The sequence below is a fragment of the Pempheris klunzingeri genome, chromosome 12, assembly GCF_042242105.1.
Source record: "Pempheris klunzingeri isolate RE-2024b chromosome 12, fPemKlu1.hap1, whole genome shotgun sequence".
Lineage (NCBI taxonomy): Eukaryota > Metazoa > Chordata > Actinopteri > Acropomatiformes > Pempheridae > Pempheris > Pempheris klunzingeri.
Genome location: NC_092023.1, coordinates 3,686,156 through 3,808,051, shown reverse-complemented (window position 1 = coordinate 3,808,051; position 121,896 = coordinate 3,686,156). Strand labels below are relative to the sequence as shown.

The window sequence follows — 121,896 nt, the reverse complement described above, 5'->3', positions numbered from 1 at the left end:
TAACAGCAACATTCACAACAGGTTTGATCCATGAATCCACCAATACATTTCTTGCTTCAGTTAGAATTGGTATTTAAACAGTCCTCCTCATCCTGCTGTTCACATTCTGACATCATGAGACCAAGACGACACCTAACAGTTGATCAGCAGCACCTCAACACTGGAGGCTTCAAACAGGAAGTCCTCAGACGGAGGTGTTCACTGAGCTTAGAGGGTCACAGAGTGTCATCAGGAGGTTGGAACAGTGATACAGAGACTGGAAGAGTCACAGAAAGGAGAGGAGTGGACGTCCTTTGGCCACATCCCAATTTATTGAGACACTGAACATGTTTTGTTGTGGTATACCTACCACTGTTGGTAGATTTTCTTTCAATAAATTGTTTAAAATGAAGAAATCACCAGTGCATGCTTCTACTTAAATGTCCTACTTTCATGATATAATATCACTGTAGCATTCACTGTTTACATTTTCCATATATTTCACCTGGAAGCTGAACATCCCTAACTTTTAGTGAGTAGTGTTTGTGTTTAGAACTGTGGTGCATTATTATTTTGGACACTAGGTGGCGGTAATTAGACGCACTGGGTGATAGATGTAGGCAGGAAGAGGAGGGCACAGGTACAGTCCTCACCTGGCTGACTGACGGACACTGTCAGACTGCTCCCCTGACGGACAGCGGAAGTCGTGGTGCTCCAGGAATAAAAATAAATCTCTTCAGGGAGGTGCGGGGTTTGATATCCTGCCTGATGCCTGAGAGGAGGATATTTTTAAACATCGGTTCATGCGCGTCCTGAGCTGAACTTCAGAAGAGCAGGTGACAACGACACAGCTGGATTCACGTGAAGCACCCATGGCTCTGAGTCCGGACCCTCACATAGTTATAATAGGCTGTGGGATGTCCGGTACAGCAGCGGCTCACCGGCTGGTTCACGCCGGGTTTCATCATGTGCGGATACTTGAGGCGACTTCAAGAAGCGGAGGAAGAATGAAAACAGGCAGACTGGGTGAGCGGGTTTATGTGCTGCTTAACACTCAGGTGTATCCTCAGGTGAGATGACTGACCCTCATATTCTATCTCCAAGAAACACAAATTATTATTATTATTATTATTATTATTAGAGTGCTTCATGTTTTATTTCCTCTATTGAATTGAAACTCTTGAATGTATTTTCCAAAGCTTTTTTTACTATTATTAATATAGTTTTGTTATATTTTCAGTCTATGTAACCCAGTGGTGGGCCGTCAGGGCCAGCGAGGCCTTCTCTGCTGGCCTAAACTCAGAATCACTGATTTACGTTTTAATATTTTCCCATTAATCTGTTTAGATTATTCCTAATAGTCTATCCTCTTCATTTCATAGCACATCTCTGTGTCTCTGGGCTGGGGTGCAACATGAGATACCTGTCTGCGATGCAACGTCCTGTTATTCTGCCTTTCTGTATAATATTGATTATACAGGGTTTCTATAGCCGTGATGTCATAATGATGGTATTAAGAGGTGGTTTGATTCAGGTAGGAAGCCACTGAAGGCCCAGGTGTAAAATGAACGGGTTAGAGTTATCTACATTATGATCTCCCTTTTGTGTCTTTATCTTTACTACTTATGATTTTTATATCTTGCCTTTAATCTCACCAGCTATAAACCAGTGTAGGAGGGCCTGAAGTGCGTTCGGCTCCACAGTAGTGTGTATGCTTTGTGTGTGAACCTTGAACACTGTCAGAAAAAAGCAGAAGCCAGCCAAAAAAAACAAAAAAAAATGAAATGAAACCCCTCTGGAATCACAATGAAGTGCCTAATTTAACAAAGTACAATAAATCTGAAAGGTTTTAACACAACAGTCCACAGATTTTGTTGAAATTGGGCTTTGATGACGAAAGATTTTGCTGATTTTGAAGACTTTCAGACTTGTGATTTCTGAAGTCTGATGCAGCGTAATTTCACTGCTCAACCTATTAAACCTGTCAAATCTGTTGGTGTTGTTTTTCTTCTACAGGCGACAACGTTACAGAGCTAGGTGCAAGTTATATCCACGGTCCGTCTGAGGAGAACCCACTGTTTTGTCTGGCCCGTGACCACGGCCTCCTGGATCCTCAGGCCCTCACCGCAGAGAACCAGGCCATGGACATCGATGAACGTCCTCCCTGGGTTCCCAACTGGTTCAGCAGTTCAGGTCAGTTGTCACCAGCCTGATTTAACATCATACTTCCTATTTCAGGTTTCAGGCTATGAGTGCATTAATATTCTCCTATAATGACAAACATAGCGTGTTGTTAATGTTATGTTTTGTGGGTGCAGGTCAGAGGCTGAGCACTGAATACATGCGTCCTGCTCTGGAGATATATAATGAGCTAGTGGATGATACTCTGCAATTTCAGAATCCAAATGAAACCCCCTGGACCAGCGTAGGACATTTCATGCGATCAGAGGTGCTCTGAATTTGAATCACCAAAATGATCCTCCAGGTGTTAAAGTCTTCTTCTTCTTCTGGATGATTATAAACTGTGCTCTGCGTGGGGGTTTGGTACTGTGTGCAGACACGACGGAGAGCCGCAGAGAGGTGGAAAGATGAGGATAAAAGCACCAGGCAGCTGCTACTGTGTGCCGTCAGTGCCTTGTTGAAGGCGGAGTGCTTTGCCAGTGCAGCTCACACCATGGACGACATAGACATGGCAGGATTTTGTATGTACAAAGGTCTAACGGGGCTGGACTGCACAATCCCAGGGTTTGTACTCTGCCATCTCATATTCATACACACCAAGTAAAAGCTGTAAACACAGACATCAGACTGACAGTACGTGCTCAGCCCGGTCTGCTGTTGGTTTACTCTGACGGAGCTCCTGAGACACGTTGATGCATTAATACATGTGTTGAGATTCCTTTGATGGATCTAAGGCAGGATGTATCACTCCCCTTGTTTCTTTTATTTATGCTTTTTTCTCGCAGTGGCTTCGAAGGAATAATAAAAAAGTTGATGTCGGAGCTCCCCACTGATTTAGTGACCTACAGGCGGCCTGTGCGCCGCGTTCACTGGAACAGCACGGACACTGTGACGGTTGAGTGTGACGATGGGGAGAGGATCACCGCTGATCATGTTATTGTCACAGTGCCTTTAGGTAGACGTCTGCACACACACACACACACACACACACACACACACGCACACACACACTGGACTATTGCTGTTGTGTTTTTTTTTGGCTCTACAGGGTAATGGTAGTCAGTATGGATAAAATCATCAGTTATAGCATGTGTAATTTTATTTTTAATATCCATCATGATATTATATATTTTTTAGAAAATCTGTGAAGAAATTGTAAATATTATATCTGTTAAATATCGGACAAATCAAGGTGTTACAGCACATTGATGCAAAAATCATATAAAAATCTAATTTGGCTGTAAAACAGTCCTGCTTGTTGATTTACAGCCCATAATGGCTTATTATAACCAGACATAACCGGAGTTACCTCAGTATAAATTATATGGCAAAATGTCTCTCTCTTTATATTTACAGGATACCTTAAGAAGCACCATTCAACCCTGTTCTGTCCTCCCCTCCCGGCACACAAGCTGCACTCGATCCACAAACTAGGATTTGGAACATGCAATAAAATATTTGTGGAGTTTGAGTCACCGTGGTGGGACGCTGACTGTGAGGTCATCTATCTGGTGTGGGAGGATGAGGTGAGCCGTGAATACAGCATGAGCACATCTAAATGTTATTTATGGGGAATACGTCTCATCGCTCTGTGATGGTTTTCAACTCCGCACCCTCAAATGTCAAAATTTGTTGTCAGATTTAATGGATTTATTCCCAAAATGAACGTATTTCTATGATCCTACTTAAACTTATCTGCACACTGATCTACTGCACTTATCTGCTTAGGAAAAGCCCGTTATATATACTGTATATATAAACCATTTAAGATGCATCTGTGAGACATTTATTTATTAGAATACATGCTACTACATGAACAACTTCTTCTGATAACATTTAATTCTTTAAAACTAGTAGTAAACGAATTGTCTTGTCCTGTTTTCGCTGTGCAAATAACCTCCATTTAGACTCTAAGTAGTGTATTACTGATAAATAAACAAAACCTGACCATAAATTCACACAAAACAAACATATTGATGGTTTGTTTTACACCCTTTGTGTCTTCAGGAGGATGTTGTGGACCACGTGACAGATGTAAGCAAATCCTGGATAAGGAGGATGTCAACATTCACTGTGCTCAAACCTTCTGAAAGGTCAGCAACATTAAATCAGCAGGGACTGATGTGCAGGAATTCATTTTAACACTGACGGTATTTTATTGTGTCTGTATGTAAGTGGAGACTCACTGGAGACAGTCTGTGGACGTGCAGTGACAATAAAGGCGTTCATTCATTGGACATATTAGGCAGCAGAGCAGAGACACTCGCTCATTCCTCTCTTTATAACGTTTCCAAGGAGATTTATAGATTCATGGAGCAATGCAGGGCAGCATGTTAGAGCCATATTTATCATCGTCACCTCACAGCAAAAAGGTTTATTTGTGGAGTTTGCATGTTCTCCTGTGCACCTCCTCCCTCAGTTCAGAGACTTCCACACATTGCCAGGTTAATCAGTGACTCTAAACTGCCAACATGGATGGATGGCTGGATGGAGAGAGCAATGCAGCGATGTGACTCCTCTCACTAATTCTGGTTAAACACTCAGGTACAGCCATGTTCTCTGCGGCTGGATCTGTGGACATGAGTCAGAGCACATGGAGACGCTTCCCGAGCCGGAGGTCAGACAATCCATAACGGAGCTCGTCCGCACGTTCACAGGTGGGTTACAAATGTTAGTCAGGCTTTGAAAAGTGGAAACCATCACATTGTCCATCTGAGATGATTATACACGTTACTGAGTAAGACTGCTTTGATCTTTAAGTGTCGGAGTATCTCAAGATGTTGTGCGTAAGGAGAATAAAAGCTGCCTAAAAGTCTAACTTAAGATAAGATAAGAGAGACTTTATTTATCCCACACCAGGGAAATGTACTGCAAAAACAAGGGATATAACAAAATATAAAAATAAATGCAAATATAAAAAATATATAAGTATATATAAAGTATGTACGTGTGTGTATTGCACAGGATATTATGAGTGTCGCACAGCAGTCTGGTGTCTAATCTGGTGTTAATCACTTCAATGTTTCGATAATTCATCCATAACATTGTTTAACTGATTGGACTGACTCTAAACTTAAAGGTTCAGTACGTAATAATTCACAGTTTTGTCACTATATCCTGTCAGCAGCACATGAGATGAGTGATCTGTGGTAATTTAAAAAAAAGACCATCACAAACAGTGATGCTAACCTATTTTTAAATAAATATCGGAGGGGTCTGTGAGGCTTACTTGAAGCATGCTGGAAGTTGTACTCTTTCAAATTATGCTGCAAAGTCCACCTTCTTCTCAACACTACAAACTGCTGCTTTAATGTGGAGCCATTGTTGGGAAGATCCAAACCTTTACTGTTCTGCATAGAAAGCAAGCTGCACTTTATACTGACATTTCTGCTTAGCTTACTGCTCCTTCACTGTGAGCACGTTAGATTTTTCTTTTAAAAAGTTTGTGTTTGTGTTCAGGAAACCCCATCATCACCCCGAGGAGGATCCAGCGCTCCCAGTGGTTTCATGACCCCTGGACGTGCGGCTCCTACAGTTACCCTGGAAAAGGATGCTCGGCGCAGGACCTGGAGAACATGATGGAGCCCCTGCCTGCGAAGGGATCACAGTCACAGGTGCAGAGATGAACTTTTATTCACACACAAGCGGTACATATGCACTAAATCACAAAATACGACGTTGAGCAAAACCTCCGTGAGCTCTGACTGCTTCGCTGTGTTTCAGCCCCTGCAGGTGTTGTTCGCTGGAGAGGCCACTCATCCCTGCTACTACTCCACCGTCCACGGAGCTCTGCTCACTGGGTGGAGGGAAGCTGACCGACTCATATCCCACTACTCCTCCATCCGTCCATGCAGCAACCCAGATCAGAAAGAGATGAATAAGCCGGATGCATAAAAACATTTGTTTTCCCCCAGAATTTATAAAGTCGATCCTTCTCACCCAATGGATTTTAAAGGGTCACTCCACTAATTTTATGTAGGGTCTTTATGTTTCTGTTTTTGTTTTTTTTACAACAGTTATTAAACAAAAACACAAAAAAGAGACGACACACAGGAAGTTACCCACATACAATAACAAAGGTTGCCAAAGAAGCATATAAATGTTCATGCATGCCCAAATCTGCTGCTGCAAAGTGCGGCGATAAATATTATGAACTTTATTTGCAGCTGTGTCTGATAGAATCACTAAATGGACCCCAAATAATGACAGATTTGCAGTAAGAGTCAGGTGGCGAGTACCTAATGTAACAAGGAGCAGGAGTAGATTTCCATTCTCTCAAAATAAACCTTTTTTACTTCAGTCATGCAAAATATTAAAGCTTAGAAACACCAAGCACACAGTCTGGATCAATTCCCAATAATTATAATGAGTTAATAATGAAACAAAAATGTTTTATCTTCAGGATAAACCCAGAACAGATGAGTCTGGGACTTGCTGCTGATCGTATGAAGGCAGGAGGGATTGTGTTCGTATACAAGCCATTAGATTTAAGACAGTGAGATGGTGTCTGTGCAATGTTTTTCTATATTTTTAATAAAGTGGATAAACTCTGTGTGTATTTTGAGTTGCAGCACGAAGGTACAATCATGTATTCCTCCTAATAAAGACTTCTGGACTTGAGCATAAAGAACCAGATTAACATATTAATATAAAGTGAGTTTGATAAAACTACTGTCAGTGTGTGACCTCTTTAAGATACACTCTTACACACAGAGAGAGAGAGATAATGGTGTGTGACTGATCTCCCTAATATCCCTCATTAAATACCACAGCATGTGATATTCAGTGGGGCTACAGCGACTTTTATTTTGAAACTCGACACCGGAAGAGGGGTTTTTTCTTCGTGGCGCCAGAGGAAGGATATGACATCTGACCAGGGTGGATGATAGCAGGTTATGCTCCAGTGAGGAAGCACTCATGGCTCTGAGTGTGGACGCTAGAATAGTTGTTATAGGATGCGGGATTTCCGGCATCGCGGCGGCGCACAGGCTCGTTAAAGCCGGATTTCATCATGTGAGGATACTTGAAGCGACTGCAAGAAGCGGAGGGAGAATAAAAACAGGCAGATTTGGTGAGACTCGATGTGCAGCAACTACCTTCAACTTCACTGTTGCACTGACAGACACCTGGTTGCACTGACACACCTGGTCGAGTCCACAGCTGGAGTGTGTTTTTGTCATGCAACTATTTCACGTGTTTTTGTGCAGGAAATGGATTTTTGAGTCAAATTAGCGTCCATTTAATCTTTTTTTATAACATTTGCATTCTTTTCCTTCTTAGCTGAGGCTTGGCCTAGATGTATCTGCTGTAAATCACGTGACTTGCTGATTCATACAAGATGTATTCAGCTTAAATAACCCTGTCATAAACAGACAGCAGTAAAATATCCCTGTCCCTTTCTCCTCCTCCTCGTGTTCTCTCCTGCAGGTGATAATATTGTGGAGATTGGGGCAAACTGGATCCACGGACCATCGGAGGAGAACCCAGTGTTTTGTCTGGCCCGGCAGTATGGGCTCCTGGATCCAGAGGCCCTGGACCCAGACAACCAGGCCATGGACGTAGGAGGACACCCCCCCTGGGTTCCCAACATCTTCAGCAGCTCAGGTCGATATATTAGATGTCCAGAGCAGGACGATCATACCCTGATTTAACACTGACCTCAGAGTGGATCCCTAGAAAACTACACATGGGATCCCATAAGGGTGCTAGGGTGACATTTCATGGCCTGACGTGATCAGTTACTTTAGTTTGCAGAATTAGAGGCCAAACTAGAGTCTAAAATAATACACTTAGCCATTTTGCTTGAACTGTGATGCAAAATAAAGCACTGCATTTTGGTTACAGGCTTGTTAAATGTGAGTTATCTGTAGCAGTCAACTGCAGAAAGCATCCAATGTAGTTAAAAGGCAAACAGGTCACAGAGAAACACACTTTAACACTGAATGTTCCTCCCAAGCTCGAGTCCCTGAGGGGTTTTTAAGTGTGTGCTTTACAAAAAGCCTCCAGGTGCCGTCAATGCAAATGTTTGTTTAAACTAAAGCTGGAATTGTATGGAGGGAACATTTGAGCCAAACACACCAAAATGACCTGCAGTCTTTGCATCACTGAGTTCAGTGCAGCGCACGTCTTTGATACAGTCTCGTTAATGATTTCTTGTCGGTAAACCTGGAGATATTTACCTGATTAGTATTTTGGGGTTTATGCTACGTGTGCAGGTCGGAAGCTGACTGCCGAGGACATGGATCCTGCCAGAGAGATGTTTGCTGAGCTGCTGTATGATAGTTCAGAGGTTCAAAGTGAAGGAGAACCCTTCGCCAGTGTGGGAGATTTCGTACGATCGGAGGTACGTCACCTGTCCCTGACATCAGCTGCCGGCCAGGTTTGGCTGGAATATCGATAATAAACTGCATCTGGCAAGAACGAAGAGCTTCTTTTGTTGCTTGTTTTCTGGCTCAGGTGCAACGACGAGCGGCAGAGAGGTGGACAGACGTTGACGCAGCCACCAGATCTCTGCGACTGTGTGTGATCAGTAACATGTTGAAGGTGGAGTGCTCCATTAATGGGACTCACAGCATGGACGAGGTGGGCCTGGGGGCCTTTGGCCTGTACAAGACTCTGCCTGGACTGGACTGTACGTTCCCAGGGTGTGTACTCCCTCAGTGCAGCAACATACAGCTGTGTCTAGCAGAATTTCCTATATTCACATATCAATAATTATAGTCTGACCAGCAGCCAAAGGATGCTGAAGTATTTGTTTTATATTGTCATGAAATAAAGATCAAGAAAAGTTGTGCTTTACTCTGCAGGTGTCAGTTGATATTCAGTCTGCTGATTAACAACCGATTGTTTCAACATGTCGTTTGACTTTATCTTCTTTCCCATGCAGTGGATATGAAGGTCTAATCAAACACCTGATGTCGGAGCTCCCCGGCGGTTTAGTGACCTACAGCCAGCCCGTGTCTCGTGTCCACTGGAGCAACACAGAGAGGAGAGAAGACCCTGTGATGATTGAGTGTGATTCTGGGCAGAGGATTGCTGCGGATCACGTAGTCGTCACAGTACCTCTCGGTAGAATCAGACTTTACAACACGCACGTAAATTCAGGCCATGCGGCGCTGAGCATAAGCTAACTTGTTCTGGTTTCCTCAGGGTACCTGAAGAAGCACCATTCGGCCCTGTTCTGTCCTCCTCTCCCTCTGCACAAGCTGCACTCCGTCCAGCGACTTGGTTTTGGAACAAACAATAAAATATTTGTGGAGTTTGATGCACCGTGGTGGGACGCTGACTGTGAGGTCATCCACTTTGTGTGGGAAGATGAGGTGAGTTCATGAACGTGCACACAAACTGGACTTAATTCAACTTTAAATATAAAATAACAAATAACATTTCACTTATTAAAGCGTTCAAAGGAAGACAAATCATCACAGCTTGTTGAAATAGATCAAGAACCTTTTATTACACAAAGTTCATGCAGCTAACAACCCTGGAGGTGTTGCCAGAAATAAATGTCTGGGCATTAAGCTGAAATTGGCCACAGCACACAGTAAAGTCTCACAGGCAACTGCGTCCCCTGTGGGCACTTCACGATGCACTTTGCACATGGAAATCAGATTAAGATGAGATAAGATCAACTTTATTAATCCCGAAGGAAATTATTTACAGCACAAACATGGGCTTTAAGTGCAGTCTGGCCTTCTTTCCATGTGTGTTCTGCTCCTAAAGACGGCTGGAACATCCAAAACATCTTCTCTTTTCCTGACGTTGGCCAGGTTGAGCTCTCACTGACGTACTCCCTCGTTTCTTCTGCGCTCATGGCAGCCGTGTCATCATGAAGCTTGATAAGTTGTCAGCATAGAGGTGATATTAAGAGGTCTTGTCGTTAAGGCTGCCGTGTTGTCCTCCTTTACAGTAATGGACTGAAAATCTTGTTGGAATATGTCTCCACGAGGAGCTGGAAATATATAGTAGTCTCACAGGCCACTTTTCTTTGAGGAAGAATTATCTCATCATCCACCAAAAGAAATTCTTTGCCCTCTGACTCTCCTCCCTCTTCATTGACAGCATTAACAACAAGCCCCAGCGTTGAGTCACTGGTGCCCAGAAGCATAAATCAAACACACACCAACACTCAAGCCGTCTGTTTTATCTCCTGTCTTGATGCAGGACTCCATGGAGGACCAGGTGCCTGATGTACAGAGATCCTGGATAAAGAAGCTATTTGGCTTCACTGTGCTCAAACCCACTGAAAGGTCAATAAGCACGTCGGGCACAGAAACGCTGATTGTTGCCTCATTCGTGTTGTATTTGAATGGAGAATAGCTGACAAATCCTAAGATTAGGAATGATGTCCCGTGTTTGTGGTGTAACTCTCAGGTATGGCCACGTTCTGTGCGGCTGGATTGCTGGACACGAGTCCGAGTATATGGAGACGCTGTCTGACCAGGAGGTGGCGCACAGCATGGCTCAGCTCATCCGCAGGTTTACAGGTGAGTCTAACCATAGAGAGTTAGCAGGGTCATTATATTCTCTAAAAATGTTTCTGAGCCTTTATTGTCTTTATCATGATTACTGGCAGCACTCGTAGACTGACTGTGTGTGTTCAGGGAACCCCATCATCACCCCGAGGAGGATCCAGCGCTCCCAGTGGTTTCACGACCCCTGGACGTGCGGCTCCTACAGTTACCCTGGAAAAGGATGCTCGGCGCAGGACCTGGAGAACATGATGGAGCCCCTGCCTACGAAGGGATCACAGTCACAGGTGCCACCTTTGCCGCGTTGTTGTTGTATCTGCCATATTTTTCACCTTTATTGCTCAAACAACACACACAGAATTCTACATTTGAAATAGACGTTTGGTCTAAAGTAGACCAAGCGCCGCAGCGGAAGGGTTGATCGCCCCAGTGGGAGAGGACAGAGAGCCGGGATGAGAGTTAAGCTGACCCAGCTTTTACCTAAGGCTGCTCGAGCTGCTGTCTGGTCGTGAGAAGATCGAGTGGATGAATTGACATTGTTAGTGCTCACGTCTTTACACAGACCTGGTTTCATCTCAGCGCCCCGTATCAATCTACCCCTGATAGACGTACTACCACGACAACAGTTGCACAAACTACCTGTATTCATACCTGTATTTGAAGGTCCGAGTAGAGCGGAGTTACTTGGTTTAATGTTCAAAAAAACAGGTTATTTTTCTCGTAGCAGACACGGCTGCTGCAGCTGTTTTCAGTTTTAGCAGAAGAAGAACAGAGCGGTCTGCTGCTTTGCTGAAAAGCAAGGTGGATGAATTCATCGGGCAGAGACCGTCCACCTGTTGAGGGGATGGAGGAAGTGTTCTGTCACACATTTACCGAAAGATGGAGCAGGAGAAGAAGAGAGTGGACGGTGTTTTCACATAATATTAATATGGGACCTTTAAGCACAAATGTGTGCACAGAACAAACCCACCACTTCACCTTTAATTGACGGTTTGACTTTAACAGGTAACTCGCTTTAACTATTTGCTGTGTTTCAGCCCCTGCAGGTGTTGTTCGCTGGAGAGGCCACTCATCCCTGCTACTACTCCACCGTCCATGGAGCTCTGCTCACTGGGTGGAGGGAAGCTGACAGACTCATCTCTCACTACTCCTCCATCCGTCCGTCTGCATCGTCCAAGTCAAAGATTTAAAGGAACAATGCTGCAAAAACAGAGAAGAGATTTAATCAGATTTATGGTGAAATCTGCAACTTCTATAAACTGGGATCTCAGGGTTGATCTGGAGGATCATTTGGAAATTTGGAAAGTTTCTGGCCAGTGATGTGATACGAATGTATGAGTCTGGTATTATCAACAGGAAAGGGAAAGGAAGTCCACACAACTGATCAATACAGTAATGATATTTTCATCAAATACAAGAAGGATATAGCTTTAATTATCAAAACTTTTCTTTATCCGGTTTACAAATCATCTTGATAACAATACAGTTATAAGAATCAGCCGTGATTTTGTAATTTTATTGTCTTATTTTAAGAATTCCATACAGTTTTCAACTTTACTCTTTGCTAATCTAATTATTGTTCATACACTGTAATTTACTGTCATATATTATTAATAAAAGATGCATTTATTAATAAATTATTTCAGTAGTTCTGTCTTCCATTTCGCTTATTTAAAAATTCAGTTAACTAATTATTTTATCATTTGTAACTCAAAATATGTTGCCCTTTTTTCTCTTTGGACTGGAGAAAATAAAACAGATCAGATATTGCGAAAATATATCATTTTTATTATATTCAAATATTATTGAAATTCTAATTTGTTATAAGTTTGAAGCAGAAATGTCTGTTTGGTGGAGCTGCTGGCAACTTTTACACATTTAAAACATGACAAGAGGCCCCAGTTAGACATTATGAGGCATCGCATGCAAAACGTTTGGCAAACAGAAGTTTACCTTTTAAAAATGCATTTTATTTTATCAAATTATTGTAGTGAAAAGGACAATATTTCCCTCTGAAATGCAGTGGGGTGGAAACAGTAGCATAAAATGAAAATAGTAGATGCACCTCAAAGTTGGCATCCATCTAATGGTAAAAGAGGAGCGAAGTTTTCAGTTAAATCTAGTGATTAAATATTAGATAATGTAATGCATCATATAGAGCAGGCACCAGTCCATAACCAGCAGGTCCCTGAGGTCCTTTCTCTCTTCTTCTGTTTATGAGTATTGATCGGTGTGTTTTAGATCTGTTCCTTCTCATGGCTGATTGTTCTTTTACTGATTTTATGATCTTATTTATGTTATTATCATCATATATATTTTATTTTTATTATTCTTTTACTCCTGTTAAGCACTTTGTGACTTTGTTACTGTGAAAAGTGCTAAATTAAATAAGCTTTACTTACATTTGTTCACCTGAGGGGGGCAGTAATACGCCAGTCAGCCTTTAAACTACAAATAAAACGTAGAAGAAGAAGAAGAAGTCAGGAAGCGGAACAAAAAAGCGTCTAGGAACAGATTCCAGTCGGCATGTAAACAGTGTAGCACACCGTCAACATGTCAAGTACAGGAAGGTTTTCTGGACATAGATTAAAATAAGGCTTTTACCATTAATATTCAGATGAAGTGTGGAGATGAAGCTGTACCAGACGCTCCGTAATGTCGGACAATTCAGGACCGCTTTCGACTTCGGCGGCCGGGAGGTGGCTCGCTGGTTCCCCGGACACATGGCGAAAGGTGACATCCCTCCTCCAGGAGGGGAAACATTACAGTGGACATGAGTGGAGAGTAAATGTTTGTCCCTTGTGTCATATAACTCACATATAACTCACTGTTTGCAGGACTCAAGCAGATGAGAGCCAACCTGAAGAATGTGGACTGCATCATAGAAATACACGATGCCAGAATATCCTTTAATTTGACTGATTTATTGTTAGAATAAAGATAAAAGAGTCGTTTTAACTTTAATAATAGCATGTAAATTATGTCATCATAGCATTAGTGCTGTATTGTTTAATTGATGGTGCTCCATAGATATTTAGTTAGGTAGAATAACAAACCACAAATAATCAGATTGAGGTGAAATACTTGAAGCTAAGACTTAAAATGACAAAATATTACATTCATAAAAGCATGTTTTTAAAAGGTTAAAGTGCTCAAAGTGATCAAATCTGCACGTAAAGATGAATTCAGGGTCCTGTTCACCAGGTAACTGGCTGCAAAGGATCATTCACCTGACTTTGGTTCGACTTCAGGGAAAACACATGTAGATTGCAGCATCTGTCAATAAGATTTTAAACAAGTATTAAAAGTAGTCAGAAGCTTTAGGACACATGGAAGATATCAGCGAAATATAGTGAAACATGTACATATTACACAGAGTGTAGTTTTTCACTGACTGGTTCATCCGACCTCGCTGCTGTTTACTTTAGAGGTAAAACAAGACCTGTTTGGTTTTTCTTTAACCCTGAGCACATCCCTTTCTCTGGAAGAAACCCTGTGTTTCAGGAGACTCTGGATATCAAACCACATGTGCTAATCCTGAACAAGATGGACCTCACCGATCTGTCCAGCAAGCAGGTCAGCCCTGCTGCCTTTTTAGCAGAACCACACGTCATCACTGTTTTAAAATCACTCACACTAAACAACATTCGTCCTGCAGACGATCCTGAGGAGGCTGAGAGGCGACGGGGTGAAGAATGTCGTCTTTACAGACTGTCTGAAGCAGAGAGACGACAATATCCAAAAGGTAGAGGACAGAAAAGCATGACGGTTTGTCCTTAGCTGATAGAAAATAACATTTATGATCATAAATGTGCAAATAACTCCTGTTTTTGTTTGTAGCTGATGCCAATGGTGGTGGAAATTATAGAGAGCAAAGCACGATTCAACAGATATGAGGTATGAAGCTTCCAGGCAATTTAATAACATCCTTCAAAGGATTTCTACTAAAAACCAGTGTGTTCACATAAGATATAAAACATATTATAGAAATATAACCTCACAGAACTATGAGCAGTGCTCATGATAACTGATAACTTGATAACTTTGACTTGATGTTTCAGAATCTGAATTACTGCCTGATGGTGATCGGAGTGCCCAACGTGGGGAAGTCATCTCTTATTAACTCATTAAGAAGAACAAACTTGAAAAAAGGTTTGTATGATAAAGTCATTGGAGGCTGTCGGACGTGATATTTGATACTATGAAGTAATAAATGTTGTGATTATGCACTTACACACTTCCAGGTCGAGCATCCAGAGTCGGTGGGGAGCCCGGTATAACTAAAGCCATCCTGACTAAAATTCAGGTTTGTGCAGAGGACGTGTTTGTCTGTGTGTGTGTGTGTGTGTTCATGGGTTTATCGTGTGTGAGGGTATCTGTATTTGTCCTCAGGTGTGTGAGCGACCCGTCGTGCACCTGTTGGACACACCGGGAGTCTTGCCTCCGAAGATTGAGAGTGTTGAAACGGGCATGAAGCTGGCTTTATGTGGTGAGCAGAGCAGGATGAGACAGTGTGTGGAAACAGTCTTATTGTATTCAGTAGAATTAGAAATGGTTTTTTTTTTCCAATGTATCCATCAAATATTTTGCTTTTGGTTAATTCCAGGAACGATCCTGGACCATTTAGTGGGTGAGGACGTTATCGCTGACTACTTGCTCTATTCTCTGAACAGACTGGGGAAGTTCAGGTATGAGTTTTCACTTCTCTTCACACTACCGTGATTGTTTCCTGATTTAATGTGTGTGTGTGTCCGTGTGCAGTTACGTAGAGAAATACAACCTCCAAGAGCCGAGCGATGACGTCCAGCATGTCCTCAAACACATCGCTGTCAAACTTGGAAAGACTCAGCGGGTCAAAGCCATCACTGGAGTGGGTAAGGAAGTGTTAATGCTACAGATGATATTACTGACTGGTGGTCGCTCTCTATTTAAAGGAGTAGTTCGACAGTTTGGGGTATTGAGTTAGAGGAGAAGATTTATACATGACATGAATATGAAGCTACAGACATTAGCATGTTAGCTTAGCTTAGTTTAGCATAAAGACTGGAAAGAGGGGGGGGGGCAGTTATTCTGTCTCTGTTTGAAGGTAACAAGCACCTCTAAATTATATTTTAATTGGCAAAAAGTAGTTTTAATGGATGTATTTGACATTTGGTTTGGCGTCATAAGTCATTTCTGTCTATTCAACAAATCTTTCATCTGAGAAATCAAATCTAAATTGCTCAACAACATGAAAAGAAATGAAAAACTGTTCCCGGCTAAGAAGTAGTCCCTCACATAACCCTCCATTAAACCACAACTTGTACAGATTAAACAAACCAGATTAAGCATTAATCCTTGAGGTGCCGGTGGGGGGTTTTACTTCTGAGCCAGGCTAGCTGTTTGCCCCCGTTTCTAGTCTTTATGCTAAGCTAAGCTAACAGGTAAGCTAAGCTAACTGGTGCAGGTAGCTTCATGTTTAACCATCGACATGAGAGCAAGACAAAATATCAAACTGCACTTGTACAGATGCCATTATAGCTTCCAGTGAAGCAGTTTACCATAAAACCATTCTGAATATTATTATTTTTAGTTTAATAATTCGTTTTTTTATTGTTGCTATGCTGAAATCCAGTTTGTGCGCTCACCATTAAACATTAACGTCATAATGAAAATGTTTGTTCCTTGTCTCCCTCAGGGAACATTACCATCTCTGTCCCAAACTACACAGCAGCCGCGTACCATTTCATAAGAGCCTTCAGGAAAGGAGAGCTGGGCCGAGTAATGCTGGACTGACCTGAGCCACTTCAATAAAGACAACTAGAGACTTTGCCCTCAAGCTGGAAGGATTTATATTCAACCACAAGTGTCATCAAAGGGAGTGTAACCTGCGTCTCAGCTTCGCTTTTGGAGCACACGAGGCAAATATCTGGCACGGTGTAAACAGGATATTTATTAGCATAGAGACAGTGATAACAAACTCTTTATTTATTATGTACATAAGTATTGTAGCATATAATAGAGTGCACTTAAAGATATGGAACAGTCTGTGGCTCCTGAGTGTCTACTGCAGGTGAAAAGCTCTTCGGGGATGATGGGCGGACCGTGAACACATTCAGAGACGTGAAACACAGTGAGAGCAGCAGTTTGTCGTCTAATGTCGCCCCCAGCTTGTACACAGCTCTGAGACACGAATTAGCTGAATTTCAAGTGTTGTAAAATGGGCATGAGCTGCACAGAAATTGGAGATGATGGTGAAAAATGCAGTCTAGCTTTTCCAGCACAGACTTACTGTAGAGAATCACATCTTTATGGAGACAACAGAAAGTGACTGAAGTGATGAATCGCTCAGAATCTCTTTTTTTTTTATATCCAGTCTGGAATTAAGTGTAAAAACAAAGTTGTTTTTCTAAAAGCAAAAATTCAAATTGAGGAATTACAAAAACTATTCTGGCAGTTTAAATTTCAGGGGCAGAGCGATGCTGGTGCCGAGTTGGTGCTTTTACTCTGTTAATCAGAGAAAACTTCATGGAATGACTCGTTGAATACACTTCTATATAAACTATAGCAAGTCCAAGCTCTATATTTAGACCCAGGTCTCCGTTGTACTGATCAATCACTTATTATGAAAATAAAGGTTTTTAAGATCCATTTGAGTTTCAGTACAATAACATCTGGAAGCCAGCAGTTTGATTACACTCTGCCAACATTTTTGTGATAAAATACTTTCTTTAATTAGATATATAAATAAAGCTTTAAGCAGTTCTGATGGTCCTACAGTGGGGCTCAGTTTCTGTCACACAGAAATATGTAGATCTGACAAAGACGCACTCTTTGAGAGGTGAGATGGCACATTGAATCCTGTGCTGGTAATGTACATTTGTCTGTTGGTATAGATGATTATATGTGTAAAAACATACAGTACAGTGATGTGTTGTTCTTCCACCACTGAGTTTGCACCTCTAGCTGGTCTCCCCAATGCAGGTTCCAGCCAGTCCAAGACATTTTAGTCAGATCCGGGGCAGAGCTACTCAGTCCTAGACCAAATCAGGGATCTATCCTGAAACATACCCTGAACATCTACAGTATGTTGTCCACTAAGAGTCCATATTTTGGGGAAAATGTTGCAATAATGATAGAAAGCAGCTGAGAAAGAGAAGATTTGTTTTGAGCTGAGCCTGACATTTGTGCATCAAAGTAATTGGTCCTGTTGTAGTAGTCCAGATCCTCCTCTGAGCTGTCGGCGTTGCTGCGGCGGTAGGCGGAGGCGTACCATTTATCTGCTGTCAACGCCACCGCTGCCCCTGCTGCTGCCGCCGCCGCCACCCTCACAGGGGACGTCCGGCCTGCTGCCCTGAAGCGAGAGCGGGTCCCACCGTAGGCGCCCCCTCCCCGGTAGCTCCCTGCTGTGGAGCTGCGGGAGGGGGACCCCCGGGAGGAGCCCCGGGACCCTCCGCGACCGCCCTTGGACAGCACGGGCTCGCACAGGAAAGCAGAGAGCAGGAGGCAGGTCCAGCAGGTTGCAACCACTTGCTTCATTCCTGACATCTGTGCAGCAAGAGGACATGATGGAGAGGCACAGTTTAGGCCTACCTGTGGTGGTCACACTGCACCTTTAACGTGTGATGCATCTGTCCTGAATGTGTGCTGTGAAACAAAGACTCTGGTTCTGGGTGGCAGAATGCTTCCTGATATAATCTAATCTCAGCAGCACTGAAGAAATCTAATTGCTGATTAACTAATGTGGGGTGTCCTCGCAGCTCAGTGTGTCTGGTCTTCATAAAAACACATTTCTGTGTTGCAGATTGCCCCTCTCCATTAAACTAGGTCAGCTTGACAGTAAATATGATCACCAGAGAGAACTGCTTGTGGCTTTCAGCCTTCATACACATGAAATAATATTCCGTCTATGGAGGATTATGAGGAAAAGACAAAAGATGGCATGTTTGTCAGGAGCAATAGGCCATCATTTGAAAGGCTTTACTGAGATCTAGCAGGTAACTGAGCCATTAAATAGAAATGAACAAAATATGGCTGTAGTATGGTTGTATGTACGGTTTGTTTTTATAAATGCGTGTATAGTGCAGATGCATGCATGCATGATGTTCATTTGACTGTATTCCCCCTAAATTAGCCAGTCTGTGTTGGAGCCTGAAGGAATCCGTTAAAAAGGAGAAATGAATTTCATGCAAATAAACCCGCGCCCACATTAACCAGCCCGCCCTGATGGCCGCTGCTTACCTTATTTTGTGTTTTTTTTTTTTTTTTTATCCTTGCTTGTATTTTGGCACTCGGAGGAAAGATGAAAGGCGGTTGTCACGGACGATGCAGGCGCGTTCACGCAGATGGCTGCGAGAACGCGCGGCGCGCTCACGTAGGGAGTCTCTACAGGAGCGTCAAATAGAGCCACCGTGACACCGAGGTGAGTCCCTCCGCCTCAGTACCTTAGTTTGGATTAACTTCAGGTGATGTTAGTCTTTTTAAATGTGCAGGCTGGTTTATTTCTCTGTTTCTTTTATGTGTGAATTAATCAGGTGGCCCTGATGATGATCAGATATTGATTGAAACTGGGGAGGGACTTAATTTATCTGTTCATGATCTATTCATGAAATCCTTTTGAGAAAAATTCTCACGTTGGGATTTTGTGATTAATGCTTATTTTCAAAATGTAAAAAATATGTAAAAATATACACTATGAAATAATATATGATGTAAAATATATAATATCATATAATATAAATATAGTATTACATATTATTTTTCTGGTATTAGATGATTTTCACTGAATACTAAATACTTTATCATAACATAGCACTATATAATCTCATAATAATCACTTTAAACTCAACTTCAAATTCAGATAATACTGTATACTGTAGCCTACATAAAAATATCAGATAAATGTTATCATTATTGATAATAGTAGTTTTATTTGTTTATTCCAAACTTCAACTTACAAACAATATCTTCCATAAGATCAATCATCTATAATGACCAGACTCCATAAAACACCAAAAACCAAACAGGAAGACCTAATTAAGCAGAATAAAACATAAAGAATAAAATAAAACAATAAAACAAAATAAGATACATAAAAAAATTAATTATACATGAAAGGCTTGAGAAGAAACACATTACGCATATTTTGATTGAATTGATTTCAGAGTTTAAAATAGCACATAAAGATGGATGAAGTCTTTATAAATTTAGATTTATAATTTAATTAAAAGTGAGAGAATTTATTTTTTTAAGGTGTAATTACACCATGCAGACAGCAGGTGGCAGTAAGGTGGCGATGTCGTCAAACAAGCAACCTGATAGAAAACACCACCGAAGAAGAAGAAGTAGCCTCTCTGCTAGTTTAGCTAACTCGGAGTAAACAGTCCTCAGACCCGCAGTCATGTCTTTCCTCTGCAGGAGTGCTGCTTCGCTCCTGAAGACCTCCAGGGCGGCTCCGGCCGTCCTGTCCGCCGTCCGCTTCTCCAGCTCAGGTGTGTGTTTATAAACCTCTCGCTCCTCCGGTTCGGTTCTTCGGGGCTTCATGAGCAGCTGCCTGCGCCACAATGTCAGCAGGGTGAAGCAGGCAGCCTGCTAGCTAGCCGAGTTCCTCCTGACAGGTTATTCACACGTTTATTGTCTTATTTATTGTTTTATTGCTTATTTTTTTACTCCACAACCCGTTTAAAAGCTGAACTTTAATGGGAAATATATGTTTTATGTGCTGTTATCCTGTTACTTACTTTGTGTAAAGGGACATTCCACCCTAAAGTGTTAAATATATGACTTAACATTGGCTGTTACAGCACAGATTTTATTTGTGAGTGTGTTTGACATGATGTGTATTTAAAGATTTAAAATCAAAGGCTGAAATCCAAAATTACATCACTCCAAGTGCCCACATTAGAAAAGACATTGATTGACATTGATCATTTCATGATAAGATAAACAGTGTTTATTAGTGATGTCCTGTCAAAAGCCTCATGATCTTATTTTGGATTAAGTTTATTTGATATTAGTCTTTTTAAATGTGCAGGCTGGTTTATTTCTCTGTTTCTTTTATGTGCGTATAAATCAGGTGACCTTCATGATGGTCAAATATTGATATAATTGATTTGTTTGGTGTTTCTTTGATAGCTGAAGTAAAAATTGATCATTTCATAATAAAATGTCCTGATGCTCTGATTCTCAAATTTTAAGAATCAGCTGTTTTGTTTGTGGTTTGACACACAAGCCATCCACAGTAACTGGAGTAGTGAGTGAGTGTAAATTCTGTTTTTCTCTTAAAAGCCTAACTTACATTAAGATAAGATAAGATATTCCCTTATTAGTCCCACGACGGGTGAATTTGCAATGTCACAGCAGACACGAGGAAATATAAAAGAATGTGTACTTCTACAGTAGAGCAAGTATAAAAAATAGAAACTATATAATGTACAAGTGGGTAAAAGTTAAAGTTGTATGCAAACACCAGCGATGAGTCTTGTTTCTGTAACTGTGCTGCAGAAGGTCTCTCTAAGATCTCTATGAGGCCTTGGCTCAAGGCTGTTAGAGTTGATCCTTCACCTTTTCTGGAATAATTAACCAGGACGTCACCTATGATACGAGTCACGATATAACTCTGCTCCGCTCGGGCCACTGTGGTGACCCGTCACCTGGTTTAAAGACTCTGCTCCCAGTTAATGAGTTGGTGACAAGCGGGTCCCTCAAAAAAAAGGCCATTTTAGTAAAGTATTAAAGGTTTGTTAATGTAATTTGTCTTCATTAGGTATTATTGTTCCATTCTGCTTGGAAATACTGAAAACAGTGATATATAATAGAATATTAACTCTATGCTGTATCGCCCCCACTGGTTTTACATTATATTTTGGCCAGTGAAGAAACCCTGGATGTGACATGTTGGTTCTCTCTTCGTGCAGGTGGTCAGTATGAGTATATTTTGGTGGAGAAGCGAGGCGAGAAGAGTAACGTAGGTTTGATCCAGCTCAACCGGCCAAAAGCTCTCAACGCCTTGTGCGACGGCCTGATGAAGGAGGTGGGACAGGCGCTCGACGCCTTCGAAGCTGATGCCGACATCGGAGCTATCGTCCTCACCGGCAGTGACAGAGCCTTTGCTGGTGAGCGTGTGGCTTTTGTTTTTATTTAATTTATTTATTTTTTGTTCCTGTGAGCAGAAAACGTACAATAAGCTGCTTTTGTGTTTTCCAGCGGGAGCCGACATTAAGGAGATGCAGAACCGAACTTTTCAGGAGTGTTACGGCGGAAACTTCCTGGCTCACTGGAACAGAGTGTCCACAGTGAAGAAGCCTGTGATTGCAGCTGTCAATGGATTTGCTGTGAGTGTCTTTTTTTTTTATTATTGAGCGGAGGTAATGGGAAACCCAGCAGATAGAAGAAAACAATATACAAACAAAGACAACCCTGGAAGACATCGACGCCTCTCCATGTCCTTGTAAACCTCTGCTGTCCATATTTTAACCTGTGCAAAATCATCTATTTATAACTTTATTTATTATCTTTGCAATAACTGTTATCACGGCAGTATTTGAGTGTTGTTTTGTGTATTGCGTCAGGCAGTGCACCTGAATTTCGTTGTGTGTATGTATATATATTTGGAAAGTATATATAAGACAATGCCAGTGAAAGAATCTTTAATCTTATTAGAAAATGTAAATCATGTATGAAACAATGACAAGTGAGACTAGTGACTATCCAGTGACCTTAAATGAAAATCTCTGTCGCTTCCTTGTGCTGTTTCTTACGCTCCGCCGTCTCAGCTGGGCGGAGGCTGTGAGCTGGCGATGATGTGTGACATCATCTACGCCGGAGAGAAGGCGCAGTTCGGCCAACCAGAGATCCTGCTGGGGACCATTCCTGGTACAGACTGGTTTCTGTCCGCTTTCCTTTCCTGCTCGGACTTCTCTTCCTTGTACTAAAGTTACCAGATTGTTGCTTGTGGAGCAGCTGCTCATGACGTCTGTCTGTCTGTCTGTCTGTCTGTCTGTCTGCAGGGGCGGGTGGCACCCAGCGGCTGACGCGTGCGGTGGGCAAATCTCTGGCCATGGAGATGGTTCTCACAGGAGACAAAATAAGTGCACAAGACGCCAAGCAGTCAGGTAACAGCAGCGCTGGAAATCACATCTACTCAAGGACTGTACTTCAATTTAATGCTTCTTCATCCTACATATAAATATCACACTTTTCACTTCGCTATGTTTATTTGACTGCTGTAACTAATAGTTACTTTAAAAATGTAACTTGTTTGGTGTGGGACCTCTTACAAAAATGCTGTGTTAACTCTGGGCCTAAGATCAGAAGAGGTTTTAGCAGACCGACCAAAGAGGCATTTCCCCTCTAAACCTGCCTGGTGGCTTCATTTAAATGCTTCATTGGAGGTTCAAAGAGATGAAATTATCCCAGATTTCACACAAAAAAATGTTGAGATTAGTGAAAACTCCAAATGATTAATAAACATTTTTGGAGCAGAACTTTGTTGTTTCTCCTTTACTGCGTCTTAAATCATCTCACGATCCCTCAGATTTATCTCAGCGGAGGGGGCACGGCCCCTGCAAACAAAATTAACTCTATATAAAGTAGTTAAAACTAGCTCCACCTTTCCCACCGCGATGCTAAACTTTTGCACTTTGATCCAATAATAATCTGACCCGTCTTCAGAAACGTGATTCTGTTTGTGTTTCCCAGGTTTGGTGAGTAGAATCTGTCCTGTGGACCAGCTGGTGTCCGAAGCCGTTAAATGTGGGGAGAAAATTGCAGCCAACTCCAAACTGGTCTCTGCTATGGCTAAAGAGGCCGTCAGCGCAGGTGAGCACACTAAACGTGGAGCTGGATATCTTACAACTACTAAACTGAATGAGTTCCATGTTTGTCTGACGTGTTCTTCTGTGTTACTGCAGCGTTTGAGCTGACTTTGGCTGAAGGAAACCGTCTGGAAAAGCGCCTGTTCCACGCGACCTTTGCTACTGTGAGTAGAAGAACCCACCTGAGAGCGAGTGAGGGGGGTTAGCTCTGATTTTTATGAGAGGCCAATCATGATGTGTGTGTGTGTGTGTGTTTGTCCCTGCAGGACGATCGCAAAGAAGGCATGTCAGCGTTTGTGGAGAAGAGAAAAGCCAGTTTCCAGGACAAGTAGAAAAGAGCAGAAGCAGAGCTGGACAGAGGTCCTGATATCAGCCGGTCACTTCCTGATCTAAAACGAGTTCAGCGACGCAAAAATCCTGATGGCTGTGGAACATGCAAGCTGTTTGAGTTAGGATTTGGCACCGAGTTAGTGCACCAGAGTGTCTTATCACAGTGACGCCCCACCTGCGTAGGCTCACAGCCACGTGCAGTCTGGGTGAAGGGGGTTTGTGTGCGAGTACCATTTGATAACTATGTTATAATCAGTGTGTCATAGAAAGAATCAGTCTTTGCCTTCTCATTTCCACTGTCAGATGTTTTGTAGGCAACTTATTCCTGTGTACATTTTCCAAATAAAACTCCAGAGTGGTTTTCAGTGCTGAAACTGAGACATGAACAATAATGGGAAGACACGTCTGCTGTTTATTAACCACAGATTACCACACTTTCATAATATTAGAAGCCTTAGAGGCTGATTTCTCTGTTATTAATGGTGAATTATAGGATGTGCATGTGGATTCAGTTCACACCACAAGATGGGGCTCTGGTGCTGCTACACAAGTGTACTGACACTGAACATGGAGAGTGAATTCACCATTTCTGCTGAGGAGACGCACATAAGGGCATCATTTAGTGCTGCAGAGAGTAAAGTGGCAAATAAAAGGTGAAACCATCATAAAACTAAAAAAAAAAAAACAGTCTCTACAGAAACACACAGACCTTAAATAATCACTTGTGTTAAAAACTGATTTATTCCCTTTAATATAACCACAAGCCCTTTAAAGTTCTATAAAGTTAAAGCCCTAGATGCAGATCTGTGTTTTAAATCTTGTGCATCACCTACTGGCTGGAAATATTCCTGCGCACATGAAACCATAATTTTGACTTCAAAGAAAACACCAGAACAAATTTGGTTAGTGTGCGCTTTCTTTTTGCGCTCCAATCATCGCGAGGCACCTTTTCTCTCTCTGTGATCTTCACACGGCGGCGCCCCATATCTCCACAAGGCCATGGCCTAATTGATTTTTATTTTCATTCAATATTCCCCTGGAGCTCGCTTTCTTGTCAGCCCCCTGGAACAAAACTTTAAAAAGGGAGGAGAAAAAGACTCGTCTCCTCACTCCGCGGGGAAGCACAAAAGTCTGCAGAGAGGGCCCGAAAAGAAGCTCCTCTTTGAGGCTACCGAAAGGTCAAAATAATAAATGTAGACTCAATTGAGGCTCTCCGCGCGCACAAAGGGGGCAAAACGTTACATTTTGGCAGCGCAGACCCTCATAGCGTGATAAACTCATTTAAAGAAGCCGAGATAAAGAGGGAGCAGCATGGGTCCAGAGAGGGAGAAAGGGGCTTTCAGTCCTGCAGACAGGCCTGGATCCTGCAGGGGCCTTTTCTCCTGGCCAGCAGCCCCCCAGCCCGCTCCAAAAACCACTCTCATGTTCCTAAACCGACCTGCATCTGTGCCACTCAGGCATGTTGGTGACTTTATCTGTGTGTTTTACATCTATTTCATATTTACAGTCTCGTGTCTAACTAAAATCTTTTGCATAACGCAAAGCAAAGAGTGTATTAACCTTAAAAGTTAATGATGAACACAGTATTTTGGGGGGGGTGTGCACCCGTATGTGCTCGATTACAGGCAAAAAGCAAAACACATTGTAGGTGAGGAATGCAGGAATATTGTGAACATATACAGGGAATATTTGCAGATTAAAAACATGCAGTAAAGTGCCAACATGTTTCTGCTGTTCGTTATTAACAGCAGCTGTTTAGGGGCTGTAAATTCAGTATATAGGCCCACAAGCCTGCGATGCTAAACGGTGACTTGACTTCTATAAAAGCCTTTTTATATGCAGATCTCCTAGTTTTTTTTTTTTCAGGACCAGGATCTGCGGTCATGGAAAGGGTTCCTCAGCATTTTTCTGCCATCCAGCTGAGAGTTTCTCTGGCTCAGATGAAACAGGCCGGGTGGAGTGGTTGACAAATATTTTCATTATCTCACATTCTTGACACCAGAGACCGTGTCGGAATAACACGTTCAGCGGTGTCTGCTTTGAATTATGCCCACCCAAGGGTGTCAGGAACAACATTAACCGAGTGTGCAGACTAATGACACTATTTTATGCCCTCGCACAGACACTGTCGTTGGAGAACTTTTGCTTTGAGTGTTTGAAAAAGTGGTTGCAGATTTTTGGAAATAATTAATCGAACACAAAATAAATAAATAAACATTAGCTTCTTTTTTTTTTCATTTTAATGAAGGCATGTAGCTGTTGTGCACACATCACCTGCCTCTTTTTGCAAACCTATTTACATACCACAAACATAGAAACAGACAACAATAATTCTATTTATTTATGATGGAAAGTGGGCTTACATGTTGTTAATTAAATGTATTTTATTTAAATTTCAAGTTTGTGAAAGGGACTTGTTGTGGCAGCCCGCTAACCAATCAAATAAGAGACCCTGATCACGTGATGTGAGTCCTTCCGTCAACAAAGACGATGACGTTTGATATCAAGATAGTTAACTAACGTTCAAAAATCGCCTCCTGGCAAACCGGAGCGTAAAACAGTGTGACATTTGGCTTGGTGGCCAACAGAAGACACCACAGTGATACTCATGTGTGAATCTCTAAATGGTGTTTATTTTTAAGAGGGTATGTTTTTACAGGTTAGCATGTCCGGCGGAACTAAGCGAACACGGAAGTAGGCTGGAGTGATCCCTCTCGCTTCGCTGCCGTACTCTGTTGTCAGTATGGTCGTGCTAAAGGGGATCCCCTCAGTTTTATCTCCTGAGCTGCTGTTTGCTCTCGCCCAAATGGGCCATGGGGATGAACTGGGTATGATATTTAACCACACACACACACACACACACACACACACACAGGCCGCCTTTATCTCTGGCTGGTGCTTAATGTTTGTAACATTCACTGCAGGGCAGCTAATCCAAGTTCAAGTCAGCACCAGTGTAAAGGTCTCACATGATCATTAACTACAGCTGCAAGGCCACAAATGCAACATGCAACTTTCTTGTTTCAGTTCTTGCTGATGCAAACTTTCCAGCATCTTCCATCTGTGCTTGTGGACCCAAGGAGATAAGAGCTGATGGTATGTAATTACAAACATCTGCAAATGAAAATGTTGGATTTTTAGTAAAATGTGTCTGATCTTTGTTTAGGTTTGAGGATCCCACAGCTTTTGGAGGCCATTTTGAAGCTGTTGCCCCTGGATACCTACGTCCCCTCTCCGGTACAGGACCCATCAATCTAAAGCTGCAAGCTACTATTGATCTCTTTTATAGTTTCACGTGTTGAATCTGTGCTTGTGTGTGTGCACAGGCTGCAGTCATGCATCTGGTAGACGGTGACAAACAGAGAAGTTTGGCCGTCCCTGTGTGGGACACCTACACGCAGCTCCTGGCTGAGGCTGGGTCTCTGGTAATCCAGCCCAGTGATGAAATAAGTCTGTAAATAACTCTGTTTTCCTTTTGAGTTTTGACTCTCTGTTTATTTCTTACTTACAGACTCCTCTTGAGAAGGTGGAGAGGTTTGCTTTCTATGAACGGGCCAAGAAATCCTTCGCTGTTGTGGCAACAGGGTGTGTGTGTGTGTGTGTGTGTGTGTGTGTCCTCTCTGCCCTCATGTAAATATCGTAGCTGAGTGTTTCATTCAGTGTCTGCAGGATGAGCACGAAACCATGCGTCACTTTTGTAAAAGTGGAGAGAAAATACAGACATTCATTCTTTTATTTTCTCTGATGAAAACAGGCTTCTGCACACTCGGATCGAAGCAGTAAATTCACTTTAATAGCAAAAGCTTTCGTCCTATCAGATCTTCATCAGAGCACACATGAAACAACTGTGGACAGGCAGGTGGAAATAATCGTTCCCTTTCCATGCCTGTGTGCACGCCGATGTTCGAGGCTCCACCTCTTGGGAATTGTAGTTTTTCAAGCACTGAATGTGGCACCGTAGCGTATAAATGGGAGCCATATTTGCAATACATTACAGAAGATAATAACCTTTTATGTTTCAGTGATAATCGGTCTGAACTGGCATTTTGTTCCAGTTGATTTGTTTTATGGATTTTTCTTTTTAGATATCGTGTATACTGTAAACAGGCTTTTTTTTTTTTTTTAAACAAACCTTTTTATCATGCTTTGAAATCATCAACATGTCTTTAAAAATGCAGCTGATGAATTCAAATATTATTCTGTTATTTCCTTATATTCCTCTGTTCTGTCTGCACAGGGAAAAGGCCCTGTATGGTAACCTGATACTGAAGAAGGGGATCATTCCTGCAGAGCTGCTACAGTGATACACACACACACACACACACACACACGTGTTTTAAAGTATCTATGATTTACTGATGTAATGATGATTACAGTCACAACTGTGATTCTCTGTATTACAGAATAACAGAAAAATACTGTAATCATGATCTGATGTCCAGTTTGCGTGGAGCAGAGATGATTTTGTATTTTTGTAAATAACTTTGAATAAATAAAACTCATGAAGCCTTTGCGTGACTTTATCATCAAGATACATGAGAGAACACTGAGATTTATGTGGTTAAAGTGGTATTTAGGATACTTTAATGGAGTCAGACGACACTTGTGATTGATTAACCTGCTGCATTTACAGTTTATCATGTATGTCTGATTTAAAACATGAAGAATCACCGGTGGTAGAGATCATCCAGATCTTCCTCTGGCTCGCTGTACTTCCTCTGAGACGGCACATAAACAGGAGCAGCAGCTTCAGGGTCGTCCTGGTAAGGGATTGGCTCTGGGAGGTCTTTGTGGTACAGGTCGTCCTCATCCCTCTCCGGTTCGGAGTGTGCAACGCGGACCTCTGCACCAGTTTTGTATTCAGCCAGTAGCGGGGCCAGATATCCGGCCAGCTCCTCGCTCGCTTTGTGGTAGACTTCATCCCAGTCCTGCTCAGGCTCTTCTGCAGCCACCTGACTGAAAACAGGGTGGTCGGTGTCATCTTTATCCTCCTCTGGTTCCTGATTGTGGGCGTCCAGGTTTTGGATTTGAACTCTGAGGAGATCAGCCATTGAAGGATGGTGCAACTCATCCAGGTCCTCCTCGGCCTTCGGGGGCCCTTTGTCCCGTCCACCTCCTGCCATATTCTTCCAAATCATCATGCGAGGGTCGATGTCGTAGTCAGTCTCATCCATGTCCTCTGGAGGCTCCACCTCCACTCCCCATGACATCTTTCCTTTGTCATCTACGGACCTGGAACAAAATTCATGCAATCTCAGCCGACTTTTACTCACATCCGAGAGAAGATCATTCACTTTTATTTCAGTTGAAGGAAACTACGACTTACAAAACAGTATCCTTGAAGGTTTCTCCTGTGTGTTTACTCTGAGAAAAGAGAAACATATTACATGACTGTCCAAGTACAAGTTAGTGCTGCCATGTTATTTACTTATTTTATCTTATGTGATGGGGACAATACATCTTAACACAGCTGATGTGATGCACAGAGAGTTTATAGCTAATGCTCATTTTCAACTCTTGTCCCTAGTTTGGCTTTTACATGTACAGTGTAGTTCAAATGATGTTGCAGTAAAATACACGTACAATACACAAAAAACACACACACAGCATACACTAATAATAATTTAAAGTACATATAGTCCTCTATTGCATTAATTATTATTTAAACATCCCCCCCCAAAAAGTGTTATTATTACTGAAAATTGCTTAAACAATGGAAATATTAAAAATATTTTTTGGAGAAAAAAAGGGGGGATAGTAAGTAAATTGTGCGGTCATGGAAATGACCAAAACAATTTTTTTTTCTTCTAAAACTATGGTTTTATTTATGAAGAGAGAGACTCAACAATTCAGGAATTCATAATTATATAATATTATATATATAATAATTTATATATATATATAATTTCTAAATGTTGAACAGATCATGACTCATTTAATGGTGATTTGATTATTTGTCCTCACGTAGTAAAAGGACCCCTTTTAACAACTAAACAATAAAACATGGATCTCTGCCTTTTAGTAAAAAATGTGGCAACACCATCCAATAACTAGAAATGGCTACAGCTCAGGTTTGCTTTGAGCCAACACTTCACCTTCGTTGTGAAAGATTTTATATTTAAATCAATTTGTCATCAGTCGATAATGTTTTGCACAGTCGACGGCCCTTTACAGAGAAAGCTGATTGTCCAAATGTAGATTTATGATGTGGTGTTTTGTGCTTCTGGTGACTCTGTTTCTGTCAGAGTCACCAGAAAATGACGAACATGTGTGCATGAATAACTGGGCTGCCTGAGTATGTAGTGCCTTATTAGTTTGAGACAATTAAGGTTAATCTTAATATGTTCATCAAACTTAAACTGTGAGATTACTCAGGAATAGTTCATCATATGATTTGAAGCTGTAGAGGCTACAGTGTGATACTATGAAGAGCCAGGAGCATCGTATACTCACCCATGGTTTATACGGCTTTGCTGTGATGACAACAATCAGAGAAACGGCCACCATGAGAGAAAACCTGCAAGTGAAGATGAGAGTTCAGACATTAGTCCAGTCAAAGAAACCCAGTGTGCACGCTGAACGCTGTTAAACATTAAAACCGTGTCAACAATGTCGTTTTCTCACCTGAACATGGTTTCAGCTCAGCGTTTCGGGTCTGAACAACAAGAAATCTTTCTCTTCAGTTCAGAAATGAGGGACCAAAGTTCCTCCAATAAACAGTAACGTTTCCTCGACCTTTGAATCCTCCGCACCAAGTAATTCATCATTCCCCATCTGCGCCGTGTTGTGCACAACACAATAAAACTGCCTTTAAACATTTTGTCAACAGAGCAGATCACAGCCTCCCTCCTCCACTGTTGATGTGCTGATTGTGAGGATTAATGTCGCTCCTCTCTCAGTTAACCTTTGTTATTTTATTTGTGATTAAAATAAAAACAAAAAAGGTCTTGATTTCTGTGTGTGATTAATTCGCCTTGTCAGCAATCTCGACGTTATGACCCTTTTGGTCCTAAAGCTGAGTTTGATATATTATCATGAGATAAACTTTATCATGCTGTAACAGTTCCTACTATCTTCCTCTCTTACCTGGGCTCAGTGTAACCACAGTGCAATATAAATAAAGTTATTGAAGTATTATTTATTACATATACATGTGTAACAGATTAAAATTGATTTCCACCATTTAGCAGATCAGGAATCACCGAGTCAGACTTTGTTTCTGTGACTGAAAATGTGGAAATGTGTTCATCACTCGGCCTCCTCCTGCAGAGGGACGGCACCAAACCTGGCACACACTCGTCCATAAAATGCTTGTTGATAAACTACATTTCACCTCCATTAGTTTAGATTACAGAAACCTGCTGAACCCCCCCTCAGACCTGCATGTTCCACAAACAGTCTGTGTCTCCGGGTCGATTCGTTTCGCTGCTTCTTATCTTCTGGAAAAATTTACAACACAACACAGTAAAAATCCACAGTGTCGTCTGTGTCTGTAATTCTCTTTAAATATACTTAATTTGACTGAGTGATGTCTATTTTTCTCCTGTTTAGTTTTTATACTCATATTAATAAAGACTTATATCTGCTTACAACTACATTATGTGTTAGGAACCATTTATCAATCAAATAAAGTGTTTTTCTAATCTGTCAACTATTTTATTTAATGTTCTGCTCTTTAACATTTTTTTTAATATTTCAGTGAATATTGTTCTTACTTTTTAGCCATGTTGTCGGACCACCCCTTTGTTTTTCCCCTTTTTTAATATACTTTATTTTTTCTCTATACATACATCTTATCTAATCTCAAATGAAAGAATTTGTGATCAAAATTTTAAACTGGGCCGACAAGCGAAACAAAACAAAACAAGACAAACAATAAAATAAATAAGGAAATAAACATATTTGCCCATATATTTAGTTTACATTCATTATGTTACGGACGCCTGAGCGTATTTGCCAAATGCAGAGGATGATCAGAAACTCAGTAAGACTGTTGTTTATAATCAAATGCCTGCAGAATTAATGACATTGTCATCAACCTCAGCTGTACTTTGTGTTTAATGCTAATTAGGAAATGCTAGCATGCTAAATTAACCCTTTAACGTCCTCACCAAGAAAAAAGCAATGAAAAAATGTATTCTTTATATATTTTATTTCCTTGGGGCACTAATCACAAAAATCAATGTTTTTTTATGAACAGACATTTTTTGAAATATTGGCCTCCACCAAACGGTTGAGATGTCGTAAGTAAAACATGTTTTCAATAAGATATAGTGAGTCAAAATGTGCTCTACCATATGGTCGAGCAGAAGGTTAAAGGGTTAAAAGATGGTGAACCATTAAAAAACAACTAATTCTAAACACCAGCGTGTTAGCGTGCCGGTTTTAGTAGACTCTTGTTTACATGAACTTAAGTCTAGTAAATGAAATCTTTAACAATACAGCAATGACCTTTTTGACTTCCTGTTTGTGAGCTGACTACTGGTCCTGCTTTGGGTCATTCTCAGCATCATACTCCTGCTTTACTGTAAATTAAAAACAGAGATTTGGGATTATTTGCGTGTATTCACAAGAAGGGATGGTGTGAATAAAAATGTATATTGTTAAATCAATATATAAAATATTACCACGAAGCAACAACACTCAACACTCTTGTCTTCACAGGAACTTTCTCAGACGCAGACGGACTCCCTCCTGTGTACAGCCTCAGTTATTTAAACCGACTAACTACCACTCGCACAGACATCCACTGTTGGAGGACAGATTGGAGGCAGATGATCCGTCTGCGATCGTATTGCGAGGCACGCTAACTGAAGAGGCCGCTGAATGTGTCAGCTCTAATCTACGTCCATGCCAAGATCCTATCAGTCCGTAAAACTCACTTTATGTTTCAGAATAAAAGAGCGAACAACTCACTTTATGAATCAGTCTCTCTGATATGTGGCCAAGGCAGAAGACTGTTAACTCACGAGTACACAGCTATAACATAATAACACAACATATAAACACTTCAGGAATGCTCAGTGTTTCAGCATCTGGTGGTCTTTCACTTTTTTTTTAACAGTAAGAGAGCCATTAAGTTAACATATGGGTTAATAATGTCCCATGACACACACACACACACACACACACACACACACACACACACACACACACATGCACACACACACTGTACAGTAGAGCGGGAGCAGACAGACACACACTTCCTGCTCTGTTCAGGGGATGGCTCCACCACGTCTGCTGGTTATCTGCCCTCTCTATCAGATCCATATGTACGAGTCCAGAGCTACCCCTCGACCAGCCCCACTCCCAGGTCACTGACTGGTCTGCTGTCTTCGACCCATAAAAAAGCTTTTCCACAGCGAGCGAATATCAGACAGACAGTCTGTGAAATACTGAAACTGCTGTTTGATTCTGCTTTTACTGCTGAATGCAGTCTCCTCACTTAAAGGAGTCGTTGGACATTTTGGAGAATATAATTATTTGTTTCTTTAATGTTAAATAAGCTACATGCAGCATCTGGTTAGCTTAGCTTAGCTTAAAGATTGAAAAGCAGGGAGTAACAGCCAGCCAAAGATACCCTCCATTAAAAAAAACGACATCTAAGGTGCAAATTAGTGAGCTTTTTTGGGTGCAAAGCTGGTTTGAAGTCTTTATACTAAGCAAAGCTGACTGACTGCTGCACGTAGCTTCATATTTTGCATACAAACATGAGAATGGTATCAATCTTCTCATTTAACTCTGAGCAAGAAGGCAAAAAAACTGTATTTCCCAAAATGCCGAACTATTCCTTTGAGAGTGGAGTCATTAAAAGCCGAATCAAACGATTGTTTCTGATCGAACTCCCAGCAAGAAAACCAATAAACACACTTTCTCCCAAGACGTCGATCTATTCATTTAAACAAGATTATCTTCATAAAGATAATCATAAAAACACAGACACACACATTCATACCGGTGACAAACATTCACTGGCTGTTAAAACGTCCCATATTATGCAAAATGCACTTTTTGACGTCTTATCAACATAAAATATGTCACAGACCTTCCTCTCTCTTTCTCTCCTCCTCCATCTTTCACTAAAACATCACCGTTTAGATTTGGCTAACTTTATGATGTCATAAGGGGATCTGTCGATCACGTGACTTCCTGGATCCACCTCGCTGCGTGTTATTATTTTTTCTTCACCATCGTCAGCTCTCAATAACAATGTAATCTGTTTTTTGAACATTAAACCATGTAAACCTGTTCTAGTAGGAGCTCCAAATACTCCAAATTCTCTGCACAGCAAATGTCTCAATATGTCTTATTCGACCACATTTCTTTTCTTTTTGACGACTCTGCTATCTTTACAGCTAAAACCATGTAAACCTGTTCTAGTAGGAGCTCCCAACTTTAAAATGAGCAGAATATGGGACATTTAAACTGACATTGAGGCCAGGAGATGTGAGCCATTATAGAAATGCTCTATCGGTCTTCCAGAAACCACGATCCTGGGAGAAGACATCCCGCTGCTCCAAGCCCTGAGAGTGAGGTTTGATGGATCAAGTGTGCTGAACCCTCTACCAGTCCACCCCCTCTTTTGACGTGCACACATCAGTGGAGCAGCTTTCATGTGAAGCCCAGAGGCCCAGCTGCTACCAGCACCGATCAGCCACAGGACCGCCTGAGCTTACAGGAAAACAGGCTCCTCTGTGGTTTAACCAGCCTCTGGTTGGCAGAGCGCTGCTCTCCGACCGGACTGAATCGTGTCTCAGTCGCTCCACTAAGGTGATGAAGTGTCAGAAAATTTAAAAGGAGTCATACTATCAGTAGAAAAGTCAGGAGAGGTAGTTTTACAAGCAACACTGGTAAGTCTGTGTGACACAGTAGCAGTATAAATGAATACCAGTGTGGGGGAGTCAGATTATAAGAAATCAAAGGCATTTTGAAATATGCCTGTTATTAATATTTAAACCTTTTAAAGGAATTCGCTGCATAGTAAGTTTTCATTTTGACATTTTGCGCCCATCAAACACACGAGATGAAACACGATATTCTGCCAATTTAAGAGATGTTCTGTAGCTGTTTTCATGTGTTTCTAATCTGTATGCTAAGCTAAACTAAGCTAAGCTAACCAGCTGCCAGTGAGGAGGTGTGTGTGTGTTTTCCAAAACCTCATAAACCGCAGTTTCATTTCATACCTGCATAAACTTACATTTGTCTCAAGGCTCAAAGAAAAACAGAGCAGTAAAAAAATAAAACAGTAAAAACACAACCTTCACTGAAGCCTATCGATAAAAAATCAACATGAACATTTGTTGCTTTGATATGTTCGGGATACATTAAAACTGTGTTATCGTATCTCCCTGAGGTGATATATGGCCCACATGTTTACCTATCTTTGGTGGTGAAGAGGTTTATGTAACATAAAGCTTTTGGAAGTAAAACAAGCATCAGAGGTGGTGGAATATTTCTTCATGAGCCCCCAACACCCTCCCAGCTTCTCTGCTTTCAAACTGGCTGCAGGTGATTTGAGGATAAGTGAATCTAAACATGTGGTGTGTACAGATTACGCTCCGACACCTCCACAAGAGGCTTGGTTTGCTCTGCCAAGCGCTTGAACAAATGTTTCCTTCTTCTGTTCCCGTCACACTGCATACTTCTTTCTGCTTGTGTCCTGCGATCGGTGAGGTGAGCCTTGTGTGAGCGCACGTGTATCATGTGAGCGACAAGCTTTTTAGAAAATGTGAGGGCAACAGGAAAGACCAGAACGAATGTGAGATGTCAGCAAGCGGAGATTGCTGCCAATAAACTGTGAAACTCACACAGTCACACGATGTTATTGCACAAAATGCAAGAAGCGAGCCAAGAATAAATTGCCTGTCTGTAACTATTTAAATGCAGCATTAAGTCATGATTTATCACCGTAAATCTGGGAGAGAAAACATGCTCCAAATGTTGCAGCTTGCAGCAATTTAAAGGGGGGGAACCACCAAAATGAATATTTGACTTAATTCCCATTTCAAAATGAATGATCCTGGTGTAATTTTGGTTGATGTTTCTGCTACAGAGCTGTTGCATGATGTGTGTGTGTGAGCACGAATGCTTGTGAGCGCACAGTTTGCAGCCTCACTTACTTCCACACATGCACAGTGCGAAGTCAGATGCAGTAGATTAATATGTCACTGCAGTTGATGACAGCGTTTTCTTCAAATCGTAACGTTGAAGTGCAGGATCTGATGCGCTGGCCCTGCCCCAAAACCAATAACCGCCTATTACCGCTAAGACTGCGAGGAATGCAGCCGTCATGCTCCTACTTGACTTGAAGTGGCATCTTTATCAGCTTCTCCACTGGCAAAGAAACAAATAGAAAACAGAATATTTAATAGGCGACAATCAGATGGAGACATCAGGCTCCACGCTAAACCTCAACACCTACTGTAGCAGCATATTGTAGTCCTCTCATGAAAACAGAAGAGCCTCTCCTCCACGCTAAAACAATCATCAGCACCGAAAACTCATCATCACCGTCATTACCATCAGTAAATCCCATAAAGGTCGTCCCAGAGCGCAGGGCTGTATTTGAGGCTAACCACCCCTCTGTCTTTACTCACAGTCTTCCGTCACATCCCCCCAACACTCACAACAGTTAGGAAAGCTGGGGTTTTCTAAATAACTAAAAATTTACTCAATGATCTACAATTAACGTAATTGTTGCTTCACCAACACCCATTAAACACACATTAGACATCTCACGGTGGACTTAAACCGCACAAATTACAGGGCTGGGGGAAGGACCTCCGTGGAAGAGTGAAGGCGAACATGAAATGTTGTGACGAAGGTCTGCTGAACAGGGGAGCTGTTAGACTTAAGAAGCAGCCGCAGAGAGAGCCGGTCGGCCATCTGCTCAGCAGTTGCACCGAGGCGGCTTTTGATACCGACGTTAACATGTGTCAGTGCTAATGCTCAATAAAAATGTCTCCCTCCTCGGTGGGCAGGTGGGACTTTAGAGTTTTTAAAGTGAGGGGAGCGATGAGCCAGTCAGTCTGGGGCCCGGGGGCCACCTCGCTATCTGGCTCCAGAGATAATACTGGAGACAGTTTTCTGGTAACAATAGGTCTGATGACAGCCCGACCAGGAGCTGGGACAGTTACACAGGAGACAGACAGAAAGAGGAACTCTCCCGTCTGTCTGTTATGTAACTGATGACACAAGACTGGGGGGTGCTCTTTGTATGTAGGAGAGGAGACAAAGAGGTCTGAGAAGCTGAAGTGAGTATCTGTGTGAAAGATGGCCATTAGCGACACTACCTGCTTGAGCTGACGCTGCTTTGACAGTGTGTGTCAGCCATGGAAATATTATATTACCGACACAATAATGAGAGAGAAAGCTCAGGTGGTCTCTCTCTCCGTGCACGCACACACATACCATACATCCTTATCCTCTCTCAATCACACCCCTCATAAACTCAGTAAACATGTGGGAGCTGTTAAAGTCAGTTTAATAGCTATTTACTGTGTTTTGGACGCTTCTCATTAAACACATTTTCCACTCGAGGAGAACTTACATTTTGGAAAAAACTCCATTAAATGAGACACACAACATGCCAACACTTGGCACATGTGGCTCGTTAATTAAGAAATCTGCCCTCTACAGGATAAACCAAGGAAGTGCAGGAACTTGTTTACTCACAGATTTGGCTTTAAGTGGAGTTTTTCCTCAACAAAAGGTTAAACCTGCAATAATCGATTTTTTTGGCCACTAAACACGACACTGACACCTTGAAACACTCACCTATTTACTCATCCGGTAAATATATTGACTACCAATATCAGCATTCCTTTTAACAGGTGTTTCTGGCCTCCTGGTGACTGTAAGAACAATATTAACACTCCCGTTAAATCTGTTAAATCTTCATTATATTCACTCGTCGATAACTTTGCTTCTTCGTTTGATGGCGAGGAGGTAGCGCACAGTGAGTTTTTTAATATTTTCCCCTGAAAACAGCTCTCATTTGGGCTATATCTGTAAAAACTACACCGTGAGTGAACCAAAACAGTAAAATTTCAGGCAAGAAAACCAGAACAATGACCTCAGCAAGTAGTCATGTGATCTGGTGTTAATTTAAAAATCTTAATTTTAGCCACTTTTACTTTAAGAGATAAAGAGGTCTGTGCAATGCTGCATGTGTTATGTGTTATATATATTACATATGTTATGTCATAGTCTCTTTTTCTAATATCCGAGAATAGCGCTGGTTTATGCCACAAGGGGAAAAGAAGGTCTTTAGGGTGGAGTACATCAAACAAGACAGAAGGAGAAAAAACTCGGGCCTCCTCCCCTCCTCTGCCTCCCCCTCTCCCCCCTCCTGCTCCAGCTACTGAATGCCTCCTCGCTGGAGTCCACCACGGCCCTGGCTGCCAGCTGGAGTACCCCTAACCTTTAACCTCTGACCCCGGCACCGCAGAACTCATCACAGAGCCGTCGGCTCAATGCGCCCAGCGGGGAGCGCTTCCTGTCAGGGCGACACAGAGCAGCGGCAGGGAGCACAGGTGCTAACAGCGAATACAGGTGTTACAGATGTTCACTGCCGCCCCCGACCTTGATACCCACAACACATTGCACTCATTAGATCACAGAGATCCTCTGAGTGTTTGTCACGCTCTGAGTTTGTGTGTTTGCATGTCACGGCCCCATCTGTCCTGATGCTCCTGGGTTAAAGAGAGGATCCTGCTGTTCCTTGATGGAAAGCTGCCTGCTACAGAGAGATCCGGTTACAAGAGTGCTGCGCTTTCATCCTTATTAAAGAAACATGTGCCTGCTCTGTGCAGTTATGTCGGCAGATGAAACTTTTTTACTCTCCTCTCTGCTTTTAGTTTTTTCTCAATACAAATAGGGATATTACCCAGATATGATCAGCTGACGTTCACGCATTCCTCGATGATAGGAGACAACGAGTTCAGTCTGTGAGAATATGTGCAGATTAATAGAAGACTGGCTGTAAGTCAGTGAACGGGATTTAAGTCTCCATTAAACAGTCTAACGATAATTAAAGACTCTCTGGTGACAAATAATGCCAAACCCAGCCGATTCAGTTACAGTGATTACTTAATCTTTGGCCTTCATCATTTATCCACAACTAATTGGAGCACCGCTTGTCAAGGAGAATTGGAGTTAAAGCCAAATGCTTGTGTTTTTTTTTACCAGTTTGTCCTAAAATCTTACCTTCCACAACAAAAAAAAATCAACTTTTCTTCCAGATGTTCTTAAATATGTGTCATCCCAGAAATTTCCTGGCATCAGTGAGTCGTAAAGTTTTTCTGTCCTACTGATCTTCACGCTTATGGGAGAGAGGGACAATGGTCAGCGGGACCAAAGACAACTATGATCAAAACCAAAAGTCTGTTTTAAGTTTAAAACACAAAACAGATTATCATGAGGTTGTCCTGATGTCATGATGAGAACAGGGATTGGACTAAAGGCCCATCATCACAAATACAAAGAAGAAGAGCTGTTTTATATTTTCTAGTGTTTTCCAGGAATATCACGTTATTTGAATAGCAGAGAAATGGGAATAAAATGATAAAGAGACGTCTAGAAATGATCATTTAATGCCTGTTTGACCCTTTATATAACCCAGTGATGGTTTTTTTAGGGTGTTTTTATGTTCAGTAACTGCACTGCATCAAAATGACATGTTGTAATCTGATTTGAAGCATCAACTGTATCCACTACAACAGCCTCCATTCATATTGCAGAGCTGCTCCTTACTCACTTACTGTCGTCTGCACCATAAGACGATGTGAGTCAGACCACTGCATCCACTGCACCGCCAGATTTTTATTCCTCGAAGACGACGGCTCCTCTCAGATGTCTACCTCTGTAGTTTGTGGCTGCCACAGAGCCGCTGTGCTCCCTGACCTCTCCTCCTGGACCCTGCTTTGCTCCCACGCTGAGCCCCGTGGAAAGTCTGGCTCCAACCTTCTCAAAACATAATTACATACCTGCAGAACGAAGACAACGGTGGAGTAGAGAGAGAGAGAGACGCAGCATGAATGGAAAAAGGGGGCCACTATTACTGATATGTGATAATAAGTTACTGCCACTTAATCATTAAGTCATGCAGTAAAATAAGCCTTTTGATTGAATTGCTTATTGCTGCTTTGCCAAACTAAACTAAAATATCAACAAAATCTCCTGAGTTCCTCCGAATCCCATCAGCTCAACATATAAAATAAGCACCAGTGTCATTGTATGAGATAAGTGTCCAGTGACGAGATTATTGCACAATGTGAATAAAAACAACTACAGATACTTTGCAGTTAAAGTTAAAGTAGAGGGAAACATGCTGCAGTCAATTTTATATAGTTCGATAGTCATATATATATGTGATTTAGATATTTCTGACTATGATTGTGGAAGTTAAACTAAACTATAAAGATTATTTAGGCACTGCCAAAGGAAGAAAGTCACACATTTGTTGTTACTACTGCACATTGTGACGTGGTTTAATATTTCTCACTGAGATTAATTTGCTTTTTGGTGACTCATTACTCCAATCACTGTTTAGTCAGACGTTTAGTCAGAGTTGAAGCATCTATTTACAGCTCATATATAGTGAAATATGACAAGCATGTAATCTACCAGGAGGTCCATAATGTTTCTATCAAGCTGCTTCGTCAGGAACATAAGGTCCGAGAGTCATATTCAATCTCTCCTCATCATTAGTAAAGACATGTGATGATGTGGAGAAAGTCAGAGATCAAATGCTCAAACGAGGTGTTGAAAGGTGCGCAGAGCAGAGTTGGTAGTTACAGATATGCTGTATCTGTGCTCACCTACACACACACACACACACACAACATGAACCTCTTTGGCTTATTTCATGAGACAAATGTTGCAGCTCACATCAGCAAAAGTAATCTTTGTCTCAGTAGAAGCCGGTTGGCGTGGAAGGCACCATACTGTGGGCGTTATGCTCCGCACTGCAAGCATTTCAGGGGCTACTCACTCATGGCAAACAAATGGGGCTGCTCCAGGAGAGGTTAAACTCAAAAGTCACAGCGCTCTTTGCAAATTAGACTAACACAATAATGATGCCTGCTGTGTCCCCTCCAAACAAGCCAACACAAGATGAAGCTCACTACACAGGGTTACTATTACATTATTGGTTTACATAGCCCTATGAACTTATCCCAGAGGAAAGACGCTTGCCAGAATAGGATTTTACTAATGTCGCTAAATCACTCCCAGCTGCCCTGACTACAGGAAATGCTTCTTTCTTCTTAAAAAAAAAAAAAAAAAAACCTCAGAGCAAATAGTACATTAAGCGTGGTGCATTCATGAGCATGTCTGTCCTCAGAACTTATGTTGAACTGTCTTTCCCGGCTTTCAGAGCGTCTAATGTCTTCCAGGGGCTGCGGTACCAGTCTGTCTGCCCCCATTCACCACTTAACCTTTTCTCACACGGGTGACAAACTTCAGAGGGGAAAAACGATTCCTGGTTTAAGAAGGTGTGAGGGAACACCAGATCAGCGAGCATTGATTCCATAATGATGGCAACAACCCCCGTAAGGTCAGCCGCACAGTGACTGTGGGCCCGAGTGGGGATTTAAAGGGTCTAATAGACATTTGAGCAGGCTTTGGTCTCATGCTTGTGAAAGCAGTTTAGTATAGAGGTAAACAGCCTGGGGCCAGCAATAACAGAGTGGAACTGATTAGAGGAGGAGGGAGAGCGAAAGAAAAGAGAGGAAAATGAGACAGGGACTGATAGCATCTTCCTACCAACTTAATTATATTAGACAGCTGAAGGCTTCATAATCTCTCAGACGACTGTGTGTTTAAACTCTCATGTGAAATGTAAACAATAACAAAGGAATATGTGGTAGAAATATTTCTGTATTTTGGAGCAGGGCTGCATGATTTAAATTACAATCACCATCATTCACTTTCATTCACCATCATACTGACGTTTTCATGATCGCGAGGTCAAAATTTACCTCGTGCTCATGTTATTACGTTTTTTTTTTACCAGAGCAAAATCATTGGTAAAGTTTGAGAGGAAATGTATATGTTTAAGTGATGATTTCATGCTGAGATAGGGTTGTCACGAGTATTTTCATGATTGCACAGATGTTTACTGGCTGTTTGGGATCAGAACATCTCTGCCCTGCATGAAGCAAATGTTTAAATTCTGTATTTTCTTATTTTTCCTTAAAAAAAATCTGTTTATGTGTCTTTAAGAGTAACGGTTCAAACAGAAAATGTACATCAACGAGATCTGCAATGCAATTTGTGGCCGTGATGTAGCAGCTGGAGCCATTTTTGCTCCAGTTTCTTCTGAATGTCATGTTTTGCTCTTTTTTTTTTTAAATAAACGGATATATGTTCCAACAAAGAGCAGCAGAGTGGTGCACTCTATGGAAATGTTGGCTTTCTACGTTTGTTTTGCCCTGGGCAAACATTTTGTCATGCTGGGTAAACAGCAGACATCTGTGAGATCAAGGAAATATCTCTGAAAATACAATTTGCTGCTGGATAATAGCAGCAAAGTAAAGTTTTGATTTCCCCCCTCGGGTCTGTGATGGAAGCAGTATGTAATGTTTGGTCTGCTAAGGTTAAAACAAGTTAAAAGAGCCATAAGAAACCAAGATATACGGAAGGAGGAATTTCCTCACAATATGATTAGTAAACCATGATAGTGAATTAATGCCCAGCCATAACGTCAAGGCAGAGATTTCAGAGGGAGAATTGTACTTCTGTCTGGTTTGACAGGATGTGGACATGCTGCAATTACCAACAAAGAGAAAGGATAACACTCTTTCCCTTTCCTTCATCGCCTCTCTGTCCCCACACTTTTAAACCCTCTCTGCTGCTCTCATCCCCTCCCTCGGCCTATCTCTCCGTTGCCAACTCTTCATATGTCAGTGAAGGCTGTTGCTAATAAAAGTTAAAAAGCAAACTTTGAAAAGGAGGTGAGCGGGAGCAGAGGGAGGTGCATTCTTTCCTGCCTGCATGGGAAGAGTTCTGCCGGGACGAAAGGGAGTTCCAGCGGTCTGCGATGGGAGGGGAGGGGAGGGGAGGGGAGGGGAGGGAAGGGCGGTGGGAAGAGGGGAGGTGTGGATAGGGGCTGAGTGTCAACCCCGTCACCCCAGGACATGGAAAAAACATTTTGTTTCGTCAGGTTTCAAAGGCACAGCAATTACATCGGAGACACAGAATGACAGGACATCCCTGCACAGAGCTAAAAAAAAACGCTGAGGGGAAAGAACCACGCCTTCGAGAACTTTACAGGGGGAACTCATCCTCTCCTCTCTTCTCTCATCACCTCTCCTCGACATGGCTATAAGCAACACTAAAGCAGCACCCCAATAGCTCATCTCCATCTTCTCTGTGTCCAGAGAAGGCGGCCATTGTGTGTCCGTTCCTCTCTCCCCAAGTCAGTTTCCTATTGAGGCTCTGAAAGGGCCTTTGAGGGGCCCTGTTTTGGCTGTGCAGCTCACCTGCAGAGGGGAAACTATGGGTCTATTCTAAAGCCCAGCAGCTGCCAGGGCAGAGAGGCTGGCACCCAGTGGGAGAGAGAATAGCAGCCGTAGAGCCTTTCAATATGAAGCCACTTAGTAACAGAAGGCATGTGCCAAGCCTGCAAAGCCAGAATGAAGAGTCACCCTTTGGAGTTCACTAAATATTAGAAAAGAGTGAGACCCATCTCCTCTTGGCTCCCTTTCTCCCTAATCCACTGCGTTGTATCTTCGTCTGTCTGGCCTCTCTGCTTAAAGAATAATAATCCGCAGGTAGCAGTGCAAGCGGCTTTAGGTCAGGAAGATGGAGTTTAAATGATAATTCAAGTTTTTTTTTTAAATAAACAGATCAACAGGTAAGAGGGTAGAGTGGAAGACAAGACTGACGTCTGCAAATCAGCACGCAAAAATGCATAAAAAATCAAATATCCCCCTCATCCATGTTCAAGAGTCTCTGCTGAACTTCTCGTCGTGCGACAGATCGAGCTATGATACCGCTGTGAGGATCTCAGTGGCTGCCGGGCCGCGAAGACGCCTTCGCCACACAAAGCCCCTTTTCTGTCAGCAGGCTAGCTCCCACACTGGCGCTAATTTACGATGCCCTCACAGCAATTTCCACAGTCAGAGAAGTTCAATTGTGTTTTCCAGCTCATTAAGCATCAGCACAACAAAGCTTTCATCTTCTCCTTCTCCGTCCACTTTATCCCCCTCTTCTCTCCCTCCACCCATCTTCCTCGCTTTATCTGGCTGTCCACTAATCTGCCTCTTCTTTCCAAGCATCCAATCTAAAAAGATTGAGTAGTAAACGTAAAACGGGCTTCCTTATTCTAACAATGCTCAACATTTATTTCTTTTTCTTTCTGGGTTTTTGTTGTGGTTTGTTTAAAACTCTGACGGTCCTCCTCATGCAGGCATAGGGAGAATTTAATGGTTGTTTATTCAGAGGCCTCCGCTGTGCCCTCCCATCTCTTTCAGAGCCTCATGAGGCGACGTGGAAACTATTGTAATCTCAGAAGAATCGACTCAGCATATTTGTTCAGGTTGTCGCTGTGCTCAGATCACAGGCGCACACACACACACATTCTCACACAAGCACAGGTTGGCGCCCCAAAACGCATTTTTAATCAAACAATAGTTCTTAGGAGGAATCTGTATTGGCATGAGGGATGAGCAGGGAGCACAGCATCTGCTAGAGAAGGAAGGCATGTGACCAGAACATCACACTGGCTCAAATCCACTGATGGCCTGAAAAAATCTGCATGAGGGGAAGCAAATTCAAAAAGGGCTGCTCCCACCATCTAGAGCTTTGAGCGCAAAAATGCCCTGAAGCGAGTCATGTAACCCCAATTTGTTCCAGTTTCGGCCCCTCATGTGGTCAGCATTATCAGAGCCTCCCGCTCTTGATGACACTATAATTTAGAGACATTATAGACTTGGCCAGAACATCTTTTGAAGTCAGTGTGACTCAAAACCTCTTTGAAACTGTGTGATTCTGCTTTACAGGTCCAAACAATTCATTTGCGCTGAATAACCACCAACATCACAGGAGTATTTATGCACTAAACATGACTTAAAGCAGGCAAGTTCACTTCAATGTTGTTTTTGGTGCACAATATGATGTACAATATGATGTCAATTGAAGGAATAGATCGACATTTTAGGAACTACGCTTTCTTCGAAGAGTGAGTTAAGATCAGTAGCCCTCACACACGTTTTCATACAGTAAATATGAAGTTACAGCCAGCAGGCTTTAGCACAAAGACGACAGCTCGCCTGGCTCCGTGTACCAGCACACCTGAAGTATTAAAACGGCACATTGTGTTGCACAGATTTTCGTTAGCGTTGGACAGAGACACGCTAGCTGGTGCATCCCTGTTCCCAGTCTTTGTGCTAAGCTAAGCTAACCAACATCTGGCTCAGCTTCATTTTGAGGGCACATTCATCAGAAGAGCATCAATCTTCTCCGACTCTTCTACCGAGAAAGTATGTAAGTAAGTAAGTAAGTATTCCTAAAATGAACTGCTTTTCTTCTTTTTAATAATAATTAGTTGGATGAGTTAGTTAGTCAGCTAACTTTGGTACAATGTCTAGTTGATATAGTTAATGTTTGATGAGCAGCAAACAGCAAACTTCATTGTATAAATTATGGATATTTAACATATACAAACTAAAATTTGTACTTTTTCTGGTTTAATTAGCATCATTTTTCAGATGCGTCACATTTTAATACACATCTAATTACTTATCTCCTTAGAGGTCAAACATAGGAGTCTTAAAATTAAGACTCGAACATGGTGAGCATGATTTTTTTTTTCAGTAGGGTGTCTCAGTGGACCAGTCATCTCCCAACAGGTGCTGCTGTGTGATTTGTCACAGTTTAAATTGTCACAGCATGTCGGCGGGCAGCTGCCATCTCTTGAGTGCTTTCAGAGAATTCAATTTGAATACTGTTGGGAAATGTTTAACCTAATTCGCAAATAGTCAATCGTCAACAGCTGTTTGACACAAATCAGTGCGCCATTTTCAGCCTCCAATGGGCCCACACCAAACTGTGTTCGGCACTGCGTCCCACTGTGCAGTGGTCTGACCTCATTCTGCAATTCACTGAGAGGCAAAGTGATGCTGTGACAGAGGCATTTGTGAGATTTAATTCATTGCAAATCTACAAACTGCGGGAGGAAACGGACCCTGAAACCGATCGGAAAACAATACCGTATATATTAAACGTCATGGAAACAATTGGCAGTTTTCCTTTTGACCACAACATGGCTACGAATACTGTAAGAGAGACTTTATTTATCCCACACCGGGTCAATAGGCAGAAACAAGTAGAAGAAAGAAGTAGTGCAAAAACAAGGGATATAAAGAATATTAAAAATAAATACAAATATAAGATATATACATGTGTGTATTGCACACATTATAAAGCCTCTGTGTCCCACTGTGAACTGCAGGAATGCTGCTCTCATTATACTGAGACTTTTTCAGTAGCTTATAGTTGAGCTCCTCTATATTTCAAGACTCAGACGCTGCATGGGTGTGTGTGTGTGTGTGTGTATGTGTGTGTGTGTGTGTGTGTGTCAGGTTTCTCTTACTTCCATCAGTCCCATCAGTGAGCAGTGTGTCCTGCTCCTCTGCTGTCATCACCCTCATACTAACAACGCCTACATCTGCTATCATAGCCAGACAATAAAGAGCCTATGATAATTCGACATCTCTGGCCTCTGTTAGTGGGTCATTCTCCAGCATCATCATCCTCATCTTTATAATCACTGAGTGCAGGCTACCCCCCCCGTGCTGTCAGCGCCATCACTGAGCTCACCCTTACCCCTGGCTCGCTCCAGGTCCAGAGAGGGTGTCCGGTTCCCTTTGTCCCCCTCCGTTCCTCCCAGATCACAACAACACAGCAACAATATCTCTGTGTTCACCTGTTAGCACCTGGCACTACGTGCAAGACTCACCGCTGAGCCCCCGTCAGCCAACCACTCTGCTCGTCCCTGTCAGACGCCATGTGGAACGCGCCTCCCTGTCACCAAACCCAATATCCTACATACAAAACACACAGCGGCATAATAAGCTGCTCGCTGCTCGCCTGTCGACGCTTTCCCCTGGCAGCCGAGACATGCTAACATATAGAGGATAAATGAAATGCACTTAACCAATCAACGACCCATCAGGTAATTACAAAGGTGAGTCCTCGGTACGTCCCCCAAGCTATCAGTCTCACAGCAAACGCTTAGCTGGTGTAATGGCCTAAAAAATTAGAGTTTCAGTGGATTGAATTTGCAAAATTCTGACAAAATGTACTTTTTCACCGGCTTCAGAACCGAAAAAGGCCCAAAAAAAGTGTGTGTTGGGTTCTTAAACCGGTTCTGATAGCAGCTCTTCGCACCTTTTTGCAATGCAGGAACTGAACCGCTTAACTTTTCGAGAACCAACAATCCAACAACGAGGCAGAATTCGTTCCTTTCTTTTGCTCGTCACACAAGAACCTCGATCACTTTTCAGCTGTACAAACAAGTGCAACACCATGAATTCCTTTCAGAAGTTTTATGATTGTTGTGTCCCATCCCTCCCTATGATGGCAAGTTTTTTCTTCACACAGTACTGACTAAAACAAATATTTATTGCTCCCAAGACTTCTTTTGTTTGGGAATTTGGGCTGATGCCTGTATTGACTTTAAAGAGCAAAAGCAACAGTACGCTTGGATCGAACCCGTCGGAAGAAAAGTAGGTCATTTGTTCAACCATGCAACAAGCACTTCAGCGGAAGGATACCTGCCTTAAGTGGCCCACAGTCACTCAAAATAAACCCCTCTGTGACATTTCTCATGATATCTGAGGATCAGCACCACCTGAGGCAGGTTAGAAAAAGAAGAAAATGCGAGTGCGTTACACGGTCAACACGTCACATGACGCTGACGATTCTCACAGTCGACAGGTTGGGCCTGAGCTCGAGTGTGTGCAGAGAGTACTATCAGCTCACATGTCACAGCGTGCTGACGGTGGGAAAGATGAAAGAACTAATAAGAGCTGACGTGTCGCTGCCCTCAAGCTCTGATCAGATAAGGAGAAGCGTCTCTGGGAAGAGATGAGGTCCTCCACATACATCCTCATCATCCTGGCATGACTGGGCCTGAGTGAAACTGAGCCGCAGCCAACTGAGCCCTGTGTGCTTCAATTTATTATTTCAGTAATTAATATAACACTCATATCAGTCAGGGCGGTTTACAGTGTGAGTGCTGCAAGATGTTGCCATGCAAAACTTTATATGAGATATAAATAGTCCTGAACACCAGGAATCCCAGTTTATTTCATGGCTATGGTAGATTTAGCTTTGCGCAGATTAAAGTCCTCACTGCTGATTCTTACATGTGACACAATCATGTGATGGCAGGAAATGACCTCGACAGAAATCAGATTCCTAAATGATGGCAGCGATGATATATGCGAACTAGATGAGGCCGTGAACTGGCTGTAAATTTAGAGGATTTGTGGACTTTTCTTGGAACTGAGGATGAAACAGAGATGCTATGATTCTGTTTATGACATAACAAACCATTAAAATGTCAAAATATGTTTTACACTGTTGCCAATAAAGTTGGAATCAAATGTTTTTTACCTCTCCTCATGAAATGATTGTGACAATGTGATTTATTCTTGATAAATAAAGCGGATATCTTCTCAACTTTACTGATCAAACTCTTCCAAACAGATCACAGTGAAACATAAACCACAATCAACCTGTGCAGACTGTGTATTCAGGCTTTAACAAAATTGGGGGTATTGAACAATTATTCCAACTTTATGGGCAACAGTGTGTATTAGAGCTTAAAGTGGTGGAGCAATAATGGCACATATATTTGAATTTGAGGGTCGTGACTTCTGTTTAAAGACAAGACAACGAGAGATGAACTTAAGGGCACAAGAATATGATATAGCGTGTGGTGATCAACACACCAGTGAAGATACAGAGAATTCATATAGAGTGATTTTATGGTAAACGTCAGCATGAAAAGAAGAGTTTGACATTTTGACACATCAATGTTGGCAGGTCCACTCAGACACAGGATAATGTTCTGTTATGCTTCACCAGGCAGGCCTCCCGTCTCTTTTTTAAGACGATACACTTTCACCACAAAGTTCCCCGCTGTGCGTTTCATAAATGTTTATCCCACACGACTCCGACCCCCTCCCCGAAGTTTGCTTAGGATAGCTGTAAGCTCTGCCAACTCTCATGAAAGAGAAAGATTTAAAAAATGAAACATAGAAAGCCTGCATCAACATGTTTGGTTCAAAAGGAGAGCTCTTTTGGAAACCACAATTACCTCCTTAAACAATTCTCCACTTTGGAAAGAAGCAAGGTTCAGAGAAGCATGTGTAAATGTGAGTGTGTGGTTGACCGACTGATGGCAGAAGCGTCTCAGTGAGGGAAACTAAAATAATGAACTGAAGAATACAGTACGCGTATTTTCCCAGAACCTGTTATGTTTTCTCTTGACCCTCTGACTTTCCCTCTAGCGCCGCCAGCAGGTTGGCGTTATGGGTTTTTAGTGAAATGTCTCGTCCGATATTGGAAAGTTGGTACAGACATCAGTGATGCTCAAATGTTGACAACTTTGACCATGAACAGGTCAAAGTTTTCAAAGTCTACAGGATGAATTGGAATAAAATTTTGCATCTAAGAAACTTTTCATTCAGCGCCATCACCAGGTCAACTTCTTTGATTATAATAATGACCATCAATGAGCTGATAACCAATTAAAACTAAAGACATTCCCACATTAAGGCAAACAAGTGGCTGTATATGTAAATACATCTTGTCTACTGAAAATAATTCACTCTTAATCTAAATGTATTGAAAAGCAGCATATAGATTTACATTTCTGCTACCAAAATACACATCATTGCCCTTTACTGATGTGTGCATGCTACTCAGAGAGAAGCAGGATATATCATTTACTCATCCATTACAAAACAATGGAAGAGAAACAAAGCATTACACACAGCCCTACATCCCTTTTCAAACAGGAGGAGAGCCAGAGTGGTAATATTCACAGTAAGTGGAGAAGAATGTGATGTTGTTGGGCACTAAATTACAGTCATTGAGAGCTTGTATGGTTACCCAGCGATCTATCACTGTCACAAAGAGAGGGAGAGGGGGAGAGAGAGCAGACAGGCGCCAGGCGCAGCAGGATCAAAGCAGAAATGTACCTCGGGGAGAGAAACAGTTAACTCCATTTAACCAATTGTCCTACAGACAGACAGTCAGTGTGCCGCTGCAGGCCCAACAACAGTTCCCATAAGAGAGAAAAACTCTCACGTATTGGGTTTCACTCAAAATGATTTGACTTGATTTGAAGAGCTGAAAAACAAGGCCAATTTGGATGGGGCCCCTCAATGGGCCTCTGTGACATTAGTTGTGGTTTTACTGTCTCTCAGAGGGATTACAGACAATGTACACAATAGGCTGAGATATGGGCAATACACAGCCATAGATAATTTGATTACAGGCCACAAGATAGAAATTTATAGTTATAATAACTCTTAAGAGTATAAAAAGTGCTGCAAATCACTGCCTGGATTGCCTTACTGTTTAATGAAACACGTGATAAACTGCTGTCAACATATTCTCAAGCACAACTTTTGAGAAGAGACCCTGCAACAAATAACTGCACTACAGTTTCAGCAACATGACGAAAACCTTTTATAGCAGCAAACATTTGTAAACTGAAACTCTTGTGACACCTGTCTGGTGAAGTTTTGGGTCAGTTTTTTGTTAAACATGCTGTTGTTGATTTTCTGGCCACTTGGGGGCAGCGGATAAAGTTGTAAATAACAACACATTAAGTGGTAAACATGTTAAAAACAGTTGTCTGTTTATATTTCTAGAGGGCTAGAAGCAACATTAGTCCTCAGCGGGAATCATGTTGCATTTACTTGATGAATATAATCAAATATTCACTTTGCTTCACTTTTAGCTCTGTTTTGGTCTCCTCCACTCGTGAGGGAAATATCTGTTATCTGTGAAATATCTCTGAAAGCTAATTTTCCATGTCACTGTCCCTTCCTCTCCGCCATCTCTTCAGCTCCGCCACCAAAGCCCCTCGCCCCGAGAAGAGGATGTCATCTGCGAACAGGCTAATAACCACGTAAATGATTGTTTCGTGGCTACATTTTCATTTCATCACAGTGAATGTGCAGTAACGTTAGCTTCATATTAGTAAAAATCCATAAAACTGTCCCTCTTTACTTGCCCTTTCTGAGTGTCGACCCAACACCGCTTCATATAGACTTTTTTTTTTACTTCGCTAACGTTAGCTAGCACATTAGCTACTACAGCAACATAAATGGTAAGCCTGCAAATAAGCAGCATATTTAAATTTGCGAGCGCTTAAGATATTGAGCCAAATGAACATAATCTTTTCACAGAATATCTGTCTCATGTACTAGTGTCAGTGAAAGCTTTTATAGATCAGATCATCCAGAGTAGCTCTCATCACCACGCCCCTTTTTGGAGGAAAACACAGCAGCAGCACTTATAAATAAACCAGTTTAAATTAACAACACTGTGCCAAAGAAATGCTGTGTGGTTGGATGCTTCAGGATTTAATCCCACATCATTAGTAACCCCCCTCATGTTCGGAAAAAGATCCTGATAGGAGGGTTTCACGGCTCAAAACTACATGCTAACCCCATATGCCTGCGTGTTAGCCACTGCGCTGCCCATTAGCCTGTGTGTGAAAGGATTCGCCTGCGTTTCTTGACCCTGTATTATCTTAGATTACCTCAGGGGTGCAAAGCCAAACCAGTTTTAATATTAACACCTGTAGACTAATGTTACCAGCATAGACGCTGTCAGCCATTGCACATGCAGAGCAGGACAGGCTTTGCTGAATCAAGGAAGCTGATGATTGCATAAAAAGCCTCAGCCTGATAGAGAACAGGTTCGTCGGCTTCTAACAGTTCCTGATTGGAGCTCAGGCTACACGTAAGTTAACGTACATAATGTTAACATAAAAAATATTCTCAATATACTCAATTAGGTAAAAACAGGTGTTCGTGAATGAAGGGACGTCTTGCTTTTTCAAGGTCGACGTATATTTGGACGTATATTTGCCTGACATGTTTTCTGCAGGTCATTTATAAAGTGATCTCATTCAGGTGGTTTTGTTTTGCACGACTATTTCACATTAAAGTAAAGTTACCAGCTGAAGCCTAAACTGCTCCACTGTGTGCACCAAGTCTATACATCAGCCATTTGGTGTGTATGGTGTATGGTGTAGGTTGGGCCATTTAACCAAAACAATAAGCTGAAAAGTGCTGAAATGCTTCTTGCAGCTGATCCACTGTTAGAATAGAAATATTGATTAGATGATGATGATGATGAAGATGATGATGATGATGTAGGAGCCCACAGCTGGAGAGGGCCAACAAAAGCTCCTGTGTGAGAGGAGAGAGAGGAATAAAAGAAGGGAACTCGTTCTGCCCCTGATCGGAGGTTTACATCTGTCAAGGCACCACAGGCGCATGAAATGGACCACAGAGCTGTCATTACAGGCCCGACCAATCAGAGACCGCTTTGGCCGAGTCACGTGGAAACACCGACAGCCTGATAGGCGGGCGGCAGGATGAGAGGGGAGCTTGTGGCGCTTCGCTGAAGTAGAGGCAAGTCCGTGCGTAAAAACTGAAGTTTACCACGCAGCTGCGCAACATCAGAGGAACTTGGGCAATAACACAGATTCCCTGGAGTGAAGACACGAAAGTGGAAACAGCAACGGAGAGAGCGGCAGGAAAGTTGGTTGTATGGCACCTCAGTCGTGCGTAATGAATCCTGCGCAGGGATCACCGCCCTCGGCTGCACCGGGGGAGACCTCACCAGAGGACCGAGCCGCTGGCTGCGTGGGAACGGACGAGCTGGATGTTCCATCTGTCAGAAGATGTAAATCCAAAAGTTCAGATCTGCCCTTCAGTGTGGAGTCCCTCATATCGGACAGGACGCCGGACAGGAGCCTCCACTCCCCAGAGCCTGGATCAGGCTGCGTCCGGCCGGAGGAGACCGAGTGTGCGTCGCCGAGGGGACTTCATCGGTCCAACCCAGAGGCGCTGGACCTCAGCGACAAGGAGACGAGCCCCTGGTTTCAGGCTTCTTACGCATCCCCTCCAAGTGAGTCTAGGATTCTCTCATTCTTTCTGTAAGCTGCTCAAAAGAGCCAGAACAGTAAAGTGAATGCACAAAATATGTCTCACTTTAAGGGTGTCAGTAGGTTGCACCGATGAGGAAACTTTGAGATGTTTGGCTTTAAAAAGCTGCAAAATAACTGCGCATATCCAAAATATTCCACGCTGGATGTCTCGCTGACTTTTAACCATGCATAATGTCAAATTTGGTTTCCAGTGATGTGACTTTTTCTTTTCTTCTTCTTAAATGTACTTCCAGGACTCCCCAGCCCGTCATCGTGCAATCTTCGGAAACACAAGAACAACAGGAAACCCAGAACCCCTTTCACAACAACTCAGCTGCTTTCTCTGGAGAGGAAGTTCCGTCAGAAACAGTACCTCTCCATCGCGGAGAGAGCGGAGTTCTCCAGCGCCCTCAGCCTCACAGAGACCCAGGTCAAGATCTGGTTTCAGAACCGCAGGGCCAAGGCCAAGAGACTGCAGGAGGCCGAGCTGGAGAAGATCAAGCTGGCCGCGAAGCCGCTGCTGCCGGCCTTCGCCTTTCCCTTCCCCCTGAGCGCACCCATGGGCGCACCGTCCCTGTACGGAGCCCTGAACGGACCGCGGCCCGCCTTACACGTCCCGGGACTATTCAGTGGACCATATGGGATGTACTACTTGTCTTAACCTTCACTAACTCTGAACTGCATCGTTGAGAGAGCTGCCTTAAAGAAAATACACAGCAAACCTGCAAAAAAAATGTCCCTGTCATGGTTCAGTCTGTCTGAAATCTAATTTCATGTAACATGTTTTCCGTTGAAGTGAAACAATTTAAAGGTGCGAGAAGAAGAATTTGCACATAAACACGCTGGCTTCGTTTTAAAATAGTTCAAGCAACACGTGGGACAGAAAGGACTTGTACATTTTCACTCTTCGTATTTTTAAAATTCATTTTCTATTAATAGTAATTTAAGATTTAAACACCAATCATCTGCTAACATGGTCACTTTTGCAGCTCATTGAGTAAAATCTTTTTTTTTTTTTAGTGACAGACTTCCACTAAGGCTCATTTTCGGATTAAATATTTTGATTTTTATAAGTATTGTGAGCTTTTCTACTCCAATAGAAGTGTTCTGTAAATACTTCAAAGTAATTTTATTCTTGCAGAAGCAAAGAGGACATGATTATTTAAAGACCTGAAGCCTTAACTCACCTAAGTGTCCATATGAGGGGTTTATTTCCTCTTAAGGGGCCTTTGAAACATTTCTCAGTTTTAAATTTGGGGTTCAGAAATCACAGAATAACATTTAATTATCCAGACTCAGATTTATTAATAATAAAGCTCCAAGCCTGAAAAAAAAAGCTGAAAGTAGAAAGAAACTGACTGGTATATTTAAAATTATGATAATAAGCTATTAAGAGACAAACTCAAGCTTCAAAGTCATTCAAACACACACACACTACAAGTATATCTATATTTATAATGTGGGATATCTGTAATAGCATCTAATCGATAAGGAGCATCAGAAAGCAGATCATGAAGTGCTCATTAGTGCCTTTTATTCACTGTTGTAATGAGTTCAAGTGTCCCTAAAGTTTTATCTTCTCAAGGTGGATTTACTGACAATATCTCACTTTTTTTGTTGTTTATAATTTTCCCAGTTTCAAAAATACAAATCAACTGTAAAATAGATTAAATGAATTGTATGATTTTTTTTTTTTACCTCAAAATGAGTTTTTTTTGCACAAATGTTCAAAGAGCTCTTAAAAGAGAGTCCACAGTCAGTTTCATTACTAAATGTAAATAAAAGTCATCAAATATTTTTGCAAACACTCAAAATGCTAAACGTGACCGACAGACTGATCGGTCACTGATGTACAGTGTATTTTATATCTGATGGGTGAAAAGGTGTTTTGTACAATTATTAAAATCTATTAAGTAAATTCTGACTTTCCTCTCGTTTTTTTTTTCTCTTCACAAAATCATCCAATGAGAAAACTTCTGTATCCATTACTTTGAGCTGCACTGCATCATTTGTCTGTGGTGTACTGGTATAAACATAAAGTTTATTATAAAGACACTTGATGTCCTGCCTGTCGACAGGCTGGACGTCACCAAAAGGAACACAAGATGGAGCCTTGAAGCAGATAAAAACTTCAACAGCTTTACCGACAAAAGGTACTCTTCATCACCTGAAAACAAAAACACAAATCTAATGTTTTTTCAAAAAAATACACTTTATTTTTAAGTTGAGGACACGTGATAGTAAACATACTCTATTATAATACAACGGTATAAAGTTATGAAACCTGAAGGACAGACGGCTCATTTCTGGTGTCTTATTTCCTTCTTCCCCGCCGGCCTCTGAAGCCTCGGACAGAGCCGTGACCGAAGCACACGGTTGGAGGGACCCTGAGAGACGAGAACACGGCCGCTGTTTTGTATCTCAGGTTGTTTATGATTTAGATAAGAAAAAACAGTAGTAAATATAACGTTAATTTTAATATATAATATTGCTTATAAAGGATATAAATAAATCTTCCTACAGTTAACTTCACCACAAGGTTTATCTTAAAAAGACTGGAGTCTTATCTTATAAATAAAGCAGAGTTAATCTTAAAATATCTAAAAAAAACTATCAGTTTTAGAGTCTCTTCGCACAGCGCTAAAACAGCCTGAGAATATCCAGTGACTGACCTGTAGGAGTACCGTGGTTTCGGGGGATCGGTGCTTGTATTCCTGGTGTCGTGAGCCACAGCAGAAAGATCCGCATCCTCCTCAGTAAGAGCCGACTTAAACGTGCGGTCGGCTTCTTCCTCGGACACATGCGTCTCCATGGATTCCCCGTGTTCGGGCTGGTTGGACGGCACATCACACATAACCTCACACACGCCCTCGGACTCACACACATCGTCCGCTGCCTCCATGGCCGAGTCTTTCTGCTGCTGTCTCCTCGTCTCTCGGCTTCTAGGAAACAAAAATGTGACACTGAAAATACACAAATGATGGTGTTGAAGGAAAATATAATGATTTAACACCCATGTAAGCTGTTTCACAAGTTATGTTCACAAGTTAGTTATGTGAGGAAAATAATACAAAAATATTTATTTTTATAAAATATTTATCATTTGAAACAATTCACATCGTAACTGAGTTCTTAATGGAAAGTTTATCAAAAGTTGCACAATGGCTTCAATAAAGCTGCAAAGAGAATCTCACTGTGTACATTTCTTATCCTTTATGTAAATAAAAATAGAGTTTAAATAGGAACATTTGCTAAACTCCTCAACAATTTGTCAACATCCTGTCAACTATATCAAACATGGGCTCTCCTAGACTGGAACTTTGCATCCAGTAACATTTCTACTGAGGTTTTGCTTCCATCTAGTGGACACAGTGTCGTAAGTGCAGTCTTACCCTCCATCCTTTTTGTTTTTGTCAAATCTGAAGTCTGGAGGATACTTGTGAATTCGTATTAGATGGTCCTTCCTGTGTTTACTAGTCCTGAACTTCTGTCCACAGCCGTCCACCAAACACTGGTACTGGAAATATGAAGGAAGGGTAATAAATGTAAATAAAGATACCACAGGGCAAGGCCATTACCTCAGAGGGCAGTTCTTTAACTCACCATATCTTGCCTCTGAGCGAGGATAGTGAAGAGGGAGTCGTGCCACTCCTGGATGTGAATGTCTAGGAGCCGGGCACTCGGCAGGGAGCGACGGCAGGAGCAGCACACGTGCCTGTGCAGGGAGTTGTAGTGGTGCTCATACTCGTCCAAAGTGCTGAAGACTGCGCTGCAGCCGGAGATGTGACAGGCAAACTCTGACACACTGAGAAAACACAGGAGGATGAGGAGGGTGACTGACTGACTGAGAATGATGTGTTTTAACCAACCTGTGAGTTATTATTATTATTATTAAATACACAATCCTCTGGTGTTGGAAAGTAACTAAGTGCATTTACTTAAATACTGCACTTATATACTATTTTGAGGGACATGTGCTTCACTTGAATTTTTCTCCAACTTTATACGTCTACTCCTCAACAATTCAGAGGGAGATATTGTAATTTGTACTTCAAAACATGAATTATATAACTTTAGTTGCTGGTTACTTTGCAAATTCAGATTAATAATGGAAAATATAACCAACAAATACATTAGGCTGCATTATTATAGCTAGATCAAGATAAACTACATATAGGTTATATATTACTCTTGGTACTACAACTTGTACTACACTGTGTCATTACTACTTTTATCTATGCAAAGTAAGCAAACTGAATACTATACTGCTATAAAAGCTAAAACCTTTCTTTTAGGCACGGGTATAACGCGGGTTTTCATACCTGAGCGCAGGCTTGTCGTCGTCTGCCTCTGTGATGTAGAGGTCTTGCAGATACATGTGTCTGTGAACGTCCCCATCCTTTGGAAACAGCATCCACATGTAGCGTTAGCATGCTAACTGTGGCTAGGTTAGCCAGGCTAGCTAGGTTAGCCAGGTTAGCTGCGTTAGCCAGATTAGCTAGGTTAGCTGCGTTAGACAGGCTAGCTAGGTTAGCTAGGCTAGCCAGATTAGCTATGTTAGACAGGCTAGCTAGGTTAGCCAGGTTAGCTAATATCATGGGGGTGAGTGGCGGTTTGTTGTTGCTATGCTACCTCAAACAGCTCGTGGTCCCTGTGCAGGCGGATGAGCTGCGGGGTGAAGGTGAACGGCTCTCCCGCCTCCGCCTCCCTCTGCCTCCGCTCCTGTGTGCTTCCCGTCGGACCGTTTTCAGCGCAGCTTTTTACCAGCACGGGTCCCTCTGTCTGAAGTCGGAGCAAATCTGGCTGCAGCATCGTTAACCAGCGTTTTCATGCTCGTTTAACGGCAACGTTACGAGCTCTAACTGACTTCCTGTTTGCTGTTTTGGTTGTAGTTGTCGCGGAGTGATGACGTCGCGTAACAAAGCCAAAATGGCGCACTGTTGCCACCAACTGGACACATGGAAAAGTTTCATCACAGATAAGTGAGAGTTTGGGTGTTAATAATTTCATTATAATTATGGGTAAATACCACATTCACTCATGTAAATGGAGACATGAGAATCCATCACTTCCTTGTTTTAGAGATGAATGAAAGAAATATACTTCTATATCCTTCTTCTACTATTATTAGCTGAAACACACCAGACAGCAGGAACAGTTTTTATCACAATAGGTCATTATTTCTGTTGTTTTGACCAAGATGGAATATTATTATTCATTTAAATTGTTCTGCTACCACTTAGGCTGCCAATATGTTGATTTGCTGCTTCTATTTTTTTTTAATTTGTGCTTTGTTTGGTTTTTCTGTGTAGCCTTGCTGTTTTGTAAGTGTTTGTGTTGAGCTGAAGATAATGTTCAATGAGATGTAATGATGTACAGACGTGGCCTGAATATAATAGTAATAATAATAATAATTCTTCGAGTTTTAAATAAATCTGGTATATTTTTACCCTTTGTTTTTGTCATTATGTAAAAAAAAAAAACCTTTCTGTGTTACTGTGCATCAAACTTTTCATCTTATCTTATCTTAATTTATCTGATCATGTCTTACAGCTACACATATCTGCGCCATTTTACCTTTAGGTGGCGGCAAAGGCCGCTAAGAGGCTTTGTCTATTTAATAAATAATATTTAATGTCAATATATCTTATATTCCTTATAGAGAGACCTGTGTGATAGTAAAATAAATAAATAAATAAACTGAGGTTCATTGTTAACCAGGGAGAGAAAAAACAGAAAACTTTTAGACTTTCAAATTATTTAGATCAACTTTTTTTTTTGTCCCTAAACGAGGTGTTTTAAATCTAACTCTTACTTTCAGCCCCTCTGAGCGCCTCAAACACGTCATGTTCATCTTGTAAAGAGCTGACTTGTCTTGTCGGAGTCTCGGGCTGTGACTCATGTGCTCTCTCAGCCTCACACGGTGATTTTCAGGATGTTACACGGCAGAAAGGGGCGGAGAGCCGCGGATCCTCCGCTTTTCTCTCACACTCCCAGCGCACATTGCCACAGTCCGTCCGGTGGAGCAACATGACATATTCTGGATATCTCATATGGATTTTCTTCTCCTCCTGGGGTACGATTTTTTCCCCTTGTTTCCCCCCCTCCTTTCTATTTGTCTTTATTCATTTTTCTTTCTTTTTGACTCGTTAAACATCCTTTTCCACACTTGCAGGAGTAACTGCGGACAGTGAGGGGACTCTGCCTCATGTGATGAAGTACCACACTGTGACACCTCAGAGGCTCAGTGAAGCTGCTGCACACCAGGTAACCCACACTCTGCTGCACTCTCACTGCTTTACCACTTTATTTAATCCTATCCTAATCTAATCCAGCCTCTCTCTCTCCCTCTCCTCTGTGTGTAGACATACCCTGATGCACTCCAGTACTCTTTGACCATTGCAGGGCAAAACTACACACTGCACCTGGAAAAGAACAAGTGAGAAAACCTGATTCTGTGTTTTGACACCTCCTCTGCTCTCTGCCCTCATCTGTCCATTTTACTGACGCAAAACAAACTCGCTTCTTTCCAGAAATCTCGTGGGGAAAAACTTCTCTGTGACACATTATTCTGATCAGGGAACCCAAGTCACAACTACTCCAGATCTCGGGGTATGTAATCTTATTTGACATCTTTCTTAACGTAACATCAGCATAAAGTTAGTTCACTCAATCATACATATGCCTGTGTTATTAGAATTCAGATTGAAAGCTTTAAATTGATTATCTGTGATTTATTTTTGTGAGATTGTGACTGAATATATATATTTATGTACACTGTTGCCCATAAAGTTGGAATAATTGTTCAATTAATAGTTAAAGCCTGAATACACAGTTTGCAACGGTTAATTGTGGTTTAAGTTTCACTGTGATATGTTTGGAAGAGTTTGATCGATAAAGTTGAGAAGAATAAATCAAGAATAAATCACATTGTCACAATCATTTCATGAGAAGAGGTAAATTTTATCCCAACTTTATGGGCAACAATGTATAATCAGGCTAGTTTATTCTAATGAAGACTTATCTTGTATCTATACAGCCTTGATTGACTCATATGCAGGATATCCTGTGCCAACCCAGTTTCAGTGGGTTTTGCTCCATTTTCATTTCCTGTACTGTGTCTTTTTCTTTTGTAGTTGTGTAAAAAAAAAGTGGTAAATCAAGGTCACGGCTCTGAATTGTTAGATATAAAGAAAAACAGGGTTTGGGAAATGCAGATTTTTCATTGAGAGATTCAGTCTTGAAATTCAACCTGCACTCATGGCTTCAGTATTTCCAAATTACAATTTACTTACGTATCTCAGTCATCTTCATCGTGTCCTCAGACGTCCTGTCAAGGTCATTATTGATGCAATAAATGCCAGTATTTTTCTCTTATTTCAAAATACTACACGTTTCTCAACCACAAAGTTCGTCATTATGTGACACACACTGATTTTCATGTGTGTGTGTGTGTAATGTGGAAGAGGAACTGACTTATAAGGTCAAGATTCTCTTTAAATCACCACCACCCACTCAGTGCATTATTATCTTCTTCAAACTAAAAGAAATACCAACGTGTGAGCTGAAATCTCTCCTTTGATTCTGTGACAAATAATGCATGTGTGTTCAGGTTCACTGCTACTACCATGGACGCGTTGTAGGAGTGGACGACTCCTCTGCCAGTGTGGGACTGTGCTCGGGAATCAAGTGAGTGAGGCTGGATTGTTTAGTTTTTTTATCCTCTATCTCTAATTACAAAAAGATTGTTGCTCTCCTAAACCCAGATTTAATTAAACTCATGCTGATCTGAGACTGTGCGTCCAATCCAAAGAGAGGACGAGTCCCTCAGCATCCATTTCCTCCATCACAAAGCCCATAAAGACTGCATGTAGTCTGAGAACTTGTGACCCAATCAGCGAAGGCCATGGAAACTTCTCTGATTAAAGCTGCCCTCTGTCTGCTATAAAAGACATTTCTGTCACTCGCTGTGGAAACTTAAAAGCCTGATAAGCACGAATAGTCCTGTTATTAGTTTTAAACGGAGATCTGTTTGAATTAGATTTGCAGAGAAGGAAAATGTCTCTTCCTCTGCCCACTCTGAACTTGCTGTTTCGCTCTGCAGGGGGTTTGTGCGTCTCCAGGACCAAATGTACCTCATTGAGCCTCTGGCCGACGCCGACGACAGACAGAGCGCCGAAGATCACAGTGCCGAGGGTCTTCATGCTGTTTACAACTACAAACACCTGAGGAGGAAGAGGAGCTCCTGTTCCCATGGAAACACAACCACTTTCTATGATCATGGAGCTCGTCCGTCTGGACTGTTCCAGCTCGGCAGTCTGGTAAAGACACACAGCGTGGACACATACTGACACACACCAGGGTTTGAAGCCTGCAGCTGATGCCTTTGCTCATATCCGGTATTCTGTGGTGCATTTTTATGCAAAAAAAAAAAAGTCGTGTGAATTATCAGGATCTGCATCAAATTTATGAGTAAAAAAAAAAAAAACACAATTTCTCCTTGATATCTTAGAAATCTGACGATATGAGAGCAACAAAAAAATGAGTTAAAATCATTTGACAGCTACAAAGTTTATGTTGCATGTCGTATTCAGTTCGATATCCCAAATTAAGATAAAACAGAGGGAATGAACAAAGGAGAACCTGGTAAAAAATAGACACCAAGAAAACGAGGACGAGACATATAATAGAGCTTAACACATTTGCAAACTATCCCTGGACACGACTACTAGCTCCATAATCTTGAATATTTTTGCATCCAAATTATTCTGTAGGACGATTGTGATATTAATTTTGTCGCTACAGTTCACCCCTGCTCTGAAATAACTCGGACTAAACGCTGAAACGACATTAAAACACTACTGGGCTGAACTAAATGTCCTCACACCGAAGTCTTGTTGTTGTTTTCCCAGCTTTTAATTTGCTGAAATCTATTTCATGGTGGTGCAGATTTGTATATAACATTGTTTTGAATGGCGCTATCTAAGAAAGTTAAAGTTTATCATTATATAAAACAAATCTTTAGATGTGTCCCTCCTCCGTTGTTTTTCAGAAAAGCAGAGCCCAGACCAAAGAGCGCTCAGGAAAGCCCAGGACGGTGGAGCTGGTCGTGGTGGTGGACAACGCTGAGGTTCGATTCCCCGTCTCTCTGTCTCTGACTGAGTCTGTTATCGCAGATGCAGCCTGATCTTTTCTACATTTGGTTGGCTGTTTGTGTTACTAATCTGAATAATGATTTCTTTTTAGTACAAGAAGTTTGGCAGTAAGAAGACAGTAGAGGCCAGAGTGCTTGAAATAGCAAACCACGTGGACAAGGTATGATTCAGAGCATAATCCACTCTGTAAAATAAAGATATTCTATAGTTCAAATGAATATAAACGCTGTCTTTTATGTTATTTAAGGAATTTCCCATTCTGTTATTCAGTAATTTATTGTACTTTCACTAAAGACTTTTCCGACAGTGCAGCTAAGAATTCAGTCCTGATACTATTTGTTCTTTACTGAGTGAAATGTGACCAATAAAAGGAAGGAAAAGTTCTTCCACTGTGAAAATCTAACTTTAACTGTGAATCTTCACACCTAAGCTGAAGATTTTCACACATATCACACAATCCTCTTTGCATACTCTGAAAGAGTGGGTCCAACATGAATGCATTATCAGACAGCACTAGACCCAACAGTGATTTCCTGTGATAGTATTATACATTCTGCATTCAGTAGTTCTGTGTTGTTTCCTTCATATTCAAAAATACTTTAAGTTTTGAGGTCATCTCCACGTGCCAGTTGGCGCTAACGTGTCGCTCTGTTTCAGCTGTACCGTCCCGTGGGTGTCCGTGTGATGCTGGTCGGTCTGGATATCTGGTCATACAGGGATCAGATCGAGGTCAGCACCAACCCCGAGCTCACCCTCGGCCGCTTCCTCGAGTGGCGCCAGCGCAGCCTGCTGCACAGGACCAAACACGACAACGCACAGTTCATCACGTAAGACGTGGCTGATTTCAAATCCACACTGGAAAGACAATGCCAAGATGATGTGTTAAGACGGTAGAGCTGGTGTCCAATTATTTTTCCCTCTTCTTCACTCAGAGGTGTAGATTTCGATGGCTCCACTGTCGGCTTAGCGAACACCAATGCAATGTGCACCTCTAACTCTGGAGCTGTCAATGAGGTAAATGTACATTTTTTGTTTAATAAATGTAAAAAAAATATAGAGAGAAATTTAAAAAATGGACGCGAATTCATTCAAAACTTCTACTGTGCACACAGGACCATAACAGAAACTCAATAGGAGTGGCCTCTACGCTGGCTCATGAAATGGGTCACAACCTGGGCTTGTCCCATGACACCGAAAACTGTGTCTGTGGTTCCTTAACATCCAAAAAAGGCTGCATCATGGCCGAGAGTGTTGGGTAAGCTCAGTTTCTCACCCGCACATAAACTCCCCCAAATCTACTATTCTTTATTCATGTTCTTGCTCTTTCTTCTTCTAGCATCGTGTATCCAGAGCTGTTCAGCAGCTGCAGTCAGCAGCAGCTCAGCAGGTTCTTGGAGGAGGTCAACCCGGCCTGTCTGCTGGATACTCCCCCTACTGATCGCGTCTATGGAGGGCCGGCGTGTGGGAATGCCTTCCTGGAGCCTGGAGAGGAGTGTGACTGTGGCACTGTGGAGGTTCGTGCTCACTGCATCCACATTAAATCTCAGCAATAACCGCAGCACGCTACAGAGGCAGAGCCATAATATTCTGCACCCCTTCTGTCTGTCTCATAGGAATGCAAGAACCCCTGCTGCAATGCCACTACCTGCAAACTTAACGCAGGAGCCAAGTGTGCAGAAGGAGAGTGCTGCCACAACTGCCAAGTAAGTACTACTTACTATGTCCTGTGTGGAAGAGTGAAGTCACACTGATGCTAATCGTGTTACCATATAGTGAGACACTGTCTGACTGTGCCGTCTGGCCGGTTATTTGTGAGTGTACGTATTTTAGTAGTCGGTACATCACCATCTGTGTTTCTCTCCGCTCTGCAGCTGAAACCGACAGGCAGTGTCTGCCGACCGAAAGCAGGAGGCTGTGACCTGGCAGAATACTGCACTGGCTTCTCCGCCTCCTGTCCGACTGACGCCTACGCCCAAAACGGCCAGTCCTGCAACCGTGGAAAAGGATACTGCTACAATGGACAGTGTCCCTCACGTCAGGAACACTGCAAGAGGCTTTGGGGACCAGGTAAAGCACCAGGGGATTACACTGATGTGGTTTGATGCTGACACATCCAGACCCTTATGGCTGCAGCTTTTTTCTTGTGATTCTGTTTAGATGCTGGAGTTGGTGCAGACGCTTGTTTCTACCAGCACGGAAACTGCAGAAAGACGCTGTTCAGTCAGAGATGTTCGAGCCGGTATGTAAGGAAATTAAAGCCCAAACAGCGCTATGATAGTGCATATTACCAGTGTGGTATTGATGGGCTTTGGGATCATTGTGGGTTTTGGTTACAGAGATCAATCCTGTGGGACACTTTTCTGCTCCGGAGGCTGGGAGTTTCCAGTGACATCCAGGAAATCCTTCTACAGAGTAGGAAATGGAGTAATATGCAATGAGGCAACTATGAACCCTGAGGATAACTACCCTGCAGACCTGGGCATGGTGCCTACTGGTACCAAATGTGGCAACAGCATGGTGAGAAAAGTGCCCACGTTGCTGTTAGCATCAACAAAAAATCTGTGAGAATGTCTTCACCGTGTTTCTATCTGTCCTTCAGGTGTGTTACAATCAGCGGTGTCAAGACATTAAAAGCATTAAAGTGTACGGGACAAATGAATGCTCGGCCAAATGCAGCAACCACGGGGTAAGAAATGTGTTTGCCTGACAACACTTTGGAGCGCCGTAGAGCCACGGCAGAAATGACTGACTGTGAGTGTGATGTCTCGCAGGTTTGCAACCATGAGAGGAAGTGTCACTGCGACCCCGGCTGGGCTCCGCCTTTCTGCGACGTGCAGCAGTCAGAGCTCCCTGAAGGTATCGTACTCGTTCTGACAGTCGGCATCCATCCACCTGCCCCCTTTACTCAACCCTGTAGTAGCCACCACACTGCACACATGACTGTTTGCGTCATGAGTTCTGTTTTTCACCAAGATTTAATGACGTAAATTTCCCGTGAACTCTCAAACAATCGTGCTCTGTTCTGATGAACACAAACAGACACTAATTTATTGGAATTCCCCAGTGAGTCTGTACCAACGCAGTAACGATGTTACAGTAGATTTTGTTTCCTGGCTGGGTGACGTATGCAGCTACATGCTCATCCTCAGGCAACAGGAAGATGCTGTCACAATCAATGTTTGTGTTTATGTGCATGTGCAGAAGCGGGTCTGGTGGAGTTTATTGTGTCGCTGGCTGTTGGCTTACTTCTGCTCTTGGTCCTGGTCATCGGGAGTTTGATGTGCTGCATCAAAAAAAGACGACCAGCAAAGAGGTACAGAAAGATCACTGTGTACATAGAGAAGCACTTTTTTATTTTATGTTGTCCATCTTTAATTGTAGCTTCTGTGTGTTTTTCTTCAAAGAAAAAGCCTCCATTCTACCTCAGGACAATCCAACCCATTGTTTCAGTCAAGCAGCACACGAGGCAGCCTTCGTCACGGGTCCGCACATATCAGCCGTCCTATATTTGTGGAGTCTTCAGCCTCTCAGCCGTGCAAACCTCTGTTTTCTGCTCCTGCCAGACCACATACCGGAGCACTGAGGCCCAGCAGAGCAGCTCCAGAGGTGAGCTCTTGTTTCGATCGAACAGCCTCAGCACCAGAGCGTCGTGACACTGACATTAAAACTGAGCGTGTTCGCTTTTTATCTACGTTAGACGTGATGCTAATTAGTTTTGGCTTGCATGTGTCTGCTGAGGTGCCCCTGACAACCAATGAGCACCAGGGATGCTATTATAAATCACAAATCAGCCGTTATTGTCATTAAGCTGCAAAAACCAGCCAAGATTATGATTTAAAAAAAAGACTAATGAAGCTTTTGCCGGCACTCATCTCTGTTTTTGTGCCTTACAGCCGCCTAAGAAAGTGACAGCTGTTTCCCAAACATCAAAGATTCAGCAGGTAAACTGATCCATCTTTTTGTTTTTATCCATATGTGGCATTTTACTGTCTGAACTGTACTCAAACCTGGACATAAATGTTTTTCTGTAGGTTGTAATGCAGTTCATGCAGCCACCAGCCGTTTCAAGCAGGCCGATATTTACTGAGGTAAGCCTGCATGCAGAGTTTGGACGTATTTCCCCATCTTGTTTTTAAGTTTTTAATTGTTTGCTTTATGTATTTATTAATGTCAAATTGTTCTTGGTGTCTTTTCTTGTCAGAATAAGCCTCGACCTCCAACCAGACCTCTGCCGCCACTTGCAACAAAACCGGTAAGTGACATTACGTGACGTCTTTTTACCATTTAACTACTTCCATATGTTTGCATGTTTTTGTCGTTGCCTCTTGTTTGAAATGTGAACATCTCATCTCTAAGATCATGAAGCCAAAGCCTCCGATGCCTCCAGTGAAGCCGAAGCCCTACACAGCCCCGACTCAGCTGCCGCACACTCAGCTGGTATGTATTCAGACGGCAGCCAGAGTCAACCGGACTGTCCTAAATCCTCCAAATCCTGGCAGTCGGCAGTCAAACATTCCTAATGTTATTCAAGGCATTTGTGCTTATAAAGACGTCTGTGGTTTTGGACATTGTCCCAAACATAGCAGTGTAATGAACAAGCAGTGGCTCAGTGTTACTGAGTCAGTAAGCACATAAACTTCTCCTCTTCTGGCCGCTGCTGGATAACTAAGAGACAGATAACATCAGAGTCTGGAGAAAGACTTTGTGAGCTGCTCTGAGAGAAGCTAATCAGTTGCATGTTTGTTAACCCGACTTGTTTTTCTAGCTCGCAGGGAGAGCGGCGCTGAAGCCCCCCTGCAGGCCCAGATGACAGAGGGAATAATTCATCCTGACGTAAACATTCAGATCCTCTAACAGAGGACGCTGTTGTTGTCCCACCTAGAAGGATCTAGAAATCCTCTCAGGAGACGCTCGTCTGCTTTAAAGTGGGACCAAGATCCACCGAAGGATCAGCGACAATAAGTGACAGAGCTCTTCTGTCAGTTCTGGTCTCCCTGAAGATTACCGCCGTCTGTGTCTTGCTTATGTAAGCGCTCAGGATGTCGATGACAACCTGAAGCCGTGATTGACAGACTCCACGTCTGTGCTTTATAAATGACAAATGGCTCTGCTGCCATGATGACGTTTTTTTTTTTTTTGCTTTATTTTAAGGGAAATGTCTCTCCGCCTTGATCCTCGGATATGTGAAGACATTATCAGGCAATTGCACAATCAATGCTGTAACTTCTACTAACTCTGGTACTGCTTTTCTAATAAACAAATGTTGTTAAGGGATTTTTAAAATGTTGCACCAACATCGGCACTTTACAGATTTTTAAATTTAAGGACATGCAACAAAAATTATGTCTTTTGTTTTTGTACTAACTTAGGAATGCTTGATTTTGTGGGACTGAATAGTTGTTTTGTTGCCTGTGATGACTTGATACCTGTTGATTGTGATTATTCTTCAAGGGATTTTATATTGTAAAGTCTATGCAGGAGACCCAGTCCTTCACTCATAATACCAATGATTGTGGTCTTTCCTCTACAGTGAAGACTCTGCCTTTTGTCCTGCAAACTTTGAACTGAAAATGCATTTGAAAATGTTCCTATTTATTGAGATCTTCTACTTGTCTGTAAAATAGAGCTTGCAATAAAAAGAAATCAGTCTATTTCCTCCCCTCGTGTCCATCATCTGTGTTGCCATAGCTAATTAGCGGTCGCCTAGCAACGCCTTCAACAACCTGTTGTCTAGGGGAGCTAGCATGCTAGCTCACTGAGCAGTTTGCACCTTTACAAACTATCCAGAAAAGATATTACTTGAGAAAAATAATGGACCGAGAGCTGAACGAAGAGGAGCTGCAGGAGCTGTACGCGTGGATAGACAAAATACCGCTGTCCCGACCCAAAAGACACATCACAAGAGACTTCAGCGACGGAGGTAGTTAGCTTAGCTTTGGGCTTTGCTAGCACTCCCCAACTTAAAGTAAACAAAGCAGCAGGAGTAATGTGACCCCGTATAGATCTGCCAGCAGTCTGCTGCCTCCACGTACAGTTTATCAGCTTAAATGTGTGTTTGCTGACCTGTGTGGTGACTTGTGTGCCTCTCTGCAGTGATGGCTGCAGAGCTTGTGAAGTATTACTTCCCCAGACTTGTGGACCTGCACAGCTACATACCTGCAAACTCCACACAGCAGAAGCTGACTAACTGGAGCCACCTCAACAGGCAAGACACCAGCAGCTATCATTCATTTGGTTATTCAAGTTCAATGTGTGGATGTAATAAAGGTGGACGTAGATAAATCTGCAAGCTGCAAGCTGGGAAACACAGGCCGGAAAATGTTGCAGCTCAGCTGGAAATGTTTTTAATATTTTCACAGTCTAACTTTGTGAACATGTCCACATCTCCCCAGAGCATCCTTGAACAAACACACACCCAACAGAGAAGCTACAACCACAGCTGATATCTCGAATCCAAAAAACAGTCAATGCTTTTTCTGGTGAAATGTTGCTGTAAACACTGAGTATTTGTTGAGCGCTCTGTATCTGGTGGTGAGAACCAGTCCAGCACACACCCACTCATCCTCTCCCAGGCCCCTGATGTGGCTCATGGCCAGCTACAGATTTATGGCTCTTCTTCATGAACACATTGGCCCCTATGGCGTTTATCATCACTATCATCATCAGCTATTTCACTTTCAATCGGCTGCTCCTTCTTGCAACTAGTTTGTCTATTAGAAACATCTGTATTTTCTATTTATTTTTTATTTTTTTTCTGTGGACAGGAAGGTGTTTTCCAAGCTGAACTTCCACGTGCCCGAGGGGACAGTGAAGAAGATTGTACTGAGCACTGCCGGAGTGATTGAGCCTGTACTGAGCACCCTCAGAGAGAAGATCGACAAGAAACTGCAGCAGACTACAGAGAATATACTGGTGAATGCTGAATGTTCATGCACAAGAGACACGCAGTCGTTTTCTGTATGTTTGCATGCTTATCGGAGAATATTCATGGATGTGATCCTCTCTCTCTCTTCCACGTAAAAAAAAAAAACACAATTTAAGACTTTTTTTCTTTTTAATTCAGGATTTGGAGTACTATGACACCAAGAACCAGGAGAAACCTCACGCAGGTAGAGTCTTTATTCTGTAATTGCATTTAAACACAAACCCCAACATAGCTTCTATCTCTTTACCAAAAACAAACCCCATCCACACATTTGTCACATGTTTGACTTTGCAGCACATCGCTGCACAGATTTCGTCAGGAGTTATAACAAGAAGTGTGACGTCAGTGAAATACAAAGGGAAATCAAGTGAGTTACAAAGAGGGAAATTGCAGAATTAACGGGAATGTGATGACTGTGTTTTGACCTCTCGCCATGTGCAGGACATAATGATGATTAGTGTCATTTGTGGCGTTTATTAGCTGACACGGACGGATTGTAACCCTGAGAGAAGCTGCACAGTATGAAATTTTAGTTTTCTTTTTGGACAGAAAGGGAAGTGAGTGTAATTTTAGACTACTTTTAAATGTGCTCCATCTACTGGACAGCTGACAAACACAAAATCAGCATGTGTAAGACACACTGAGGGATTTTTTTTTGTGTGTGATAGGACTGTTTGTGGCTGCTGTGAAGGCTTACTGAGATTATTTTAGTTGTTTCAAGCCTTCCGCTCGCGTGTCTTGTCATTGTTTGTGTCCTGCTGACAAGTCTGAGTTCATGCTAATCCGTCCCAGAGATAGCCGAGACCACACAGAGACACAAACATACATTTAGCAGCATCAGGCAGGACTGATTAGAGAATACCACAACCTTTAGGGAGTGAACCGGTGATGTGTTTCCCACACCTCATCCGTCCCTGAAACAACCCGGTAAAGCTGACCCCAGGCCACCGCCTCCTCCCTCTGCTCTTTCCTCCTCCATCTGCACCCTGACCGCTATCAGACCCACAGCCCAGTCCTCATATCAGCTCCCAGCATCACCAGATGGCCTTTATCTCTGGCCAGAGCTCAGCACCGCAAGACTTAAAGGCCTCCTCATTTTTCTCCTAATCTTACTTCCCTGTTTCTCCGTCTTTCTGCTCACAGCCTATCTGCCCCCCTATCCTCCTCCCTTCACCCTAGTTGTGTCCACAAGATTTATCGCATGAATCCCTGCTGGTTTCTAACAACAGCAGAGCTTTAAGTCCTTACGTTACGCTCTCGTTAAAGTCAGAGAAGTTTTTGTTTTGTTGTCTTCAGAAGTTCGGCAGACTGAAGCAAAACTTCGGGCGCGGCTGGCGGGAGAAGAGATGAGAAAAGATGAAATGAGCAGACTAAAAAAAGGGTATGACCGAAATGTTGCTTTTAATGTGAATTAAACGAATCAATAGCAGCGTTTATGATAATAATGTGTCTTTTTGTTTTGTTTTTGCTGCAAAGCACACAGCAGATCACAGCGCAGCTCTACTCAGACATGGACCCGACTATCCGACTAATCCTGCAGGAAAAAGAACAAGCTGTCATGGCTTTGCAGGAGACTGTGGAGGTACACACACACACACACACACACACACACACACACACACACACACACACACCCGTGAGTCCGGGAAGCAGTCTGTCTGACTGGTAGAACATCTGCAAACAAAATCGTTTTCCGTTTTGATGTCCTGTGGAGGAAGAGTGTTGTCATACAGACCACCTGTAATATTGTTACAGATGTGTGTGTGTGTGTGTGTGTGTGTGTGTGTGTGTGAGAGAGAGAGAGAGAGAGAGACATTTAGGTGTGTGCGTGATACATATGTGTCATTAGCTGTGTCAGCAGTGGTCAGTGAGTCAGGATCTGCTCAGCGGATACAGCTTTTTTTTTCTTTCTCCTTTTGTTGCCACGTGTGCATGTTAAGAAAGAGGCAGAAAGACGTCTCCTTTTCCCTCCTCACTGAGATAATTCACTGTTTTCTAGCAGTAAACCTCCACTAGTTTTACTCCTTTTTATATCTCTGTGTGCGTGTAGATCCTGCAGATGAAAGTCAACAGGTTAGAGCACCTGGTTCACCTGAAGGACATGCGTATTGAAGATCTGATGCGGCACCTGGAGACGTACAAAGCGAAAGGCAGTCCACGCATGTAGCAGCGCTGAGATATAACCCTGCAACACCGACGCAAATACACTCTCACTTTGTTAAAAGGTTTAGTCAGGGCAAAGGATCAGTTCACATAAGGGTCTGACGTTATGGTCCTGCGGGGCTGCAGTGCATCACACCTGTTGACATGCACCAATGATATCACTGATGTGTTTGAATACTCAAAGTAAAACGTGTTGTTGCAGCTGATTGCTTGATTCTCATTAACATTTACAACAGAGAAACTTTACGTGCCTGTTTTATGAGAATTTAAGTCGTTTCTTTATTATAAACGATCACTTCTCTATCAGGAGGGTTTTTCTTTTAATGTCTTTATGTATCTACAGCCTCCTTCCACCTTCTGTGCCTTCACACACGCCACGACTTCAGACTGTCAAGCGATCAATAAATCACCAAACTGCTTGAACTTTTCCAGGTTGTTTTGGGGTTTTTTTCATTGAGTGTGACTTCAAAGAAAATGGCGTGCAGTGTTTCAGTTTCTACACTCTCATTTCCTACTGAGTCTAACATTAGATCATTTATTTTCTCCGTGACCCAAGTTCCTGTTTAAGTGTGAATATTGGTCGATGACAGACCAGCAGTTATTAATGACTTCATTTTCCACTGAAGGAATCAGACAGATGACTAAATATGGTGCTGGACTTTGATCTCGCTGAGACGTATTAGGAGCAGCTGATCGCCTCCTGAGTTCTGACGTATTGATCACCCTTCCTGCCACCTAATCACTCACCATAACGAAGCCTGGAGAAATACATCACTCCAAATAGGCAGCATTTGGCCGCACTCTTTCATCTATCTCCACATTTATTTTACGTCGTGTTATATTTTTGGGTAAATTCAGACTTTAAAGCCTGAATAAAGAGTATTTATATTAAGAATAAAACTGTCCTATGTACTGTAGTACAGCAAACAACATCACAAGTAATAACCACAGACACCGATTTGTTCTGCGCTAAATTAGTTTCTGACAGACGCAGGGCAACTAGACTAGAAATAAGGAAAAAATACCAAATCCTACTATTCCCATCATGCATCAATAACATACTTCATTAAAGCTTCTCTGTCTGCTAAATGCCCTCAGTTTATAAAGCTGGTCTTATGTCAGATATTTGAGCCTGAAGGCCTCGTCGTATTTTGTTCTTGAAGCTCGGTGACGTAGGGAGTACCAGTTAGTCAGGCTATGTGGCGAACTACTAGCTGACATTCTGTTCTCAGGATTGTCCATAAAGTGATTTACAGATTTACTGAAGATGGAGATGAAGCTTGTTATTAATGCCATTAACGGTGGCTGGTAACACACAGCCACACAGCTTTCCTCTAGTTTGGACCTGCCGGCTCTCCGTTCCCTCCCCGCTCAGTGCGGCCTGCAACACAACATAGTTTTTATGGAGCAGAACTTGAAAAGTTGAGAACATTAGTGGATTTACTACGAAATTTACCGTGAAATCTACCAGTTTTAGACGGCGTGACCAGGCTTTAACTAAAGGTAACCCTGCTGACGTCATCAGAGGACGTCTGGCGTGACAAAACACGTGTTTTACGTGTGACCTTTATGGTGCGGAAATTGGTGGAGGGCCCCTTTAAAGGCTGACGACAGGAGAAAAGACAACAATCAAAATATGCACAAATCCCACATGAAGCACAGACTTCTGTTAATAAAAATCCATCCTGAGGAATCACAAAAGGGGTGAGGTGGGGTGTGTATGGCTCACACACACTCACACACACACACACACACACACACACACACACACACAGGTTAGGAATGAGAAACAAAAACTGCAGAACAGAGCAGCTATTGATGATGGCACTGCCTGCCGCTGATGAATCATATGCAGAATCACACTGGTGGATTTACAGAGATGAGGGACCACGCCCTTTCATCTCTAGGGAGGGGACGGATCCAGGGAGGAGTCAGGGCCGGAGCGATCATCCGGGATCTGATGAGCGAGGACAAAAGGAAGGAAAGAGAAGTGCTGGCTCATCCAGGAAAGAAACAAACCTGACCTTGACCTCACTTCCTCAGCGGGAGGGCCTTAAACTCGGTGGCTCTGCACCCCTGACCCTGAATCAGACCACCCATTAAAGCCCATTAAAGCCCATTAAAGCCCCTCCTGGGTTAAATAAACAAGATGAGGATGAATTAAGTTTATTTGTAGCCACAAACACGCTTCACTATCGTATTTCTCTCAACATCAGCCTGATGGTTTGGCTGTGAAAGGACACTAGAGATCTCTGCGAGGGCTGAGGGGTCACATGAGGAAGCCGTCCGTCATCTGGTCCTTCAGGCAGCGGTCACACGCACTCACACACACTCACACACACACACACACACACACACTTTGAACACTTCCTGGGCAGCCTTTGTGAACAGCTGACTGACCTTTCTGTCCTCTCCCACTTCACAAACTCAAGACAAACACATTTCTTGTTTTTGTGATGTTTACGACACATTTTGCAGGTTAGAACAACAGCGACTGTGTGATGGTGCGTTTGTGTAGATTCACTGAATCATCCCAGACAATGAGTGACCAGCCAACACATGCACATTGTATGAATTCACACTTTTTAGGTTCTGCATGCGCTCAAGAAAGATTCTGAGTTTGTTGAGAGATGATTTCAAATGAATCACTCATTTGTAAACCTGTGAAAAACTTCTACATAAGAAATATAAGTTTGTGGACGCACAGAAAACACTTGTACTGGTAGAAAATGTCTAAATAAAAAATAAGAATTTGTCTTTTACAAAAAAAAACTGTGTAGTTCAAGTGTCCCCACAGAGAGTGGGAACTTTTGAGGTTGAGTTTTCTTTTCCTTCAGCTCTGTAACTTCTCTGTCGATTTCACTTTGTGCACAAGTTTTATTTCAACATTGACAAACTTTCTCCTGCAGTTTTTCCAGCTTTACACACTCAAAGCCTCATTTCACATCCCCGAGCCCATTATTCTGTCTTTATTCTTCCATTTTGCTTCATTAAGATGATCCGATTTGTCTTTTTAATCACCGCTATCTGTGGCAGTGCTCTGTCTTTAGAGGCTCAGTATCTAAAGCGGTGTTAGCTCGCCTCCTGTTGGCGTCCAAGTGTACGACACAACGCCCACACACGAATCAGCACGGGGAGAAGAGAGGTACCAAAATAGGTTTTATTTTACATAAGAACATTGTCAAAACTTGAAAACATTATTTGCATATAAACCTTTTTAAAACAAGGAAACAATGTTTGAATTTCACAGATTGTACAAAATATTGACAAACAAAAAAAGAAAATCATTTTTCGTGAGTGATTCATACCCCTCTTTTGCATCTCTATTTGAACCCACCACCAAAGCAAATGCAGAGTGCAGCATTTCACAACCATTTGGAGGTCAAGTAAACATCACGACATCCTCCAAACACTCGTAGTGTCCCGTATTCCTCAGCTAGAGTCGTCGATGAGGCCGTGCAGCACAGAAAGTACGTCTCACAGCTCTTACAAAGTCTCACAGTTAAGCTTTTTAGTTGATAAGACTCGCTAATTCTTTAAGTCTGGGCTAACCCGTTATTATTTAAGGCTTGAATTCTGAATAGTGGAAGTATTTCATGTTTCTCAAACACAGAGCTGAACAAAATCCAAAAGCGGAAACACTACAAAAACTAGCACCAACTTGCATCGTATGTCAGCCCAAGCTTTATCAACATTCATCTTTAAATAGAACAAAGCGAGTTTTTTGTCGTACTGGAACTCATGCGGTCACACTAAACTGATCAGAGGTTAAACTCTAAGCCACTATTGTAATTAGGAGCCGTGTGTCGCCTTTAAAATCCTTTAAATCCTCTTGTTTAGCAAAGACTGAAAAACTTTGCAATCCGAGTTCCTGAATTATGGAAAAATGTAAACGCTGATCGAAGGAAGGAGCTTCTGTTTATATTATTTCTACTTTGACAGACCAACATCCTCACAGACGCCTGCTGTAAATAAATGGTGCAATAAAAACGCCACCTTAAATATTGTCTCTGGGTTTTTTTGTGAACTTCATCATCACAAAGTTGTCTTGTTTGAAAACTTTGCAGATTAGCAGAATTGTGGTAGTGAGTGAGCTCTGTCCAACCTCGAGCAGTGGTTTTTATCGAAATAAAAGTTTCCTGAGAATTTACATTTAACTGCGTCTGAATAAGCTGCCCAACAACAAATCGCAGGCCGCTACAGATTCAACACGCGTGGCCCTGAAATTCAAAATCAGATGGCGTGAAGAAAGATGTGCCGACTTCTTCACAAGGAAAACTGATCACAGCTTCCTCCAGTGGCACTTCTACTCATCTGCTTTATCGTTTCACTCCCTTATTAATCAACCTTTAACTATGAATTAGCTTTTAGAGGAGAAGTCTTTTAGAACCTTTTTTTCTCCGTTGGCTTCACAGTAAAAGCCACCGCAGGTCTTTTTGGTGGCCACACCCTCAAACACAACTAATAACAACCAACTATCACCAAGCTCCACTACATTACCACCAAACTGACACCACTGTATATCAACTAGAGGAACCGAACACACAATGAAAGCCCTCTAACTTCAAAGAGCATCACATTTTAAGCAGGCTTAGGTGAAAATTTAACAAAGTCAGGCCACTTATTTCTAGAATGCATTCATTTAAAATCTCTCTGCAGCTCAGTTTCTCATGTTTGTAAGGTTTAAGCCAACTGGAAATTTCGCTGGGCTCCATTTGGTTAACGACTCCTTCATGCTGAAACGTGTGTAATGCTCAAATGACCTGTGTTAGCCATCTTAAGTTTATCCGCCAGCAGCGTTCGGTATGACACGTGATCGAACAGCCCTCACACGGACTCATGTTGAGAGAAAAGAGTCCACTAGTGATGTACTAGTGACTCAGCGTAAGAGACGATGGCACAGAGATGACCTTCCCACGATGCACACTTACACAAACCATCCCGCGTTTAATTAGTGTCACCTGCAAAGATTCCAGTTCAGCTAAACCAGAAATTAATTCTCCAAAAAAAATAAAATAAAAATCATATTCATTTGCATCACAAATCACTCCTCTTGCATACGACAAACAAACTGAATGCAGATCCAACAGCAAAGTTAAACACTGCACTGATTGCAAGCACACGTAAATTAGGGCGACTACTTGCTGTCGCCTTCCCAGGCATAAGCATTTATTATGCTTTTAATTTTAACTATGGCATCATTCTCATTCCTAAAATGGGTCTTTTCCAAAAGAGTGGAAGGTGAGATTAATTTTCCCTTTTTTTATCTCGCCTATCTTTGCCCTCACTTCCGCTCGTTCTCTCCCTCTTTCTTCACCATTTAGATTTAAGACTCAAGTGTGTAGTTCACCACACTAACTGCAAAGCTATCCCACCCGTCATCTTCACTTTCGGTGCCCTCCAGCTCACAGACAAGACAAGTCCTCATCAGGGCCTCCTGTCTTGTGCAGAGGCAGAGCTGTGGACTCACTGCCCATCCAGATTCACTTTCAGCAAGTCTGGGTGAGCGTTGGGCAGGTTGGAGGAGCGCGAAGACTTCTGGGGGCCGTTGTTTCCCTCGACAAACATGTTGGGGATGTCCTGGCCGAAGTAGATCTTACTGTTAGCTGCTATGGCCTGGTACTTCATCAGCTCCAGGTACTCCGGGGTTAACTTCAACTGCAAAGATTCAGGAGAAAGACGACAGTAAGTGAGGATCAGATTCGGGCCGGGTCGTCCTCGTCGCTCGTGATAATACTGGAGAGACTCTTAATGTGACCCGACCATCGACGGAACGGATAAAAACCAGATGCAACACTGATGCTGAATCAGCTGTGCAGGATTTAGGATTTCTGCAGCGTATTCAGTAGTGTTAGTCAGATGTGTTGTTAAAGGAAGAAGAATTATTGTTTCTAATGTAGCTAAAAACATGAATGCTTTATAAAAGGCAGGATATTATTCTAAGGCCTTTCCATTAGATGTCGCATGTGTGTGTTTATGTATGAATCTGCGTCAACATCACTTTTTACCATGTTTGCTTCAGCACTCTTGGCAGCAGTGTAATATTCTGCGTCGGCCTTCGCTTTCTCCCTCGCCACGAAGGCGGCATCTGAAACAGACAGACAGTGTTGAGTGAGACAGACACGTGACAGACACGTGACCACATCCAGAGAGACAAAAAAAAAATCCATCCCACAGAGGGGAATTGAAAGCAGCGTTGCTAACCTTCAATTTCAGAGATCCTCTTCTCCGTCTCCTTCTCCATCACCTTCTGCTGGAACTGGATCTCGGCCACCTGGGCCACTTTCTGAGCCTCTGTGGGACACAGACACACACAGAAGGTGGAAGCTGGTGATGTGCATTTCAAGCAAAATCACCAATCGATGGTCAATTTGAACTGTTACAAGATTATTCAAATTGCAGCTGCCAGATCAGTGGGCGTAGCTCGTTCAAACTCTGCTACAATGTCGCTTTTATTGGTTATCTGCTTTTTTCTTTGTCTTTACTGCTGAAATATCTCTTATTCATGGCAGAATTACACGTTTGATTAACGACTTTAAGTCAATCTTCTGCCAAAGCAGCAGTCTGTTAACGCCCACATCTTTACAGACATCTAGCTTCATCCCAGCGCCCCCTCCCCCAAAAACAAGACGACATTTGCATAAACTATTCGATTTTTACAAGGTCCCATATTCTGCTCATTTTAAAATTCATACTTGTATTTGGAGGTCCTACCAGAAAAAGGTTTACATGTTAAAAAAACATTTTTTTCTGCAGCTGTTTTCAGCCTCTTACAGAACAGTAAGAGCTGCTTTTGCTCTTCCCTTTAACATCTTCGTGTTACCAGGAGCTGACGTAAGCGAGGAAAACAACAATGGTGGATTCAGAAGGTTTTCATTGGCTGAGGACAGTCAGCCTATTTGAAAATCATAGCCTATCCCTAGTGGAGGCCGGTAGTAGGGTTCCACATCAGTGTGCAAGTGAGGGAAATTAAAGCTAAAACTGTGACGGCAGTCATGCAAATGCAAAGCTAGCTGGCTGAGTTACAGTAAAAATATCATCACACTTACCAATAATGGCCTTCTTCCTTTCAGTCTCTGCCTCCTTCTCCACCACCTTCTGAGTCTGAGCGGTTATTAACAGACGAGTCTTCTCCGCTTCCCTGCACACACACACACACACACACACACACACACACACACACACACACACACACACACACACACACACACACACACACACACACACACACACACACACACACACACACACACACACACACACACACACACACACACACACACACACACACACACACACACACACACACACACACACACACACACACACACACACACAGAGACCTTGCAAATATTTTCCTTTCTGTGTGGTCTTAGTTGAACCGAGTAGGTGGGTAACAGGAGAGAATTTGAAACATGCACTTAGACTTTGCTATCAAGAAGAAATTTACAAACTCACATGAGTTCAAAGTTTCTCCTGATAGACTCGGGGATCTTTGGCTTGGTAACACGGACTGCCTTCATCAGGATGTTGAAACAGCGCAGAGGAAGAAAAAACAAAAGAGCAAACAATAAAATGACCCTTTGCTCACAATCAATCTGTCCTACATTTCACAGAGAGCGAATGCCTGGTTATCAGCCTAGTTAGGGTTTCTAAGATAAAGTTGGTCTACTGGTCAGAATATGAGTGAAAGACTGATTAACTGATCCCTAATTGCCCTGAAGTAAGACTGAAACACCACACACACACACACAGCAGCTCTCTTGTCTGATTATGTCATCCAGCAGACTGATTAATTAGCACATGGTGTTAATATTATATTGTATTATATAATTATATAATGTATTATATAATATTGATGTGCACAACTCACACTCAATGCACTTTGCAGGTGATTAACAAGATGATATATTCATGTTAAAAATAATATTTAATGGATTTTTGCACCATCTCTCATCTGTTACGTGGTCCATCTGATTAAAGGGGGGGGTCCCAGTTCAATGTGAGTATGTAGTATTTGGACATACACTCAAGTATTGTACACAAGTATTGGAACAGTGGGGCCAATTCCTTTATTTTTGCTGTAGACTGAAAACATTTGGGTTTGGCATCAAAAGATGAATATGAGACAAGAGATCAACATTTCAGCTTTTATTTCCAGGTATTAACTTCTGGATCAATTGACCTCACTGTTCCAATACTTTTGGAGGGGAGTGTAGCTGCCCTTGTAATTGATATCAGTGTCTTGAGTAGGTGGAGGCACAGGTATTAAAGGGGAGGAGGCAGCGTGCTGAAAAACAAAGAGACTCCAGAGAACCACAGCTCGTGCCTTGGGCCCTTTGTAGGGTCAAAAAGTGAAGAATAGAGTTTGTGCATTTTCATCTTTTTTCCCCTTTTAGTTATTATTTAGGTATTTTTATTTAACTGTAAATATCAGCATAGGAAATAAGTTCACTGGGACTATTCGACTTCACTTGCAGAGGTGTCACACATGAAGTCGTACTTCAGCTTTATTCCCTACAACAGCCTGCTCAGTAAAACTGGAGATAGATTCAAGTAACTTATATTTCTCCTTGTTTATTCGGAAACTACTGCAAATAGAGATTTGCAGTGCAAATGTGTACTTCTCTAAAAGTGTCGTTACTCTAAACAATCAGCACCAGAAACAGGTAGAAGAAAACACAGCTGACCAATCACAGTTCTTCGGTCAGTTAAGGTGCAGTCCACAGCAACACTACAGCACATTCACTGTGTCCTAACAGCAGTGTCGTTGCATCATGTAACATCAGAGAAATATGCACTTCTGTTGTTGCCATCATGTAAACAAACCACGTAGCTACCAGCTGATCGGACCGGACATGTAACCACTCAAGTAAACGATGACGAGTACTGACTCTTTCCACCGTTTGTCCTTTTTAAACTCTCTATAACAGCACAAGTGAGTTGTTATCAATATCAGCGCCCTGTGTGATCTCCCTCCAGCCAAATGAGGAGCCATCGTTCAGGTAACTCCTCATTTCAACTTCACGAACCAACCTTTCCTCCTCCACTGCACCGCTTTCAAAGCGTCAGAAAAAGAAACCGGGCGTCTAACAAAAGGTCAACTCAAAACAGCGTGGAGTGACGCTCGCAGTCGGTCAGGACAATCATATAGAAAACAGGCTCTGTAGCTACGCCATGACCCCAGTATGCATATCTATAAATCCAGCTTCAGCCTTCAAAACCCTTCCAACATTCAACACACCACTTTTTATTCTGTACCCAGTGTAATGCAGCCACATTCTTGTAGCCGCCATTTGACTCCCACACTTTCTTCTTACCATTTCACTCTACTGCCCAAGTTATGTGCGTACGAGTTTAAATACCTGTATTGTCAGTCCAGGTGCCATATTGTTGAGGTCTTTCTGCAGCGCAGTCTTCAGGTTCTCATCTATAATGTCTGCAAGACAAATAACAGCGGCTGCATGAATACACAACCTTTCACACAACAGCACAAGCGGCCTTCTGTGTATTGCATTAAAACTGAACAATGCTACGTGTTTTATTACAACAGTGCACTCACCAAACAACTCGATGTAGACCTCCTGTAGTGTGTGGACGCTGCAGAACTGGTTGAGTTCGTGGTGAATCTTGTTGAAAATTAGAGTTTTGTCATAGTCTGCAGTGTAGTTCCTCACAATGTCCACCACTGCCATGAATGAACAAAAGCAGCAGTTATTGTGATGCCAAGTTGATGAGTCAACCACATGAGGAACTTCTGCAACGAAGGAAATCAGCACACGTTCTACCTGCTAAAGGAACCAGCATGTTGACAACTTCTATCCTGTCAAAGTAGATCATCACTCCACCGCTGTGAAGAGAAAATATCCGTTAAACACAAAATCATTTTTGCTGAAGGGATCCATTCATCAAACGGCTACATCAATGAGCTCATTCGTACCTCGTTCCACAAGGCACGTTCTTAATCTCATCAGTTTGAAGTGTCGTCTGAAACACAAACATTCAAAACATCATGTGGCAATGATCAAGATTATCCTCCAACTAAATGGGTCCTTTCATGAATGCTGAGACTATTTGTGTGTTTCTAGTTTATGAGAGTATGAAAGACAAACTAGTGCATGCTTGTTTTAACTTTTGTGTCTATAATATATATATATATAAAATCTATATTTTAGACATTGTATACTGAATACATACATTTTCACAATTATCTAACCTTTCATGAAAGCAAAAGTGATCATTTAAATTTTTATAAATTTTTGAGCTTACAGTTCATTTAGAGTCATTAGTCACAGCTAATAAGGGGTCATAATAAATGTACAAATACAGGCTACAACCTGATGATTATTATCATTATTGTTATCATGTGTGAGCTCAAATAACATATCTGATTTTTTTTAAACTGTAAAAAAAAAACTAAACGCTAAAAATGTAGGAGTGTATTTATAATTCATGTCATTTATTATTACCTGAATGTTATCTCTTCATTAAAATTAAGGGTTTTTGTAATTATTTATTTTAACAGATTTTAACACAAAGATTATATTCAAATTTGAGAAGCAGAACAAATGGTGCATAAACTCGGTCTAAAATAAACCCACTGCTGCCACGGCTGAATGGCAACCGTTTGCAAGCTGCAGCTGAATTATTTATAGAACATCCCATTTTGGTTTTCATGTGCTGCACCTCACGGCTTGGACTCTTACATCCCACATGCTGCTGCTAAAAGGCAGAGTTTCAGGACTGAAAGGTAAGTTTACCTGCACCGATCTGTAGGTGGTGATGAAAGGCAGCATTATGTGATATCCAGGACCGTTGGGAGTAGTCAGCAATGCCCCACCTCTGAGACAAACAAAAAAACATTGATCCGATTATCTACTGATTTTATTTAAAGGTGGACAGACTAAAAAGCCCAGAAAAGTCTTTATTCAGGTGTAATGGCAATCTATGAGGGTCTAGTTGTGTTTTTGTTGAACAGTGTTCTACTATATTACAGGATTTCCTGTTAGTTATGTCCAACAGTGAAGTGTAATCTGAAAATCTGAATCACTGTTGAGGATCAGGTTGTGTTACATTGATTATTTAGAACAAAGATGTGCTCAGGTGTGGGCTGGAAAATCTCGAGCTGACAGGAGTGTGATGGCCTCTCGTTTGCCAAACTTGTTTGGAGCATACATGCTTCAGTATCCCAGATAATATGTCCATGTCTACACTGAAGTTAGAGGTATCATTATCAGGAAACAGCCTTCACACATCACACATCACATCCTTTGTTTGTATGTGTTCCTTCTATCAGGCGCAGATGTTAAGGGTCAGTGTTGAGATACCTGTAGTACACAGCAAGGTGTCCTTCTTCTATCTTGTGGATGGAGGAGTGCAACAAGATGGCCATCACTCCTGCTATTGCAGCAAACACTGCCCCCAGATGCGGCATCGTCATCTTAACTAGCACAGACAGAGAAAGAAGCACAGGCGCACTTAAATATTTATTAAACATGATGTACTCTGGGCAGCTTTGAGCCTATATTCAGACGTTAATGGTAATTATCAGCACTTACTTACTCAGGTAAACTTAGCTAAACCTACTGCAGTCTAAGACAAGCGCACTGCAACAAATCCTACAATTATGAGTTTTAATGTTCAGTTTTTTCTTGAAAAAGAGATGCTACTTCAAGTTTTTGGTGGAAACTTGATGTGTTTGGAGGCTGTAGTTTATGCTGCTGTTGATTGGTGTTGCATGACACTGAGAGGTGTTTCTTATTTTTAGACTTCCCTAAAATGGAGTGGATAAAATACTTTATATTATTATAGGTAGGACTCTCAGTAAGACAAAAAGCTATATATATTTGCAGTAAAGCAAATTATATGAATGGATTTCTTTTTTTGGATCGGATTTTTTTGTTGTTTCTTTCCTTTAAAAACTATTTTTAGCAGATAATAAAGTATACATGCAACACATTTATGGTAAATGTCATTTATCATATCCAGGCCGGCGATCAGCTGGTAAATATAATACATCCTGACTTTAAAAACAGGTGCACCCAGGTGAAAAACGTTCGCTGCACGTAATTTATTGCCATTTTGAAGCAGTTCGTGTGAACATTGAAGCGCTTCTGCAGCAAGTTTGTACTTAATGTGCGTATGACAGCAAGTTTTGACGTTAGCCCTTTAGTGTGTGCATTAACAGCATGAATGCTAACTTCAATGGTCATAATAATAACGGCAGGCAGCAGAGAGGTGTAGTTAGCTTTAGCTGCCTCAATAAGACAGCGCACAGGTAGAGTTAACGTTACACTGCTAACGCTAACACGCACGACTAGCTAGCTTGCGCCATTTGTTTGACTTTTAAGGGCGACAGCTATCGAGCAACTCCTCTGTCAATACATTGATTAGCGTGTTTAAACTACAGCGACATACCCATCACTCCTTACGGCTACATTAATTGGTAGCGTTAGCCCAGCTAGCCCGGTTAGCTAGCCTGGCTAAGCTCTCGTTATCGGGTGGATTCGGAAGTCGCTAGCTTAGCGCTAGCTTTAGCTTGCTAGGCTGCTAGCGTTAAAGCTAACGGGTAAACTCACCTGGCGCTGCGCTGGAAAACAATTATCAATGTGTGGGTGTTATGGGGGGGAAAGGGGTTTGTTTAAAATAAATAAAATTACCACTGTAGCGAACCGCCTCCCCTGTCTGGTCTTATCATTCACCGTCCCATCCCCCTCACCCCGCCTCCCCCAGGTCTCCCTCACGCTTTCACTCACGGAGCTGCCTTCACGGGCAGTAGGAAATATGAACGTTATTATCACTGGTATGTGTTTTGTTGAAAAAGGAACATGTAACACCACAATATGTAATCAATATTTTATTATTAATAAGGATAGATACAAATCAGTTAATTAATCAGATATGTTTATATATGAGTAGTTGTTTTGTTATAAAAGAAAAAAAGTTGTGACATAATTGTAAAAACTTTACTTCTGTTGTTGGACCATTTTGTTGTAGTGGATAACATATGAACTTAAATCAATGTGCATATGAGACAATGGGACATTGAGATAAGACAGTACTTTATTTATCCTGTTATCTATTGTGCAGTGCAAAGTAAAGCTCCTCAAATACAAAGAGTGCAGATAAACAAAAAAATAAACAATTCAAGGGTAAAAGAATATGAATAAGGTGCAAAAACCAAATGTACAGCCCGAAATATAACCGGTTAACAGGATATATCATGAATATAACTGTAAACTAGTGGATGTTAAGGTGCAAATCCACCAGCTTTACACTGTCCAAACATAACATAACATAACATAACATAACATAACATAACATAATGTCCAAGATAAGATAAGATAAACTTTATTAATTAATTAGGTTTATTGCCAAATAAGTTTACACAAACAAGGAATTTGTCTTGGTGCAGAACAATAATTCTGAAATAGAAGATAAACCAAACAATAAGAATAAAATATATATAAAACAATATAAATAATACAAAAAGAAGAAAAAAAAAATATATAGATAGATACATTTAACTTTCAGACTAATTAACATTTAGGAATAAAAACGCTGTCATGTATTATTTCAGTGTCTGATACTTAACTGCAGATGCACTTCTTCATGTACAAATGTTCTCCTGGTTTGCTCAGACAGTGGTTTGGATTTAATAACAATAGGTTAGGATGCAGTATTGATTTGCATATTATGTTAATTTTAAAGAAATCTAAAGAAATATTCCACACATGACAGGACACTTCCTGGTTTAGTGAGTAATCTAAAAAATATTCTGCAGATTAACTGCACTGCCTTTAACAATGACTTTGTAGTATTTCTTTTTACAAATACACTATTATTACATTGCACTAGAATAAAGAGGACAAATCAATGAAGTGTTTTCATTGATCTACCAGTAAAAGAAAGGCAGACTGCCACGTGCCACGTTTGGAGGTTCTAGCAGGGGAGCGCAGCTGCTGGTACACCGATGGATGGTCGTCAGCCGCGGGGTACGTCGTCCTCTTCCACCGAGCGCGGAGCTTCGGGAGGGAAGCTTGAAAATGTTCGTATATTGTTCGTATGTTGTTTTTATAAAACCTTAAATACGCTAACATTTTATCGACACTGTAAATTACCGTATTACCTTCAAAGGCATCCAGCTATTAAGTTTTCCCATGATGACTAGCGTCAATATGTTAATGAGCCGCGGTTCTATTGGCCACAATCAGCCAATCACATGTTTTAAAAGTTTCCCCACGTCTTTTAGGCTCTCCAGCAGGTTAATGTGCTCCTAGGTTGAACTTCAAGGGGAATGTTATTGTTTTCAGCACCGTTTTATTTAGCAAATATCTTAGAAAATAGCACACAGGCTTCAGTGCTGACCTTACTGACGGATCAAATCACTATCGGTTACAGGAGTGGTCACTTCGGCCATTTTTATCCACCTCTTTGGTGTGTAATGTAACATTTTAGAAAAATAAATTATTATAAAATATTAGGATATACTACATGTCTTATCATACACTTACTATGTCTTATTGTACGATTAAATAAAATGGAAATACACATTATGTATTTCCGTTTATCCTTAAGGGTCGCCAGCCCTGGAAACAATAAATAATGGAAATACACACAAAAAAAAAAGCTAAAGGTAAATAAACAGGTAACTAAAATCAACAATGTTTAATTACATTTTTACTTTCAGACTAATTAACATTTAGGAATAAAAATATTGTCATGTATTACTTCAGTGTCTGATACTCAATACTAAACTGTCAATGCACTTCTTTATGTACAAATGTTCTCCTGGTTTGCTCAGACAGTGGTTTGGACTTAATAACAATAGGTTCAGATGCAGTATTGATTTGCATATTATGTTAATTTTACATAGTTACAAAGAAATATTCCACACATGACAGGACAATTTCCTGGTTTAGACACTGGGATGTGCAGACTAACAGCACTGCCTTTAACAATGACTTTGTAGTAACTCTTCTGTTTGGATTTCTGCGGCTCCCAAGAGGATTTGAACTCAGGGTTTTATAAACAAGCAATTTCCTGTATATGTGCAGACATTTGTCTGGTCCACTGTGTGAATGTAAATAACCGAAGCCTTACTTTCTCCATCAGTGCAGAGAAATGAAGAACCGATTCTAGCTGCATGAACAAAGACAAAACAAGGTATACACACATATATTACACATTTATCATACATTTGATCATGCATAGCTTGTCAACAGGAGTGTTTCACTCTTGTCAATGTTAACAGTAATATAATTAAGTGTTCAATAATGTATATCTAAGCTAATACATGAATAGCTTACCACATCATGCTGTTTCACACATTATTTTACAACAACACAAATGGAATCACAAAGCTTTCAGATAGTGCAACTCTGATAAGGCTCGTGTTTACAGCATACGTCTTCGACTCAAAACACTTCGAGTCTTTGGTCAGATTCTACAGCTTCTGAATTTGAGGTTTCACCGCTTCGTACTGAGTCCAGCTCCAGTCCTGCTCCTGGAGAGAGAGCAAACACGTTAATACTGCACCACTATGAATACCGTTCTCTTCAAATGATTTCATGTGCACGGTGTTACTGCAGGGACCTGTTTTCATGCATTAAAACACTCCCTCACACCAGGAAACCTTACCATCACACTGTGCTCCATGTCCTGGGTGGCGTCTTGCAACAGAGAAGTTAGCTGACTCAGATAACGCTGATTCTCATCCAGTAATTCATGAACACTTTCACTGAAAGAGGCAAAACACTATAAGCTGACTGTTGTGAATGTGTTTTCCTGTGTGTGTTATCCTTGTGATAAAACACCGGGGCTCCATATTATCGTCTTGGAGAACACGAGTCCTCTACTAGACTTCGAGGTGCATGAGGTGACCTCTTGTGGCAGCTTTGTGACTTCAACTAAATCCAGCAGCTGGTTTTAAGTCTGCACAAATTAAACTCATCATCTAAACTGCACATAAGCTAACAGCAGAGAAACAGCCACTTGGTGTTTCACCCCGAGCCCCCATCATTACCCAGCATGCTTTTCACACAACAACAATCTTTCCATGCAATAAAGACACATTTCTCCCTGTGCAACACACATTCCTGCAATATATCTTTTCCTGCTGCTCCTAAGACTTTTTTATTTTGTGTGTGTACTGTACAGTATTGTTGATATTTATCTCCTATTCTTTCATCTAGTTTTAGTTTCTAAAACGACATTGAGCGTAAAAAGGCGAAGTAAGAATTTGTTCTAATCTGTGCATATGACAATACAACAATTAAACTGAACTGAATAACTGTTTTCAGATATAATCGTAGTACACGCTGAGCTCTGTGAAATTGGTGACTTGTACAGATCTTACCTGTCAGAGGGTCGTTGCATAAGTGACTGCGTTGGAGAATTGCTCTGAGCCTAAATACACAACCACACATAGTATCATTAGACTCAAACCTTTAATATTCTACTGCAGAGCTCCCGAAACGTCACCGATGTCATTTGTTATATACTCACACAGACAATCTTGAGGAGGTACCAGAACTCCTTTTGTCTCTTCATTTGCATCTGCATCACTGCTGCCTCTGCAGTTTTTATGTTCTCTACCGCCTTCTCCAGCTTGGGGAACAAATCGACGATGCGTTGCTTACACACCAGGATTGTACTACAGGAAAAAAACAGCGACACCTCAGTTGTGCTGGAGTTTGAATGGCTGTATGTGTCTGTATCTGTTTAAAGCTGTGGATAAATGACCTCAGGTGAGTGTACAAGTCTTTCAGCACTCTGTCCTGGTTCTGAACGGTTTGGAGAATGGTCTTCACCATGTCTGAGCTGTCGCTGTAGCCATGCGGAGGGTCGGCACCTGTACGGACACACACACACTCCTATGATCATGATCCTGCTACTCCCATTCACGGCCACGCTCAGGAATTTATTAAACCATGGGGACCTCTGTGACACATTGGTTTAGTGGGTCCTTCAGCGCATTAAAAGGAGCCCCTTTAATCCATGTCTGCTCATTTAAACGTGTAATGATTTGTACTAACTTTTGCATTTGGCTTTCAGTTGCTTGTAGAGTTCAATAGCCTTTTCCTCACTGAAATAGAAACAGAGAGTTAACTTGTGCATACCATTTACTTTTAAAGGATGAGTTCACAGTTTTTCCAAGTCTTTCTTTAAACAATGTCCAGGTGATTAAGCATCCCCCGTTTTTTTTTACCTAATGGTTTGGCTCTTTACTGTTCTCAGCAATTAACAATCTGTTAAACAATTAAGGACAATGATTATTATTATTATTATGAGAGCATCATCATTATTAGTCTTGAGTTTCATGGGAGTAATGTTAAGGCTATTAAATGCATGGTTTCTTATGAAAATAAATACCCAACATCCACAAGCCCATATGTGCATTGAAACAGTTCCGATTGCTGCGATCATTCTGTTACCATAAGAAAGACAGAAAACTGTGAACTTGTCCTTTAAGGAATTGATTGTAGTGTAACTATAACAGAGATACTGACAGCTGGTCCATCACATCCCCCTGTCTCCTCGCAAATGGACTCCTCTGCAACTCCACAATCTCAAAGTGCACGGCCACTACCTCTTCATCCAGATAGACCACATCTGCAGCCTAAAGCAGAAAACACCTTTAGCATTACTGGTTTTTAAATAACCACCAAGTACGTTTGTGTAGAATTACTAAGTCCAACCTTCATAAACTCATCAGCCTTCTCTTCATTTTCATGCCAGGTCTTCAGCAGTTTTTCTGAAGCTTTAGAAACACACACATAACAACAGATAGTTCACTTAAAGGCTTCAGCAATGACTTTAACTCCTGTACCACAGCATGAGATTTAACATGCACTCACAGATGCCGTTGTGTCTCTGCTTGTCGTACTGCTCCAGGTCGTGCTGGATGCTGGTCTTAAAAAAAGCAAGTTTGGCTCGGAGCTGCTGCGACTGCGAGAACAGCAGGTTCTTGTATCGAGTCAGGTTGGTGTTGTAGCGCAGAAGACTCAGGCTGCAAACCACACAAACACAAGGTCAGGACGTCTCCGTGTGCAGGTGTGTGTGTGTGTGTATATGTGTGTGTTTGTGTGCTCTTACATGGCAGCCCTCTGTCCCTGGTACAGGCGCATGTAGTCCTCTTTCAGTCCGCAGATGTAGCTCACTGCCTCGCCCCACACCTTCCTCAGGGCAGACAATGGGAGCTGTGTCTTAGTCTCCCTGACTGAGTTCACAAAGGACGCACAATTCCCACATTAAGTCGGGCAACAAATGTACAGAGTCTGGTACAACTTTGTGAGGTAAAAACATCAACCAAGATCTTGCTGTCACACCTTATCTACCAATTAATACTTTCACTGGTTTAATTAGTCATGTTAGGTAAAGAAAGAATGATGAAGTCCCGCAATACTGAGAAAGAAAAGTCCAGTGAGCTGATATTCATGAAGATGGGTGTTATCAAAGTAAAATCTCCACAGATGAGCTGCAGGCAGATTTTGAGAAACTGAATATACGGTTACTTGTCTCACCTATAAAGTTGACACTGTCTGGCAGAGGTCTGGCCGTCAGCGGTCCAGAGTACTTGGTCAAGCTCTTATCAAACAAAAAGACTTTGGAGCTGTCCCAGCCACACTGAACGAAGACAACAAAGAACGCTGTGGTTACTAAAGCAATCTGTTTATTCACCGTTAAAGTCTAGTCTGTGTTTTGCTGAAACATTTTTTTCCAGAGAGGCCAGGAAGGGAAGGACCCACCGGAAATATGAAGGCAGAAAAGGCAAAAGTCCCATTCCAATTACCAGAAATAACAGTTCAGTGTAATGCAGAGCGAAGCAAAACTTCAAAACGGAAACAATATTTTTCTAAAATATGGAGATAAACAAACAGTATGTCCTGCGTAAGTAGTTGTGGTTGGGCCTGTTTGACATTTGATATTTGCGTGTGTGCCACATACCAATCCCTCCGGCAGACAGTGTGAGGGCGGTCTGCGTGGGTCGAGGGAGTTTCCCGTCTCCAGCAGCAGCTCTTGACTCAGTGGGGAGATGTGTGTCTGAGTTTGTGTCTCCAGACGAAGCTGCAGAGAGTGCAAGCTCTCCTCAGCACCCAGAACCAAAGAGTGCATCTGGGCTGATGTCATGTCCAACACATGAATCACCTGGAAGGAAACAGAGAGACAAAGAAAGACAAAGTGAGGTTTGCTTGCTGTCCTTAACTGGGATATAAGTTTAGATACAGTAAAACCATAAATGCATTGAATGAAATTTAAAGCTTTAAAGGCAGAGTCTGTTGGAGAAACTAACAAGTTCAGCTAGATTCTCACCACAGTCTGTCGCTGAGCTGTGATCTAAATTTTGGCTGCACTTTCTCTGCCACTCTTGTCTTTTTACCTACTAATGTGAAGAGCTGTGAAACTGCCTTTTTATTGTCTCATAACAAAGACAATACAGATCTATTCTATTCCACTAGCTCGCTAGCTTTAGCCTTCAGTCAATAGGTGCACAGCACTCATCCAATCTTTCCAATTCTTACAGTTCTGTGACAGCCACAGACACAGACAGCCTGTTTTATGAGCATTTCAACCAATGTAAGAAAAAGTGCTTCTAAAATTATTTGCCTTTAAGTGAGTTTAACTACGTGCACGAGTCATATTATGAACCTTCATGTTGAGAATATGCTGTAGAGCTGAGTAGCAGCACGGCTTGTTCGTGTCGGGGTCCAACCCTCCGCCACGAGCCGCAGGGTCCCACAGTAACAACATCTGCAGAAGAGACTCGACTGGTTCCAGCAGCGGTCTATGGACACACACACACACACACACACACACACACACACACAGGTTAGATGCACGTTATAAAGACGGCTGCATGCCTGGTGTGTACAAATAAATATCTCTCTTGCCTCTACCTGCTGAGATTGTGGGGATACGGGAGATGTGTGGAGAATCTGACTTCTCCGTTCATGTCCTCTACTGCCATGATGTCTTTGGGGCCTTTATTCTTGACTTTACTTGTCCTACAAAAGGCAACCAGAGACAACTGAAGATAAAGCTAACAAATTAAAGACTAGATCCACAAAATATTTCCAACATTCAGAAAGACATGAGACTTCTTTTCTTGTGACTTTAACCTTTAACACATAAATAATAGATGAATAAAGTCACCATAACTACATTAAAAACAACTGTAATTCATTGTAATCTAGTCAGTCTAGTCTTTTTCTATACAGATTTTGCTGTTTACACATTCATCAGATCTTTAGATCTCTTTAATATATATATACGTGGGTATATTTTGCAATATTAATTTCATACAATGGATTGCTGCTTTGTTAACTCACCATTGTACCGGCTGCATGTGGTGTAAAAATGGGCGAAATCCACAAATGCATTCAAAGATCACCGTCCCAAAGCTCCAGTAGTCCACAGTTACAGTGTAGGGTTTACTCTCAAACAGCTCTGGAGCCTGGCACACATACAGATACACTTATGAAACAGCACTATTAAAAAAAAACACTGATGATTGATCACTGAGGAAACACTTACCAGATACTGGAGAGTTCCCACAAAGGATGTGCAGAGGCTGCCCTGATCCAGGTCTTTTGCATAACCCAGATCTATGATTTTATGAACAAGCTGGACAAACACATAGTTTAATGATGAAGAGAAAGGAGCAGAAAGTCATATAATATATGAAATTACACAGGCGGCGTGCATGTACAAAAGGAAATGAGTTCACCTTCCCATCAACCTCCTGCAGAACGATGTTCTCTGGCTTCAGGTCTCGGTGAATTATCTTATTTTCATGGAGGTACTGGATACCAGAGCCTATGTTTGTAAAAACAGAATAATTCCAAATACATTACGCATCAACATGTGATGACATTGAGTGTCTACATCTATCAGCAAGCTATATTTAAGGCCTTTTAAGACTTTTTAATACCACTGTTTCATTAGATTTAAGGCCAATTTAAATTTTAAATGAAGAGGTAAATGACTCTCCAAGCCTACAGACAATCTTCTGTCAGGATCAATCCAGTCATCTTCCTCAGACTCTTATTTCTGTTTTGAATGTGTGAGGGATCATGGGACGCACAGCACCAGTTCAAGATGACGGGAACATGAACGACGCACTTTGAAATACTGGAGATTAACGACTGAACAGAAGCGCTGGAGGGAAAAGGGTTAAAAAGTTATGGAGAAAGTAAATCAAACCCTACGGTGGTCACAAGGGGACAAAATTTGGGAATACGAAGAGCAAAAACCTACAAAAAGCACAAGTTCTGCAGCATGTCAGCTCTGCATACATGACATGTTCAGGTATTTTGTTCTTGGCGTGACTTTTAGACCAGACATACATTCAATTAATGAATATTCAAGATCTTCCCAAACAGAATTTAAGACTATTTAATACTTTTTAAGCACCTGAAGCCACCCTGGACCTTTTTGTGTCCGAGTAAAAGATGAGGAGAACATTACCGATGTCACTGAGCAGCGAGAGGACTTCACTCTCCTTTAGCCCACAGCAATTTTCTGGTTTATTCAACACCTGAATAAAGAGGCACGAAGGTTAATAGTGCGATGTTTGGAAAGACAACACACTGTTTGGGGTCTTTATGAAATACCCACTTGGTACCTTGCGTAGGTCTCCTCTTGAGCAGTACTCCATGGCCAGCAGAGGTAAGTCATTCACAGCAATGGAGGTCAGCTCTTCTGGAACTTCTCTGGCCTGGACCACGTTCACATGGTTCAGTCTGTAAAAGAAAGACAGAAGCGAAACACTCGGCGAGAGTTTGACGAGAAGAAAACGCACAGTGAAAGTTGTTCATGGGCTACTTTGTGAGCACAAGCTGATGATTCGCTCTCTCACTTCTTCATGATCTGAATCTCTCTGCTCCACCGGTCTTTGTTCTTGGAGTTCAGCTCCAGGCGACAAAGTTTCACAGCGATCTTCTCTCCCAACTCCTGCTCCACACACACACACACACACACACACACACAAGGAGTAAATCTAAGCCACGTCTGGGTCTGTGCTCTCCTCACCGTAGTGGATGGCAGAACTTACAAGGTGCTGGTACAGGTAGACGTGCCCAAAGCCTCCCATCCCAAGTCTCTCCTTCATCTCCCAGGAGCCACACAGCTGGCTCTGCTTGGCTGCGGTCCGCTCCATGGTGAGAGGAGCCGCTGCACACCCGAGGCACTCTGCCGGAGAGAGAAACAATGTGGACACCACTCTGGATCTCCATCGAGGCTTCTGATTGTGTTTGCATGCGCACATTTCTCCTCCATATCTGTGCTTGTCAGCGTAAAGTGCACAACGTTCCTGTGCGTGCATCTAAATGACAAGCTGTCCTCCAGCGTCTCCACCATTGAAAGCAGAGAGCGAGAGATCTCGCAGCATCATCAACCATCCCTCCCGTCGCTCCCATAGCTACAGGAGCTGAACCACAGCATCTAAACACCAACTTTTTTACCTCCACATGTGCGCTGATGGCATTTTATTGAGCACTGCCTTTGATCTGTGTTTCCTGCTCATATTCATTCCACCACTGCACTGCACTTTATGTAGGTTTGTGAAATGCTATTTTGTTTTTTGTGTTGCATTTGAAAATGACAGTAAAGAAACTGATTTATTGATCTGCAGCAGAGACGGTCACTATAGTAACAGCATAAGATGTCTTGTTTTAATTCATTTTAATATATTCCAGGGGTGTACGTTGCTTTATGTCACATTTATCTGGCTGATTATAACTTTCTGCTGCTACACTGAACGGTTTTATTTCATCTTAAATCACATTAAGTGCTCTGGATGTGAGACTTTTCCCCACATTGTGGCCACTAAAGCCAACGTTAAGAGCCATTTGTTGCTGTTTTTATTGACAGAGTTTGGCTCCAGTGAAGACAAACTAAACAAGAAGTCGACTAAAGGACAGATCAAATCAGAGGGACTCACCTCAGTCACTCCTGGAGGTTGACAGATGACAGTCGGCTTACTTCAGATGTCAGAACATTGTTGCTTTCCAGTCAGCAAACCGTGTTGTTCAACTTCGTTTTCTTATCTGGTGTTTAAGACAGAAGGCTGAACCTGCGAATTGTGCCTCCTCCCTTTATAATCCATCAAGAGCGGCCTTAAAGTCGACGTTTTTGTGTGTGTTTTTGGAGAAAAGCTGTAGAGAAACACACCGACCGCTCGACAATCTACGCAAAGTGAAAGTACAGGGCATGTTTCTGCGCATGCGTGTCTGGATCAACAGCAGCAGACGGGACGCATGAGGCTTCCTGCAGGACTGCTCCCTCTGCAGGGGGGGGGTTAACCCTCTGCCCCCCTCCCACACCCAAACTAACCCTGGACTTCACATCAGCAGGGGTGTTAAATAAGTTTGTTTCTGTTTTTATTTTGTGCCACAAAAGCAAACTGAGAATAAATACACTTAAAACTTTGGCAAGGTCGCCATATGTGCACTAGATGGTGCCATATGAGCAGCTACAGCACAGAATGTACAGTATAAGCATTAATTAATAATTCACAGCAAGCAAAAGACATTAGTTACATGTTCATAATTCAAATTCATGTAAATGTTTTTTTTGTAGCTTATTATATTTATAAGGAGAATAATATCGATTTAAAACCAGTTCTGCAAACTCAGCTTTACACTATAATTACTGGGCTGAGATTATTATTAATTATTATTAATTTAGCAGAGGCAATGAGGCTGTTTTTATAGATAAATAATGCACGATGTGACCTCCGTCAGAAGAGGAACATCCCACCTTTTCATGTAGGATACAACGGTGAGTCCAGACTGTGAGGAGGGAGAGAAATGCACGCACAGTGTGATCGTAATAATAAATATAGTGTCAATTCAAAAATGGCCTTCGGATAAGCAGAAAAACAACAACAACATGGCTTATGTCGACATGAAAACACAATTTGGATCTTTGGTTTGTTGGTGACATTGTTCTTAAAAGTAATTCCCAAATATTTGAAACATTCAACAGATATAAGGTTCTGGAGTTTTGGTCCCCTTCTTCCAATGATCAAACAGAAACGCCATTAAATTCCTTCTGTATTAAAAGTCTTTAAAAGATTCCTCTAAGCTGTCATGGTCGCATCAACAAATCTGCGTTTCAAGGTCAACTAAACTTTCACTGGGAATAAAAACTGGGCTGCTCTTCTTTTATGATTAGACTCTGTGTTGTAGATGGTCCAGAGGTTTGACTTATCAGGGAGAACCGATAGTTTCTCAGTCAGTCAAACAAAAGATGAGCTCATAGTGCGCCGTGAGAAATGTGCAAGTCAAGAGTTGTGGCAACATTAAAGTGGTGAGCAAGAGCTCTGTCCAGTGCAGTTGTTGGTGTCAATGAAACAAAATGTTCTGCAACCGTCTCTGTTTGTTCTCCTCTATGTGAAATGTAAGATTTCAGAGAAACATAAATATACAACTCATTTTTTAGAATCGTTTTCGTAGTAAAAGTAAAACCAGCGAAATGGATGAATGCAGCTCGGAACTAATAGTTTGACCTCATAACCTTCCAGTGATATTTAAAGAGACTATTATTCTCTTACTTTACAGGTTCTTTTTCTCAGATTGCTGGAAAAGAGAAGCAGATGCAGATCTTGTGACTGAATAGAGAAGTCTTTGAAAAGCCTTTGAGGTGACGTGAGTGTGAAATATGTTTCGAGTGTGAAAATAAATGTTGTCAGTGGTTTTCTGCCCGTTGTGTCTTACAGCTCCTCGCGCTTTGTGTTCGTCCCTTTGTAACAGCAGTCAGAGGACAGTTAATATGGCCGGCGGGGATCGAGACGTACTTTGTAAATGGCCTCAAGTTTTAATAATTAGAATCCAGAAAATAGCAAATATTTGGAGTTAACCGCCCTTTGTGTGAATTCTTTGATATACTCACATATCTGACCAGGCTAAAAACTGGAATATGAATCATACTGTTGCTGCAGCCTTGTATTTCTCATTTTCTCCTTCCTCTTTTTCTGTGCACTGATGTCAGTTTGTTTCCTACATGCAAACTCCCACGGTCTACAGAAAAATCGAAAAATCTACATATTACTATGCAGGATGTGGCCTTAATGTTTGAGGGCAGAAACACGGCAGCATAAAGAACTAATTCTGGTCCATGCACTCAGCCAACCAAGTTCCTCTTTACATTTAAAATAATCCCACTCTATTTTTTGTGTGAGTGACATCTACAAATTTAACGGTTTTAGGCTTAATTTCTCCGACTTTCTGGACCTTTTGTGTCAAAAATAACAGATAAGAAAGACGAAAGAAGATGAGTTTGTTTAGTAAAGACAGGGAAGAGCATGCTGACAATTAATGCATCCTCAGGCCCGTAACCCCTGATATCTAGAAATTATTTATTATGGCAAGTTGAGGACAATACCAGGAACTCAAAGCGGTGAGTTTTGATCCTTTAGGCCAGGATATGGAGAAAGACGGGTGTCTAGACTGGACTGGAGCAAGCAGAAGACTTGAGTCAAAATGACAAAATCAAACACTCCTGGTTGCAGCTGCCTCCAGCCACAAATATCCTGGGTTTCCCTGGATTGGTTCACATCTGTACAATACGTACTTCCTCTTTCGCTAACACACCTGTGTGGAGCATAAAGTAGACATTTATCAGAGAAAGCTGCTGGAATCATTAATGAATGAATTCATGTGTTGCTCAGTTATTTCATACTTCCTAAGTTGGCATCATGCATGTTGAGTTTATCGCATCCTTTCAAGACCTTCAGTCGACAACGCCTTGCACAAAGGTGTCATATCTGGTTATTGTCTCCATTAAAGAGGAGGAAACGTGAGTAAGACAGGCGTCAGAGCTGCTGATGAGGAAACATTTATAGGGGGGAGATTTCAGTCTAGAAATCCCCATCCAGAACCCATAACAATGTCAATTGTTTTAGGGGAAGTTGTGTTTCTTCACTACAACACAAAGACGTACAAAGAATGTTGTCCTGAACGGCAGCTGCTCAGTTATCCAAACCAGATTTAGGAGTAAAGACGTTGTTTTAAGTCACTCATCTGGTAAAATGCATCATTCTTTCAAGTTTCAGGAATGCATGCTTTTAAGTGAGCTTGCTTTCTGCGTGTGGTAACGGGCGGATGATTCAAGAGGATGTGTACGTCACTATAGGTGCAGTAAATCATAAACGTATAGAAGAAGTGTGATTGCTTTATCTGCTACAGTATCACGTTAGTGGCTGTATTGTTCAGTTATTTAGGTTTTCTGGTCATTAAACAACCTTCAATGATGAGTGTATTGATTGTTATACTAAGAATAATGATCATTTATTTATGTTTCCCCTTTTTCACAAGTCACAGGGTGAAAAGCACAAGTCAGCACAAATAAAACCACACTGCCAAAATACATAAAATAAAAATGAAAATACACTAAAACACATAAAAAAGATCACTGAATTAAAGAATAAAAGCTTTCAGACGACTTCGCTAATGTAAGATGGAGAAAAAACATGAATGGCTTTAGTTAAAATGTTTAAAACCAGTTCTAAAAGTAGTCATATGGAGTAATATGTTAATTTTTATTTGATCTGATTTAAGGATGAATCCCTGAACTGAGTCATTGTGGTGTCTGAAAATGTGACAACCTGCAGTTGTAACAGAGGAAATGTCGAAGCAAATGACTTAATATTTGATGGAATATCCTTTCACATCAGTCTGAATTATGTGGACATGCATGATGCAAAAGACCAGATTTTTTTCAAGATGATGCAAAAGACATCAGGACCCAATTCAACAATGTGGAGCTTTGGACCAAAGAAATACATAAGATATCAAATATTTCATCTTATTTTGCTGCTAGAGGGTAAAACAAGAAATAAAATACCAGACTTTAGAATAACAGAGACTTCACATTAGTGTCTGTTATAAGAAAATCTATATTTAGTTGATAAATTTTTCTTCTGAATCTCAAACCTGTCATTCTACCTGTGCATGTGCTCGTCTGCACCCACAGCTGCAGCAGTTTCCGTTGTGCAATATTACCAATTTTGGATATATTATTTGGAACAGTATTAGCACTGTTTATGGGGAGGGAGGTGCTCGGTGTGTATGTGTCACAGGACATGACAAATTCATTGGTCACAACTTTGCTGACCAGCATTAGAGTGGCAGTGATGTTTTCATATCTTCTCCTAAACTCCTCCCACTTGTGTTGGTCTTTAAATGGGAGGCAGCGAGGGGAGGATCAGCTCTACAACTCCAGAACAACTGACAAGTGCAAGTCTGACTCCTGCAACAACTCACGTGCATATCAGGGGATACAGAGTGGAGATAACGACCGCCTCAGCTGGAGGAAATAACAAAGAGCTTCTTCGGGATTGCAAGTTTGGACAGAAAGGTAAGCGTATCTCTGACAAAGTGTCCTAGACTGTGACATTCAGCAAACTATTTGTTGTTTAGGTAGTTTATTTTTTTGAATGATAGTCAAACCAAGGCCATGAAAATCATAGAATGAATGGCATTTCACGGCACAACATTTTTATTTACATAGACCAGTATCACAATCGGTGACATCTTCTTTTCTTAGACGCTTGATTCAGGAGAGGAAAAACTCCCTGATAGAAAAGAAAAAAGCCCTTTAGCGTGTGTGAAAATGGAGGAAACCTCAACAAAGGAGAGATCCTTCTCCCAGACGTGTGTACAGAATAGGCTGACAAAGTAAAAACACAATCAGGATGACTAACTTATTAGGTGCATAGAAAGTAAAGTTTTAATCATGCAACCATTTTCTTTTGTCATTGTGTAATGCTGTACTTCTAGAAATGTTCTAGAAATTAAATGTTTGAACTGCACACACTGCAGAATGAGTGCAGTCCCTCTGCTATTAGTTAAACATGCAATAAACAGACTGTGTCCACACTCTGTGGACTGAAGATGGGCACAAAGGAACTATGTGCTCTCTCACTTGTCACACTTGTGTCTGTCTTGTCGCATGCTGAACTCCATATAAGGCTGCAGGTGCTTTAAATCCAGTCATCCGGTGCTGTTTTGTTCCATTTCTGTAATTCTGTGTCTTTTTCAGTCCATCTTCGGACAAAGATATCCTCGATAAGGGGAAGAGAAACCAGAAGTGAAGATGAACCTGTTAGTCATCTTCGCCATCCTTGCAGCATTCGGTGTTGATGTGGTAAGCAAAAATAACAAAGCAGTAACTTTATCCAGTGGACTCAAGGATTTTCTAAATCTGTCTTAACCTTAACCTTAACTTAAAGTTTGTCTGTTCTCCTCTCAGGCTTTTTCAGGAAGATGGCTTAAAAAACATGGGTCACCGAAACACGAGGGCCCTTACAGCGGTAGGCAACAGTGGAGGCAACACATATTCTTAATATTCTGCATTTGGTGCACTGGGTGGCAGAATTTAGATGTTCTCGTCTCTCTTTGTGATGTTCAGAAATGTGTCGGTCCGGTGATGGGAGCAGTTACGGGGGATTTGTTTCCCGGTCGGCGTACGGCCACAGATGTCTCAGCTGGAACAGGTTTAAAAACCCTTGGGGAGCTTCGAAGGGACTCGGCAGCCATAATTACTGCAGGTATGCTTTGAGTCACCAATCCAGCAGCTGGATGTGTGAGGTGGAGGCATCATGTGTTTAATATTATGTCACTTGGATGGCAGGAATCCAGACCAGAGCTTGATGCCGTGGTGCTATGTCCGAAGGGGACGGAGGACTGTGAGAGAATTCTGCGACATTCCCAGATGTAAGGCTGAGACTGGATATTTAAAAACCCAATCGAAATATTGTACTTGGTTTGTATTTTTCTAATGATGTCTGTTTTCTGCTCACATACAGGTTCTACACCAACAGTGAATCCTCCACCAGCTGTGGATACAGGTAGGTTGTTGTTTAAATGTACTTTTTCCTCTGTGTCGTCCTGTGATTCCCTTCACCTGCACTCACTGACTCGTCCTGTGTGTCCCCGCAGAGCTGACGTGTGGTGAGAGGTCTGAGCGGAGGATGCATAAAATTGTAGGTGGTTCTTTCACACCTATAGAGTCGCACCCGTGGGTCGCTGCTGTCTTTCATCGGGGCCACAGTTTCCTCTGTGGTGGCTCTCTCATTGCACCATGCTGGGTTCTAACCGCTGCACACTGCTTCGCTGATGGGTGAGACAAAATACTTGCTCGCTGTCATTTCCTCCCCTGCACGTCTCATTTTTATAACAGCAGCATGACTCATGTTGGTGTGTGGTATGTTCACACCTTCTTGTGTTTGCTTTGTGTCCAGTAATGAGACCAACACCCGACATCTGTCCGTGTACCTGGGGAAGACTGCCATCAATGACACAGATCCTGACAGGGAGCAGAAGTTCACTGTGGAGAAACTCATCATTCACCAAAAATACAATGAGTCCAACTTCAACAACGACATAGGTGTGCACGACTGCACTGTGTATTGTACTGAGAGAGATAAAGAGCTGCATGGGTCCCTTGTGTGCAGGACTCATAGCTGTGTTTATCTTTGCATTTCAGCACTGTTGAAGATCAAAAGCAGAAATGGAGGCTGTGCGGTGAAGTCGGCTTCTGCGCGGACAGCGTGTCTTCCTCCACTTCACACTCAGCTTCCTGCAGGATTTCAGTGCAGCATTGCAGGATTTGGGATGGAGAAATACAGTATGTAGAGCAGAAACTCTAACCTGCAGATTTATGACTGATCTCGGAGCCTTTTCAGTGATTCTCACTCTGACACTGTCTTCTCTGCAGTGGCGTGGCATTACTCGCAGTATTTGAAAGAGGCCGAGGTGAAACTGATCTCCCAGCCTGAGTGTAAACGTGACTTGTCCTACCGAGATCTCATCACCAAGAACATGTTCTGTGCTGGGAGCCCTGACTGGAGCACTGACGCCTGCAAGGTGAGCGAAGAACCCAGTATATGAATATGTGCATGTGAGGGAAAGAGGAAGTGAAAAAGCCCAGAGTGTAAATCTAAAGAGACAAAAACAGTGAACAGTCTTAACAACACCGAAGAAAAACTGTGATTCCTTTATATGTTGATCAGTACATTACTCATATTGATTCTGGTGTCAGGATCCAAATGAGCCTTTAATTGTGACCTTCCTTCATGCTGCGAGCACTGACTGCTGTGTCCTCCCCTCACAGGGCGACTCTGGGGGTCCGTTGGTGTGTGAAGTGGCAGGTCGGATGTTTCTGTTCGGCGTGGTGAGCTGGGGTGAGGGCTGTGCCCAGAAGAACAAACCAGGGGTTTACACACAGGTCAGCAACTACAACAAGTGGATCGCTGCAAAAACAGGACTCGACAAATACACGAAAGGATTAATGTATCCCCAGAAGTGAAGCTGTGACAGACTGTTACATGTTGGGCATTTTTATTTCTTAAAGGAAGATGTGGCTGCAGCTTTGTCGGCTCTGTGTGTGCAAGGTAGCTGATAGGAAATGCTCGGTTTTGCACAGTGAAGATTTTCTATAAAAGTGAATGTTTTTAAAGAATATATATATATATATATTTGTACATACTGTTTAATCCTTTTTAATACTTGTGCATGAACTAGATATATGCATTTTTAAAGCAAGTTTATTTATGTAATTTAATTTAATAAGCATTTCCTCTTGTAAAAGGCTGGCCCTGCTGTTGAGCGATATTTTATAATAAATGCATCATTTGTTTTACATCTTCATCGTGCCTCATTGTCAACAAACCGAATGCTTTTGTCTCTCTTGCATGTGCACACTCTTCACAAGCACGCAGAAAACACATCTAAAATATACACACCTACTTGTTTGTGCACCCCTGCGTCCCCGTCCTCCCGTCAGAGGAGCAGCAGTGAGCACCAAGCAGGTGAAATACACATTCTATGAGATGAACTGCAGAAATGCTGCAACAGTCAAGACTTCCAACCCCAGTGGCACTCAGACAGTCTGTGAGTTCACTTAATTAAAGTCAAAGTGTCCCTCAGTCAAACACTGGAGGGCACTGTTGTGTAAAAATGACTCACAGGCAGCTCAGTGCGCTTAAACATAATATTTCAGTATAATAACAATGGTCACATACAAACTGAGTCAGTTTATAGGCTTTCTAATTATTTAAACTAGAAATGAAATGAATGAATGATATGTATTTCTTCAATTATCACTAGTTTTAATTGCTCAAAAGCACTTTCAAATTTGGGGGCTTTGCTCTCGTACCTCTCAGAAGACACTATGAGTTATCCCACATGGTCTGCAGCAGATTTATCTCCATATACTGTAACAGCAAGATGAGCTTTTAGACAGCTGAAGACTGATTGTAGCTGTAAATGAGACATGTTTTTTTTTCTCGTCTGACTTTACTTCAAGTTTATATTTGCATTTTATGGACACAGCAGGTATTGAAAATAATCCTTATGTCTCTGTTTAAAGCCACAGAGTGAAGCTCCTCTACTAACAAAATATGTCGGTGGAGTCATTTTTATCTCCAGGTAACCAGAGAGGCCAAAATAAACTGCTTTATATCTCTTTTCACTGTGTGCTGCATTGCCAAATTATTTCCTAATGTGACTGTGGGGGAGAGAGAGAGAAACTGAGAGGGAGTCCAGGTCAACATTGTTCAACCGCACAGCAGCAGCAGAGATGTTTGAGTATCAATCAATGTGGTTTTCACAACAAACTATATCAGGACCAACTAACACCCCATTAATCACTACCTGTGATGTTTCCTGTTTTATTTTGAAAGGCTATCATGAATTTTTGTTTCAGTTCCTGCCCTCGTTTGTCGCCCACTCCACCATCCACTCCCCTTACCGGTCACTCTCTGCTTTAACGTGCTCCACCTCCTTTGTTCTCCTGCCAGATTGTCTTCGGCCATCCCAGTATCTTTTCCTGCCATTACACTCCCAGTGTTTGTCTATTTGGTTTCTGACTCAGCCTCGCTCTCGGCCTGGAGTTACTCAAAGTAAACATTTTACTTTTTGAACTTCACCAGAAGCATCACAAAAACACTGGGACAAAAACAGACTGAACGAATGAAGAAAGATTGATTAAAGGTTTAACGCTCCGTGCTGATTCATCCAGAAGTTATTGAGATATCTCACTCTGGGCCAAAGTGGTGAACTGACTGAAGGCTGCAGCTGCACCTCCAACATGGCTAGAAATGTGTAGAGCAGTTAATTTTGTCCGAATCACTGCTCTTTTTCTGCGCTGACACAAAGGAAGTATTGTGTAGAGGTTTATTATGGAAGCAATGGCAAAAAATATGGAGCCCTGACTTTGGCAATAGCACTTTTATTTATATAGCACAATTATTTACTGGCAAACTCAAAGTACTTTACATGAAAAGGCCAAAATTAGAACATTTGAACGTGAACAACATGCATGAGTAGAGCACAGGAACACAAAACACTCCCTAATTACCCATAAACCTGTGAGAACAATTAAGTTTGGGGCCTGCAAACACCCGTTGTCCCAGAATTAACTGTTGCTTATATCCATATGCAGCACTGACACAAATCAAAGTAATGCTACTAAACATGGTTCTGCTGCAGATCGTCACATCGTCTCAGACGACTCAAGATTCCCAGGAAAGTCTCAGTGTGGAGCCGTAAGTGTTTACATGTTCAGTGGTCCACTGACTCCCACCTCTCCGTCTAACACCCCATACCTCCAACACCCACGCCCCTCCCAAATAAAGGAACGTGTCGCAGGGACGCTAAGCACCCCCAGCTCCGACCACGACAAACAATCAATCAGCGCAAATATATTTACAACAGTGTGGAGTCATCATCTGGGTGGACATCACGTCATGACTGAAAGAACCTCTCCAAGAAACCTGCTGCAGTGCTTTCTATCAAAGTCTGTTTGGACAAGTCCACATATACAGATAGTTCACAGCGGTGCCACTGGAGCCAATCACAGTTCGTCCTATTCCCTCCTCAATTACTCACTCAGACCAGTTTACTTTATTGCTCCTCGACTCTGCCTCAATCCATATATGGATCTGAGATGCTGCGAGTGTGAGTCTTACTCCTCTTTAAGGACAATTCCTAAGGAAGAGGAGAGGAACAAGGGTCTGTTCTAACCAGATGGACCAGAGTGCCCAGTCTATCTGGTTGGGATCGCAGCCGCTTGTCTTCATCCACACACACACACACACACACACACACACACACACACACGGTGAGGTGGTGGTGGTGGTGGTGGTGTGGGGGGGGGGTCTCCTGGCTGCAGGCTCTTTGGTTGACACCAGGTCTCAGGAATATAAATACTGCTGTTTTTGCTGCTGGGGTCTCCGGTTTCCCCAACACGGATTCAGATCTGAGGAGCAGGGACAACCCTGCCAGCAACCACACACACACACACACACACACACACACACACACACTGTCATAAGTTACAGCATGAGGTGAATCAGATTCTCTACCTTTAATGCATTCATTACTGCAGTGGAAGGGATTGCTTTCATTTTAATGCACAAGTGTAACCTGTCAGGTGGGTGTTAAACCAGTGGGGCAGTCTGCTCATCGAGGATCCTCTGTGCTAAAGCGAGGAAGTCGGAGAGAGAGACAGTGTGTGGGTGCAGTGCAGGATCTGCTGGAGAGACTCCTTCTTTCAGCTGCAGCCAGCAGCAAGCCGAATCCTTGGTCTTTATTTAGACTTGGACATTTAGGCCCTGAGACATGAACTCCTGACCCACCTTTTAATGAACATAGATCATGTGTCAAATGCAGGTTTGAAGCGTCATAAATAAAACAACACACCACCAGTTTTTCTTCAGTATTACAGCCACTGGTGCAGCTTCTCTTCCCATCTACGGCTCCCTCATGGTGCCACAGATGTGAAGCTGCCCTTTATCAGGCTGCAGCCTCCAAACACAATCATGTTTTCAGCCTTCTCCTGTTGTAGATGTGAGCCCCCTTCTCCTGCTCCTCTCCTCCATGCCATAAAAATCATAATGTCTTCCCATTAAGTTGCCCCCAACACTTTCCTTATTGGGGCCACTGGCATGCATGACGTAATTTGGGGAGAGCTCACACTCGCGGTGTGTGTGTGTGCGCGTCAGGGGCGTCAGTGCGCACCAGCACCAACCCGCTTGGCAGCTGTATTCCTCGGCTGTGATTGGGCGGAGGGCGGTGATTCCTTCTGTCACGATTTGGGTCGTTCCCACCGGAGGACACCGACCGTCTGAGTCCAGCCTTTACCGGGGAGACGGTGCACACCGGGGGGGAGAGACGCATGAGGGTTTCGTCTCGGGAGCTGGACTGACAACTCGGGATTTGTCCTCCTGCCTGTGCCGGTGAGGAGAGGAGGGGAAGGAGAGGAGAGGAGAGGAAGGAGAGGAAGGAGAGGAGAGGAGAGAGGGGGGATCTTCAGTGCTGGAGCGACCAGCCGCCTTTCTTCTGTCGGAGCTGCGGTAAAAGTCGTTCACGATGCCGGTGTTTCACACCAAGACCATCGAGAGTATCCTGGAGCCGGTGGCCCAGCAGATCTCCCACCTGGTCATCATGCACGAAGAGGGGGAGGTGGACGGGAAAGCCATCCCAGATCTCACCGTGCCGGTGGCCGCGGTGCAGGCGGCAGTCAGCAACCTTGTGCGGGTGAGTCCCCACTTCAGTTCACCAAACCCTCCCCAGCATCCAGAGACCTTCAGCATGCAAACTTACCCTGACGTCTCTGGTGTAAGACTGTGCATCTTTGAATTAATCACTGTCATAAATTATTATTATTACTACATTTGCAGGTCATCAGTGTCCTGCACTGCACACACTGTTAATGTTGTGGTGCCTGAGACAGATTTATGGCACCTTTGCTCGCCATTAAAATGATATAAAACTGCCATAGACCCAGCTGACGCTCCTGCAGTAGTTTTTTTTTTTTTTTTCTGCACACACACACACACACACACACACACACACACACACACACACAGCAACACACACACACAGCTACACAACAGCATGTCAAACTTTGCCCCCACTGGTAATCAGATGGCCGCTGAGCTCAATGAAGTTTGTGGGGCGGAAGAAATGAGTGCTTATTGAGTTAACAGGATGCATGTTACTCTCTCTCTCTCTCTCTCTCTCTCTCTCTCTCTCTCTCACACACACACACACACACACACACACACACACACACACTGTGTTAAGGGGGAATTGCCAGTTGTGCCAGAGGCAGAGGGAGAGCCCTGCTGTAGGTTTCTGGGCTTCATTATCTAAAGAGTTTAGATTATTGCAGAATGTGCAGTTTGCAGAACAGTGGATTTAAGAAACTCAGCCAATTCATAGTAGTAATCTGCACAGAGAATAGAGGGGCCACACTCTTTTAATCCACATCATCCCCTCATGCGGGACATTCACTACACTTTCCTCCTCGTCCTCTCTTTTTCCCCAACTTCTCTGACCCCTCCACCGCCCCGTTTCACCTCCTCTCTCTCCGTTCTTCTCTGTCATCTTGAGTCTAATTGGACATTTTGTATAGGAAGAGGAAAAGCTTCAGTCAACACTCATGTCTCCTCTTTACGCACTGACTGGAAAAATCAATACAGGCCACATCATTAATGCTGATCCGGTGTCGTCCTTATTGATGCAGGGGCGACCTGGCTTTATTCACTCAGGAGAAATCAGCAGCAGACAGAAAACGCCTTCATTACTGAGCGTGACAGCGAGAAAAGAAGCTGCTTTCATGTTTATTTGAGCCAAAATGTGCAGGAGACCAGATGCCACAAATCATGACGCCACAAAAGCAGTTTCTGCAGGTTGTGTGGCAGACTGAGGAGCTGTCTGTGCTCTGTTTTGTCAGCATTTAAACCGACTCGGTTCACATCTTTTGTTGAGCTTTGTTGGCTGTTTTATTTTGCTTTCACTTTTTCTGTTTCATTGCATTTTGCTTTTGTACGTTGCTGCATATTGCTGAAGAGCGTCGGCTTAGTGCTGCATTTCTGTCCCCGGCCTTTGTGCAAAAACTAGATACTTGTTTTCAGTAAAACTGCCTTTTTGAAGTTAAGTTTGAAATTGTTATTTTAACATGATACTGGGATGTGAGGATCGTGATCGCCCCTGTGGAGAGGATAAACTGCTGGTTAACCCAAAGGTATAAAGATCAGTCAGTAAAGTGTAAGGAAGACAAATATTTGGACCATTAGGTCTGTAGTGTCAATAACAGGAATATAGTTCATTGTTTTCTCAGTTAAAATGTGAAAAAAGATTAATTTAAGCCATTTAACTTAATTTAATGACATGTTATGATATGAACTGCACATTTATTAGTCATTTTAAAGTGACATAAACTCTCATTCAGATGGTGGAGTGATTTGTCACAACAACAAAAAAAAACCCCACTGTGAATGAATGTATTGTCTAAACTCTGTAGGAGGAGAGAAGTTTGTTGTGTGAACTGTTCCTTTAAAGCTACTGCCAGTAGAGTGAAGTTGTGAATGGCTCCTCACATAAAGCTGCTGCTTCCCTGCACACAAGATCATTCTGATGAATATCTCATTGGCTCGTACCGATGAGGGCAACACACGGCTTGTCTTCATGATACATCCCTTTCTGTGTGATACTACCCAGCTGCACCGAGTCCTTCGTGTCCCATCGCTGCCGGGCACACCTCTCCGCCTCTCTCTTTCCCTGCTCGTCCTCGTTGATCCGTTCAGCTGATCCATCTGGACAGCGAGCAGAAGGGGGCTAATGGCAGCCTGAGGCGTGTCGCTTGGTCTCAGATGATGGAGGGATGCGAGGCTACGAGGAGAGACGTGGGCTGAGGACGCAGTGACACTGGAAGGATGGGAGGGAAGGCAAAGTAAAGACAAATTAACACAATAGAGGAAAAGTATCTCTCGTCTGCTCCAAGCATTTATTGCTGTATTTTGGGGGATGTGAGTTTTGAGGCTCTCAGACACGTGCAGCTGGAGAATAAACGCTGAGTAGTTCGCTGATTGAGGAGCGAGAGTTCAGAAGTGGGCGACAAGAAGGTGCTGAAAGAGAAGCACAAATGGTGCTTGAGAACAGAGCTTGTAAAACCAGCAGCGGTTGGTTGCCGGGTAGATGAACTTAATTGGATGTAAAGGACACCTGAAGCTCAAATACACACACTTGTGAGCGCACATGCTTTATTTTATTTTAGAAAGCTGATTCATTCCTACACCTGCGCAGTTTGAGCTGAGATATAACACAGTATACAGCAACATGCCACCGTCCCACCGCGCTCTGATACAATTACACTGTTAACCCCATCCAGGGTGGGCTGGCTGTGGGGGGTACTCAAAATCTAGGTCACAGAAACACTTAGACACACACACACACTCACAAGATGGTGTCAGTCTCAATCTGTCAGGGGTGGTGCGTGGGATGGCGCTGGTTCGAGTAAAAGATCTGAAAGATGCTGCTGGTGTGTTTGGTTCACGGTGTTCGCTCGCTGAAGTTGTGCTGATGACAGAGTGGTGTTTGCGAAGTCTCTGCTCCTGAAGGAGTGCACATAGATCCTGAGTATGTCTGAGGGAGGGGAAGGGGGGAGGGAGGGGAAGGAATAAATAGATTTACCGTTGAGTGGAAGTAACCACACACTGCCAGAACAGAGCAGAAAGAGAGGGAGAGGACGGGATGCGAGGACCGTCGACCAAAACCTGTCGAGCAGTGTGATGCAGGATGGAGAGAGCAGAGGAGGGAAGGAGGAAGGAAGGAAGAGAAAGAGCTTTCAGTTGGACGGAGGGAAAGTGTCTCTGGCGACTTCTGACCAGACTCTGCCAAGCCTCATAATTCACCCCCCCTACACACACACACACACACACACACACACACACACACACACACACCAACTGTTGTCAGCCTGCTCTACCATGTAAATATGAGCCATTTCTTCTTGTTCACTGGCAGACCTCGAAGAATGAGTCTTAGTTTCCGGCTGTGCGCCTCCTGGTTTATATTATAGAGCAGAATTGTATCAATTTTTAGATTTTTATTGCTGAAATGGTTTGTTTATTGGCAGAATATGATAATAATATAATAATATTATTATGTAATATGTCTTTTAAACTGCATTAAACCAAATTAGTGTGTGTTACAAGGAATTCAGCCATAGAGGATCGTTCCTTCAGCTCCGCAGAGTGTCTTGGAAACCTTTAGCTCATTATTTTGGTTTCATGGTCTGTGACTTTAATGCTTTTGGTCACTCTCACAGCGCTCATCAGCTTCCAGCAGCTGTTTTTAGCAACAAAAAAAAAAAGCTCTGATATACTACTTGCACAAAGTTAAGATAAGAAGATTGAAGCATTTGGCAGATAAAGAACCAGATATTTCCCCTCAGGAGTTGGTGGAAGCCAAAACAGAGCTAAAAAGTGTGACTATCGGACATTCATATAGTTTATATTCGTCAGATGGACACAACTACGACTCTAACTGAAAGCAGATGCTGCTCCGTGGCCTCTGGATTTGTAAAAAACATCAGCTTTAATAACATTTCAATTGTGTTTGATTTTTAGGTTACTCTGCAGCTTTACGGCACCAAACATTTGCTTTGAGTGCTTTTTCCTGTAAGAACAGATTTGCTTTTTTCAATTTTCTGCTGGCAGAAACAGTTTTTAGCCAAATAAAACTTTTAGTAATACACATTATACACAACTCATTGATAAACATACAATATCATCCAGGGATTATTCTGAAATATTTTTAGGGGAGATTTTCTTTCCTGATTTGATAGCAGTCGACAGTTAAAAGAAATAATTATTTATTATTACCTGCAGGAGCTGACTTTTACCATCATAATTGATCAGACCGGACTGTTAGATTCTCTGTAATCTCACATAATCTATAATCTCACCCACATCAGAGCTGATGAAGATTATTATTTCTAATGTGTCAACTGTGACACTGACAGCCGTCTGTGTCCTGCTGAAGAAGTCGTATCTTTTGTGCTGTACAACCACACAAACCACTTAACTTCTCATTAATTATGTATCCGATAGATCAATACCAAGTGAAACTCTGGCGCTCACACGGCTCTTCGATCAGTCACCTGATGTGACTCGGTGAGTTCGTCCGCAGGGTTTCATCGGGGAGAGCTCGACTTGTAGAGCTGCATTCCTCACATCTGAGTCACGCTGCATCTTTTAAACAAGGAAATCCACTAAGACAAATCAAAGCTTCTATCTAACTGTAATGCCAGACATCACACAGTATTATACACATTTAAAGATAAATTAGTTTAAAAAGATGAGGAAGATGATTATAGCAAGACGCCAAAGTATATTTTTGATTTGGAAAAGGGAAGAATGATCATCTTATTTTATTCTGTCAGTAGATTATCACTGCATGTGTTCTTGATTACAGTCGAATTACAGATTTTCTGGTGTTTAGTTCGAGTTCATGTTTAAAAGCTTGAGCTTGACTGGTCCTTTAAAGATGAAAGATGAAAACACTGACTAGACAAGATTTCTCTGTCTTTATCTATGTCTTTTCTCCTCAATACAATGACTGAAAACGGCATCAATTATTATTCTTGATGGACAAGCACAAGTAGAGAGGCGTAACATCGACTGAAACGGGTTTTGGTGATGCATTTCGGTTCATATCAGCCACAGTGTCCAGAATAGGAGAGCAGAATGAATGTCTATAGCTGCAAAATGTTCTGTGAAGCTAAAAGTCTTTGCATGTGAAGAGCGGACTGGTTGTTCTGTAGGTGAATCTGTGTGAACGCTCAGTGCGATGGCTGCCTCCTGCCTCTCTGGAGCCATAAAGTCTATTAGCTGACTTTCATCGACGCAGCAGCAAGAGACTGATGCCGTCGCCTCACTGTAATTGCATCTCAAGTGTGTGTGTGTGTGTGTGTGTGTGTGTGTGTGTGTGTGTGTGTGTGTGTGTGTGTGTGTATGTGAGTGTGTTTTGTGTTGTAGGATGTGTTTTGTGTGTGAGAGCCAGTTAAATTGCAGAGACATTCAATTTTCCAGCCAGCTGCATCACTGTGAGGACATCTGCAGAAGAAGTGAGCAATGTCACCCTGCTGTGCATCTGTGTTTATGTGTGTGTGTGTGTGTGTGTGTGTGTGTGTGTGTGTGTGTGTGTGTGTGTGTGTGTGCAGATGTGTTACCCACTGTGACTTTCTGTCTGGTTACAAGTGATTTATGCACAAAACAAGGAAAGTTGAGGAGAGATTAAATGGTCCCAAATTTTCTCATGAAGCTTCTCATCCTCAGTTTGTGAAAGTTTCCATGAGCCTGAAACATCAGATAAGATGTAATAAGTTTTACAAGTGAGCGTGCATTTTAAATATCTCACTGAAATAGAAAAAAACTAAATGGAACGACACAATAAACACTTTACAGTTAGATTTGCTGAATGATAATTCAAAGAAGAAGAAGTCAGGGTGTAAAATTTAACTTACAGCGTCTATATTTTGACTTTCAGTTCATAAATACTTATTTTTGTTTGTCGCTGACATTGAAATGTTTCACTCCAAAATAGAAACTCATACGTATTACAAGTATTTGTGAGAATATTAATTGTGTGCATCCAAATCTACAGAGGAATCTAATGAAAGTATTTAAAGAATTACAATAACAACTTCAAAGGTTTTAGTTTGTATCATGCTCAGAAAGAAAACATCGTGTGGTACAAAGTCAAGCAACTCTAATGGAAAAATCAATACTCACAGTCAAGTTCAATTTGTCCAGTAAAAAGATATTTACCATTTACCAGGAACCGAATCATTTGTGCCTGATTTAATGTGGAAAATTATATGTGGCGCTTAATCTGAAGAGTCTTAAGAGTCAAGTTAGAGCTTCTCCTCACACCTGTGCTCACGCAGAACAACAGACGGCCGAGTCGACCGGAGCCCGAGCTGCTTCCCCTCGAAGCGCGAAAGACATGACATGCACGCGTGTTTGAAATAGGTGTGAATTGATACACACCAGTTCACCCTTCAGACTATTAATAGTGCTCACTTGAATACAGTTTCCTGTCCTGCTGCATCTAATGAATATAAGATAAATGGTCCGCCTGTGTGTGTTGCAGGTGGGGAAGGAGACGGTCCAAACCACGGAGGACCAGGTGATGAAGAGAGACATGCCTCCTGCGTTCATTAAGTAAGCACTGAAAGATTACTGCTCCTGTGTCCTTGTTTACCCCCCTCTGTCCCTCCATCGCCCGCAGTCACTCACAGAAATACCCAGAAACAAAACAAAAATTATGGAAACCATCCACTTTATCTCAGCAGACAGAGAACTTGTTTTAAAAAGGGGATTCCAGGCGATTTAATGTCAGGAAACGTGGCTGCGTTCCCGGCTGCAACAAAGAGCTACTTCTGAGGCCGAGTGACCGTCCGGCTGCAGCATCCAGACTGCTGAGAGGCTGTTTGTTGTTCTCCAGCTTGCTGACATGAACTCTGAGAGCCGCTACTCAGCAATCCTGACACATCAGGCTGTTTCCCTGCAGGCGTATGTGTTGCATTCGTGGGTCTGTCAATGCTTTTACTGTGCTTTTGATATAATAGTCTTCCGGTTTGCCCTCTCCCTGGTTTCACTTTCTGCTGCTCCGCTTGTTTTTCAGTTTCCAGTTAGATTTTCAGTTTTAAGAAACGAGTCCAGACCTCAAGCAGATCCACTCACTGCTCCCCCAGGCGCACCCGCACATACACGGGGCATTACACCATAAATCTCACTCACAGGGCTTAGGAGGGGGCGTGTGGGAATGTGAACCAGCCTAAATATAGATGAACCAGCAGCCATTGATACCCTGACCAATGGGGGTCAGAAAGAGGAGGGACTTGGCTTTATTCAAGTACTCTTAAAATCCATCACTTTCTTCAGGTTAAACTAGACATTTATTAGGAATAGTTGTTTTAACCACACAGGTTTTTCAGTTTTAAAGGCTGCGTTATTTCAAACACAACAAACTCTGAACCCTGGATTTGATCATAGGGCATTCAGATATTTGTCATTGGTCTTTATATGGAAGAGAAAACCTTTCAAATGCAGGAAAATCTCCTCAAATTCAGTGCGCAACACTCTCCCCTATGTGTGCACCTTGTCACCAGGAGAGCAGCTTCTTTAACCAAGTGGCAGATGGTTTTCTTTGGCAGATCTGGTCCGTCTGATTTACAGGGTGACACATTCCTGTTATTGGTAAATGTGCTGCATATGCTGGGTTTAATCCCGACATCTTGTCTTAAAGCCAGCTGTGTTTTTTCAAGGGTGGAGAACTCGAGCTCCAAGCTCGTCCAGGCGGCTCAGATGCTGAAGGCAGATCCATACTCTGTTCCTGCACGAGATTACCTGATCGATGGATCCAGAGGGATACTGTCTGGGACGTCCGACCTGCTCCTTACCTTTGACGAAGCAGAGGTGTGTGTGTGTGTGTGTGTGTGCGCGTGTGTGTGTGTGCTTGTGTGTGTGTTTGCCTCCTTATATCCATGCGTGTCCTGAGGATCACTCTTACTTCAGAGGCGTGGCATCTTTCAGGGAAATAAAGCTTTATATAGCTGCACAGAGGAAGGAGGAACTCAGCTCAGAGCAAGTCTGTAATGGAGTCTCAAATGCAGCCAGATCTAATCACAGAGATCAAATGACTTCCCTCTGTCATAACTCAGGATGTGTGTTTGTATGTGTGGCTGTCTGGCTGGCTATGGGTGTGTGTGTGTGTGTGTGTGTGTGTGTGTGTGTGTGTGTGTGCATGTGTAAGGATATGGTGTCATGCATTGCTCATGTTGTGGGGACATAAACCTCTTTACACAGTCACATTGTGGAGACATGTCTTCCTTTGGGAGTCAAAATACAAGTGTGTGTGTGTGTGTGTGTGTGTGTGTGTGCGCGCGCATGTTGAACGTTTGATGGCAGCTCCATAAGTGGAGTCACATTGAGCACGTGATAATGCTCACCATGGCTCATCACTAGCCTCATTTTTGAAAGAGCAGTCATGAGACGCACATCACAAGACTGTGCACACACACACACACACACAAAGACGCCACACAAACTTCAATGTAATCTAAAAAAAAAAGGGCTCATGCACACACTGAATTTGGTTCTCATAATAATGAAGTTTGTCTCTAATGATTATCAGCTGTTGTTTTACGCCCGTTCACACGCTCTCATCTGTCCGACTGTAGGTGCGTAAGATCATTCGTGTGTGTAAAGGTATCCTGGAGTACCTGACGGTGGCTGAGGTGGTGGAGACCATGGAGGACCTCATCACTTACACCAAGAATCTGGGACCAGGTCAGCAGGAGCTTTCTTTTTTTTTTTTTTTAAAGCTGCTGCTCAGATTGGGCGACACCATGTGGTTCTTAAAATGACTTTAGGGGGAAGTTTCAGACTCCCCCTATTACACATTAAAGATAGAATGAAAGACTATGAGATTTTTACAGCTTCCATATAACTTTCATACAAAATATCTCAGTAAACAGGTTTTTAAACAGGTGTTTTACTGCCACCAATCCAAGCAAGCAATAAATGGCCCCAAAACACACTCAGAAGTCTTCCTATAATGGGCCATCACAGTCAATCAGCAGTTAAAATATTAGTTTTAAGGAAGTTGTGCATCTCTGCAGCAGCTATTCTAGTTCAGAACTGAATGATTAGTCAAAAATCAATTTGAAGACCAATTAATCCTCCTTTTTTTCAAGCAAAAATGCCAAAATATCCCCCAGTTTCTAAATTTGAAGGTGTCTTCACAGCAAAGCACATTTTTCACATTTTTTTATAGACTAAATAAATCATCATCAGATCAAATGATAATAAATATAATAGTTTACAGCCCTGTTCTAGTTACACTGGGGACTGAAGACAAATTAAGTCAAGCACAATATTTGTCAGCATCAATACTAAACACACCACTGAATGTGAATCATATGAGCAGCTGAGTTTTACTGAAACACACAGACTTGATCATTACCCCACTATTTTAGCGCTGACGGCGATGTTTTATAAGGGTCACCGCTAAAAAAATCAACCTTTGTTTTTTGGACTATTCTCTGGGTGAAACATTTATCTGTCCTAATGAAAAGCTAGATGAAGTGCTGACTGCTCCGCTGGCGTTAAGATGCTGTGATTAAGGATCAGAGTCTCTTCACTAGGCGGGAGAGCGGGACCATAAACAGCCCATTTATCATCAGAGGTAAAAGGTCAGCTGTGTTGTCGCTGCTCTGCGGCATAATGAGCCGGGGGAAATCTGACGCCAAGGTTTTCTCGCACTTGACTGATGCTTTCATTGTATGAGATCAGTCGCTAATGAAGTAACGATCTGTCTGGATGTGTTGGAACTACTCGGCTGGTGAAAACACCCACGGCGTCTGATTGATGCTATCACCGAACCCAAGGTCGCAACCATTTGGTGCGTTCTACCTGCTGGTTTGATTACGGTGACCTCCAACTTTCACAGCAATGAATCCTCCCTGTTTTTCTCTCTCTTCCTCAGGGATGACCAAAATGTCAAAGATGATCGAAGAGAGGCAGCAGGAGCTGACGCACCAAGAACACAGACAGATGCTCGTCAGCTCCATGAACACTATCAAAGAGCTGCTGCCTGTTCTTATATCAGGTGTGTATGTGTGTGTGTGTCAGGGGGGGAAAACGACAGTGCAGGTCACCGAGCATCCAACAGTTGTTATAGCAACGCTGATAATTACAGTCATTAGTTGCTGGGGATGTCACACACACACACACACACACACACACATGTCGCCCACTAGCTGCTCTGCTAGCGTCTCTCAAACTGTAACAGCAGCAGCACGGAGGAGAAACAGCATCACAGCTGTTGAAGCTGCACATTCAAACATACATGTGTGCAAGATTAGACACCATTTCACGACTTTAAGTGACTTTTAATCAAAACACGTCTTCTTGTGATTGATGTCGCCAGTTCAGACTGAAGAGGAATAGATCAATAGACTAACAAGTGGACGTAGCTGGTTGCAAAAAGACGTCCAAACAAGTGGACGACTTCTCACCTGATTTATCAGCTCAGTAAACATTTTTACTAACAGTTTATGCTCTCAGTCGCTAGTTTACAGTCTTCTTCAGCACAGCAGGATGTTCATTTAGTAAATTATGCTCCCATTTTGAGGAAAAAAGATGGTAAAGCAGGGTATGTTTTAGGAACAAAAAAAACAAGATGGCAACGTCCACTTCTTATTCTCTTAACTCTTGATATCAATTATCACCTGATTCTGCATCTGGCCTCAGCTCCACAGAACGTTTTAGCATCTTTCAGCTCGTTGTTTCTGCTACTGTACTGTGTTGGTTCAGCTATTTACACAAAAAGCACTGACAAACCCACCGTGTGCTACACAGCCAGCATTTTAAAGACCAACTTAGCAAGTAAATGGTGAATATAGTTGGTGGAGACTCTATATTAGACTTTCATTCATCAAATGGCCAGAAACATGACTTCAAATGTTTGCTAATGTGGCTTCGCATCTGCTGGATGTGTAAATAAGCATAAGGTGATGATATGTTGTCTCTTTTGCCTTAAAGTGGCCAAAAACAGCTTTAAAACCACTAAAATGTAAGTATTTATAGCAAGTTTGACATCAATCTGAGTGCAGATCAGATCAGAAATCAATTTAAATGGTGGAACCCCTATAAATGAACTGTTTTCTATCTTTTCTGATGACCACATGATTTCAGGGATTCTTTGCTTTGACGCTGGTGATGCTTGATATTATTTCTTATTATCTTATAAATCTCTCTAAAGCTTAAAACAACAATGAATTGTTCCCACTATCACTAAAAGTTTTTTAGCTGAAGACTAACAAGTTGTTTTCGATATTTTCATGGACTGTGTTTACAGTGACAAAACTATAAAAGGATCACAACCTGCAAACCCAGAGGTTATTTTATTTAGAATACTGTCTCATTTTAATCACTGTTTCTGTTTGACTGTCATCGTAAATACGCACGTCTCGGTCCTCAGCTATCAAAATCTTTGTCGCAACCAAGACCAGCCGAGGGGCCGGCGTCGAGGAGGCCGAGAGGAACAGAAGGTTCACCTTTGAAAAGATGAGCGCTGAAATCACGGAGATCATAAGAGTCTTACAGCTCACCACATGGGACGAAGACGCCTGGGCCAATAAGGTACAACCTGAGCTGCACATGTGAACTCTTCATTTTAGACCCTAAACCCCCCCAAAACAACTCAGATGATCACTTTTGCGTTGCAGTGCCTGTTTGCACACACATAGCCACACGCTCTGTCCACACCGTGCTGCAGAGAGCGGCTCCAAAAGATTCACTCCTTACTTTCTGTCTTTCTATACTTTTCTTTTTGCTCGCTAGTATAACTCCTGGTTTTTCTTTTTTCTTTTCTTTCTTTACCTTCCTCCTCCATTCTTTTCCTCCCTGTAGAAGGTAAGCCTGTTTCTCTCCCCCTCTGCAGTCTCCAGCATGCAAACGTGTATGTGTGTGACAGAGGCACAGAAAGGAAATATGTCCTCATGCTTACGTATGTATCTGTCGTGCTGGTTTAGCAGTTAGTGTGTTATGTGTTTTAGTCCACTGACTGTTAGCTGACGTGATGACGTTCAGTCCTTCATCACTATATTGTTATATGTGCATCTGCTTGTCTCGAGATGCCCATTTGAGTGAAATGGCTTGAAACAGATGACAGTTATTTAAGTTTTTAAGCTAAATAACTTGTTTTTTTCTAAATATTACTGCTCCATCTTTAAACATGGTGCTTCCCGTCTTGTGCCACTAATGCTTACTGTGTGATAGAGCCATCAGCAGCACTATAATACGCAGTTTTGGGCGGAATACGCTCTCTTGGGAATGTTTTTGGCACGTCGGTTAGAGACTGTGCCATGAGATCATTTACTGGTAGAGTTAAAATCTGTTTCACTAGTCTAACCTGTAACCCTGCATGTTTCTCTGCACACAGCCACCTCAGACAATGATCTGTCTGTTTGTGTTTTTGTGCGTGTGTTTGCTGTGGACATACCGCATACTCTGTGATAAGCACTTACTGTCAGTGTGTAGGGGAACTGCTGGCACACCATGACTCTCCTCCTCCTCTCAGGTCATGAATTATAGAGATAAACTGTGGTTGATGTCCAGACACATTCATAATAAATGGGCTGTATTGAACGTTTCCACTTAAGCGCTTCATTCTCTGTAGCTGGAAAAAGTCTCCGCCTGTTATAAAGCAATCAAAGAGTTTGTGGCACTAAATGTGAGGTCGTTATGCTAATTTCCCTGTTTATTATCAGTAATTATTACTTTTAGCTACATCAGAATCAGAATTACTTTAATAATCCCCAGGGGGAAATTGCTTTTTGTTACACACAGCTCCAAAAGAATAAGAATAAGAATAAGAACAAACTTAATTCAGTTAACTCAGTTAATTAGCTGGGCTTTACAGAAATGAAGTCTCGTATGTTGTTACTAGTGACTTCAAGGTGCAGCATCACCGATCCAGGTGTCAGAAAACAGGTGATGTTCGGATCCAAAGACGTAACGTAAAACCAGAAAACTGCTAAAGAGATTAGACTTTGCTGCGTCTAATCTGTTTTTTTGGTCTAATTTTTGGGTGACCAGGCTGAGAGCCAGTAAGCATGCAATAATGGCTGAACAATACTGTGTAATCTGTACAAGGTTTGCAGCTATAAGTGTTTATAATTCAACAATATATTGATATTGATTAAAAGCTGGTGATAGTTGATAAGCTTAAAACTTTTTTTTAAGCTTCTAAAGTTTCTAAAGTTAACTGTTTTGTCACAAAAACATAAAATACTGCCACCCTCTTCCTTAAATGTGGGCTCACGACAGGTTATTTCAGCACACAACCGAATAATTACAACTACAATCATTCTTGCTGACGACTCTTCATTTCTAGTATGATATGATGCGCTGTGATATACCCACTGTGGTTTTGACAAAGCTGTGTTTTCTCTTTGCCTCAGGATATGGAGGCCTTGAAGAGGTCTCTGGCTTTAATTGAGTCAAAGATGGCACAAGCTAAAAGCTGGCTCAGAGACCCCCACGGACAACCAGGTAACCGGATCTTTAAGCTCTCTGCTGAAACACTCAATCAGCTTTTTTTTTTTTTTTAATGTTAATCCACAACCTCATCCTGCCGTGTGCCGTCCTCCCCAGGAGACCCCGGTGAAGTTGCCCTGCGTGTGATACTTGATGAAGCAGGGAAGGTGGGAGAGCTGTGTGCCGGGAAGGAGAGGAAAGACATACTGGCGACCACCAAGGCTCTGGGGCAAATGACCGACCAGGTCGCCGATCTACGAGCCAGGTAGTGTGTTTGTGTGAGAGGAAATCTCCTTTACTTCCCCGTGTTCATGCATTTTGTCATCGTGTGTGTGTTTTTTGTAAATGGCAGAGGCCAGGGCCCGACCCCTGGGTGTGTGCAGCGTGCAGGCCAGTGCTCTCAGGGCTTAGACTTGTTGTTTGGCAAAGTGGACAGTGCTGCCCGCCGACTGGAGGCTCTAATCAATGCCAAGCAGGCCATTGCCAGGAGGCTGGATGCTGCACAGGTCAGATAAAACACCAACACAGTAATCCCTGTTAACCCCTTTCCCCTGCATCATATTCATCCTGGTTCTGCCTCTTTTGTTCTATTTCCCAAGTGCTTTGTAATTTTCAGTGAATCATTTAAAGCCAGTGGACAAGAGCAACAGCTAAATGCTTCAAATACACAATGTTTAGTGACCTTCTTTCATCCTTGAAGCTCTTCGATTGTGCTTTGTACAGATTTATGCTGCTTATTTCATCATTTGAGGACTAAACCATGTGCGTGCCTTTGTTTTTAGGCCTGGCTGGCTGATCCTAACGGCGGTCCTGAGGGGGAGGAGAACATCAGAGCGCTTCTAGCAGAAGCCAAACGCATCGCAGATCTGTGTGAAGACCCCAAAGAGAGAGACGACATCCTGCGCTCCATCAGTGAGATCGCAGGCCTCACCGCCAGACTTGTGGAGCTACGCAGGCAGTATGATTTCCCTCCTCTGACACGTGTGCACGACCCCTTTGTGTGAATACTTAATGTAATTCTTAGACGCTCTTTTTGTAGGCTCAAACTGCAACCTCATGCCACCAATAGCTGGCATATTTTACCTGCCTGGAAAATATGCTGTTGCCTGTCAACCCTGGGCATCAGTCCCACAACAAGGTTTCAGACTGTTTGAATATGGTTTAATGGGGTCACGGTATTCATGTGGAGGGTCAGTAACAGTTTGAGGATTCAAAATTTAAAAGGAAAATACCACTCAGTGCAAGGTTCAGGCCACTGAATTTCATATTTGAAATAAAGTTTGCAGTTCATTTACTACTACAGTAAATAGTGCTGCAGTTCAGTGAATCACAGCTGGATGAGTCACCACCAGCAATATATTTTCTGTACTCCTTTTCCACTGCATGTATTGACCATAAAAGGAAATGAGAGATAAACATAGACAAAATAAACCAAATGAGCCAGCTGTTAGGAAAACTGTGAATCTGAACTTAAAAAAGGAGAAAATATGACCGTCCTCGTGCTCAGGAAGGTTTTAGATCTGTTCGACCAAACCAGTAATAGAAAACTTTACGTCAGGCTACACAAGACAAAAATGTAGTGTTGACAAAAGCGGATGAGAAAGTGGCATCAGCCTGTGCCAGTTTTATTTTCCTTTACGGTGGTGGTGTAACAGGAGTGCGGTGTCTTTACCGCCGTTTTGTTTCCCCCTCAAATCATCTCTCCGTCTGTAACTGTCTCAGGGGTAAAGGCGACAGCCCGGAGGCCCGTGCATTGGCGAAGCAGATTGGGGCGGCGCTGCTGACCCTGCAGTCCAAGACCAACCGAGCCGTGGCCAACATGAGACCAGCCAAACCTGCCGTCACCTTGGAGGGCAAGATGGAGCAGGCCCTCCGCTGGGTGAACAACCCCGGAGTGGACGACAGAGGAGTAGGTGAGCTGGCTTGGATGACGGCTCCTGGGAGGGATGAAGTTGTAGTTTGGTTCAAAAATAAACGCTCTGGCCTTCCGTGCATCTTGTCAGCCAAATGTGGGCGATGGAGAGGCGACACCTGAACGATGCAAAGTGTTGTTGTGACGTTCATTTTTAATATTTCTGAGTGAGATACAGATATGACTGTGCTGGTGCCATTTCCTTAAATGCCCACAATGAGGTGTCTCGTGCATGAATCACTGGATGACTGGCTTGACTTACTCAGTCATTCAGGAAGCGCTGTTTGGCTTTTAGTGTTTGTTTGGCTCTTGTTGCTGTATCCCTGTTATGTCATTTGATTGTTTCCTATTTTCTCGCATGCTTCCCTATGGGAGCAGAGTGTGAGATCCTACAGTGGAACACAGGTACCCGCCCTCTACATGCTCTCTTAGAATATACGGCCAAGCATGGCTATTAATCACATTATGACTTCTTAGAAATGTTATGAGGTCAGAGTGTAGCATAAAATACAGCATCCCCCTCTCTAATTTACCGGAAAAGATATATGAACTAGTGTTTCTTTTAGATCATGTTACCAGCAAACACGGTGCAATTTATTCATGCTGCACATCTAAAAATAAGGGCCTGTTGTATGTTAAACCAAAGAGACATCAGGTATATAGTTGTGATGTGAGGATGACTTCTGCCCCGTGTCTCTCTCCAGGTCAGGCAGCCATCAGAGGAATGGTTGGAGAAGGGAGGAGGCTGGCAGGAGGCCTGTTAGGCCCGTATCGACAGGACATGCTTGGACGCTGCGACCGAACGGAGGCTCTGATGACATCTTTGGCAGACATGGCCGGCAGGGGCGAGGCTGAGGCTCCCCACGCACGAGCCACAGCCGCACAACTGCAGG

At 42.3% G+C, this 121,896-nt stretch overlaps 15 protein-coding genes across 21 annotated transcripts in view; 10 read left to right on the top strand and 5 right to left on the bottom strand.

Moving 5' to 3' along the window:
* Positions 1 to 851: 851 nt before the first annotated feature.
* On the top strand, positions 852 to 6,075 carry LOC139210594 (peroxisomal N(1)-acetyl-spermine/spermidine oxidase-like). Its single transcript, XM_070840655.1, has 10 exons — positions 852 to 1,005; positions 1,996 to 2,172; positions 2,298 to 2,428; positions 2,537 to 2,724; positions 2,946 to 3,115; positions 3,517 to 3,686; positions 4,168 to 4,253; positions 4,705 to 4,817; positions 5,620 to 5,774; positions 5,884 to 6,075. The coding sequence occupies exons 1-10, from the start codon at positions 852 to 854 to the stop codon at positions 6,052 to 6,054; spliced, it is 1,515 nt and encodes a 504-aa protein (XP_070696756.1). The 3' UTR covers positions 6,055 to 6,075.
* A 978-nt stretch (positions 6,076 to 7,053) lies between these two features.
* On the top strand, positions 7,054 to 12,225 carry LOC139210592 (peroxisomal N(1)-acetyl-spermine/spermidine oxidase-like). The gene is made up of 10 exons (XM_070840654.1): positions 7,054 to 7,231; positions 7,588 to 7,764; positions 8,376 to 8,503; positions 8,617 to 8,804; positions 9,047 to 9,228; positions 9,310 to 9,479; positions 10,324 to 10,409; positions 10,534 to 10,646; positions 10,764 to 10,918; positions 11,669 to 12,225. The coding sequence occupies exons 1-10, from the start codon at positions 7,078 to 7,080 to the stop codon at positions 11,819 to 11,821; spliced, it is 1,506 nt and encodes a 501-aa protein (XP_070696755.1). The 5' UTR covers positions 7,054 to 7,077; the 3' UTR covers positions 11,822 to 12,225.
* Positions 12,226 to 13,164: 939 nt separating this feature from the next.
* Positions 13,165 to 16,658, top strand: mtg1 (mitochondrial ribosome-associated GTPase 1). The gene is made up of 11 exons (XM_070841014.1): positions 13,165 to 13,364; positions 13,469 to 13,535; positions 14,105 to 14,207; positions 14,290 to 14,376; positions 14,472 to 14,528; positions 14,693 to 14,783; positions 14,876 to 14,937; positions 15,024 to 15,120; positions 15,238 to 15,319; positions 15,393 to 15,505; positions 16,309 to 16,658. The coding sequence occupies exons 1-11, from the start codon at positions 13,262 to 13,264 to the stop codon at positions 16,404 to 16,406; spliced, it is 960 nt and encodes a 319-aa protein (XP_070697115.1). The 5' UTR covers positions 13,165 to 13,261; the 3' UTR covers positions 16,407 to 16,658.
* On the bottom strand, positions 16,483 to 18,158 carry sprn (shadow of prion protein). The gene is made up of 3 exons (XM_070841573.1): positions 17,794 to 18,158; positions 16,715 to 16,793; positions 16,483 to 16,539 (listed from the first exon to the last, which is right to left on the bottom strand). Exons 1-3 carry the CDS (start codon positions 18,156 to 18,158, stop codon positions 16,483 to 16,485), a joined length of 501 nt encoding a protein of 166 aa, XP_070697674.1.
* A 1,802-nt stretch (positions 18,159 to 19,960) lies between these two features.
* On the top strand, positions 19,961 to 24,153 carry echs1 (enoyl CoA hydratase, short chain, 1, mitochondrial). The gene is made up of 8 exons (XM_070840941.1): positions 19,961 to 20,101; positions 21,527 to 21,724; positions 21,816 to 21,943; positions 22,385 to 22,484; positions 22,619 to 22,723; positions 23,310 to 23,429; positions 23,522 to 23,589; positions 23,692 to 24,153. Exons 1-8 carry the CDS (start codon positions 20,011 to 20,013, stop codon positions 23,755 to 23,757), a joined length of 876 nt encoding a protein of 291 aa, XP_070697042.1. The 5' UTR covers positions 19,961 to 20,010; the 3' UTR covers positions 23,758 to 24,153.
* A 2,339-nt stretch (positions 24,154 to 26,492) lies between these two features.
* fuom (fucose mutarotase) lies at positions 26,493 to 28,155 on the top strand. The gene is made up of 6 exons (XM_070841031.1): positions 26,493 to 26,583; positions 26,783 to 26,851; positions 26,922 to 26,992; positions 27,082 to 27,180; positions 27,267 to 27,340; positions 27,993 to 28,155. The coding sequence occupies exons 1-6, from the start codon at positions 26,499 to 26,501 to the stop codon at positions 28,057 to 28,059; spliced, it is 465 nt and encodes a 154-aa protein (XP_070697132.1). The 5' UTR covers positions 26,493 to 26,498; the 3' UTR covers positions 28,060 to 28,155.
* A 152-nt stretch (positions 28,156 to 28,307) lies between these two features.
* Positions 28,308 to 30,478, bottom strand: LOC139210851 (uncharacterized). Its single transcript, XM_070841030.1, has 4 exons — positions 30,380 to 30,478; positions 30,209 to 30,272; positions 29,082 to 29,119; positions 28,308 to 28,987 (listed from the first exon to the last, which is right to left on the bottom strand). Exons 1-4 carry the CDS (start codon positions 30,385 to 30,387, stop codon positions 28,423 to 28,425), a joined length of 675 nt encoding a protein of 224 aa, XP_070697131.1. The 5' UTR covers positions 30,388 to 30,478; the 3' UTR covers positions 28,308 to 28,422.
* A 21,989-nt stretch (positions 30,479 to 52,467) lies between these two features.
* msx3 (muscle segment homeobox 3) lies at positions 52,468 to 53,604 on the top strand. Its single transcript, XM_070841395.1, has 2 exons — positions 52,468 to 52,924; positions 53,198 to 53,604. The coding sequence occupies exons 1-2, from the start codon at positions 52,564 to 52,566 to the stop codon at positions 53,602 to 53,604; spliced, it is 768 nt and encodes a 255-aa protein (XP_070697496.1). The 5' UTR covers positions 52,468 to 52,563.
* Positions 53,605 to 55,142: 1,538 nt separating this feature from the next.
* On the bottom strand, positions 55,143 to 57,829 carry znf511 (zinc finger protein 511). Of its 3 annotated transcripts, none has more exons than XM_070841192.1 (6): positions 57,576 to 57,829; positions 57,266 to 57,342; positions 56,547 to 56,748; positions 56,336 to 56,460; positions 55,616 to 55,906; positions 55,143 to 55,330 (listed from the first exon to the last, which is right to left on the bottom strand). In XM_070841192.1, exons 1-6 carry the CDS (start codon positions 57,753 to 57,755, stop codon positions 55,258 to 55,260), a joined length of 948 nt encoding a protein of 315 aa, XP_070697293.1. In that variant the 5' UTR covers positions 57,756 to 57,829; the 3' UTR covers positions 55,143 to 55,257. The 3 variants fall into 3 exon arrangements, with proteins under 3 accessions (XP_070697293.1, XP_070697294.1, XP_070697295.1); XM_070841193.1 differs by having other exon boundaries at positions 55,616 to 55,885; XM_070841194.1 differs by having other exon boundaries at positions 55,616 to 55,882.
* Positions 57,830 to 58,973: 1,144 nt separating this feature from the next.
* adam8a (ADAM metallopeptidase domain 8a) lies at positions 58,974 to 67,714 on the top strand. The gene is given in 24 exon segments (XM_070841191.1): positions 58,974 to 59,210; positions 59,309 to 59,382; positions 59,477 to 59,555; positions 60,556 to 60,632; positions 61,048 to 61,264; positions 61,996 to 62,073; positions 62,190 to 62,258; positions 62,756 to 62,925; positions 63,031 to 63,112; positions 63,211 to 63,353; positions 63,435 to 63,612; positions 63,712 to 63,801; positions 63,970 to 64,165; positions 64,256 to 64,337; positions 64,435 to 64,615; positions 64,698 to 64,784; positions 64,870 to 64,954; positions 65,300 to 65,411; positions 65,503 to 65,704; positions 65,992 to 66,039; positions 66,130 to 66,186; positions 66,300 to 66,350; positions 66,455 to 66,535; positions 66,864 to 67,714. Coding segments are annotated over 24 exon segments (2,721 nt in total). The 3' UTR covers positions 66,909 to 67,714.
* A 195-nt stretch (positions 67,715 to 67,909) lies between these two features.
* spef1 (sperm flagellar 1) lies at positions 67,910 to 71,370 on the top strand. The gene is made up of 7 exons (XM_070841472.1): positions 67,910 to 68,018; positions 68,192 to 68,303; positions 68,863 to 69,010; positions 69,162 to 69,207; positions 70,320 to 70,404; positions 70,500 to 70,605; positions 71,074 to 71,370. The coding sequence occupies exons 1-7, from the start codon at positions 67,910 to 67,912 to the stop codon at positions 71,188 to 71,190; spliced, it is 723 nt and encodes a 240-aa protein (XP_070697573.1). The 3' UTR covers positions 71,191 to 71,370.
* A 2,955-nt stretch (positions 71,371 to 74,325) lies between these two features.
* Positions 74,326 to 83,900, bottom strand: erlin1 (ER lipid raft associated 1). 2 transcript variants are annotated; one of them, XM_070841260.1, is made up of 12 exons: positions 83,846 to 83,900; positions 82,514 to 82,631; positions 81,947 to 82,028; positions 81,127 to 81,173; positions 80,975 to 81,036; positions 80,749 to 80,874; positions 80,552 to 80,625; positions 78,645 to 78,703; positions 78,236 to 78,327; positions 77,391 to 77,480; positions 77,195 to 77,274; positions 74,326 to 76,844 (listed from the first exon to the last, which is right to left on the bottom strand). In XM_070841260.1, exons 2-12 carry the CDS (start codon positions 82,624 to 82,626, stop codon positions 76,653 to 76,655), a joined length of 1,017 nt encoding a protein of 338 aa, XP_070697361.1. In that variant the 5' UTR covers positions 82,627 to 82,631; positions 83,846 to 83,900; the 3' UTR covers positions 74,326 to 76,652. The 2 variants fall into 2 exon arrangements, with proteins under 2 accessions (XP_070697361.1, XP_070697362.1); XM_070841261.1 differs by lacking the exon at positions 83,846 to 83,900 and adding an exon at positions 83,765 to 83,842.
* Positions 83,901 to 86,356: 2,456 nt separating this feature from the next.
* On the bottom strand, positions 86,357 to 93,373 carry LOC139210565 (inhibitor of nuclear factor kappa-B kinase subunit alpha-like). The gene is made up of 21 exons (XM_070840613.1): positions 93,241 to 93,373; positions 93,046 to 93,140; positions 92,812 to 92,929; positions 92,655 to 92,724; positions 91,915 to 92,003; positions 91,722 to 91,811; positions 91,517 to 91,641; positions 91,085 to 91,192; positions 90,837 to 90,972; positions 90,135 to 90,335; positions 89,711 to 89,813; positions 89,283 to 89,406; positions 89,045 to 89,196; positions 88,886 to 88,947; positions 88,697 to 88,806; positions 88,223 to 88,272; positions 87,930 to 88,038; positions 87,693 to 87,840; positions 87,544 to 87,593; positions 86,826 to 86,925; positions 86,357 to 86,691 (listed from the first exon to the last, which is right to left on the bottom strand). Exons 1-21 carry the CDS (start codon positions 93,343 to 93,345, stop codon positions 86,632 to 86,634), a joined length of 2,205 nt encoding a protein of 734 aa, XP_070696714.1. The 5' UTR covers positions 93,346 to 93,373; the 3' UTR covers positions 86,357 to 86,631.
* A 5,092-nt stretch (positions 93,374 to 98,465) lies between these two features.
* LOC139211016 (urokinase-type plasminogen activator-like) lies at positions 98,466 to 101,793 on the top strand. The gene is made up of 11 exons (XM_070841255.1): positions 98,466 to 98,546; positions 99,231 to 99,335; positions 99,441 to 99,501; positions 99,600 to 99,738; positions 99,822 to 99,904; positions 99,997 to 100,038; positions 100,130 to 100,310; positions 100,432 to 100,577; positions 100,677 to 100,817; positions 100,908 to 101,056; positions 101,304 to 101,793. Exons 2-11 carry the CDS (start codon positions 99,285 to 99,287, stop codon positions 101,496 to 101,498), a joined length of 1,188 nt encoding a protein of 395 aa, XP_070697356.1. The 5' UTR covers positions 98,466 to 98,546; positions 99,231 to 99,284; the 3' UTR covers positions 101,499 to 101,793.
* Positions 101,794 to 105,350: 3,557 nt separating this feature from the next.
* The window catches only part of LOC139210645 (vinculin-like), a 23,592-nt gene continuing 7,046 nt past the window's right edge, over positions 105,351 to 121,896 (top strand). For 2 of the 4 annotated variants that reach the window (XM_070840730.1, XM_070840727.1), the window contains exons 1-13: positions 105,351 to 105,730; positions 112,136 to 112,206; positions 113,313 to 113,463; positions 114,228 to 114,336; positions 115,535 to 115,657; positions 117,032 to 117,192; positions 119,016 to 119,106; positions 119,209 to 119,356; positions 119,444 to 119,597; positions 119,874 to 120,049; positions 120,814 to 121,004; positions 121,382 to 121,408; positions 121,708 to 121,896. The exon at positions 121,708 to 121,896 is cut by the window's right edge and continues 11 nt beyond it. In XM_070840730.1, coding sequence (XP_070696831.1) covers positions 105,563 to 105,730; positions 112,136 to 112,206; positions 113,313 to 113,463; positions 114,228 to 114,336; positions 115,535 to 115,657; positions 117,032 to 117,192; positions 119,016 to 119,106; positions 119,209 to 119,356; positions 119,444 to 119,597; positions 119,874 to 120,049; positions 120,814 to 121,004; positions 121,382 to 121,408; positions 121,708 to 121,896 — 1,759 coding nt within the window. In that variant the 5' untranslated portion in view covers positions 105,351 to 105,562. The remainder of the gene's footprint in view (positions 105,731 to 112,135; positions 112,207 to 113,312; positions 113,464 to 114,227; positions 114,337 to 115,534; positions 115,658 to 117,031; positions 117,193 to 119,015; positions 119,107 to 119,208; positions 119,357 to 119,443; positions 119,598 to 119,873; positions 120,050 to 120,813; positions 121,005 to 121,381; positions 121,409 to 121,707) is intronic. The other 2 variants (XM_070840731.1, XM_070840729.1) reach the window with 1 other exon arrangement.

Excerpts from the sequence above, each read along its gene's own strand:
- LOC139210594 (XM_070840655.1), top strand. The coding sequence starts at position 852 with ATGGCTCTGAGTCCGGACCCTCACATAGTTATAATAGGCTGTGGGATG. Across the intron at positions 1,006-1,995 it reads AATGAAAACAGGCAGACTGG|GCGACAACGTTACAGAGCTA; the intron begins GTGAGCGGGTTT and ends TTTCTTCTACAG. Across the intron at positions 3,687-4,167 it reads ATCTGGTGTGGGAGGATGAG|GAGGATGTTGTGGACCACGT; the intron begins GTGAGCCGTGAA and ends TTGTGTCTTCAG.
- LOC139210592 (XM_070840654.1), top strand. The coding sequence starts at position 7,078 with ATGGCTCTGAGTGTGGACGCTAGAATAGTTGTTATAGGATGCGGGATT. Across the intron at positions 7,765-8,375 it reads CAACATCTTCAGCAGCTCAG|GTCGGAAGCTGACTGCCGAG; the intron begins GTCGATATATTA and ends CTACGTGTGCAG. Across the intron at positions 10,919-11,668 it reads CGAAGGGATCACAGTCACAG|CCCCTGCAGGTGTTGTTCGC; the intron begins GTGCCACCTTTG and ends GCTGTGTTTCAG.
- mtg1 (XM_070841014.1), top strand. The coding sequence starts at position 13,262 with ATGAAGCTGTACCAGACGCTCCGTAATGTCGGACAATTCAGGACCGCT. Across the intron at positions 14,529-14,692 it reads CACGATTCAACAGATATGAG|AATCTGAATTACTGCCTGAT; the intron begins GTATGAAGCTTC and ends TTGATGTTTCAG. Across the intron at positions 14,784-14,875 it reads AAGAACAAACTTGAAAAAAG|GTCGAGCATCCAGAGTCGGT; the intron begins GTTTGTATGATA and ends ACACACTTCCAG.
- sprn (XM_070841573.1), bottom strand. The coding sequence starts at position 18,158 with ATGTCAGGAATGAAGCAAGTGGTTGCAACCTGCTGGACCTGCCTCCTG. Across the intron at positions 16,794-17,793 it reads AATTACTTTGATGCACAAAT|AGCTGTGTACAAGCTGGGGG; the intron begins GTCAGGCTCAGC and ends TTCGTGTCTCAG. Across the intron at positions 16,540-16,714 it reads CGTCTCTGAATGTGTTCACG|ATATTTGCCTCGTGTGCTCC; the intron begins GTCCGCCCATCA and ends ACACCGTGCCAG.
- echs1 (XM_070840941.1), top strand. The coding sequence starts at position 20,011 with ATGTCTTTCCTCTGCAGGAGTGCTGCTTCGCTCCTGAAGACCTCCAGG. Across the intron at positions 20,102-21,526 it reads CGTCCGCTTCTCCAGCTCAG|GTGGTCAGTATGAGTATATT; the intron begins GTGTGTGTTTAT and ends CTCTTCGTGCAG. Across the intron at positions 22,724-23,309 it reads ACAAGACGCCAAGCAGTCAG|GTTTGGTGAGTAGAATCTGT; the intron begins GTAACAGCAGCG and ends TGTGTTTCCCAG.
- fuom (XM_070841031.1), top strand. The coding sequence starts at position 26,499 with ATGGTCGTGCTAAAGGGGATCCCCTCAGTTTTATCTCCTGAGCTGCTG. Across the intron at positions 26,993-27,081 it reads ATACCTACGTCCCCTCTCCG|GCTGCAGTCATGCATCTGGT; the intron begins GTACAGGACCCA and ends GTGTGTGCACAG. Across the intron at positions 27,341-27,992 it reads TTCGCTGTTGTGGCAACAGG|GGAAAAGGCCCTGTATGGTA; the intron begins GTGTGTGTGTGT and ends CTGTCTGCACAG.
- LOC139210851 (XM_070841030.1), bottom strand. Across the intron at positions 29,120-30,208 it reads CAAAGCCGTATAAACCATGG|AGTAAACACACAGGAGAAAC; the intron begins GTGAGTATACGA and ends CTCTTTTCTCAG. Across the intron at positions 28,988-29,081 it reads ACCTTCAAGGATACTGTTTT|GTCCGTAGATGACAAAGGAA; the intron begins GTAAGTCGTAGT and ends ATTTTGTTCCAG.
- msx3 (XM_070841395.1), top strand. The coding sequence starts at position 52,564 with ATGGCACCTCAGTCGTGCGTAATGAATCCTGCGCAGGGATCACCGCCC. Across the intron at positions 52,925-53,197 it reads TTCTTACGCATCCCCTCCAA|GACTCCCCAGCCCGTCATCG; the intron begins GTGAGTCTAGGA and ends ATGTACTTCCAG.
- znf511 (XM_070841192.1), bottom strand. The coding sequence starts at position 57,755 with ATGCTGCAGCCAGATTTGCTCCGACTTCAGACAGAGGGACCCGTGCTG. Across the intron at positions 56,749-57,265 it reads GACGACAAGCCTGCGCTCAG|TGTGTCAGAGTTTGCCTGTC; the intron begins GTATGAAAACCC and ends GTGTTTTCTCAG. Across the intron at positions 56,461-56,546 it reads TCGCTCAGAGGCAAGATATG|TACCAGTGTTTGGTGGACGG; the intron begins GTGAGTTAAAGA and ends TCATATTTCCAG.
- spef1 (XM_070841472.1), top strand. The coding sequence starts at position 67,910 with ATGGACCGAGAGCTGAACGAAGAGGAGCTGCAGGAGCTGTACGCGTGG. Across the intron at positions 68,304-68,862 it reads AACTGGAGCCACCTCAACAG|GAAGGTGTTTTCCAAGCTGA; the intron begins GCAAGACACCAG and ends TTCTGTGGACAG. Across the intron at positions 69,011-69,161 it reads AGACTACAGAGAATATACTG|GATTTGGAGTACTATGACAC; the intron begins GTGAATGCTGAA and ends TTTTTAATTCAG.
- erlin1 (XM_070841260.1), bottom strand. The coding sequence starts at position 82,626 with ATGACGATGCCGCATCTGGGGGCAGTGTTTGCTGCAATAGCAGGAGTG. Across the intron at positions 80,626-80,748 it reads GGTCTACATCGAGTTGTTTG|ACATTATAGATGAGAACCTG; the intron begins GTGAGTGCACTG and ends TTTGTCTTGCAG. Across the intron at positions 78,704-80,551 it reads CACCTGGACTGACAATACAG|GCAGTCCGTGTTACCAAGCC; the intron begins GTATTTAAACTC and ends ATCCTGATGAAG.
- LOC139210565 (XM_070840613.1), bottom strand. The coding sequence starts at position 93,345 with ATGGAGCGGACCGCAGCCAAGCAGAGCCAGCTGTGTGGCTCCTGGGAG. Across the intron at positions 90,336-90,836 it reads AGCATATTCTCAACATGAAG|GTGATTCATGTGTTGGACAT; the intron begins GTTCATAATATG and ends GTTTCCTTCCAG. Across the intron at positions 88,039-88,222 it reads ACTGAAAGCCAAATGCAAAA|GTGCCGACCCTCCGCATGGC; the intron begins GTTAGTACAAAT and ends GTGTCCGTACAG.
- LOC139211016 (XM_070841255.1), top strand. The coding sequence starts at position 99,285 with ATGAACCTGTTAGTCATCTTCGCCATCCTTGCAGCATTCGGTGTTGAT. Across the intron at positions 100,578-100,676 it reads CAACTTCAACAACGACATAG|CACTGTTGAAGATCAAAAGC; the intron begins GTGTGCACGACT and ends TTTGCATTTCAG. Across the intron at positions 100,818-100,907 it reads ATTTGGGATGGAGAAATACA|TGGCGTGGCATTACTCGCAG; the intron begins GTATGTAGAGCA and ends TCTTCTCTGCAG.